Genomic DNA, 144,179 nt, shown 5'->3' with positions numbered 1-144,179 from the left:
TCTGAATCTTTGGGGTAAATCCCCAACAGTGCAATTGCTGGGTCATAGGGCAGGTCTATTCTTAACTCTTTGAGGAACCTCCACACAGTTTTCCAGAGTGGCTGCACCAGTTCCCATTCCCACCAACAGTGCAAGAGGGTTCCCTTTTCTCTGCATCCTCTCCAACATTTGTGGTTTCCTGCCTTGTTAATTTTCCCCATTCTCACTGGTGTGAGGTGGTATCTCATTGTGGTTTTGATTAGTTTTTCCCTGATGGCAAGTGATGCAGAACATTTTCTCATGTGCTTGTTGGCCATGTCTATGTCTTCCTCTGTGAGATTTCTGTTCCTGTCTTTTGCCCATTTCATGATTGGATTGTTTGTTTCTTTGGTGTTGAGTTTAAGAAGTTCTTTATAGATCTTGGAAACTAACCCTTTATCTGATACGTCATTTGCAAAAATCTTCTCCCATTCTGTAGGTTGTCTTTTAGTTTTGTGGACTGTATCCTTTGCTGTGCAAAAGCTTCTGATCTTGATGAAGTCCCAATAGTTCATTTTTGCTTTTGTTTCTTTTGCCTTCATGGATGTATCTTGCAAGAAGTTACTGTAGCTGAGTTCAAAAAGGGTGTTGCGTGTGTTCTAGTCTAGGATTTTGATGGAATCTTATCTCACATTTAGATCTTTCATCCATTTTGAGTTTATCTTTGTGTATGGTGCAAGAGAGTGGTCTAGTTTCATTCTTCTGCATGTGGATGTCCAATTTTCCCAGCACCATTTATTGAAAAGACTGTCTTTCTTCCAGTGGATAGTCTTTCCTCCTTGATCGAATATTAGTTGACCATAAATTCAGGGTCCACTTCTGGGTTCTCTATTCTGTTCCATTGATCTATGTGTCGGTTTCTGTGCCAGTATCACACTGTCTTGATGACCACAGCATTGTAGTACAACCTGAAATCTGGGATTTTGATGTCCCCAGATATGGTTTTCTTTTTTAAAATTCCCCTGGCTATTCGGGGGCTTTTCTGATTCCACACAAATCTTAAAATAATTTGTTCTAACTCTCTGAAGAAAGTCCATGGTATTTGATAGGGATTGCATGAAACGTGTATATTGCCCCGGGTAACACTGACATTTTCACAATATTAATTCTGCCAATCCATGAGCATGGAATATTTTTCCATCTCTTTGTGTCTTCCTCAATTTCTTTCAGAAGTCTTCTATAGTTTTTAGGGTATAGGTCCTTTACCTCTTTGGTTAGGTTTATTCCTAGGTATCTTATGCTTTTGGGTGCAATTGTAAATGGGATTGACTCCTTAATTTCTCTTTTTTCAGTCACATTGTTAGTGTATAGAAATGCCATTGATTTCCGGGCATTGATTTTGTATCCTGCCACGATACCGAATTGCTGTATGAGTTCTAGCAATCTTGGGGTGGAGTCTTTTGGGTTTTATATGTAGAGTATCATGTCATTGGTGAAGAGGCAGAGTTTGACTTCTTCTTGCCAATTTGAATGCCTTTAATGTCTTTTTGTTGTCTGATTGCTGAGACTAGGACTTCCAGTACTATGTTGAATAGCAGTGGTGAGAGTGGACATCCCTGTCTTGTTCCTGATCGTAGGGGAAAGGCTCCCAGTGCTTCCCCATTGAGAATGATATTTGCTGTGGGCTTTTCGTAGATGGCTTTTAAGATGTCGAGGAATGTTTCCTCTATCCCTACACTCTAAATAGTTTTGATCAGGAATGGATGCTGTATTTTGTCAAATGCTTTCTCTGCATCTAATGAGAGGATCATATGGTTCTTGGTTTTTCTCTTGCTGATATGATGAATCACATTGATTGTTTTACGAGTCTTGAACCAGCCTTGTGTCCCGGGGATAAATCCTACTTGGTCATGGTGAATAATTGTCTTAATGTACTGTTGGATCCGATTGGCTAGTATCTTCTTGAGAATGTTTGCATCCAGGTTCATCAGGGATATTGGTCTGTAATTTCCTTTTTGATGGGGTCTTTGTCTGGTTTTGGAATTAAGGTGATGCTGGCCTCATAGAACGAGTTTGGAAGTACTCCATCTCTTTCTATCTTTCCAAACAGGTTTAGTAGAATAGGTATGGTTTCTTCTTTAAACGTTTGATAGAATTCCCCTGGGAAGCCATCTGACCCTGGACTTTGTGTCTTGGGAGGTTTTTGATGACTGCTTCAATTTCCTCCCTGGTTATTGGCCTGTTCAGGTTTTCTATTTCTTCCTGTTCCAGTTTTGGTAGTTTGTGGCTTTCCAGGAATGCGTCCATTTCTTCTAGATTGCCTAATTTATTGGCGTATAGCTGTTCATAAGATGTTTTTAAAACCGTTTGTATTTCCTTGGTGTTGGTAGTGATCTCTCCTTTCTCATTCATGATTTTATTAATTTGAGTCTTCTCTCTCTTCTTTTTAATAAGGCTGGCTAATGGTTTACCTATCTTATTAATTCTTTCAAAGAACCAACTCCTGGTTTTGTTGATTGTTCCACAGTTCTTCTGGTCTCGATTTCATTGAGTTCTGCTCAAATCTTAATTAACTCTCTTCTTCTGCTGGGTGTAGGATCGTTTTTTGGAGATGCTGTGCTTAGAAGACCTATCGAGTATAGAAAGAGCTACATTGAAGTCACCAAGTATAAGTGTATTATTATCTAAGTATTTCTTCACTTTGGTTATTAATTGATTAAAATATTTGGGAGCTCCCACATTCGGGGCATATATATTGAAGATTGTTAAGTCCTCTTGTTGGATAGATCCTTTTACTATGATATAGTGTCCCTCTTCATCTCTCACTACAGTCTTCCGGGTAAATTTTAGTTTATCTGATATGAGGATGGCTACTCCTGCTTTCTTTTTAGGACCATTTGAATGGTAAATGGTTCTCCAACCTTTTATTTTCAGGCTGTAGGTGTCCTTCTGTCTAAAATGAGTCTCTTGTAGACAGCAAATAGTTGGGTCCTGCTTTTTTATCCAGTCTGAAACCATGCGCCTTTGGATTGGGTTATTAAGCCGGTTCACGTTCAGTGTTACTTGAAAGATATGAATTTAGTGTCATCATGATATCTATTCAGTCCTTTTTTTGTGGATTGTACCACTGAACTTCTTCTTTTTTTTTTATTTTTTTTATTTTTTTATTGGTGTTCAATTTACTAACATACAGAATAATACCCAGTGCCCGTCACCCATTCACTCCCACCCCCCGCCCTCCTCCCCTTCTACCACCCCTAGTTCGTTTCCCAGAGTTAGCAGTCTTTACATTCTGTCTCCCTTTCTGATATTTCCCACACATTTCTTCTCCCTTCCCTTATTTTCCCTTTCACTATTATTTATATTCCCCAAATGAATGAGAACATATAATGTTTGTCCTTCTCCGACTGACTTACTTCACTCAGCATAATACCCTCCAGTTCCATCCACGTTGAAGCAAATGGTGGGTATTTGTCATTTCTAATAGCTGAGTAATATTCCATTGTATACATAAACCACATCTTCTTTATCCATTCATCTTTCGTTGGACACCGAGGCTCCTTCCACAGTTTGGCTATCGTGGCCATTGCTGCTATAAACATCGGGGTGCAGGTGTCCCGGCGTTTCATTGCATTTGTATCTTTGGGGTAAATCCCCAGCAGTGCAATTGCTGGGTCGTAGGGCAGGTCTATTTTTAACTGTTTGAGGAACCTCCACACAGTTTTCCACAGTGGCTGCACCAGTTCACATTCCCACCAACAGTGTAAGAGGGTTCCCTTTTCTCCGCATCCTCTCCAACATTCGTTGTTTCCTGCCTTGTTAATTTTCCCCATTCTCACTGGTGTGAGGTGGTATCTCATTGTAGTTTTGATTTGTATTTCCCTGATGGCAAGTGATGCAGAGCATTTTCTCATATGCATGTTGGCCATGTCAATGTCTTCCTCTGTGAGATTTCTGTTCATGTCTTTTGCCTATTTCATGATTGGATTGTTTGTTTCTTTGGTGTTGAGTTTAATAAGTTCTTTATAGATCTTGGAAACTAACCCTTTATCTGATATGTCATTTGCAAATATCTTCTCCCATTCTGTAGGTTGTCTTTGAGTTTTGTTGACTCTTTCCTTTGCTGTGCAAAAGCTTCTTATCTTGATGAAGTCCCAATAGTTCATTTTTGCTTTTGTTTCTTTTGCCTTTGTGGATGTATCTTGCAAGAAGTTACTATGGCCGAGTTCAAAAAGGGTGTTGCCTGTGTTCTTCTCTAGGATTTTGATGGAATCTTGTCTCACATTTAGATCTTTCATCCATTTTGAGTTTATCTTTGTGTATGGTGAAAGAGAGTGGTCTAGTTTCATTCTTCTGCATGTGGATGTCCAATTTTCCCAGCACCATTTATTGAAGAGACTGTCTTTCTTCCAATGGATAGTCTTTCCTCCTTTATCGAATATTAGTTGCCCATAAAGTTCAGGGTCCACTTCTGGATTCTCTATTCTGTTCCACTGATCTATGTGTCTGTTTTTGTGCCAGTACCACACTGTCTTGATGACCACAGCTTTGTAGTACAACCTGAAATCTGGCATTGTGATGCCCCCAGATATGGTTTTCTTTTTTAAAATTCCCCTGGCTATTCGGGGGCTTTTCTGATTCCACACAAATCTTAAAATAATTTGTTCTAACTCTCTGAAGAAAGTCCATGGTATTTTGATAGGGATTGCATTAAACGTGTATATTGCCCTGGGTAACATTGACATTTTCACAATATTAATTCTGCCAATCCATGAGCATGGAATATTTTTCCATCTCTTTGTGTCTTCCTCAATTTCTTTCAGAAGTGTTCTATAGTTTTGAGGGTATAGATCCTTTACATCTTTGGTGAGGTTTATTCCTAGGTATCTTATGCTTTTGGGTGCAATTGTAAATGGGATTGACTCCTTAATTTCTCTTTCTTCAGTCTCATTGTTAGTGTATAGAAATGCCACTGACTTCTGGGCATTGATTTTGTATCCTGCCACGCTACCGAATTGCTGTATGAGTTCTAGCAATCTTGGGGTGGAGACTTTTGGGTTTTCTATGTAGAGTATCATGTCATCGGCGAAGAGAGAGAGTTTGACTTCTTCTTTGCCAATTTGAATGCCTTTAATGTCTTTTTGTTGTCTGATTGCTGAGGCTAGGACTTCCAGTACTATGTTGAATAGCAGTGGTGAGAGTGGACATCCCTGTCTTGTTCCTGATCTTAGGGGAAAGGCTCCCAGTGCTTCCCCATTGAGAATGATATTTGCTGTGGGCTTTTCGTAGATGGCTTTTAAGATGTCGAGGAATGTTCCCTCTATCCCTACACTCTGAAGAGTTTTAATCAGGAATGGATGCTGTATTTTGTCAAATGCTTTCTCTGCATCCAATGAGAGGATCATATGGTTCTTGGTTTTTCTCTTGCTGATATGATGAATCACATTGATTGTTTTACGGGTGTTGAACCAGCCTTGTGTCCCAGGGATAAATCCTACTTGGTCATGGTGAATAATTTTCTTAATGTACTGTTTGATCCTATTGGCCAGTATCTTGTTGAGAATTTTTGCATCCATGTTCATCAGGGATATTGGTCTGTAATTCTCCTTTTTGGCGGGGTCTTTGTCTGGCTTTGGAATTAAGGTGATGCTGGCTTCATAGAACGAATTTGGAAGCACTCCATCTCTTTCTATCTTTCCAAACAGCTTTAGGAGAATAGGTATGATTTCTTCTTTAAACGTTTGATAAAATTCTCCTGGGAAGCCATCTGGCCCTGGACTCTTGTGTCTTGGGAGGTTTTTGATGACTGCTTCAATTTCCTCCCTGGTTATTGGCCTGTTCAGGTTTTCTATTTCTTCCTGTTCCAGTTTTGGTAGTTTGTGGCTTTCCAGGAATGCGTCCATTTCTTCTAGATTGCCTAATTTATTGGCGTATAGCTGTTCATAATATGTTTTTAAAATCGTTTGTATTTCCTTGGTGTTGGTAGTGATCTCTCCTTTCTCATTCATGATTTTATTAATTTGAGTCTTCTCTCTCTTCTTTTTAATAAGGCTGGCTAATGGTTTATCTATCTTATTAATTCTTTCAAAGAACCAACTCCTGGTTCTGTTGATCTGTTCCACAGTTCTTCTGGTCTCGATTTCGTTGAGTTCTGCTCGAATCTTTATTAACTCCCTTCTTCTCTTGGGTGTAGGATCTATTTGCTGTTTTTTCTCTAGCTCCTTTATGTGTAAGGTTAGCTTTTGTATTTGAGTTCTTTCCAGTTTTTGAATGGATGCTTGTATTGCGATGTATTTTCCCCTTAGGACTGCTTTTGCTGCATCCCAAAGATTTTGAACGGTTGTATCTTCATTCTCATTAGTTTCCATGAATCTTTTTAATTCTTCCTTAATTTCCTGGTTGACCGTTTCATCTTTTAGCAGGATGGTCCTTAACCTCCACGTGTTTGAGGTCCTTCCAAACTTCTTGTTGTGATTTAGTTCTAATTTCAAGGCATTATGGTCCGAGAATATGCAGGGGACAATCCCAATCTTTTGGTATCGGTTCAGACCCGATTTGTGACCCAATATGTGGTCTATTCTGGAGAAAGTTCCATGTGCGCTTGAGAAGAATGTGTATTCAGTTGAGTTTGGATGTAAAGTTCTGTAGATATCTGTGAAATCCATCTGGTCCAGTGTATCATTTAAAGCTCTCGTTTCTTTGGAGATGTTTTGCTTAGAAGACCTATCGAGTATAGAAAGAGCTAGATTGAAGTCACCAAGTATAAGTGTATTATTATCTAAGTATTTCTTCACTTTGGTTAATAATTGATTTATATATTTGGCAGCTCCCACATTCGGAGCATATATATTGAGGATTGTTAAGTCCTCTTGTTGAATAGATCCTTTAAGTATGATATAGTGTCCCTCTTCATCTCTCACTACAGTCTTTGGGGTAAATTTTAGTTTATCTGATATAAGGATGGCTACCCCTGCTTTCTTTTGAGGACCATTCGAATGGTAAATGGTTCTCCAACCTTTTATTTTCAGGCTGTAGGTGTCCTTCTGTCTAAAATGAGTCTCTTGTAGACAGCAAATAGATGGGTCCTGCTTTTTTATCCAGTCTGAAACCCTGTGCCTTTTGATGGGGTCATTAAGCCCGTTCACATTCAGAGTTACTATTGAGAGATATGAGTTTAGTGTCATCATGATATCTATTCAGTCTTTGTTTTTGTGGACTGTTCCACTGAACTTCTTCTTAAAGGGGAATTTTAAGAGGCCCCCTTAAAATTTCTTGCAGAGCTGGTTTGGAGGTCACATATTCTTTCAGTTGCTGCCTGTCTTGGAAGCTCTTTATCTCTCCTTCCATTTTGAATGAGAGCCTTGCTGGATAAAGTATTCTTGGTTGCATGTTCTTCTCATTGAGGACCCTGAATATATCCTGCCAGCCCTTTCTGGCCTGCCAGGTCTCTGTGGAGAGGTCTGCTGTTACCCTAATACTCCTCCCCATAAAAGTCAGGGATTTCTTGTCTCTTGCTGCTTTAAGGATCTTCTCCTTATCTTTGGAATTTGCAAGCTTCACAATTAAATGTCGAGGTGTTGAACGGTTTTTATTGATTTTAGGGGGGGATCTCTCTATTTCCTGGATCTGAATGCCTGTTTCCCTTCCCAGATTAGGAAAGTTTTCAGCTAGAATTTGTTCAAATACATATTCTGGCCCTCTGTCCCTTTCGGCGCCCTCGGGAACCCCAATTAAACGTAGGTTTTTCTTCCTCAGGCTGTCGTTTATTTCCCTTAATCTATCTTCATGGTCTTTTAATTGTTTGTCTCTTTTTTCCTCAATTTCCCTCTTTGCTATCAACTTGTCTTCTAGGTCACTCACTCGTTCTTCCACCTCGTTAACCCTCGTCGTTAGGACTTCTAGTTTGGATTGCATCTCATTCAATTGATTTTTAATTTCTGCCTGATTAGCTCTAAATTCTGCAGTCATGAAGTCTCTTGAGTCCTTTATACTTTTTTCTAGAGCCACCAGTAGCTGTATAATAGTGCTTCTGAATTGGCTTTCTGACATTGAATTGTAATCCAGATTTTGTAACTCTGTGGGAGAGAGGACTGTTTCTGATTCTTTCTTTTGAGGTGAGGTTTTCCTTCTAGTCATTTTGCTCAGTGCAGAGTGGCCAAAAGCAAGTTGTATTGGGAAAAAGAGAAAAAGAGAGGAGAGAAAGAAGGAAAGAAAAGAGAAAGAGAAAAAAAAAGGGAAGAAAAAGAAAAAAAAAAACGAAAAAAAAAAAAAGAGAAGAAAAAGAGAAAGAAAAAGAAAGGAGAAAAAAAAGGGGGTGGGGGAAGGAAACAAATCAAAAAGCAAAACAAAACAAAAACAAAAACAAAAACAAAAACAAAAAAACAAAAAAGAACCACCGGGGAGTATCTTCTGATTCTGTGTACTTTAAGTCCCTTGGCTTCCCCTGGAAGTTGTCCGTCTAGCTGATCTTCTGGGGGAGGGGCCTGTTGTGTTGATTTTCAGGTGTTAGCAGTTGGGGGAGCTGCTGTGCCCCTGCCTGGTGCAGGGCTCGGTGGGGGTTGTTTGCCCCGTGAGGCCGCAGGAGGAACAGCCCCAGTGGCGGGGCAGCTCTGGAAACCTGGATTCAGCTCCGGCAGGAACTCCGTCTGCAGGGCCTGGAGGCTCCGGGGCGGGGCCGCTGATCTGCTCAGCTGGGGCAGGAGCGTCCTCGCTGTCCTGGGCCCTCCCGGCCTCTGCCCGTCCCGGGGGAGGCGGGATCCTGGGCTGTGTCCCGGCGCCCTGTGCTCCGGAGCCTGCGCTGTTGGATTCGCGCTCCCGGGCCGCGCAGCCCCCTCCGCGGAGCCGCCGCCCGAGCCCCCCCGAGCTGCTCCTGGAACCGCGCAGCCCCCTCCGCACGGAGCCTCTTCCTCTGCCCGAGCCCCTCCGAGCTGCTCCCGGGGCCGCGCAGCCCCCTCCGCGGAGCCGCCGCCCGTGCCCCTTCAGCTGCTCCGGGTCCCGCCGGGTCCCGCCGTGCGCGCTGCAGCCCTTAGGGAGCTCGGCGCACTCTCCTGGGCGCGCAGTTGCTCTGTTACTGTCCCCGGGAGCCCGAGGGCATCCTCGCCCTTCTGGGTCCTGCTCCAGCTCCCTGCGAGCCCCTTTCCGCCCGGGAAGGTCGGTGCAGCTCCTGCTCCTCCGGGACGGGGCTCTCCTGTCCTGGGGACACTCGCCCCGGCCTCAGCCCGGCTCCTGGCGGGGCCCCTCCCCCTTGGAGGCCTTTTGCTTCTTTATTTCTTTTTCCCCGTCTTCCTACCTTGATAGAAGCGCGAACTCTTCTCACTGTAGCATTCCGGCTGGTCTCTCTTTAAATCTCAGGCCGAATTCATAGATTTTCAGGATAATTTGAAGGTTTTCTAGGTAGTTTGGTGGAGACAGGTGATTTGGAGACCCTGCTCTTCCGCCATCTTGCTCCTCCCCCCCATCTTCACATTCTTAATAATAATTTGGTTTTTGAATTTGTGTTTTGTAAGCTGGATGGGACAATGGACCATAAATGCAGTACACACATATACATAATACACAAAGTATAACCACATATGCATTAATTCTATAAATCACCAAAGATCCAATTCACTTTCAAAATCCCCCTAAAAATGTTCTCAAAATGCCTGATTTTTAGCAATTGGTTTGCTATATTCAGCATCTAAACAACTCCCATATATTTTATTTTGATTATTATGTCTTAGAAGTCTTGTTCCTTTTATAATACAGACTTCTTCCTTTTCTAGTGTTATTACTTAACTGGAGAAGCTGCTTCTTTATCCTGTAAGATGTTTCACATTTGGAAGTAGCCTGGGTTATTGGTTATTGCGGTACCTGCCTCGTACAGGGTACATGCCTGGCATGATATAGCTTGAGCCGACCTAAAAGGGTCAAAACGTGATGAAGGAAAATAATGTATTTCTCATCACCATTATATATGGATGATTCACAAATCTCATACCTGTCCACTGAACTTCAGATCCCTTTATCTTACTGCTTACTTGAAATGTTTGCTTTCTCTACATGTCTAGAAAAAGTCTGATTTTTCACCTTCCCCCCAAAAGCATATTTGCAAAATTCCACATTCATTAAATTATATCCATGTTTCCAATCTTTCAGACCAAACACTTGATGTCATCCTTGCCTCCTCTTCCTCCCAAACCTACATATTTTCCTGCAACAAAACCTATTGTAACTCCAGAGAGATACAGAACTGACCAATTCATACCATCCCCATTGGCATCAGTCTGATTCAAGGCATCACTGTATCTCTCTTGGACTGGTTCCAACTAGTCTCTTTGCTTCTACCTTCCCCTTGGGCATCTATTCTCAACACAGCTATAAGAATGATCTTGTTAACATCTCCAAAGGCAAGAGAAACAAAGGCAAGAATGAACTATTGGGACTGTATCAAGATAAAAAACTTTTGCCCAGCAAAGAAACAATTGACAAAACCAAAAGACAATCAACAGAATGGTGAGAAGGTATTTGCAAATGTCTTATCAGATAATGGGCTAGTATCCAAAATCTATGAAGAACTTATCAAATTCAACACCCAAAGAACAAATAATTCAATCAAGAAATGGGCAGAAGAGATGAATAGACATTTCTCCAAAGACATACAAATGGCCATACACATGAAAAAATGCTCAACCTTACTCTGCATCAGAGAAATCAAAACCACAACTATGTACCACCTCACACCTGTCAGAATGGCTAAAAATAAAAAACTCAGGAAACAACAGATGTTGGTAAGGATTCAGAGAAAGGGGAATCCTCTTACACTGTTGGTGGGAATGCAAACTGGTGCAGTTGCTCTGGAAAACAGTATGGAGGTTCCTCAAAAAGTTGAAAATAGAGCTATCCTATGACCCAGAAATTTTACTATTAGGTATTTACTGCAAAGATATAAATGTAGTGATATGAAACATGCATCCTAATGTTTATAGCAGCAATGTCCATAATGGGTCAAACTACGGAAAGAGATGGAAAGAGGAAAAAGAGCCTAGATGTCTGCTGACAGATGAATGGATAAAGAAGTGGCATATATATTTATTTATACATATATATATATGTGTGTGTGTATATACACACACACATATATATAGCTGAGTTTTATATATACATATGTATATATATACTACATACTATATATGTATATATAAAGCATATGTATGTTACATATACTATATACATATGTATGTAGCATATATATGCTATGTAGTATATATATACATATATATATATGTAGTATATATGTATATATAAAACTCAGCCATAAAAAAGAAAGAAATCTTACCATTTGCAATGATTGGGATAGAACTAGAGGGTATTATACTAAGTGAAAGAAGTCAGTCAGAGAAAGACAATTAATCATAAGAATTTCACTCATGTGGAATCTAAGAAACAAAACAGAGGAGTATAGGGGAAGGGAGGAAAAAATAAAACAAATGAAATCAGAGAGGGGAACAAACTATAAGAGGCTCTTAACTATAGTAAACAAACTGAGGGTTCCTGGAAGGGAAGGGAGTGGGGGGATGAGGTAACTGGATGATGGGCATCATGGAGGGTGTGAGATGTAATGAGCAGTGGGTATTATGTAAGACTGAGGAATCTATAAACTCTACCTCTGAAGCTAATAATATACTACATGTTAATTAATTGAATTTAAACTTTTAAAAAAAGAATTATATTATTAAAATATAAATCTAATCAGGTCACTGCTCTGCTCACCACCTTTGGCTGGCTTCCCATCTCACTCAGCATAAAAGTTAATGTTCTTACTATGAAGTACCAAGAGCTACAAGCTTTACATTATCCAGCCTCTCATTACCTTTCTGACTTTATCTTATGTTCTACTGACTTTTGTCCATTTTTGTCTTGAGCAACGCTGCTTTTCTTGCTATTCCTCCCCTATACCAGACATGCTCACATGGGAACTTGCTATTCCCTCTGCCTAGAATGCTATCTCCTAACTCTTACACTGATTCTCACTAAAATATCAACTCCTTCAATATTTCATATTTCCTTTGCTGACTGATTTTTCTCTTTAGCATTATCACTCTATAACTGTTCTAAATATTTGTGTCACCTCAAAATTAATATGCTGAAACCTAATGCCCAATGTGATGGTATTAGGAGGTGGGGCTTTTTTTTTTTTTTGGCACAGGATTTCTTTTATTTTGGTTTTAAGATTTTATTTATTTCCCCATGACAGACACACAGAGAGAGGCAGTGACACAGGCAGAGGGAGAAGCAGACTCCCTTCAGGGTGCCCTATGCGGAACTCGATCCCAGGTCCCCAGGATCGATCCCTGATCCAAAGGCAGATGCACAGCGGTTGAGCCACCCAGGCATCCCAGGCACAGGATTTTGGTATCTCAGGGGAAATTATGTTTATTTATTTTTTTTCTTTTTTTTAATTTATTTTTTATTGGTGTTCAATTTACTAACATACAGAATAACCCCCAGTGCCCGTCACCCATTCACTCCCACCCCCCGCCCTCCTCCCCTTCTACCACCCCTAGTTCGTTTCCCAGAGTTAGCAGTCTTTATGTTCTGTCTCCCTTTCTGATATTTCCCACCCATTTCTTCTCTCTTCCCTTATATTCCCTTTCACTATTATTTATATTCCCCAATGAATGAGAACATATGTTTGTCCTTCTCCGACTGACTTACTTCACTCAGCATAATACCCTCCAGTTCCATCCACGTTGAAGCAAATGGTGGGTATTTGTCATTTCTAATAGCTGAGTAATATTCCATTGTATACAGAAACCACATCTTCTTTATCCATTCATCTTTCGTTGGACACCGAGGCTCCTTCCACAGTTTGGCTATCGTGGCCATTGCTGCTATAAACATCGGGGTGCAGGTGTCCCGGCGTTTCATTGCATTTGTATCTTTGGGGTAAATCCCCAGCAGTGCAATTGCTGGGTCGTAGGGCAGGTCTATTTTTAACTCTTTGAGGAACCTCCACACAGTTTTCCACAGTGGCTGCACCAGTTCACATTCCCACCAACAGTGAAAGAGGGTTCCCTTTTCACCGCATCCTCTCCAACATTTGTTGTTTCCTGCCTTGTTAATTTGCCCCATTCTCACTGGTGTGAGGTGGTATCTCATTGTGGTTTTGATTTGTATTTCCCTGATGGCAAGTGTTGCAGAGCATTTTCTCATATGCATGTTGGCCATGTCTATGTCTTCCTCTGTGAGATTTCTCTTCATGTCTTTTGCCCATTTCATGATTGGATTGTTTGTTTCTTTGGTGTTGAGTTTAATAAGTTCTTTATAGATCTTGGAAACTAACCCTTTATCTGATACGTCATTTGCAAATATCTTCTCCCATTCTGTAGGTTGTCTTTTAGTTTTGTTGACTGTATCCTTTGCTGTGCAAAAGCTTCTTATCTTGATGAAGTCCCAATAGTTCATTTTTGCTTTTGTTTCTTTTGCCTTCGTGGATGTATCTTGCAAGAAGTTACTGTGGCTGAGTTCAAAAAGGGTGTTGCCTGTGTTCTCCTCTAGGATTTTGATGGAATCTTGTCTCACATTTAGATCTTTCATCCATTTTGAGTTTATCTTTGTGTATGGTGTAGGAGAGTGGTCTAGTTTCATTCTTCTGCATGTGGATGTCCAATTTTCCCAGCACCATTTATTGAAGAGACTGATTCATCCTATCAGCAAGAGAAAAACCAAGAACCATAGGATCCTCTCATTAGATGCAGAGAAAGCATTTGACAAAATACAGCATCCATTTCTGATCAAAACTCTTCAGAGTGTAGGGATAGAGGGAACATTCCTCGACATCTTAAAAGCCATCTATGAAAAGCCCACAGCAAATATCTTTCTCAATGGGGAAGCACTGGGAGCTTTTCCCCTAAGATCAGGAACAAGACAGGGATGTCCACTCTCACCACTGCTATTCAATATAGTATTGGAAATCCTAGCCTCAGCAATCAGACAACAAAAAGACATTAAAGGCATTCAAATTGGCAAAGAAGAAGTCAAACTCTCCCTCTTTGCCGATGACATGATACTCTACATAGAAAACCCAAAAGTCTCCACCCCAAGATTGCTAGAACTCATACAGCAATTCGGTAGCGTGGCAGGATACAAATCAATGCCCAGAAATCAGTGGCATTTCTATACACTAACAATGAGACTGAAGAAAGAGAAATTAAGGAGTCAATCCCATTTACAATTGCACCCAAAAGCATAAGATACCTAGGGATAAACCTAACCAAAGATGTAAAGGATCTATACCCTAAAAACTATAGAACACTTCTGAAAGAAATTGAGGAAGACACAAAGAGATGGAAAAATATTCCATGCTCATGGATTGGCAGAATTAATATTGTGAAAATGTCAGTGTTACCCAGGGCAATATACACGTTTAATGCAATCCCTATCAAAATACCATGGACTTTCTTCAGAGAGTTAGAACAAATTATTTTAAGATTTGTGTGGAATCAGAAAAGACCCCGAATAGCCAGGGGAATTTTAAAAAAGAAAACCATATCTGGGGGCATCACAATGCCAGATTTCAGGTTGTACTACAAAGCTGTGGTCATCAAGACAGTGTGGTACTGGCACAAAAACAGACACATATATCAGTGGAACAGAATAGAGAACCCAGAAGAAGACCCTGAACTTTATGGTCAACTAATATTCGATAAAGGAGGAAAGACTATCCATTGGAAGGAGGTGGGGCTTTGAGGAGGGACTAAGGTCAAGAGAGTGGAAACCTCTTGAATAGAATTAGTGCCCTCATAAAATAGATCTCATAGGGATCCCTCACCCCTTTTGCCATAGGACACAGTGAGAAGAGGCCCATCTATAAAACAGGCAGCAGACTCTCACCAGATAATGAATCTACCAGTGATTTGATTTTGGACTACATATCCTCCAGAACTGTGAGAAATACATTTCTGTTGCTTATGAGCCATCTAGTTTATGGTATTTTGTTACACCAACCCAAATAGACTAAGGCAATGACTTACCTTATTTGTTGTCTCTTCTACTGGAATGAAAGCATCCTTAAGGCAGGATTTTTTTTTTCTATTTTATGTACTACTATACTTTCAAATGCTACGAACAGAGGTATGCTATAAGAACCAGCCCAGGTGGTACTCAATATGAACTTCTTGAGTAAATGGGCTATAATTATCATCCTCCTCCTCATCATCGTATTCATTTTATTCTATGCTTGTGAGTACTTTGTTTTGATATCCAGCTATGTGGTACTTCCATTCTTATTTTTATATCTGCTTCTTTTTCCATTTTAGATGTTATCCTTTTCAGAAACAGGTTGACCACAATCTTCAAGAGCTTCTGTGTCCTCAGTTTTTCCTACCTTTGTGGACAATGGTATGTTAGCAGTAGCTCTAATTACCCCACTAGAAAATTTCTTCCTTAGTATGCAGAACTGCTTCTGTTTCTGGTCCTCCAGGCACAGAGACACCAAGAAAACAAAGTTAATTAGGCACTTCGGAGTCTAGACAATTGCATGACAAAATTAAGCCAGAGGATTTTCATTTTACCCTGAAGGTTGGTAGAGTTAGTGACTGTGAGAAGTGCTTCCAAGATGCCCTGGTAGAAAATGGTGCTAATCAAGATATCATTGAAAGGCAATTCAGCCATGAAATGGATGGTCTGCCCTTCTGTCTAGAGTAAAGGCTGCCGGCTTTCTGTTGATGATTTGCGATATTCCTGATAGAGGATCAGCTCCTCCTTAACCCCAAGATCTTCTTCTGCATCGTGCTAGGCTTTCAACTTGGTAAGGGCTAAAAAATGAGAATAATGTAAGTTAGAATGTATAATCTACAACAGTATTCTCAACTGGGACAAATTTGGTCTGGAAAGTAAATTTAAAAAGCAAATAAGCAATGTCTGTGGACATTTCTGGTTGTCACAACTAGGGGCATGCTCCTGGCATCTAGTGCATAGTGACCAGAGATGCTGCTAAACATTCTACAATGCACAGGATAAATTCCCACAGCAAAAAAAAAAAAAAAAAAGTTATTTGATCCAAAATGTCAATAGTGGCTTGGCAGACAAACACTGTTACAAAGGAATCATACTTTGAGTCTACACCTAGTACTCTTATCACCTGACTTATAAGCAGCATCGAAGAAAAAGAATCACCACTGTCTTCAATTGGATTCAGGGATCACACACTTTCTTGCTTATTCTTTTATTTCTCCAGCAAACTTTCTGAGTCTCCTTGGCTATTTCTCCTTATCTCTGAGACCTTAAAAGTTGTCATGACTCAGGGCTCAATTCTGAAATCTTTTTGCCTACATACTTTTTAGATGATCTGGTCTTAGGGCCTAAAACATTAATGACATGTTATAGACTCTCAAGTTTATACTATTTCAGACTTAGAACACTAGACTAGCATAACCAATTGCCATTTGACTTCTCTATTATGTATTTATTAGATATTTCAAGCTTAATATGTCTAAAATTATATCTCCAGAGGAAAAGCCCAAGATGGAAGTGAATAAAGACTTAAACTCACCTCCTTCTGTGGACATATAAAACCTATACCTATATATGCAAAGCAAAGAATAGAAGAACTAGATAGAGAAAGGCAGGAGAAATGGAGACACAGTAATGATGGAAACTCTATTGTACTTGGGAGGGATATCACTGAGGGTCCCAGACAGATCTGGCCAAACTGGGGCAGAGTCAAAAACCAAACACCAAACCAAACCAAACCAAACCAAACCAAACCAAAAGACCCACAGGTTTAATGAGCAATTAGAGAAGAACAGAGATAGAGATATAACCATTCCAGATTTTAAACTATACTAAAAAACTATAGTCATCTGAACAGTATTGTACTGGCACAAAGAAAGGCACATAGATTAAAAAAAAAACAGAATTAAGAGTTCAGAAATAAACCTGTGCTTATATAATCAAGTAATCTACAACAATAGGAGTATATAATAGGGAGAGAACAGTCTCTTCAATAGATAGTGCTGGAAAAACTGGACAGCTACATGCAAAAAGAGTAAAAGCGGACCACTTTTTTATGTCATATACAAAAATAAACTCAACATGGATTAAAGGCCTAAATTTGAGACTAGAAATCATAAAACTCCTAAAGGAAAACACAACACACTATTGGATACTGCCTTTAGCAACATACTTATAGATATGTCTCTCCAGGCAAGGTAAACAAAAGCAAAAAATAAACAACTGGTACTACATCAAACTAAGTTTTGCAGAGCAAAGGAAACCATAAATGAATGGAAAGGGAGACTATTGAATTGGAGAAGATATTTGTAAATGATATAGATGATAAGCAGTTAATATCCAAAACATATAAAGAAATCACAAAATGCCAAAAAAATCCCAAATAATCCAATTAAAAATGAGCAGAGGACCTGGATAGACATTTTTCCAGAGAAGACACACAATGGCCAACAGACACATGAAAAGACATTCAATGTCACTAATCATCAGGGAAATGCAAATCAAAATTATAATGAGATGTCACCTCACATCAGTCAGCATGACTACTATCAAAAAGACGAAATAACAAATGTTGGTGAGGATGTGGAGAAAAGGGAACCCTTATGCATCATTGGTGGGAATGTAAATTGGTGCAGCCACTATGGAAAACACGATGGAAGTTCCTCAAAAAATTAACGATAGAAGTGTAATCCCAGTATGGGTATTTACTTAAGGAAAATGAAAGTCTAATTTGAGACCTTTATGTTTACTTCAGCATTATTTACAATAGCCAAATTACAGAAGCAACTCAAGTATCCATTGAAAGATAAATAGATAAAAGATTTGTTATATAGGTACAATGGAATATTAATCAGCCATAAAAAGAGATCTTGCCCTTTGTGACATGAGGGACCTAGAGATATTATGCTAAGTGAAATAATTCAGACAAAGCCAAACACCAGATGATTTCACTTACCTATGAAACCTAAAAATCAAAAGCAAGTAACCAACCAATCAACCAACAAAAAAAGAGTCATAAATACAGAGAACCAAAGGGGAAGGTGGTTGGGAGATTGGAAAAATAGGTAAAGGGGATTAGGAGGTATAAACCTCCAACTGCGGGGATCCCTGGGTGGCGCAGCAGTTTGGCACCTGCCTTTGGCCCGGGGCACGATCCTGGAGACCCGGGATCGAATCCCACATCAGGCTCCCGGTGCATGGAGCCTGCTTCTCCCTCTGCCTGTGTCTCTGCCTCTCTCTCTCTCTCTCTCTCTGTGACTATCATAAATAAATAAATAAATAAAAATAAAAAAAAAATAAAAATAAAAAAATAAACTTCCAACTGTAAAATAAGTAAGTCACACTTTTAAAAGCATAGCTTAGGAAACGTATACGTGTAATAACTATAGTAACAGATGGTAACTGCACTTACTGTGGTGAACATTTTATAATGTACATAATTGTTAAATCACTATGTTTGTACACCTGAAACTAGTATAAAATTGTATGTCAACTATACTGCAATAGAATATAATAATAAAACCTTTTTGGCTTCTTACTGGCAAAGAGAAGTAAAATAAAATAAATAAAATGAAATAAAAATTAAAGTAAATTAAATTAACTTCTTCAGTTTCTTTCTACTTTGGAAAACTGCTCTACCCACAGTAACTCAGTTGAAGGTCAGGTCCAAAGTATTGCAGTATCATTTGATCTTCCTTTTTCTCAGGCCCACATTTCATCTGCCAGCAAAAAGTGATAACTTTAACATCAATATATCTAGAATCTGATCCATTCTTCTTACTTCCAGTGTCTTAGCTCATTTAAGCTGCTATAACAAAATGCTATAAACTGGGAAGCTTAGAAACAATAGACATTTATTCCTCATAGTTCTGGAAGTTAGAAGTCTGAGATGAGAATATCAGCACAGTTGAAGGCTGTATACTCCCCACTCTATCCTCACAAGGTGGAAGGGGCTTAGGAGCTCTATGGCGTCTCTTTTGTAATAGCACTAATCCCATTCATGGGATGCGTACCCTAATGACTATGTATCTCCCAAGGGCCCCACCTTCTAACACCATCACACTGAATGTTAAGATGTCAACACAAATTTTAGGGTGACACCAACATTCAGACTATGGAGCCCAGGGGCAAGCTTTAGTACTACAAGAGCCTCCTCACTGCTCTGGACCACTGCTCTATGCAATGAGGTCAATGACTGAAGATATCCCAGTATTCAAAAATATCTGAAAACATGTTTGCATGTAAGTCACACACCACTATGATTTTTATAAAACAGACATTATTATTGTGAATTTTAACAGTTTTCTTTTATTGATATAACAAATTCCCACAAATGTGGTGGCTTACACAACACTAATGTATTTTTCTATAATTCTGTAGGTTCACAAATCTAACAGAGGTCTCACTGGACCTAAATCAAGGTGTCCACAAGGCTGTATTCCTTTCTGGAGGCTCTTGGGGGAAAATCTGTCTCTTGTCCTTTTCCAGATTCTGGAAGAATTTTGCATTCCTTGGTCTGTGACTCCCTTCTTGTATCTTCAAAGCCAGCAGAGGTGAGTCTAGTCTTCCACATAATACATTAATCTCTGCACTCATTTCCTTTCCCTACTTTTTAAGGACCCTAGTGATTACAATGGACCACCTGAAATAATTCAAAAAAAATTCCTTATCAGTTGATTAGCAATCTTAACTCCCTATGCATTCTTAATTGCTATTTGCCATGGAACTTTGCATATTCCCAGGGTGTGGAGGTTAGGATGGGATACCTTTGGCAGCAGTGGGCGAGGGGCATTTTTCTTCTTAACACACTGGTCAGAGCTCTTTCTACTCCTGTGCTAAAGTTGTGATTGTTATTGCTTAGCCCCTCTAACTTAATTTAATTAGAGCAAACCATGTGCATTATGTATTTACAGCATAAAACAACAAAGGAGAATAATTTATCATAAATGAAAATACTGAAGTGTAAGCCGAATAGTCTTTCACGGGAACATCCTTTCATTAAAGAAATCAAGTCAAAGAAAAAAAATCCTATTTTCATGGAATGTGTTCCAATACCGACTTTTCAGGACACCAATCATAAAAATCAAGTGACATTTCAACTCATTTCTTCTTTGGTCAATTCATCTGCTTCTCCATATATGCATCTCTAAGACAATAGTAATAACAACAAACAGCTGAGCGCCTGCTTCATGCTGAGCTCAGTTCTAAGTGTTTTATCACATGATTCATTTAAGCTTGCATAGCATTTTGAGAGAGATGTCATTTCCTTCTTACAGACAATATAATTGAGGCTCAGACTGACTTGTCTGCCCCATTAAGAGACAGAGTGGGCATTTGAACTGAAGCAAGAAAGCCCACAGCGGTCTAAATGACTCTCCGTGGGGAATCTAGAAAGACAGTAGCAGAAACACATCAGGCATTCACAAGTCTCAGATCCAATCCAGCCATTTTTGTCAATGATCAGCAAAAGATAAAAATTATGCTGATTAAGCTTGTTTGTTTGTTTGTTTTTTAAGGGCCTCTTCTGCTCTGGAGAACCCTCCTTCATAAACAAGTAGTTTGGGGAAAAGCCAATTTCCAGTGGGCTTGTTCACTGTGTTCTTACTTTGGAGAGAGCATCCAATTCCAGGAATATTTTTGCCAGCAATAAATTCACTTTAACCGGAAAAGTTACAGAGGATTATCTTAAGTGCCTGCAGAGCAGAAATGACAAGTCAGAGGAACCATCCATTACGTTCACTGGTAATTGGATACAAAGTGCTGACCCTAAAAGATTGTGCTCCAATAATGCAATTATTTGCCAAAAATCTTAATAAAAAGCACATTTCTTCTCCTCATGCTATTCAGAGGCAAGCTACTTTAAAAATCTCAACCAAAGACAAATGCAAAGATTCAGAATACTTGAGGTTCTGGTTACATACCTGCTTTCTGATCTTCTTATGCTAAGAAGATGAATATAAACGGTGCTGTCAGGACCAAAACACTGCTAAATGTGACACCATAAATCATCTCCATTAGTAAATGTAGTGTCAGGTTTTCATATATTTCAGACTATTTTAAACTCACACTTCATTATCTCATGATATGCCTGAATGAATCTGGGTGGTTTGATACTGCAAGTGGGTCAGCAGTCAAATCAACTTGTCTTTACTGGCTGAACTCCCAGAGGGTCCTGGAGGCTGTACTTCCAGTTAGAGCCTGCATCACCTCACCTGACCCCCAGCTGCCAGATGATGGGATCCTTTGTCTTCTGCAGAAAACTGATTTTATCTTCCCTCCCACTGGAAAATGTGAGGATAGACTAAGTTTGCACATTCATACTTCACTGGTTCTACTATCCAGGTAGAGCTGGGATGTCCATCTCCTGTCCCAAACCAGAATGACAGCATGATCTTTCTCTTCAAAGTCCATTCCTTCTTTAAAGACCCTAATTTGCAAAGCCAAGTTTCCTTTCCCTTCATGCTTAAAGGCTGAGATCTATCAGGGCATCTTAAACATAAGCAGCTTCTGGGGTTGGTAAATCCCTAGAAATTGCATGTTGAATTATGTGTGTGAAGAGGGAAATATGCCCCCCTTTTTTTAGAGAGAAGAATTCATCAGATTTAAGACAAAAAGAAAAAACAAATAAAATGTCTCATCGTCCTATAATAGTTTAAAACCACTTGGAAAGACAAAGGATTAAGGTTTTTCCTTCTCTAAAATCAAAATGTAAATACTAAATGTACTAATGTTGCAGTTCCACTTTGACAGGTACTGATGCTTGTTCTATGTCAGAGATCATTTGGAATAAAGTTAGACATAAACAAGTAAACAGAAAAAGCAAATATATAAATTAGGTGCTTGTGATTGGCAGTTCAGGAAAAAAATCCTCCAATATACAAGTATTGTGAAAGGAATAGGACTGCCCAACAGAAACCAGCCTGCATCTACATTTTCTGCTGTCAGAAACCATAGAAAAGCACCATGTCCAAAAGTTTGCCGTAATTAATCATAGCAGGTTACTTGCCTCTCTACGGTTTCCTCTTACGTAAGGATATCAGTGAAAATACAGCAAGATAAGAGCTACCATCAGGCTAAGTACAGAATGCTTCAAGCAATTACAAGAAGCACCTAACCTAGTTTAAGGAGTAGAAAGATGCAGAAAGCCTTTTTAGAGGAGTTGAAATCTTAAGTTTAATGCTCAACTATAAAAGGTAAAAAATTAGCTAGGCAAAGACCAGATATTAGAACCAGGAGGGAAAGAGCATTCTTTCACAAGAACAATAGGATTTTCAAAAGCCCAGGGGCTGAACAGAACATGGGTTTTCTTAACAAGCTGAGGCTTGTTAACAACCAAATGGCTGCAGGTGAAAATAAGAGGTCTCAGGTCTTCTAGGATCATACTAAGTAGCCCACTCTCAGTTGCTATTGATTTTCTGTATCAAATTCCTTTATAGTACACATTGCCAACTGAAATCACCTTTATTCAGTCACTCACTCAACAAATACCAGCTGAGCACTTTCATCGTCATTTCAGGCTCCAATCCTCTTGTTGGGGAGAGAGCACAAAAGAAAACAGACCATATTTCTGCTCTCATGGAGCATAGCCTCTACCTCATTTACTAATTTTTTTTGCTTATTATCTGTCTAACCCACACCCTATAAAATGTCTTTTCCGCATGGGCAGAGACCTTGTCTGCCTTCCATATTATTCTCTGCCTAGTATCTAGAACGGTGCTTCGATTTTAAGAGGTGCTTAATAAGTTTGCTGAATGAATAAAGATGTAGTAAGAGATGAAATTGGAGAAGTAATGAATTGGTTTTTTTTAAGCTCTTTGTAAGCCATATCGAGAAGACTGAACCTTATTTTATAGGCAATGTGGAATTACAAAATATTTTAAGGAAGACTATAATACAATTCAACTTTTGCTTAGAAAGACCCTTCTCATTACATTATGGAGAATGGGTTGTTATGAGAAGACTGGAGACAGAATAACTGTTTTACATCATCAATTCCTCCTAAAACCACTTTCTTCTGTAGATTACAGGCTATCATTCTCACCTGATTTTCCCCCTATCTTCTGCTGCACTGTCCTCCCTGCCCCTTTAACATTGGAAAGCCCCCATGGTTGTCCTTGAACTTCTCTGACTCACTCCTTACTCAACCTCCTTCCATACTTTGGTTTTGAATACCTTTTACATGCTGACGATTTCAAATATTTATCACCAGAGGGATCTCTTCTTTGAAGTCTAAATTCTCATTAGGGATTTCACATTAGCTGTTCCTTCTGTCTAGGATGTTTCTTTCTAATGAATGCATATAGTTTCTTCTCTCATCTCTTTTAAATCTTGAAATGTTGACCTTCTGGTAAGCTCTTCTCTGACTTTAGACTAAAATGGAACCCTGCTCTTCATTACTCCTTATATATCCACACTCTTCTTATTTCACTCATGTAACTTATTACATTCTAACATGCTATATGACCTACTTATTCATTGTGTATATTATCTTTTTCCTCAACTATAATGTAAGCTACTGGAAATCAGAGATTTTTAGCTATTTTGTGCACCCCCCTGAATCATATACATATACATATGTAATGATACTAAATTATCATTATTCATTAATAATATGCAACAAAATGAATAACAAAACAACTAAAAGTTCTTGAACTAAAAGTTATTGTTAGTTAAAAGCTAAAAGTTATTGAGCACTACAATGTGCCAAGAAAGAAGCCTGACCCTAAGAATGTAAATATGAAAATGTCATCCTTACTGTAGCAGACCTTGTCTCTCTGTGAACACATATACATGTTCCAATAGCTTTTCTAATAGCAGAGTAAAATAGCTACTTAAAAAAATGATTTTGCTGACTCATGACTCAAAATACACTTTTACTACTTTTTGAATTGGACTATATATGAAACTCAGAAAGTGAGGTACTTTAAAGGCTTTATGCAGGACAAAACTTAAAAGAACTGCAGTGTCTTATGTGTATATATAGTTTTAATTGTGTAGAATTCCTAAATTAAGTCCAGTAAATAAAAAACTTTAATGTTACCCCTTTACTTTTTGGGTACTTTTGCACAGTGGGTAAACATTTAGAGAGGGTATTTTTTTAAGATAATTCATTTATTTGAGAGAGAGAAACAAGCTTGGGGAGTAGCCGGGGGGCGGGGTGGAGAGGGAGAAACAGATTCCCTGCTGAGAGGGAGTCGAATGCAAGGCTCAATCCCAGGACCCAAGGATCATGACTTGAGACAAAGGCAGATACTTAATCAACTAAACCATGCACGCACCCCAAGAGAGTCTGGGTTTTGATTTCAACTATACAGCTATGTGAACTAGGGCAGGTAACTTAACTTTTATGAACTTCAATTTTCTTATTTGTAAAGCTGAAGTAACATTGCCTAATGCATGCTTTGTTGGGGAGAGTAAAAACTAAATGGAATATTATCTGTAAAGATCCTATAGTGACTGTTGCCTAGACAAAATTTAATTTGATGATGTCCAACAAATATTATATATGTATCTACTAACTGGTGTGCTGTCTTTAGTTTTGAATAAACAGTGATATGGAGCTGGCATAGTCTTTGCATTTACTATTGTTTTTGTTTATTGTCATAATTAGCAGTTACTCTCTTTTCATTAAATTTTGACTTATATCTTGTCCTTCCTTTTCTACTTTGACAATTCAACCCAAGTGAAGAAATTCAATGTAGGGACAAACCTGTGTTACTTTAGTATGGAGAGAAAAACTCAGTATGGTTTGGCCACACTCATTTGGCAGAGAATCACATCATACTGGAGATATTGTCAGTGACCTGGAGCCTTCATATACGCTGACATTGCCCAGAACCTCTGAAGGGAAGGTAATGTGGGAGCCATTTTATGAAATGGGTTCAGTGTCCTGAAGATTTCTTCCTTATTCTGCAATTTTGCAAAAATTAAAGAAGAATGATATTCTAGACTCTGAGGAGACACCAGCATCCCTGAGATAACATACTTTCTTTTTTTTTTTTTTTTTTTTGATAACATACTTTCTAATGAAGAGTAAGGGCAGGAGATTAGGGTGGACTGGCTTGAAGGCATCATCACCAGACTTGCACTGATACAATTATGTATTGCTTTGCTGAGTAGAAGAATCAAAGTAGCCAAAACAAGCAAACAAATGAACAAGGGCTTTCCTCCAGGGAAGTAAAATATTGGTGTTTTTTTTTAAAGGATGAATGTATGTATGTATGTATGCAAGACACAGAGAGGAGGAGACATAGGCAAAGGGAAAAGCAGGCTCACCTCAGGAAGTCTGACACAGGACTCAATCCCAGGACCCTGGGATAACAACCTGAACCAAAGGCAGATGCCCAACCGCTGAGCCACCCAAGTGTGCCAAATACTGGTTTTTAAAACTCAACACTTAAGGAAAGGCTTCAAGATCATATGTCTTTAGTTTAACATAGTTAGCTGATGTTTCCTCAATTCTATCTCAGACGGAGTTACTCTTTCCAACTCTTTTCTAGGAGAAAATAATGACAAATACATCTATCTGATAGAGGGCTTGCATCCAATATTTATAAATAGCTTTTACACCTCAAAGACAAACAAACTGATTTAAAAAAAATGGACAGAAGACCTGGATACCTCACAATAGAAGATATATGCATGCATGCTAAGCATGTGGAAAGATGCTCAGTATCATTAGTTTGAAGGGGAATGCAAATTAAAACCACAAGGAGATACCATTGCGCACCATTAGAGTCACAAAACTCTAGTGGTAATAAATGATAATACCTAGTAAAGGTGAAGATATAGAGTGACTGAAAGTCTTATACATTGCTGATAGAAATGTAAAATGGTCCAATCACTTTTGAAACAATTTGGCGTTTCCTACAAAGGTAAGTATGTACTTACCATATGAACCAGCATTCCAGTACTTGGCATTTACACAAGAGAAATGCAAATGTACCTCTACAGAAAGACTTGTATAAAAATGTCCATAGCAGCTTTATTTATAATAGCTTTGACTTGACAATACTCCAAATGGTGAACAAGTGAATGTGTAAACAAACTATTATAAATTCACACAGTGGAATATTACTCAATATTGAGTAATATGAATAAACTAGTGATGTACAAAACAGCATGCATACTTCCCATAAACATCATAGTGAATGAAAGTTAGTACAAGATACCATATATTGTGTTATTCCGTTTACAGTAAATTAGAAAAGATAAAATCAACTCTATCAAACAGATCATACAGTGACTTTGGTGGGATATGTGAGATAAAATTGTTGGGGAAAAGGCAAAGAGTATTTCTGGGGGAAAACATGGAAATGTTTAAATCTGAAAGGTATGGTACACATATGAACACATGTATGCATCTGTTTCAACTCATTACCATGAACACTAAAATAGTTGGATTTTATTGTATATAAAGTATAATTCAATGAAGCTGATTTAAAACAGTGGATAAGAGAATTAGATAGTACAGCATAAGATGATGAGTGGAAAAGAAACAAGTATATAATACTGAGGATGACCAGGAGTCGTGCAGATAGTGAACAGTGCAACAATTAATAGAGTAGGTAACAGTGTTCTTGTTAACAAAGCAATCTTTAAGACATAAACTACATTAGGAAGCTAGTTTTGGGGATATTTGGGACAAAGATGTCCCAGACAGAGGAAACAGCTCATGCAACAATTTTAAGATAGATATGTGTGCAGCATGTTTGGGGGATACCGAGTCCAAAATGCCAGTGGTATGAGATCAGTTCAGAATAGAATGATGTGGAAGTGATACCACAGAGAAACTTTTCAGGCCATTTCATTTTACTTTGTAAAATAAGAAGCTATTAGAAAATTTTAAACACAGGAGCTACACAAGTTAACTTATAGATTAGTAGTCTAATTGTGTGTAAATCTAGACTATAAGAGTCAAGGGTGAAAGTAAGAAGACCAGTTAGGAGCCTATAGAAATAGTGTAGATGAGAAAGAATGAGTTGGGAGAAGTAGCCATTTTGTGGATGTATTTTGAAAGTTGAGCCAATAGGACTTTCTGGTGGATTGGATTTTGGATATGGGAGGCAAAAAAAGAGTTAAGATTCACCAAGCATTTTGGCTGGAGCCACTGGAGCCAACTAAGAGGTGGCAGGCTGAGGATGGAGTGGATTTGAAAGAGACAATGAGGAGTTAAGTCTGGGATGCATTCAGTTTGATAGATCTAACTATGCGACCATATGTAGATGATGAGCAATTAGGTACATGCATGAGAAGTTGAGGAGAAAGATCTGGGATGGAGACATAATTTTGACAATGGCAATATATTAGAAAGATTGAAAGTCATGTGATAGGATAAACATAACTAAGAGAAAGCATGTACACAGAACAGGAGGAAAGAGAATGAAAGGAAAGAGAAGGGAAGGTTAGATCCTGGACATCCGATATTAAAATGATTCAAAAAGGAGAGAAATTCTCCACAGAACTGCAAATAAGTCACCAATGGAATAAGAAGTAAATCAAGAATGTGATGTTCTGAATACCAAAAGAAAATATGTCAAGAAGTTGGGAGCAATCAAATATATCAATTGTTCTCGATAAATAAGATGAGAATATGACTGTCCATTGTTGCTATTCTCAGGGTGGACCAGTGGTGATCTTGATAAAAGTAGCTTCAGTTGAATCGTGAGGAAAAGCACAGTTAGAGGGAGCTTAGGAAAAAATTGAGGGAAGAAATTGGAGACAGAGGCAGTATAGATGACTTTTCAGGGATGTTGTAAAGCACAAAGAAACAAAAATAAGTTTTTATTTTTCAAGGTAACAGAAATAGCACATTTAGAAGCTGATGAAAACGATGTAGAAAGAAGAGAGGACAATTTCTGAAACTACTCCCTTGAGTAGGTGACGGTGCTGGAGTCTAGTATGTAGTGAAGCGATTAGCTCTAGAAAGAAACATGGAGACATCACCTATGTCAACAAGCAGAAGGTTGAATAAGTGTGTGGATGCTACTAGATACGTATATAAATAATTTCACTGAACCTTTATACATCTTGACTTAGAAATCATTTAAAAAATTGCTTACCCACGAGGGGTCCTGTACATTCACATTGTCTCTTCCCTTCCCCTTGGCATTACCTGATTTGATATCCTTGTTTTACACTAAGAGGAAAACAGGGCCCCACGTAGGAAAACATCTTCTAGATTATTAATTTACACATTAATGCATGACATGGATGTTCTCATCAGTATTCCTGAGAAAGTTGAGAAAGCTCGTGAGAACACCGTCCATAGCAGTCCACTGTCCTGAAAGAAAATCTGTTTCATTGGAGCAGCAACTCTACTGGCCGGGAATCTTTCCCAGATTTGGAAAAACTTTCCCAGCATTTTAACAGTCACTGCTCACTTCATTCTCCCTTCAGGAGTAGCAGAGCCAAACCAGTTAAGGGTAGAACTTTCCAAGTCATGTTTCTAAAAACATTCTTCTGGGAAATGATGTTTGGCATCTCAGAAATATCAAGTGGGGAATGTCTTCATATACATGATCACATGTGAGGGTCTGAAAGCCCTGAGGTAAAGAGAGATTTTCAGGCAACCGACTTAGTGTTCTAAAACCACTTACACATGGAATCATAAATCCTCTCATTTTTTAAACTTTAATAGAACATATTAGCCATCTCGAAAATCCTTCTTCTGAAGAACAAGGTTGGGACTTAGAGGGGGACAATCCTGGGGGCATCTGCCAGTCCACAGATTCAAGGTCAAGAGACTGCTTCTCAGGATGTGCTCTTGAGAGCTCAGGGACTTGTTAAATATGCAAGTTCCTGGATCCACTGTGTCAAAATCCCTGGGGGATGGTACAAGAAATTTGCATTTAATAAGCAGCCCTGGTGATTTTTATGCACACTGGAGTTTGAAAACTGCTTCCTCAAAATGTGATCCATGGACCATCAGCATTGGCATCATCAGAGCTTGTTAGAAATGAAGAATCTCAGTCCGCATTGCAAACAAAATGAATCAGAATCTGCACTTTGACAAGATCATCAGGGAATTTGTATGCACATGCAAGGCCGAGAAATACTGTCCTGAGCAATTCTAAGCACTCTCAGGGAGAATATTTTATTTTTTAAATACTTCAAAAGAGAATTTTCTAATTTTCTTTCTTACCACTCAAATCACCCCAGATAGGTAAAAGTCATCACTTACACTAGTGGGCCATGAATGTCACTTAGAATCACAGTCAGAGAGCTTTATAAATCCACGTGGTTTGGGGCATAGGGTGAGAGTTGATAGCAGGAAATTTATTCCATTGCCAGGTGCCCAAGCTCATCTTTATTAATTCTTAGTAAGGCTACTTTCAAGATATATATGTAGAGCCAGAAAGGTAAACCTAACAGCAGATTATAATAAGGATAAAAATCTTGCTGAGAGTGAGCTTTCACCATATGCCTGGTGTTGTTGTGTGTGTATATGTTTGTGTAAGTGGTGTGTAACAATTTATACCTGGTCACAACCCTAAGAGGTTGGCATTATTCTTGGTAGCTTGAAAGGGTATAATCTTAACAGAATCTATTACTAGGAAAAATGAATGAAGAGTTGAAGAAAAAAAAACTATTTGAATTTCTCTGGGCAAGTAAATTAGAATGCAATAAAGGCATAATTGTAAATAAGATAAAATCCAAACCATAAAACTTTCTTAAAATAAAATGAATATGTTCTACAGTTTAATTGATTTAGAGGTAGAAATTGCTGAGCAAGTTTTGATTACCTTGCTGAAGATGCGAGCAATTGGCAACAATCATACCGATTACGAGCCATTTAAGCAACCTCAATTAAATTAGAGGTAATTCTAAACTACTCCATCTTGCACAGAGATTGGTTTAATTTTATGTAAATTCAAACTCTGGTGTGCAAATCTTACCTGTCTAGCAGCATTCAAGCTAGATTATTCTCATTTATATCTGTGGAAATCTCAAAACTCCATTCAGAGCTCTGGTAGGTGTATACAAAGACTGAAATCATTCCTTCAAGAAAATGGTGCAAAGACGACTCAAAGATCAGACCCATTTTGCTGGCTATCGTGTGACAGGTAGACTGTAGAGAAATGAGGAAGTGACAGATAGATCACCAGGATTCAAGAGCATGATGAAGTAGAAAATACAGTGGGCCTGCAGTCGGAAGCCCTGACCTAATTCTGACTCTGCCATCCACTTACTGCACATCTTCAACTGTGTAATGACTTACTGAGATGCTCTCTCTGAGTTAGCTATTAGTTACTGTGTGATACAAAACCACACACTTACAATGGATTAAAACAATAAGTATTTATTTCTTCCTTAAGAACATGTGTGTGCAGGTTGGCTGGGGTTTGGGTGATCTTGGCTGACCTCATCTGGGTGTGGCTCTAAAGTCCAGGTCTTTTCCACTGGTCATTCATCCTCCTTGATCAGTGGTTACCTAAGGCACACCTTACCCGTTGCCAATGGCTAGAATGCAGAAGAGAATGCACAAGCTCATTTCAGGTTCCAACAGTGTCCTGTCTGTCTGCCAAATAACTGGCCAAAGCAGAACATGAACCAAGCCTAAACTAAGGGGGAGGAAATTCTACTTTGTCACTACAAGGCCATAACATGGGATTGAAAGACCAATAATTCAAGCTATTATATTCTTCATTTTTTCTTTAATTTCCACAGCCATAATCTGAGGTAGGTAGATTTCATAACTACCAGGATACTTCTAGCTCTTAATATCATTATGCAAATGTAGCAGAAATCCTATAAAATTCTATAGTACTATTTATAAACTACTGTCCTACAGGCTGGTTTCGATCACACTTGTTTTATCTGCACAGTATTTTAAAATACATTTGCCCATGAAAAACACAGGGGCACCAACCCTTTGCACAGGTGAAAATCTGTATGTAATGTTTTACTCCCCTACAACTTAACTACTACTAGCCTACTGGTGACTGGGAGACTTACTGATAACATAAATAGTTGATTAACACATATTTTGTGTAGGTAATGCATATGGTATTCTTACAATAAAGGAAACTGAGAGAACATTATTAAGAAACTCATAAGGAAAGGAAAATACATTCACAATACTATCTGTATATTTACTGGGGAAAAAAACTGCACATAACTGGACTCGCTCAATTCAAATATATGTTGTTCAGGGTCTAATGTGACTTAATTAATTGATAACATTTTTTAAATCAGGGTATTTCACACAAAAGTCCAGAATCCAGCTTCTTCCTGAAGGCTCAGAATATTTGAGAAATGTGATTTTGACTAGCAGGTGCCTCCGTCATGTGGGGCATACCTCTCCAGACCCTTACTGCTTCATCTGCCAACCCCCCAACTACCATCATACAACCAACCCACCTCACTTATTTATACCACCTGCCTGAACCCTGTGGCCAATTTTTGTTCCTCTCTCAAGGATTCAGTCTTGATCTCTTGTTCTTCTTGCAGCATCTACTCACCTGGCTGCCTAAGTCATCTGAAATATCTGGATTGTGTTTTTCTCATTTGCAAATAGAAAAGGGGAGTTCTAAAAGTCTTTCAAGGGCTTTCCAACTCTATGATTCTATGGTTCCAAAGACATTAGATAAGAAAGTACACATTTTAAGACATCTCACAAGGAAAGGACAGTTTCATGGGAGGAAGAGTGAGTCTTCAAATGGAGATACGCAGAGTAGTGCAAAGTGAAAGCAAGCAGGAGTGGCCCTGGCTTGCACTGTGGGGCTCCAAGGAGCCCAAGAGAGAGAAGGAACAATTAGAGAAAAAAGAGAAATTGTTGACTTAGGCTGAATAACAGCAAGGTTATTCCTAATAGGCAAGTCTTTAAGCTGGCATGTTCTCCCAGGAGAAGTGGCAGAAAGTTACTTAAAATAGGGCCGAACAGAGCATTTAAATAACCCACTGTAAGCAAAAATCCCACTTAAACTGGAGCTACCCACTCAGGGATTGGCCGTTTCTTTCCCTTCACTTTGTAGACTGACTTTGCTTCCAAGTGAATCAACAATGGAAAATATCAAATCCTGGGGTGGGGGCTGGGAGACAGATTCACATTACACTCACATGGATTCTTCAGGCCTATTAGTTGAATGCAGACATTAAGGCATCTCAGAAATGATGATCTATTTTGCACCAGCCGTCTGTTAAATAAGCATATATAAAGCTTGGATGTGGATATATTGTTTTGCACGTTGTCATTAATGTGAAGTTTCAGGCTGTCACCTAGTTTGCCCTGTAGAAGGCAGGGAAGAGATTTTTGTTTTCCTCTTTATCTGCTGCACATCTTTTTTTTTTGGAGGTATTTTGGGATAATAGTGCTTGTTATTCAATTATTTAAGACAGAGTGTTTGCTGACAACTCGATATTCTATTTTTTTCCTCTCTTCTCTTTGAATTGGAAAGTGCAAAACGGTAAAGGAAAATAACTGGCTTGGCTTGGGGATGGAGGTGGAAAACCAAACAAACTAAGAAACTAAAAGCAAGAAAGCAAAGCCCCTCTCCCTCATCTCATCAGCCAAAGCATTAAGGGTGACCAAGGGAACAGCTTACAAAAAACACTTTGAAGTGCTCCATCAAATACATGTTCTCCTAGAGGATTAACGTAATGAGAGCAAGTAAGGCCCTGGAATCAGCTCATTGTCATAAAGGGCAAATTTGATTAGAGGCATATAAGAATGTGAACTGATTATGTTTGTAATAATCCATTATCCAAAGGTGCCCTGTACTCATTCACTGAACAAACATTTACTATACATCAGATTTATTCTCCTAAAAATTGAGAGGATAGCAGTGCTTGTTTCCTATATGCCCCCAACCTCTTCTGTTTTATTAATCCAGCCCCTCAAATCCAGTAACTCCTTTCTTTTTAGCATTCTTGTGCTGCCAGGGCATCACCTGACATTCCTGGAAGTCATCTGATAAATGTATTAAGGATTAAACAAATTCCACTATGTGGATCTAGAGAAGAAACTGATTAAAACAATGATGTGAGTCATCAATGAACCTCCCCACAATGGGGAGGAAGTAGGTGGGAGGATAGGGAATATTCCAGAAGAGAAGAGCATTTCAAAAATCATTTCAACCACAGAAAGGTTGAAAAAGAGTAAATTCAGGGAATTCATAGAAAAGGAGACACAAACCACTAAAAAGTATAAGAAGGGAGGTACATCTCACAAGTCCTTAGGAAAATTCAAAACAAAATAACAAAATAAATTTTTATTCTATTAAACTGGGGAAAAAATGCCATAAAGCATAAGAGGAGTGGTGAGAAAAGAGGAACCACTACATGTGTTGGTGACACTGTAGATCAGTTCAAGTACTTTGGAGGGCAATTTGGTCACATCCATTAAAATGTTAAATGCCTGTTCCTTGTGGTCTAGCAGTTTGACATCATAGACTCTACTCTAGAGATACTCATTGGTCCTGAAGAGAAGGCATGTCCAAGCACTTTGCTTACAACAGCAAAGATTTGGAGACAATTCTAAACATCCATCATGAAGTAAACAGCTCCATTCAGACTGTGGAATTCTCCAATTTAAAAATATTGTAAACTAATCTAAATCTATAAAATCAATTAAACATGCATACGTACAATAAACAAATCGCCATACAGATAGAACAAACTGTGTCTGTGGGCAAAATTCAGCCCAAGGTCCTCAGTATACAACCTGTTTCAATAATCATGTAGTTCTTTATAGTCTTTAATTCAAAAATGTAACACTTTACAATAAATAATGAGTATCTACGAGGTGTCAGTTGTATACTCCTGTGAGTGTGTGTGTGTGTATATGTGTATTTTTACTTATTTTTTCTTGTCCTTGCAATGACCATGCAAAATAGTTACTCAGTGCCACAGGTGGGGATTGTATGGAAATTTCTATCCAGGGAGAACAAACTGTCTTTGTCACCAGTCTAATCTTGCAAGAGTCGCATCCAAGATGAGGCTCAATTTATGTTCCCAAGGAAAGGGATCCAGTTCCAATAGCTTTAAAAGTGAGCAAATCCGAAAAGATGCTAGATTCATTTATGCAACTGCTTTAGCTGAGCACACAAAGACAGTGCTTGGGGAAATGTTCAGTGCATCTCATTTTGGTTGACCAAGACTGCCTTCACATTTCCCTCAGCTCAATGAGACAAGCTTTTTCTTGCCAACCTCCTTTTTCCTGAAGCATTTTCTTTAGAAAACTTGTAATTATAATTCTATCTTTGTTCCTTCAACAAACAAATCTTTGGAATCTTGCCACTTGGGACTGTGTTTCACAAGGACCTAGGAGCCTTTGAAATGTAAACATTAATGGGGTTTGCATCCCCATCTCCTAAGTGTCCACAGTAGGGTAGGGAATGAAACTGCGTGCATCCCTTGCTCTGAGTTTAAAAGGTACATGGAGGGACGTTTGAGTGGCTCAGTGGTTAAAGCGTCTGGCTTTGGCTCAGGGCATTATCCCGGGGTCCTGGGATCAAGTCCCACATCAGGCTCCCTGCATGGAGCCTGCTTCTCCCTCTGCCTCTCTATCTCTCTGTGTCTCTCCTGAATAAATAAATAAATAATCTTAAAAAAAAAAGGTACATGGAGATACAATCATGTTTCCTTCTCCTCAGGTGAGGCCAATTAGCAAATGTGGATGGCCTATCACAACCCTACCCCCTGCCCTGGCCAGCCCTCAATCCTAGATTTCAAAACTCTTATCATTTGTTTGAGCAGAGTTGATTTCAGACCCAGCTCTGGCCTCTCTCACTTAGTGCAATCAGCTTGACTAAAACCTACCTTGCCTGTTTCCCTTTGATACAAGTTTTGCATTGAGATTATCTCTTTTGAAGTTTTTAAGTGACTGGGGGAAGCAGAAGAGTGTATTAAGGAAAAGTGCTTAAGGAAAAAGATATGAGTTCAGTTATCATGTAGCGGGCCCACCCATATTTCTTCTGTTAAGAAACAAACAAACAAAAAACTCCCAAAGCCCATATATTTAAAGCCAAGTCCAGCAGGTGATATAAAAAGCAATCTTACATTTGTTTAGCATTTAGGATGATTTAAGTATTTTTCATATTTTCCCTAATCTTTGTTTCAATGCCTAAATATTATCCATCTTTTAAAACCTCTCTTCCAATAGACACTTGTTCTTTTGTAAGTGACAGAAGAACTTAAGTATAATTTATTGTATCAATTATGTCAAAGCTTGGGGCATTATTTGGTGTACGTAGGTGCTTAATGATGTCTTCAGCAGTCATTCTGTCTTTAGACCTTGACTTCTTTCCTGTCTCCATTTTAAGCTGAAGCTCCTCCTGAGGCCACAAACTCATTGTCAATTTCGGGATTCTATCATATCCAGTGGAAAAGAGTATTTCCCTTAAATAGTTGCATCCTAAGGTCCAGAATTGGCTTGTGATAAAACAAATTGGTATCCTACCATCTTTGACCTTGTCAATAAGACATGCAAATGTGTGAAATGGCCAGACCTGAGTCAGACATTGGCCCACTAGCATCACAAATACTCAAAGAGGAGAAAGACGGTAACTCCAAAGAAAAGCAGGGTGTGTTACCCAGCAAAGAAGAGATGAAGACTGTAACCATTAGGCTTCACCAACAAATTTCTACTGGAAATGTTTACAGTGGACTCCAAAGGCAAACAATACATTCTGCATCCAGTCAACAAATACATTTTAGTTTTACTTCCTTCAAAGCAGGTGGCTCTTCTGACCTCATGTTACAGTTCACTGCAGCTTCCTAAAAGCAAAATCAGACTCACCTTTCTGTCTGCAAACTCTACCTGTTTGCTGTGGGCAAAGGGCACATGGATTTTATTAAGGTCCTTAATCATCCTGTGCCCCAATTTTTTGATCCTCCCCAAGAGCAATCATATTCATTTCTATTTAAACATTCATTTATTTGTTCAAAAATTATTCATTGTTTCCAATAACTAAAAACCACGACCGTCACAACACTAGCAACTCCCATTTGCTGAGTGCCTGCTATGTGGCAGTCAGGATTTTAAGTACATTCTGTCTCCTCTTTCTCTCCTACTATATTGCCTACAATACAAAATTGACAATAATTTCCCTCTGGCTTATTGTACCCCAGTTACTCCAGCTTTCTTGCTGTCCCCAGATACCCAAAGCTCATTTCTACAGCAGAGGCTTACTGAACCCTCTGACTAGAATGATTTTCCCTCAGTTATTCATACGACTAGTTCTAACCTTTATAATGATACTATCAGGAAGATACTGTTAACCATATCCATTTTATATATAAGAAAACCAATGCCAGAGAAGCTCAGTGTCTTGCCCAAAGACACACAGCTAGTAAATGGCAAAGCTAGCATTGAAACTGAGGAAATAGGACTCTGCTGTTCAGCTTCAAAGCTAGGGTGCGAATGTGAACTGGTACAGCCACTCTGGAAAACTGTGTGGAGGTTCCACAAAGAGTAAAAATAGAGCTACCCTATGACCCAGCAATTGCACTACTGGGGATTTACCTTAAAGATACAGATGCAGCAAAATGGCAGGCATTTGCACCCCAATGTTTATAGCAGCAATGTCCACAATAGCCAAACTTTGGAAGGAGCCTCAGTGTCCATCGAAAGATGAATGGATAAAGAAGAAGTGGTCTATACATATAATGGAATATTACTCAGCCATTAGAAACGACAAATACCCACCATTTGCTTTGATGTGGATGGAACTGGAGGAGGGTATTATGCTGAGTGAAGTAAGTCAATTGGAGAAGTACAATCATTATATGGTTTTTCTCATATGGGGAATATAAAAAACAATGAAAAGGATTATAAGGGAAAGGAGAGAAAATGAGTGGGAAATATCAGAGAGGGTGACAAAACATGAGAGACTCCTAACTCTGGGAAACGAACAAGGGGGAGTGGAAGGGGATGTGGGCAGGGGGACAGGTTGACTGGGTGACGGGCACTGAGGGGGGTACTTGATGGGATGAGCACTGGTTATAGTATAACACTGGGTGTTATACTATATGTTGGCAAATCGAAATCCAATAAAAAATATACAAAAGTAAATAAATAAATAAATAAATAAAATAAAATGTGGGGGTGGGGGGGAAGCCAGGGTGTGAAGCTTCTGTGGCTAAATTCTGTGTGGAGCACAGAACAGAAGAGACAATGTTCCATCATTCATGAGCTCACAGTATGGAGGTAGCTAGACTTTAACAAGTAATTAGCAACTGTAGAATTATAATTGTATAACAAGTGATAAGAAAGAAAAGCACAGGATGCTACGGTGATCACTTAAAACCAAGACCTAGTATATGAGGGAGTGAGGGCACTTAAGACTTTAAGGACATGTAGCTTTTATCCAGGGGAAGGAAAGTGGGAAGGGAATTTCAGATGAATGGAATGTCACTGGCCAATCCTGAGGTTTCTAACCAGTGCCACCCAACAGATAAGAACAGGGCATACAGGAAAGTGACTTCTATCTACCCTTGAGACACTTAGTTGGTTATGTGAGAAAAGAAAACAGTTGTCAAAAGGTATACGAAGTATGGTATTAGAGGAGATTTTAAAAGACTTCAGTTTTCTAAAGATCGAATAGGCTATAAATAAATGTGGAAGCAGAGAAATAATTAATTAGGCTGATGTATAGCTATCCATTGAATTCCTCTACTCTATAAACTAAGAATAGACCCTCTTTTAAGGAGCCCATAGAATATTTGCAGAACATTGCCTTGCATTATTCCAGAAGCATAATTTCAATCAATAAATCAAGAATCAAGGAAAGTCAGGCTTCAGTCTACTTTCTCCATGATCAATGTCATAAAGCCACAAATTAATAAGAGCAGCACAAACAAATCAATTCAAATAACTTGGCAATTAGAATAATAATAGCTAGTGCTTACTGAATGTTTACTACATACTTTCAGCATGCTGAGATTTTTATCTAATCAACTCACTTAATCCTTACAAAATCTTTATTAAGTAGATACTGTTATTATTACCATTTTACAGGTGAATAAGCTTATGGCAAGAAAGAGATTATATAAGATGTGTCACATTACCCAGCTAGTAATTTATATGTGGGATTTAAACCAAGGAGTCTAATTACCATGTTTGTGAGCTGGAGGTGGGGTGGGTGGCGGGTGTGTGTGTGTGTGTGTGTGTGTACACTTAACTACTTTGTTATTCAGTCTGTCCTCAGTAGTTTTTGGGTCAAAGAGGAATCAAAAGCCTAACAGTATTTAGAGAAGAAAATAATGATGATATAAATAAACTAAGAAAACCAATAAGAATTACTTAAGAGCAAAACCTATTGATAATTGTTGAAGGTATAAAAAGGACACATAAAGTTTTATTGTACTGTTTGTCTATTTCTGTGTATGTTTGGAAATTTCCATGATATAAAGTTATAACTAGAAGAATAGAGATATGTGAATTAAAAATTATCTTTCTCTCTCTAAAATGAATAAACAAATAAATCTCTTAAAAAAAAAAAACAGTTTCAGTAACTTGCCAAAAAGACCTCAGTTAGGGAAAGTGGAAAAATGGAAATTGCAGTTTGAATATTTTTTTTATTCTGAAGTTCTTACTCTGTACAATACACTGAGTGACCAAAATTATATAATTCTAAATTTTAGTGGCAGGGCACTTACTTGTCTAACTTACCTTTGAAAAATATTTCTATAGCATCTAGCATAGGACCCTCATAAAGTTGGCTCTCAATAAATACTCTGATAGGAACAAGGGAGAGGAAAAATGAAGAGTAGTCAGCATTTTACTTTATATAAAAAGTATTACTGGGAATTCAAGCTTATATCCAAGATAAATTATTAATTAACTTGCCCAAGGCTGAACAGTTTATTTTTAATGTATTTAAAACTATAGCCAGTTATTTCAAATTTTCTGCGATTCTCTGGACAGGAACTGTGCCTTCATTGAAATCAACAGTATGATGGAAGCAAGGGGAAGCTGGCCATAATAGTAAACTGTAAGATTTCATGGTTATGACTTTTGTTTTTAATTCCCAATCATGTTTCACGTCACTCTGAAGAAGTCTTGATTTGAACACCCATTTGTTCTCCCTAGCCTTGAGTCATCCGAAAAAAAATAGAGTTCACCTTTCCTTTTTCCAAGTAACTGATGAAGCTTCATAAAAACAAAAACAAAAACAAAAAAACATTAAGGAATGACCTTAGAGTCATTCTTCTAAAGGACTTAAAAATCTGGTAATTCACACATCATCTTACCCATAGTAGAGCAAGAATGGATTTGTCAAAATCTTTACTGATATCTCTGATAAACTGTATTGATGAAATCCATATCATCTGCAAATTTAGAAAGACAACTTAAAAACTAGACTATTAATAATATGACTTGTTCATTATGGGTGCCCAGTCGATACCACTTTGTTTTCCGTATGCTCAGGAGTCTAGCAGTAAATAAGCCATGTGTGAATTTTTCTTTGTGATCACAATCAGGTTTGCTAGTTTATGATTTTTTAAATCTTTCTTTTAAGATGAAAACTGGCACAGTATTTATCTATAGTCAGTTCCTGATCCTTTGTCTGTTTTGTAAGATTTATCATGCATTCTGACATGTATTTCACTATTTGTGAGAATTAAAAGAAAACAAAACCATTTCTCACAATGGAATTCATTTTTATTTGGGCCCTCTCATTCCCCATTCTTCTTTTATCATGAAGACTGGCTAGAGTCACCTTTTCTCCTTAAATCCTCAAAATATATGCCTTGAGTGCCTCCATTTTCCTACATCCACGGTAATGTCTACTTCATTTGATGGTAAATGTCATTGAAATATCTTCGTTTATCTCATTTTGACACATTTCTGTCTTTTAAGATATATCCTGCAAATATGTGCTTAAACTTTTGCTGTGACGTGGGCAAAGAACACTCTGGCCTTTAAAATATGTACTAGCATTCAAATGGCTTTAAAATGTTTAAAATGCTATCTTGTTCATTATTAATATAAAAAGAATTTTAATACCAATACAGCTAAAACTACTTTATTAATTCTGTTAAAAGATCAGAAAAATTGGCAGCCATTCTCTAGTATGTATCTTTTATGTTATAATTTGTGATTGCTATAAATTTGAAATCATCTTAATGTCCAGATTATAATATATGAAATTATAGCTTATTAAAGTAATGTGAGACAATATAGAGTTTACAAATAATGGCTTTTTTCTGTATGATGTCATACAAAAATTTCTAGGTCATATTATAGACCAAATTGGATGAGTTGAAGAAGAGTAAAAAAATCTCTTTACATCCCTTCATGTATGTGTGAATATACATTTAAATAAATCTAGAAGATTAAACCCCAATCTTGGAGCTATAAAATTATGAAAGATGTTTACTTTCTACCATGTTAACTCTTTATCTTTTTAAATTTTACCACAAGCATATATTAACTTTGTAATTAGAAAACAATATGGACTTTTTTTATACTTGGGGAAAGTACAGTTTTTAGTTTAGTTTTTTTTTTTAATTTTTATTTATTTATGATAGTCACAGAGAGAGAAAGAGAGAGAGGCAGAGACATAGGCAGAGGGAGAAGCAGGCTCCATGCACCGGGAGCCCGATGTGGGATTCGATTCCGGGTCTCCAGGATTGTGCCCTGGGCCAAAGGCAGGTGCCAAACCGCTGCGCCACCCAGGGATCCCAGTTTTTGTTTTTGTTTTTTTTTTTAAGTAATCTCTCTTACTACTGAAATCTTTGGTGTTGTTGAGACCACAGAAATATTTTCTTCTATTACAAAAATATTATAAGCCCTACAATAGGCTAATGAAAATCAACAATAATAGTAGTTCATTAAACTATTAATATGTGTTGAGCCCTTGTGAATCATCAGATTCAATCCAAAGCATGCTACTTTAGGGAAAACATTATTATTCATATTTTACAAATAGGGCACAGTTGAGATTCAAATCTTATTCTTTTTGATGGCAAAGCTCCCAGCCTCCTCTTTACTATCTAATGAAGTGATGGGCACAGTGAAGTTAAGAAGTGCAAAACCAAGAATAATTCTCCAGAATGTAAGCCCATAAACTTCTGGTACTTCTTTTGGATAAATTTACTCAGACCAAAAAATAGGGGGAAGGAGAAGAGGGCTTGACTAAGATGGGATGAAAATCCTCCTTGTTTGAGTATAGAGCACTGAGATCTGTTTCCTTGATAAAAATGATGAAGCCTCAGAGCACCCTATCTATCTGTCCAAGGCCTCCCATTCTACAACCAGAGGCCTGAGGATGCGATGCTGGACCCCAGTGTCCCACTCATAGGTCAGACTACCCTCTGGCATCCGCTCTCTAACAGATAACTGTTTGGGAGCCTCTGAAGAAGAGGTTTGATTTTCAGTAGCATGGTACTGAATCTTCTCTTTGACTGTTATTTCCAAGATGGAGTATTTCTGTAGCTAATGTCAACTGTAAAAGGAAACTACCTAGCACAAAGTCCTTCAGAATTCACCTTGCAGGGGGCATCTGAGTGGCTCAGTGGTTGAAGGTTTGCCTTTGGGTCAGGTTGTGATCAAGGGGGCCTGGGATCAAGTTCCTGTGGGGCTTCCTCTGCCTATGTTTCTGCCTCTCTCTGTGTGTCTCTCATGAATAAATAAATAAAATCTTAAAAAAAAAAAAAAAAGAATGCACTTTTCAGCCCAGGTTAGTTTATCCAGCTCTGGAATGCAGGAAATGCATTTGAGGAACACACGACAACCTCAGAACAAAGCTCTCTGACTGGTGGGTTGTAATGTCTACTATTTCTATAGTAGGTCTTCTCAGCTACTCCTCACATCCCTTAGGGTTCAGAATCACCTAACGCCTAAAGTACAAAGAAAGATTACTTCTGAAGCTTCACAACATGAGACATGGAGTACCTAAAACTGGCCAAGAATGTGTTGCAACAGTGATTGCATTGATAGTTAAAAAAATATATATATATATCTATATCTATCTATATCTATCTATTATATCTATCTATATATCTATCTATCTCTCTATCTACCTAGATCTGATGTACTACCTATAGAAAAGAGAATATATATCCCAAGGTTATGAGTTAAAATAGAAGAATATTGAGCCATAGAAAAATGCAGGTGGAGAGTTTGCAGAATACCTGCTTATGAAACCTTCCCTGCTTGGTCAACTAATCATCATTATTTCTTTTAAATGAGCTTAGTTTTTTCATCACTCACATGTGGTATGACAGTGTTGGGCCTTCGTGCTCCACTAGTCCAAGACACTTTAAAGGGTTACACATTTATAATGAAGAAACATAAGACAATTCTAAATATTTTCCTAGGTTAGACATTTGCACACTGATGATTTCTAATGTACAGACAATAAAATAGCCTAGTTGATGAGGCTTAGATTATAAAGGACTATTGTTTAACTGTCCAAGTTATGCCCATTCTGTTTTTTTAAGACTTTATTTATTTATTCATGAGAGACACACAGAGAGAGGCAGAGACATAGGCAGAGGGAGAGGCAAGGCCCCTGGGGGAGTCCAATGCTACACTCGATCTCAGGACCCTGGGATCATGGCCTGAGCCAAATGCAGCTGCGCAACCACTGAGCCACCCAGGTGTCCCTGTCTAACAATTTTTAAAAGGCAGAATGTGTATGTGGGAAATTTTAAGCTCTTTCACACTTCTCAAGAGATAATCCTGTAAATATAATTGTGGTATATTCTTTGAAAACTACCTAGTCTGGATATAAACTGTAAATTATGTGGCTCTTGAATACCAACAGGTATACTGGTTTAATCTTTAAACGGCATAAAAGAGATAGAAAGTGGATTGTCTGAGTGTTGCTAGAAAAGTTGAAATCTAGCCTCTTAGAAGATATGTGTATGTGTGTAATTGTGTGTGATGTGTGCACACACAGTGTATGAGGAAGGGTATGGATGTACAATAAGACTGTGTTTGTGTGTCTGTACACACCTAAGTATTGAGAATTATATTTTTGAGAGCTCCAACATAAAGATTTTTCCTATACTTGGACAACTATGCATGTGGGGTTTCTTTTTTTAAAAAAATCTGAGATTTGCTTATTTCTATAAGCGAGAGTCTGCTTTGATGCACGAAGCTCTCTTAATCCTATGCAAAACTTATCAATAAAGAAATAACTACCTCTCTCTATCACCCACCCTAGCCTTTTAAACCAACAAAAATGAAGGCAACTTGAGGCTAATTAGCCAGCGGTCAGCCTCCAAGTACAGACTGTTCATCACTCAGATTAGTTATATAAAAACATTGCACTTAGTGAAACGATCCAGATGGAGGTTGGGTTTTGGGTAGGGGAGGGGCAGAGAAGAGGGTAACACTTTGATGAGACATTGAATTCAAGTGGCTAAATGCCTTCTCTTCAAATCTTAACACTTTCTAGGAATAAAATTCTCAGTTTCCAGCTGCCAACCAAGCAATTATTTCACACCTCTCATTCTCACTATTCAAGAACTCCCTCCCAAAGCCTCCGCGGTTCCTGAGGTCTGAGCTGGTTGCCTGACCTGACAGTGGAAAGAAACATTTAAGGTCGGCTCTCTTAGCATCTTGAAAGCCTTCCAGTGGAGCAGACTTTGCAACAAAAAAACATTCTGACAGGAAACTTATAGGAGGAGGTGTTTCACATCTTGCACAAAAGCTTCCTTTCTCTGTTTTCTTTAAGTCCATTCTCTTTGGACCCTGGAGACAAATGTATCTGTTCACCAAAAAGAAGACATTTAGCACCTGCTATATGCAAGGCATTAATATTCATTTGACAGTTCTGCTTACCTCCAGCTGCATAACAAACCACCCTAAAATTATCCTAAAACAATAATTGATTATTCTGTCTCCCAGTCCTGAGGGTTGACTCAGGTCGGCCGAGCAGTTCTGATCAATGGTCTCTCATGAGGATTCAGTTAGACAGCAGCTGGGGTTGGAGTCACGTGAAGGCTCAACCAGGCTGGAATCTATGATGGCCTCATTACTCTCAGATCTGGCACCCCATCGTTCCTGTCCTCCTTCCCTCTCTCCACGTAGCCTCACATCTTCCACAGGCCTTTCCACGAGGCTTGGTCTTCTGACAATAGGATAGTCGCACTTCTAACATGTGCTGCACTTCAGAGAGAAAATAATGAAAATGGCTGGGCCAGGTGAAAGCACAAAGTGGCACAGTGTCCATTTGGCCACACTGGATTGTTTAAGGTCATCACAGGGCCTGCCCATGTTCAAGGGTATGGAGTGACAGACAGTGTCTGTGTGGGAGTGACAAAACCACAGTGCAGAAGAGCACTGGGATGGAAGATTTGTGGCAGCAATCTTTGGAGAATGCCAAGTCACATTTGAGGTCTCAGGCACGGAGAGCAGTAGGCCTCTCTGTTCATATTCCAGGCTGTGTTTTCAAATCCATAAAGCCACTTGGAATAGAGTTTCCTCCCCATCTCTGCCATCAACCTCATCCACCCTGTTTCTCTTACATAAAAATTTGTTGAGTTCCCATAAACGGGCAGTCTCATCATTGAATTCAGGTAAAAATTACAGCTACATGATGTTGTATTCAACAATTCTCTTTGAAAGTACCCCGGCACATTCTTTTTTTAGAAAAATAAAACTTTATGGTAAAGATGGAGGAAGAGAAAAAAATATAGGAATTATCCTGCCACGTTAAATCCCTAATGCCTGCTTCTGAAAAGTATGACTACGTGAATGCTAAGAAGTATAATTTACCTCTTCCCTTATGATTCTGACACTGCTAAGCACTGAGGACATGTTGCTGGACAAAACAGGCATGGCAACTGCTGTGGGTTGAATTTGTCTCCCAAAATGTGGTAAAGTCCTAATTGCCAGAACATCAGAATGTGACTTTATTGAGAAATAGGATCAATGCATATATAATTAGTTAAGATGATGTCATTAGGATAAGCCTCAATCCAATATAACTGGTGTGTTTATAGAAAGGAGAAATTTGGACTCTGGACAGATAGGCACAGAGGGAAGATGATGTGAAGACACAGGAGAAGATGGCCAACTCTAAGCCAAAGACTCAGGAAGCAATCCTGCCATCACAGAGTTCAGAAGGAACCAAACTTACCAATGCCTTGATTTCGGACTTCAGTCTCTGGAACAGTGAGACAATCAGTATCTGCTTAAGTCACTCAATTGGTGGTAACTTGTTACAGCAGCCCTACTAAAACTAATATAGTCCATTCTCACAGAGCTTATTGGACAGACATTAATCAATCCCCCAAAACAGGTGTGTAATTACAAAATTGACCTAATTAATATGAGGGAAGGAAAGGAGATTCTGTGAGAGCAGAGACTAGAGAAATATCTCCTAGGTTGGTGGGTCAGACAAAGTTTTCCCAAGGAAACAATGCCGGAAGTGAGGAATGAAGAATGACGAGGAATAAACAGAATGGAAAGGAAGATAAATTTGTCATGGGTTAGGGGAAGGGGAGGCTACGGGGGGCAGGTATGCAAAAACTTCTGTCAGGTGACAGCATGATACAATTGAGAAATCAGAAGAAGGATAACATGGCTTTAGCATAAGAAACTGACAGATTATAGTGCAAAATAATGCCTGTGTAGGCCTCATTAAGACATTTCCAGTATCATAAATGAATGAGAATCCCTTAGAACATTTTGAAGTTGGAGGTGATATGATCATGTTTGAGGCCTAAGAAGACTACTTCTACCATTCTTGGGGGGAACCCTGTCAAGGGGAGGGATGGGATAGGGCAGGGAGCCTGAGAGTGGAGGACACTAACTGCAGTGGTTTGTAGGGAGGAGGCCTGTGCAGGTGCAAGAGGAAGTAGCTGACAAGGGCCAGAGGTAAAGAAATGGATGCATTTAATATACCTGAATGGAAAAAAGGAGATTTGCTGATGAGGTGGCTCTGGCTCTTTGCCTTCATTCAGGCAGGCTACAAGAAGATCCATTTTATGGGAGACGCTTATGGATTTCAGAGTTGCCATGCTCTATGGGCACTGGGGAACTGCAAGCTGACACGTCAAGAAGCAAATGGATATCCAGGGAGCTAAAAAAGTGAGCTCTGGGTCAGGGATAGACATTGGCAGTCATCACCAAATGGATGGTGTGTGGGATGGAAATGGTGAAGGAAGAGCATTCCAAGTAGCAAGAGACAAAAGGCCTACAATGGAGACCTAATCCATTCAGCATTTATATGATTTTCATCTTATTTTGCTATTATTTCATCACAAAATGATGCTAGAGTTTATATCCAATTATCCCTATCAGAACAGTTCTTTAAGAATTGAAGGAGCCAGAGCAAATCACCTATCTCCAAGTTACAGTACCACCTTGGGCAATCATTAATTATATGTGCTTTCATTAAAAAAAAAAAAAAAAAAAAGGCAATTGCAGTTTGGTTTTTCCACTTCAGATTACAGAAGGGTAAAAATGGTTTCATAAGTATTTCAGATAAAAATAAAGCAAGAATTGATTTTGCTTTTCATAGCCTTAAAAAAAAAAGGTATCTATAAAGACAACCTATTGCCCACAGGAGAAAGAGGCCTTATCTGATTATAATGGTGATTGGATTTTTTGTACACACTGACATTTGGTACAGGCCCTATCTTTGAATCATTCCATTTCTAGCAGCATCTCCACATTATTTGTAAGTGTTTATTGCACTCTCAAAATAGAAAGACGTGAACACATGCGGTTTCCTTCTTAAAGGAAACCCACTGGGGTTGCGTCACTGCATTGGCCTTCAGAAATTGTTAAATTATGTCTTTGTTAGCTTGGAGGGAAACAGAATCCTGCTTCCTTCACTGTACTCTTACGGTGCTCTTATCAAGCTTGCAGATGTTCATAGCTGCTGACTCTAGCTGTGAGAGGGGCATTGCTGGCAACAAAACAGAGGACAAAATAGGCTTTCAACAGAGTAGGCAATAATATCCCATCATTACCATCGATTGGCCATATAGTCAGGTAAAAAAACATGCTGTGAGTTTGCATGTCCTCTAGATTGCTTTTAATAATGATACTCAGTGAGAGTAACACTGAGAAAGTGCTCATTCTCTTTAACTTGGATGGTAATCTTCACTTTGATAATATGTCACTGTATCTTAAAAATTTGCGTACCATATGGCCTGGCAATTTTACTTCTAGAACTTTAAGAAGTTTGTCATGAAACTCTGAAAGTATTCCTGTATGAAAATATTAATCTCTAGTTAGCTCTCAGAAGCCAAGTCTTAGGAAAAATTACCTTTCCAGCCATGAAACACAAGTTCAGAATGGTAACATGATATAATAATGATGTAAAAATATAATGAAATGAAAATGGTCAGTATACAAGAGCAGTTTACAAATAAGTATACAGCATACCACCTTTGTGCATGTGTGTGAAAATGGTTATTTTAAAAAGCTTGACACTGTATGCACTAAATTCTTCATCACTTAAGTCTCAGTGTTAAATATGCAGAGATTCATTCCTCTTCAAATCTGCAAAAAAATTGACTTAAGAATATTTACAAAACACCATCGGTCACTTACACCTCAGTTTAAATAAGCTTATTACCTCCTTCCAACCAGCAAAGTTTGATGGGTCCAAGGGAAGATGAACAACAGGACCACAGAGCACCCATGAGGAAGGTCAGGTGCACTCACAAAGGCTCAGTTGACCCCCACGGAACCTTGGAACTCATTCCTAGTCTACCAGTCTGGAGAGAGATTGGTAGTAATTTAGTCATCTAAAAACTCTGCTCAGGGTCTTGGCATTGGAGAGTTTCATCAATGGATAAAAACATTTGAAATTTATTATCTGTTTTTAAGTAGATTCAGATGGAGACCCCTACCTCCTACTGCTCAAAATACGTAATAATAAGCACAGATCTGAGGTATAATCATATATCGCATGGATTCTGGCCTATTAATCCTGTTGGTCTTCATGTGTTTAAAATATCCTAGACTATTTTGAATCTCTTCCTTCTCTTCGACATTTTCATCATTTATTTATTTCCATTGAGAAAACTCATTTTTGAGTCAGCTATAATTCAAAAAACCTGGATATTAAGTTCAGACAGAAGATTAAAGGAGAATTAGGACACTGTTCTGAAAAGTGCCCCATTTCTTCTAATATTTTTATTACCACTAATCCTGCTGTGAAGGAGAAAGCATTTATTGATCATCTCCTATATTCAGGGAGTTTACATAATTAAATTACATGTTAAAAATTTTATATATATATTTCATAAATTTCATAAATGACCCTTTACGGGCAGCAATGGACTCTTATTTTACAGATGAGGAAGCAGAACCTTCAAAATCCCAAGCAACTTCACCCATCTGGGATGTGTGGAACTGTTTTCAAAACTTGGCCTTCCTCAATGCCAAGGTCCCATTTTCACTTGCCATGCTCCCTATCTAAATTTTTAGAAGAAAAAAAGAGAAACCCTTCTATGCAATCCCAATACTGGAATTACTAGTGCTATCACCACCAACTAGGATGGGATGTGTAGAGTCATTTTCAATAATAAAATACATCACTGTAGCCAAGCTGACTGCCTCTCTCCACATTTTTTAAAAACAATGCAAGGTCAATCACAGAGTATCTGATCCCTAGGTGATCTGTGCTATCTAAAGTGCTCAGATAGCCCCAAAGTTGCTCAAAATTCTCAGACATCCATCTCCTTTTCCCTGGCATAGCTGTCACTTCACACTTGAGTTTATTTCTACTGTCTAGCCTCAGAATCTTTGCAATCAAGTTATTTCAGACAATTGATGATAAAGTAGCACTCGAGTCACTATTTTGGATGATTTGAGGCCCTTATTTACTTTATCTCTCAGTAGACTATTTTTAGTATCCTGTTGGCTTATACATAGAAATGACAACCTGGGTTGAGTCTATTTTCACTGCATTTGACAAGCTCACTGGACCGAAAGACCTCCAGCCTAAGTGGGAATAAACACACTGAAATGTCCAAATTACTTAAACATATTTCCTCGCAATCAGAAATGTAAGTTCTCACCAGGCTTATTGAATGCAATTGGCCATTTTAGTTAAGGCTCACTGGAAGGAAAGAGAATATAACATTTTAAAGATGAGATGAACTATCTCAGTGATATCATCCCTGTTCTCCTACACAGGTATTTTCTGTTAGAGATATGGTGGGGTTGAGGGAGAAGTGATGGAGACTAGGGTAGAGAGAAAGGGAAATATATCTATATTTTTACATATATTATTTACATATGTAAATGAAATTGGGAAATGATTTAGTTGCTGTCTCAAAATATCAAAAATACCACTTGCTACTTAAGGAATATTTAAAAGTATAAGATATATAATCAACAACAACAACTAGTATCTATTAACAATGTATTATGCACAAAGCACCCCAGGCTTTATCCACACACACACACATGTGTGTATAATTCTCCCAAGATCCTAGTGAGTTCTCATTTTACAGGTAAGGTAACTGAGACTCAGAGAGGCTGAAAAATACAATCGTTCAAATACATCTGGTCAGGAAGTAGCAAAACTGAGACTATAAACACAGGTCTTTTGGCTCTGCAGTGGTAGTGCTAATATATGTACCATGCATATTCCCTGACCTTCCGTCAAGTACTAAAATTCCTCAAGTTATAGAGCCTGATGTTATCTACATTAAATTTACCTGGGGTACATGCTAAAGCATAATTCCTCGGCTCTACCTCTGACTTTCCAAATTACAATTTCTGAGAGGGAAGTCCCAATGATCTACATTTTTAATTTGCTTCTTGGGTGACTTCTTAAAAATGTGAATATTTGAGATCCAGTGTGGTTAACAGGCAGGCCCATGACTGTGACAGTCACACAGTGAAAGACCGAGGTAAGAAAAGCCAGGTGATCTGGGTTCTAATCCTACCCTGGAAGTAACTAATTCTGTGGCTTTGGACAAGTCACTTCACTTTTCTGGGCCTGCATTATCCCATCTGTAAAGTGATGATGTTAGATCACATGCCTACTCTAACATTGTGCAAATATTTCAAGTAGATCTTCACAAAATGGCAAAGAGTTCTATGATAGTCTGCACACTGGCCAGTGAGCTTCTAAGTCCCCTTTGTAGGGCTGGCCATTAGATTTCAGAGAGACCTTCCTCATATGGAGTAGGGTCAAGGTTGGCAGCATAACTGCCACAGAACACTGTGACCTGTCAGCAAGGTCACCCTGCTTCTTCTCCCGGGGACCCTGTGGCTCTTGCAGGCACAAGTAAAGACAGGTGAGCGATGGCTGTCATTCCAAATGTGCCAGGGTTGAGGCAAAGAGGGAGTTGTTTGTTTTTTCTCTGACCAGCCGCACATTGTCATGGAAAACAAGCAGTATTTCCTGTTTGAGAAAGCAGGGGCTTTTAGAACTGACAGCAACAGCTCTCTAATTTATTTCAGCAAAGAGGTAATCCTGTCCAGTCTCTAAAACTATTCCTGCAGATCCAACAGCATGCATTTCATTTGTGGCCCACACAACGGTATTGGCCTTTACAAGAGAAGCAAATATGTCCTCAGTGGCTGCTTTGTATTGGCAATTAACTGATCTGTGGGATGAAGCCGGTATCTGCATATGCAAATGCACATTTAGCAGCACACGATACAATGCCGGGACACATTTCATTTTGCAGGCATATTTTGGGATCCTGGAGAATATGTGGTCTTTGTTTCAACCGGCAGTGGCCTGTCCAGTGTTTTCCATACCAACATGTTTACTAAATGAGTGTTTGATATTTCGGTCCCAAAATAAACGGCTAATGAATATTCATACATATTGAATGCAGTCAGAGAAAAAGCCAAGAATAGAACATCAGAGTGCATACTCCTACTCCCCATCTGTAACCATTAGGAAAACAGGACTACATTGCCACTAGCTAGGCATGGAGTCATTCATTCAACAAACAGCTATTAATTGCCCATTATGTACAAGCCACTGAAATAAACAATAGAGGCTTTTTTTTTTTATTTCAAGGAGGAAAATTACCTGAAAGTAGAGAATAATGATTTAAGAGTATTCACTCAACAAATACTTATTGAGTACATAATTTACATGAGATACCGATATAGGCACTGAAGCATCAAGCTATTAATTTTTTTAAAAGTAACAAAAATAATTTCCCTTACAGAGTGTATGTTCAGTTTGAGGAAGATAAAGAACAAATGAATTTAAAATATACAATATGACTGATAGTGGTAAGTACTATGCAAAAAATAAATAAATAGAAAAGGGAATATGGATGCCTGTGAAAGGAGACTCATTTAAACTGGGACATCAGGAAAGTCTTGCAAAGAAGCTAAAGTATTAATGTAGATTTGATGGGGATAAGGAAGTGAACCATGGAGCTATCAGTGGGAAGAGGATCAAGACACGGGAAATTTTGAGTTTAGTGTCCCTTCTTCAGGGACAGGACTTTAGAAGTACACAAGGATGGCTAGTGCGGTTAATATAGAGGGAACAAGTTCGAAGAAAAAAGTTCGAGATAAGAAGATGTCAGATCATGTAAAGCTATGCAAGCTATAAAAAGTCTTTGACTTTGATTCTGAATAAGCTGGGAGGCCACTGGGTTTCAGCAAAAGGATGACATGCTCTAAATTGTATTTTAAATCCATGTCATTAGCCCATGAGCTCAAAGTAGACTGCATGGGCAAAGGCAGAAGAAGGAAGGCTAATGGGGTGGTGCTATCAGCAACTTAAGGAATGATAAAAGGTTGGATCAAGATAGGAATGGTGGAAATGATGAAAAGTCCTTGGATTTGGGATGTTTTGAATGTGGAGCTAATATGATTTCTTGAATCATCTAACATTTCATTTTGAAATACAATACACATGCAGAGAAGTGCTTCAAAGAGAAATAAAATTTACCGATGTCATATAATGTACTAATGTAATATAAAGCAAACACCAGTATCCACCACCATTAGGTTAAAAAATAAAACACCACCAGCACTCCAGCTGCTCCCCTCAACAAACTGGAAGAAAGACTGAGCTAAGTGAAGGCATGGGAGATATAAAAGACACCCTGATCATACTTATAAAAGGGAAAAGGACAGTGTCGGAAATAAAAAAAAAAAATACTCTAGGTAGGATGAATAGCAGAAGAAACATTGCAGAATAAAAGATAAGTGAACTTTCCAAGATGGTGTCTTTAATGAAAAGGGATGGAACTACATTCTTAAGAAACGTGACTGACATCTTCCAACAGAAATAAGAGCTGTTCCTAAGGGTTCTGTCACTGTCGGAGGAAATATTCTCTTCACAGTAGAAAACCCAGATTCAGAGTGTTACTGGCTTACAAGTTGGATTGAGGCTGTTCTTGTTCTGGCCTGGTACCCAATCACAGTGGCTACAAATTCTAGAAAGCAGAAGAAAATATTGGCCAAATATTTCTTAGAAATTTGCAATAATCTAGATGGTATACGAGTTAGGTGATTTCGGCTCCAGGGGAGTCTCCTTCCAAGACCTCACTGGCGAGGAGCGCCTGTTCACTTGGTTAACTTCAAAGGAACAGATAACAGTAGCAGGGATTGCTCTAATTAAAAATACAGAACAAAAGATCCTGTTCCAGGTTATTCTGTTCCATTGGCAGAACACAGTAGCACAACAGCTTGAGGGAAAGACCATGACAAAGATGCTTCTTTGCACATAGAGTAACACAGCTTTCATCAGTGGCTGTTTCTATAGTGTGGGATAGCTATAGCATTCATAATGTGAGAAAACAGGGGATGGAGATTCAAGACTTTTAATAGTATCCAACTGTACAGAAGCGCCACTAATAATTAGACTTGATTCTTGAAATCCTCTTAACACTATACTAAAGATTTTAGATTTTTTAGGTAAGGAATTCCCTGTTACTGAGAATTCAAAGGGTGACAAGTTGCTGCCATGTTATCCCAGTTAGTCAAGGAGATGGTACAGATACACCTCACGTGAGATTGTAGAAGGTATAAACCAAAAAAAACAAAAAAAAAAAAACAAAAAAAACTCAAAAACGAAGTATTAAAATACTTCCTTTGGTGCTGGTGGAGCACTGCTCCAGAAATTAACAAGGTAGCCTTTGAATTTTGCTTTCAGGTAGTGCATGGCCTTGGGATTAAGGTCTTCAAGGACCCAGGTGCTGATCCCCACAAAAGGCCCAGAAAGGGCTGATTATCTCTACAAAGGACACGACAGAGAAATTGGTTACACTTGAGAAAAAGGTACCTTGAAGAATTTGGTCATAATCTTCTCCATACTGTCTTCCAGAGTGGGAAGGTGACAAGGAGCTGCTCACATATGATGAAGAAAAAATGCAAAACTAAAGAATGAGCCAGAAATTGCATCACATTAGGTCTTGCTTTATAACCATGTGAGCACACGTGTATGTATGGGCATGTGTGCAAGCAGACATCTGTGTGTGTGTACAATACATGTTTCTTTCACAGATGTATTTCTTTATGTTCTGTGATACACTACAGCCATATTATTTGTTGGTTTGTAAACATACTGCCCTTTTCATTTTTTCCCAATGTTTAGGTAATCTCTGATTAGGAAAGGCATTTAATCATGTAAAAGATTAATAACGAAGTAAGCTTTTTAGGGCCCTATGCCAACAGATAGTAATTCAATCTGGTACTGATCTCACAAATAACAGAACTGAGTAACTTTTATATAGAACTGGAGATCACATAAAACAGATTTGAATAAAATTACCATGATGGCTTTATGTTTATATTTAACTTGTATTTTTGTACAAACAAGATTGTGTAAGGTATATTTAAAGCTTTAGTGATTTAAGAGTCTTTCCAACTCTTCATGATTTTTGAGTGCACACATCTAAAAAATATTTGAAAACAAATTACATTGCCTTTTATTCATTAATCATTAAATAAAGTATGGCCTTAACAAAATTGTTTGTGTTATTAAACAGTTTGAAGATTATGTTAGAACAAACCCTGGAGAAAATCAGGTTGCAAACCTACAACATGTGGGTAATGTTGGATAAGGAAATTATAGGAAAACTCATTAAGTCCTAGGGATGTAGGATTTTGTTATACTCTAGCTGGTGAAAGTGCTCATAAAAATGTCTTCATTCTCCCTGAGGAGGTGCCAGGGATATGCTGGAGCTAGCTCCCACTGGCTTCCCAGGACTGACAATACGCATCTTGTCCCAGCTCCACTTCCAGTGACATCAATGATGCTTGAAATTAGCCATGGTGGGAGTGTTATACCATGCAAACTGGCAAATGTCACAGATTAGGGATTTTTTTTCTTTTGAAAAACTAATTATTAAGCATTTGCCCATACGCCATTTGGAGGACTATGAGCCTACACACCATGTACTGTGGGTACCAAGATGAAAGACACCCTATATATGGTTTCTGGGGAGACAGTCTGAGATGAAGATTTCTGAGTAGGAAGTTGTTTTAGCCTTGTCTTTCCTTTTCTGTATTCTGATGTTTTGCCATTTGGGGCATTCCCAACACTAGAGGGGCTCCCCATTTCTAGAGATAGTAACCAACTTGACAACAAGTGTGCTTTTTAAATGCAAACCTAACAGTCCAGAATCCATACCCTCAACCATCTATCCTCACCACCCATGACCCCAGGGCCAGGTATTGGGCGAATAAGAGCAGCCTCCATGCCCCAGAGTCTACTGACATTTTCACAAAATCTGCCTCATTTCTTCCTTCCCTTGAAAATCCCAGTAATGTTTCTTCTCCCAGGTTGGACCCCCATGCTTCCTATGTTGATGCCCACCATGGTATGGAGGGCCACCTCCTCTTGAAAAGTGAGTAACAAACTCTCTTTTCAGTGGCAATCGTCTCCTTCACATCTAAGTAATAATAAAACCTATATTAAAACAGAAGTTCCTTGGGTGCCTAGATAGCTCAGTTGGTTAAGCACCTGCTTTCAACTCAGGTCATGAACCCAGGGTCCTGGGATGGAGTCCTGCAAAGGGAGTCCGCTTCTCCCTCTGCCCTTCACTCCTCTGCTCATGATCATTCTCTCTCTCTCTCAAATAAATAAATAAAATCTTTAAAAAAAAAAAACCCACAGAATTTCCGTGAAGGATTCTCTCAAAGATAAACACATTTGAGGAAGAGAAAGAAATAGAATTGGGAAGAAAAGATTTACCTAAGATTTCTTCCCAAGGAAGGCCTCAGTCAATCCCACAGAAATGGGATGGCTCTTCTAGTTATTCCCTTTGAGGCAAAGGGCCCAGCTTTGATAAGCCTGTACTGATCAGGGTAGGGGGTGTCTGGACCATAGACAGAGGGCCTGACCTCAGCTTTGAAGAAACTCTTTGGCTGAGAAAATCACCCAGAGAGGGAGGGCTTCTGCTAAGTGCAGCAGTTGGGGGAAGCTCTTCCGTTCTCACAGAGTGCTGGGGAGGTGTACCTCTGCATATACTACATAACAGGAGGATAAAACCAACTGCCAAATGTTAGCTTTTAAGATTCATGAGCTTTCTGGTGGAGTCAACATCAGTGAGGAAAATAAATGCTGTCGTCGAAAAGGTGCTAAAAGTTCATACCAAATGTAAAGTCAGATATGTCCTTTCAACCCTGGCAGAAAAATAAACATAAAATAAATTAGCCATTTACAACTTTGCAAAACCCAACATACTGTGAAGACTTATCAGCTGGACCATGAAAAAAATTGACTGTCTTCAACAAAGCAATTAAAAATGAAGATTGGTGCAACTCAAGCCCCTCCCCCTCAAAAAAAGCTTCAAGAATAGATGCAATGTAGAAATAAAAGTTGTTGGAATTCTCTGTCTCTGTCTCTCCCTCTCCTTCCCTGTCTCCATCCCCAATTCTCTCTCTCAATTTGACTTTATAATTTCTTATCATATTGTAAAGCTGGTGACTGGCTGAACAGGATAGGACAACTGACAATGATTAAGGTCCTCATCCCTAACAACACTGAGCACAAGGGCATGAAGCTAGTGTGGATTCTGAGCAGCAGCAGGGTGATTCTAAGGAAATTTCCTATTAGTTCTTAACCTTAACTATTTTCTTTCTAGCAATTAGGGAATAAGAAATGTGCAATCCACACTTACCATTCTTTCATTATTCTAATAAGTCATGATAGAAATAAAGTATTAAAAAATCAAACAGATGCCAAGTTGAGCCACAAAGCCCTATAAATTATTCTGTAAAATAGAAAGGAAACAGACAAAAGAGAATGGGCTTTCTTCAAGGAAATTTAGCACATTTATACAGGAAGAGAAAACACCCAGATATTTCCTAAGAATTCACAGAAACAAGTGCAGATGAAGAAAGAGAGCTAGTCAAGGGAACAGCATGAAGGAAAGGCCACACTTCCTCTTGACTAGTTGAATACATGGTGGTTTCTCTAGGGACATATCTTTAAAACATGTTGACTGAATGCAGTGGTTTACTTTCTTCTTAATGCTTTCCTCACATTCTATTCCAAATATCTAGACAGTTGCAGATCGCTTATTTGGTTCTATATAATCTAACACATATTTACTGTTCTGGGCCTGTCCTTGTTGCCACTGAAGACACAAAGTTAACAACAGTTAGCATATTTTGAGCATATACCATGAACTAGACTCTACATAAATCTCTGTAAACCCTCACAACAGTCCTTTGGTAATGAGCTTATTATGATTTCTGTTTATGGATGAAAAAGCTATCACTGCAAAAAAATAAAATAAATAAAGAGCTAACACTCAGGAACATTAAGTAACTTGCTTAAGGACATAAGCCTATAAGCTGCTAAGAAGGACCAGAACCATGGTCAATCTGATTGCAGAGTTTGAACTTTAAACCATTCTGAAATACACTGTCTAGTCTCTAGTTTCTTTTTTCAAACAGAGGGGAAACCTTTGACATTGTCTTAGCAATGATTTTTTTGGATATGACAATAAAAGTATAAGTGACATGAGCAAAAAAAAGTAATAAGTGGAGCTATATCAAACTAAAAAGCGTCTACACAAGAGAAACAATCAATAAAATGCAAATGCAACCTATAGACTAGAATAAACTATTGCAAACCATGTACCTCATACAGGGTTAATATCCACAGTATAGAAGGAACTCATATAACTCAAGAAAAAAACAAATTACCTGATTAAAAAGCAGTCAAAGGATCTGAAGAGATATTTTTCCAAAGAAGATAAACAAATGACCAACAGGTATATGAAAAGATGCTCTACATCACTAATTATCAGGGAAATGCAAATCAAAACCACAATGAGATGCCACCTCACGCCTATTAAAATGGCTATCATAAAAAAGATGTGAGATAATACGTATTAGCAAGGATGTGGAGGAAAGGTATCCCTTGTATGCTGTTGCTGGGAATGTAAATGGTTACAGCCATTATGGAAAATGATATGGAAGTTTCTCAAAAAAAAATGCAGAAATCCCACTTCTAAACAGATCTCCAAAGGAATTGAAATCACCATCTTGAAGAGATACCTGTACTCCCATGCCCAATGCAGCATTATTGACAATTGCAAGACATAGAAATGACATGTGTCCATTGATGGATAAATAGGTAAGAAAGATGTGGGATATATATATATATGTGTACACACACACACACACACAATGGAATATTTACAATTCAGTCATAAAAATGAAGGAATTCCTGTTATTTGAAACAACGTAGATAAACTTGAAGGGCACTGTGCTAAGTGAAATAAGTCAATGACAAATACTATATGATCTCGCTTAAATGTGGAATCTTAAAAAAAGCAAGACTTCCAGAAACAGAGAGTAAAATGTTGTTGGCCAGGGGTGGGAAGTGAGGAAGCTCTACTTAGAGGAAATGGGGAAATGTCCTAAAAGGTACAAAATTGACTTATAAGATGAATCAGTTCTGGAATTTAAAGTACAACAGGTAACTGACTAAACTTAACAGTACTGTATACATTGTATACTTGAAGGTTGTTAAGAGAATAGATCTTAAAAGTTCTCAATACACACACATGCAGCAATTATGTGACATGATGGATGTGCTAATTAACCTTACTGTAATTATTCATATATATATATATAATATCATGGTACATACCTTAAATTTACAAATTTACACCAATGTGTAAATATCAAATATATTTCAATAAGCTGAAAAATAATACAAATTTTAAGAGAAACACTAAATACCCTAGGAAAGCAAAATGTCTTCTTTACCATAATGTAGGGATTAAAAAGGAACATTCCATATTTTCCTCAGGGCTTTGTAGAAGGGTGATAGGAGGTTTGAAACTGCTATAATCCTTTTCCTACCAAGGCTAGGAAATTAGAGGAAACATAATTGAGATGCGTGGTCAAGTTTGAGTTCAGAATCAAGCAATATCTTAAACCAGTTTGTAGGTTTTTCATTTAGGTGAGCCAATAAATACTTTTTGAAAAGCTGGCTGAGTACGTTTTTCTATCTTTTCCCACAAGAAGTGACCATGGCTGGCCCATCCTGGTCTACCATAGTCAGCCCTTCCCAGGTCTTATGGAGAGCTGCTTACACCTGTCTACAGCCTATTACAACGTAACTGGATTATGTAATGCTCAAAAACTATGTGTGACACTAAGAAATTTTACCGAGACCCCAGGTATGAGATCTAGTTAATATCATGTGTAAGGTGAGTTTTGAAATAGGTAGTGATGCTTGCTTGAATTTGCCAATTGGTTCAAGAGGCTTGTTAAGTCTCTCAGAGCTTCCTTTGACCTGGTAGGACTTCACCCTGGAGAGAGAGATTACCAAAATCATCTCCTGTGAAGAACTGGGAAACTTCAAATACCTTGCTTACTGTTTGTCACTAGGATCTAGTGAGACTTTGTCAATTAAGTAATCACAATAGAGCATACATTCTACTTGATTTGTGTATCAAAAGGGTCCTTCGTGACAAGGCTCTATACTAATGCACTGTGAGATGCATCCAAGTGATTCAGGATAGAGAGACCCAAGATGAAGGCACATACATTATAAATATGACTACTGATTGTTTAACTGTGACACCTTGAGATCAACTCAGGGCGCAGAGAAATGGAATTGCCACACAAGATAAATCCACATGTACAATCACCTCGACCATTCTTTTAAAAGTCTGCGTTCCTTTGGCATCAGGGACATGTGGCCTATGTCCTCCCTGGCCTTCTAACTCCATCAGTGAGTCTGTGCCCCTCCTCTGTTCCCACGTCACAGAAAACGGAGATGTGAGACTTTTCATATTGATTCCTCACACGGCAGTTCCCCTCTGTCCTCTACTCTCTCATTAGTTCCCAGGAGCCACCTTCACACCTTCTCACCTTTCCTTTCAACTTCTTTCTCTTCTATAGTCTCTGTTTCCTCTTGGTTCCAGAGGTCATGAGGCTTTCCCTCTCTGTAGGCTCCTTGGATTGCCTGGACCATTCCCTATATTCCGCACCTTGTTAAATCCTTCTTAGGTTTTGCTCCTTTCTCAGCTAAAACAGGTGTCCCTGCTATTACTGTACCCCATACTTTTTGTTCAGAGGCCCTATCATATTTTGTGCTTATTTACATGTACAGGCCTGAGATCATTGGAGGCCTTGCGGAACACACTAAATTAACCTTATCAAGGGCAAGGACTTTATGTATTCGTTTAGTGTTGTTTTTCAGAAGCCCAGCGTAGTGCCTGGTGCTAAGCAGACATGAAGTAAATGGTCTCTTTTCCAATGAAATCATTACTCATTCCTTATTCTGTCCACTAGGAAAAGGCTGGATAAAGAACTATGTGACTATGGACTAGAGCTTTAAGAGCAAGTGAGCACATTCTTTCCACAGGCACTGAGGACACTCAGCAACATCACGTGCATTTCTCCTACTTGCATTCTGGCCATCTGACTGGCAGAGCTTTCAAAGAGGCCACCAGGGCAGAATGGGAGGATCCACCAACCCAGGAGCCCTGCCCTTGGCCTTTCCACTGTTGCTTTCTGAACCTGACTCATGTGCTCAGGGTAAATTAATTATTCTCTTCCGGTCCGAATGCTTTTGAGAAAGCACAGCTGCACAGCCTGGTGAGTCCTGGAAGATCAAAACAAGCCTGGATACCGTTGTTGACTTGTCATCCCCATTGCAGAGCTCCCTAAATATTGGCAGCTGTGGCATGCAACTACTCTCAGCACAGCCCCCAAGGAGGCATTATCTCAGATGTCCTTTTAAAAAGAAATTCTTTTTTTTTTTTTTAAGATTTTATTTATTTATTCATGAAAGACACAAAGGGAGAGAGGCAGAGGGAAAAGCAGGTTCCATGCAGGACCCCGATGTGGGACTCGATCCCATGACTCCAGAATCAGCCCCAGGCCAAAGGCAGGTGCTAAACCACTGAGCCACCCAGGGATCCCCAAAAAGAAATTCTTTTAAATAAAACTTGCTGGCTTCAGACCCTCCCTTCCTTTCCTCTTGCTTATGAATAAAACCAGTCAGACTTTGGGCAACCCAACCTTCTCTGTTCAGGTCAAACAAGACCACCATGACAATGAGCCTCAAATACTGTGCCTGACAGACAAGTGAGAACAGAAACTGTCCTTTTGTATCTTTCTTCCCTTTGGAGCAAGAAATCACCACTCATCCCAGGTGCTTCCACAAATAAGAATGTTTCTTCAATAGACTACTTCTAACCATTCTTCCTGCATTCCAGTGACTTTTTAAATTTTTTTTTATTTTTTAAAGATTTTATTTATTCACGAGAGACACACACACAGAGGCAGAGACACAGGCAGAGGGAGAGGCAGGCCCCATACAGGGAGCCCGATGTGGGACTCAACCCCTGGAATCCAGGATCATGACTTGAGCCAATGGCAGATGCTCAACCACTGAGCCACCCAGGAGTCCCAACTTTTTTTATTCTTATTTTCAAATCTCCAAAGGGCCAACTGGATGAAGTTCTTGGGAAACATGGTCTATGACTTCATGTTATGGGTATTTTTCCTAATCTGCCAGTTCTAGGAAGAATATTTCTTTACAAATAAAACTGCTGTTTTGGACTGGAACAAAGACTGTGGGCTGAGTTGCAATCTGCCCAACCAGGCAACCTGTTGTTTTAGAAAGAAACAGTGGCTGCTCTCACTTGTTTGCCTTATAATTTTTACAGTATCTGTTCAGTGAAATTTGACCTTAGATTAAAAGAATGGCTAAAACAGATTTGTCCTGGAATCTCAGCTATTTAAAAAAAAATCTTACTGTGTCCATTGACTTTAAGGAAAAGTAATTTCTGCAATTTAGCATGGCAGGGATTTTATTTTTGCTTTTCTAATAAATTATACATAGAGTTTTAAGGATGCTAGGGAGGCTTCACACGAGGAATATACTCAATAGGCATGCAGAGGAAAATATATTTTGCTGTTTGCTTAATCTTCTGGTTTTATGTTAAAACCTTTAATTTAATTTTCCCATTAATATCCAAAGCTTGACTGTGCACAAAATGACACAATATTAAGGGTGGATTTTATGGTATTTAAATTTCATTCTCCCCTCCTTTTTACCCATTCATATTAAGGGGAAAATTTCAAATTAAATAAAATATAATGTTTAGGCATAAATGAGACTGGAGACCAAAACCAAAGCAGTATCATTTGCTACAAAGAGTCCCATGTTCTGTTAGCGTACTGCAGCCTCTCCTCACTGTTTCTGGGGATAAAAGGATTGAAATTTGCCAAGTAAATTATCATCATATTGCCAAAGTGGGCTTCCAGTTTATTACATATGTGCTGGAAACCTTTTACACTAAATCTTAAATCGCATTCTCTGAACTCAAAAATCTTTGTGAGTGTGAAAGTCATTAATTTTAATTAATTGGAAATCTTTCTTTTTTCAGTTGTAAGAAAATGAGAATTAGTCTCAATGATTTTCATTAAATAGAACAAATTAAAATATATAATACATTTCTAGATGTATCTAGAATAGTCGCATCAAAAGCCCATTCACTGATGAGGAGGGAAGATTCTCAGTGGGTTATGGCAAAAGATGTACTCAGACTTTAGAAAAGAAGATCTGTTTGCCAAGCTAGTGTCTGCAGTTAATTTTGCTTCACTGTTACATTAGACTTCCATTTTAAAATTATAGTAGGGAAGTAAAGATAATATCAACTTTATAGGCTACGGTTAAAATAACTAATTTACTATAATCACAATCTGTATTTGTGTAGCTTTTGGCAGCTTACAAAACAGTTTTATAAATACCAGCTCTTTCTGTATGGTTTATTAGAAATAGTATATGCTTTAGACATAAATGTGCTGAATCACAATTCTATCTGTACCACGTATTAGTTCTTACTTCAGGAAAACAACTTCAACTCTCTGAGCCTCCATTGTCTTATCCTAAAAGTGGGAATAATAATTCCATCCTTGCATGGGTAGCCAACCCCTGTCCCCTCCCTTCCATTTTATTTATCAGGGGAACCAATTCCACAACAGGACCCAGAGGCACTGCTGGTTCAGCCTCCTCTCCTAGGGCTTTAAAAGCGGACTCTTTAAGGTTTGGCCTTTACTCTTCTTTTCTTACTCTTTTCCTAGGTGTTAGCACTTATGACCTTGTTAAATAGTTGAATGAATTAAAAGTAGGCTTCGAAACTCAAAGGAATAGCCAAAGCCAGATAAAGGAGTGAACTCTTGAAGGTAACTATATAAAGCAGATTCAAACCCTCTCAGACAGGATGTTTAAATTAAAATATTTCTAAGGACAAATATTGAGATACAATAGTATATGCCTCATAAGTTGACTTTAAGAATCACTATTAGGGTGCCTGGATGGATCACTCAGTTTAAGAGTTCGACTCTTGATTTCGGCTCAGGTCATGATCCCAGGGTCGTGAGACAGACTCCCATGTTGGGCTTGAGCCTGCTTGAGATTCTCTCTCTCCCTTTCCTGCTGCCCCTCCCCCCCAGCTCTCTCTCTTAAAAGCAATTAGTCACTTCTGAATTACTTGTTCCTATGCTTCTTCATCTCTAGATGGAAATAGCAATATTTACAAGTTTAAAGAATTGAAATAAATGCTAAAAGACAAAGAGGATTAAAATAAGAAATCTATAGAAAAGGCTATTTTCTTATTTAGGAAACTCTTCATCTATGTTTTAAATAATAAATTAAAACCATTAAATAAATTACAGTTTCTATTTTTTTTTTTTTACCCGATGATACTATTTCAGCAAAGGACATTATTTTCTGATGGGCTAAGGAGGTCAGTGATTTTGGAATCTGTAGGGGTGAGGCAGAGTTCTTAGGTAAACAACCCATTTAGAGCAGGATATGTCCTGCCTGGCTTAGAAAGTAGCTAGAAAAATCACTAATTTCTCTGCAGCATGACACCACATACACATGCTAAGTAAAATAAACAAAACTATCTCAAATAGATGGACATGATAAATGATGCAAATTTGCAGTTGGAGCTGTTCCCTCATCCTTCTACATAGCTCCATCCTCTTACTGTGTTAAACATTAAAATCACAAAACTGGCTTCTGCTCTGGTCTGAATTCCAGTTTTCATCAAAATTGTCCCTGACTCCTATTATATAGTTAATAAATAATAAAAACAATATTACCATACAATTCAGCTTTCATGATTATGTTTTCATAATGAACTTTCCATATAGTTTTCCAAAGGTATATGTGTCTCTGTGTGGGTTTTAATTATTTTTAAAATAAAGAATATAGAAAGTAAGAGTTAGCTGGAAATTTGGCCCTTTCTTCTCCTCTTTTACTTCTATAACACTAAATAGGAAAATAAAAGAGAATATAATTTAATTTATTTAAGCAATTACGTGAATAGAAATTGTCTAAACCACTGCTTGGATGTGAAATAAAATCCATTATTTTTCTTTTATCAATAATTACTTTGATGTTTTAAAGACACAGCTCCTATGTCACTAGGAAGGAGCATAGTATATTTCCTTGTGAAACAGAAAATTATACTTTAAATAAATAATGTGTGCATCTTGAGTAGCTCACTTTCATAGCAGAGATTTCCTTAATTACCTCATCTATTTCTAGAAGATCAAAAGGAAACTGTTGTCACCTTTGCTGCATATTCTAAGAACATTTTGATTTTATCCCTTTCCTATAGGAGCAATTCCTAGCTCAATGAATTGGAAAGAAAGAACAGGCACTCCACTGATCAGAAATTTACCTGTGGGCAGAGCCCATAAGGGCGGTGGTCTCATGGTTTGTGAAGTGGCAGAGCCATGATTCAAATCAGGCTGTTTGGCTCCAGAGACTGTGCATATTTAATATCATGGTCAGGAAAGATCATATTGAAAAGCTGACACCTGCACAGACTTCAACAATGCAAAGAAGTGAGGCATGCAGATATCTGAGGGAATGACATTTCCAGGAGAGGGAACAGTTAAATACAAAGATCTTGGGGCAGGAAAGTGCATATGTGAGAGAGAAAGGAGTGTGGGATAATGTGAACTAAGTTTGCTTTGTAACCAAAAGAATTGCTATTATCTGAAATGGGGGAGACGTGGGTTATATACATTTGGTGGGACAATCAGGAATTCACTGTTGAACAGGGTAAGTTTGAGAAATCCATTACATGTTCCAGAGGAGATATCAAGGAGTCAGGAATATATCCAAGTCTGAGTTTAGAGAAGGTAGTGAATATGCAAGCGGCCGCCTTAATGGATGCACTTACAGCCATGAGACTAGCAAAGAGCACCAAGGGAGTAAATGAAAACAGGAAAGGTCCAAGAACTAGGCACTTCAACATTTACAACCAGAACATGAGTCACCAGCCAATGAGACTGACATGGAGTGGCCAGGGAGGCAGGAGGAAAACCATGAATTGTGCAGTCTTGGATGCCAAGTGATAAAAAAGACTTTCCATGAGGAGGAAGTGTTAAGATTTGTCAAACATTGCTGGTTGATCAAGTAGATGAGGGTTGGGAGTTGAGCCTTGAACGCAGCAATGTGGATGGCATCTGTGAGCTTGACAAGAGAATCTTCAATATAAGAATCATAACAGAATTACAATTAGAGTAGATTTATGAATGATTAAAAGTTTTCCCCAAATCACACAACTAGAATTTGTCTAAGAACATTTTCTTTATCCTTATAACCATAGTTATCTATAGAGTTACCGACAGTTCTATACCACTATAACAGTGTATAGTTCTGCAGAAATGGAAATCTTTAAAAATCTTTTAAAATGGCAAGTAATAAACGAATAAAATATATAATTCAGTTAAAAAGTGCATGCGTGTGGGGGGTGAAAAATGTACAAATAGTGAGGAAAGAGATTTAATAGAGAAGTGCCTCTTGGAAGAACAGAGTGGAATACAGGAATTCAATTGCATCATGCTAATATTTGAAAGTGCCACTCAGTTCAACCTGACTTAACAAAGTGGGGGAGATTTCTTGGCTAACCTAACCACAAAGTTGAAGCACAGCTCCAGCATGGGGATTCCTGCCATTGTCTGGTTTCAGCCAGAAACCAGTTGGTTCAGCCAACTCTCAGTTCTGCTCTCTCCTTATTGGCTTCAATTTCAGTCAAGCTCTTCAGTCATGATGGTCACCCATGACTCCAGACTCACTTCTCACTGTCTAGCAGTGCTAGTGGAAGGGACTTTTCCTTCTCAATAGTTCTTGTAAACTGTATGCATTGGCTCTGATCAGCTTGGCTTGTGCCATGTATAGGTCAATAACCATTTACTGTGGGAGCAGAGTGGCTAGATTTAGGTCTCATCTCTACCCCTTGGTGGTCGCATAGTGAAGTCTACTCTTGTCAAACACAAGTATTACCAATTAGAGAGTTACCCATAAGAGAATTAAGTTTCTAATACTATAAAAGTGGGGAACTAGATATTGTGAGCATTAAATAAGATGTCCATTATAAGGGAGAAGGAAGAAGATTTAAAAGAAACAATAGACACAAGCAGTTAGATAGCATTTTGCTGTGACTTTACCCAGGTTGTTCACATTTTCTCATTTAACACTCATGACCACCTCAAGGGATAAGTGCTTACAGTGAGGAAAGCTGCAAAATGGGAGAGTATCTCTAATAGTTACTTCAAAGAAAGTTTGCCCCTGGTTCTCAATTGTAAACTAGCATTTCAAACCTTAAGGTAACTGTTTTTATAACCATATACTGAAAAAATATGTATGGTTCATCTGTGTAGCATTATAGCCAGCAGTCATGAAAACAAATATACACAAAAACCTGTGACAGAAAGTTGCAGTCATGTGGTCTGATACCAATCTGGAGGTGTCTGGTTCAACTCACCCAGCAAATGAAATCATTGTCTTTTGAGGGTGAGCAAAGAGTGGCTGTAAGTGTGTGACAAGGGAGAAGCGATAGTGTGGGGTGGTGTGGGGTGGGGTGGGGTGAGGTAAGGTGGAGTAGGGCAGTAATTCACTCACACAGTTTCTCAAATAATTCTCTAAATTCAGCTTTCTATCTCTTCCTTTCCTTTAGAATTACACAGTAGCTCCAAATCTAGAATGTTTCTGAGGTTCTGGGTCTAACATCAAATTGTTGTGAATTGGCTGCTGCACTCTGGGCAGGTGGATTTCAGCTTCATTCGCTCCGCTAGTCTGTGGCCATTCTTTCATCTGTGTCCTTAGGTATGCTATTGACATGTCTCATCTGGCTCTTCTATGTCACTCTTTTTCTTTGTAGACTTTTATCTTTATTTTTCTTTTAACTTTTACCATTTTTCCACTGGTGTTTAGATAGATAACCAGCATAAACATACACATAGATTCATTTGACCAGAGCTCCTTTAATCCAATTCTACACCATCTATTCACATTTTCAGTAACTAAGAAGATTAAACATGCTATTATAAATCCCTGTTGGCAGTCTAAAGCCCCACTTCTCAATTTCAATAAATCTTCCCATCCCCAGTGTATAATACACACACATACACACACACACACGCACGCACCCTAACCTCTAAATCCACAAACATCGATAAATTTGAAGATATTCTTTGGCCTAAGTCCTAACCCTGTATTTAATTACTCTGTTTTCAGGTTGGTTCCAGCTCTGAAGTATCACTATGTATCAAATAGAATTTTTGTTCTGATCATAATGTAGTTAAGACAGCAGAAAATATATGGCAATGTTTAGATAAGTGTTTTGAGTTGTGGTCACTTATGTTTCCAAGCACTTAGATAATGTGATTGATCCAAGGTAAATTCTCATCCTACACGGACTTTTCTAACCTATACTTACAAAATTACACCCACAATTGCCACGTCTATATAAAACAAACAAAAATAGACATAATGAAAGATCATGAAGGCTGGTACAAAGTAGTACTGAAATGAAAATGCCATGCATCTTCTCCATGAGGCTTTAATATCTCAGAAAAAAATATACATTTGAGAAAGAGGGACACTGAATCACAGAACCAGAGAAAATGCAGCTTGAAGCAGCCCATTTCTTTTAGCTGTCAGTGAGTTTTTGGTTGTTGGTTTGCTATGTTTTATAGCTTTTCTTTTGCTCTATAAAGTATCTTGACATACTGCTTGAGACCTCTGGCTTGCTATCTATTCCTTTTTATTTTTTTAGGAGTAAGTGAGATGCCATTGTGAAAGGCACTGAGGTATCACGTTAAATTATACCCACTGTATGTGCAGACAGCCATGTAGTGAGCTTCCTCCTACTTACTCATTCAGCTTTAATTTATTTCTAGCATAGAAGAGCAGTGGTAATCACCATGCTATGGATACCTGGACACTCTTCCTTATAAAGTCTAATCATTACTCCATATTTCACAGATTAACATTTTTACCAGCAATTCAGGTATTCTATTCAAATGAAGAATATGCTAAGACTTGGAACACAAGTTACTAACTTAGCCTTTTGACTGACATACAGTTGCTCAATACCTGTCAATTACTCTAACTCATTCGATATTCACTGACAGTTCCCACACTAAGGCCTTTGTCCTAAGTGTATCACTGCCCTAAATATCTTCGTTCCAGAGTTAGGATTGATGGCTCTTCCTTATCTTTCTAGCAACAGCCTAAATGTGTGTTTCTCAGAGAAATCTCCTCTGATTGAGTTACCCTCTTCCACAATACTAATTTAAATTCAATTTAAATTAAATCTAAATGTTTTGGTACTTATCAGGTCTTGTTCTTTCCTTATTATATTGCTTATATAACAGAAAGAGATAATTCAGTTTTGTCCTTTGTTATGTTTCTAGTGCCTAGAACAATATCTGGAGTATGGTAGGCATATCCATGTCTCCATATTATACAGAGAAGGGGACTTTGCCTGATGCTGTCATTGTGGTGGTTTTCACATTGTGCAGGTATGGCCTTCATATGTGTTCAATTAATGAATGAATGACTTTCCTGTGTAGTTTAATGTCTAGTTATATTGGATCCTTAAAAGTAAAATATCCCAATTTTGATGTTTACTCAAGGCAAATGAAAACTTGCATTAACACACAAAAAGAAAAAAAAAACAACAAAAAAAAAACCACACAAAAAGAATCACTATTTTTTGAAGATTTACTTATAATTGCTGAACACTGAAAAAAAATTTGGTGAATGGAAAAATAAATTGTGGTACCTCCATTTACTAGCATACTACTGTATAATGAAAAGGAAAAAATATTGAAATACACAATACCACAGATGAATCATAAACATATAATGCTAAGTAAAGAAGTCAAACTCAAAAGATTACATACTCTGATTCCACTGAGAGGATCTTCTGGAAAAGACATCATTATAGGGAAACAAAATAAATCCATGGTTGCTAGGCCCTGGAGATGGAGGAGTTACCTACAAGGGAATTATGAGGGGGTAATGATTGTAGTGGTGGTTACATGACTGAATGTGCTTATCAAAACTCACAGAACTCTACTCCAAAAACAATGAGTATTTCTCTATGTACATTATACCTCAATATTTTTTAAAAAGTAAAATACGTGAGAGATTACAATGCACTATAGTTCAAAGAACAACTAGGCTGTTCTATAGCTGCCTAACTATTTTCCTCTAAGGACACTTTGAAAATATGTCTTATCATTTTACTCTTCCATTATCTTGCCAGGCCCATTCCCATGATGGTCTACAGAGCCTACCTGAACTGCTAACCCAGGGCTTTGCTGACTTTATCTTCTATCACCCTCTCCCTCTCACACTGCTCTAGCCAGAATAGTCATCTTACCGATCTTTCAACACATCCAGCACCATGAGGCATTTGCAATCCCTGTTCTCTGCCAAAATTCTTACCTTCCTATATCCACATGCATTGTTTCTTTACTTCCTTCAGCTCTGTCTGCAAATATCAGCTGATAAGAAATATTTTCTTTGGCTATTTTATTTATTTTTTAAAAAGATTTTATTTATTTATTCACTAGAGACACACAGAGAGAGAGAGGCAGTGACAGGTAGAGGGAGAAGCAGGCTCCATGCAGGGAGCCCAATGTGGGAGTTGATTCTCCAGGATCACACCCTGGGCTGAAGGCAGCTCTAAACTGCTGAGCTACATGGGCTGCCAATTCTTTGGCTATTTTATATATACTTGTATACTGCTTTTCTTTTCTCTACAAAAAATATTTTTGTCTTTTTTTTAATCTGTTCCCCCTCATTAGGATACAAGCCTCATGGAGTTCGAGTTATGTTTTATTCACCAATGTTTCTCTATATTTTAAAACAATCCCCAATTGTAGTAAGTGATACTCACTGCAAAAATATAAATGAATTATCTAATGTATATGTTTTGGCAGTGATTGACTAGATACTCCTAAAACCCATCTTCTCTTCCCAAGTACACCCTCTTCTTTTCTCAATGGTTTAAGCACTACAATCAATTTACTTTTCCTCTGTTCTTCTCTCTTACTTTTTTCTCACCCTGTCAAATGGATGATACTTATGTATTATTGAATTATTGAAGCCATTTCCTGAAAATAGAAGAGGCACAGCATGAAGAGAGTCTAGGTCCCTGAAGAATGTATACTGCAGAACACTCCTGAGCCTCCACCTCCACCTGGCTCTTTAAAATTAATAAGAAAGAAACTTCATTGTGTTAAGCATTATACTTTTGAGTTGTTACAGCAGCTAGTGTTACTTATGCTAACTATAACACATGAATTTAGAATCAAAAGTTTCTAATCTAAGGTTTGCCACATCTTGCCATAGTTTATAAAAAACTATTTCTAGGAGGTGGGGCAAGATGGTGAAGAGTAGGGTCCCCAAGTCACCTGTGCCCACAAACTTACCTAGATAATTTTCAAATCATCCTGAAAACCTATGAATTCAGCCTGAGATTTAAAGAGAGGACAGCTGGAATACTACAGGGAGAAGAATTTGCACTTCTATCAAGTACAACTTGTTTTGGGCCACTCTGCACTGAGGAAAATGACTAGAAGGAAAGACTCCTAACTCTGGGAAATGAACTAGGAGTGGGGAGGAGGGCGGGGGGTGGGGGTGACTGGGCGGCGGGCACTGAGGGGGGCACTTGACTGGATGAGCACTGGGTGATAATCTGTATGTTGGCAAATTGAACACCAATAAAAAAAATTATTATTAAAAAAAAAATGAAAAACCCACCACAAAAGAAAGAATCAGGAACAGTACTCTCTGTCACAGAGTTACAGAAATTGGATTACAATTTGATGTCAGAAAGCCAATTCAGAAGCACAATTATAAAGCTAGTGGTGGCTCTGGAAAAAAGCATAAAGGATTCAAGAGACTTCATGACTGCAGAATTTAGATCTAATCAGGCCGAAATTAAAAATCAACTAAATGAGATGCAATCCAAACTGGAGGTCCTAACAACTAGGGTCAATGAGGTAGAAGAAAGAGTGAGTGTCATAGAAGACAAGTTGATGGCAAGGAAGGAAACTGAATAAAAAAGAGAAAAGCAATTAAAAGACCATGAGGAAAAGTTAAGGAAAATAAATGACAGCCTCAGAAAGAAAAATCTACGTATAATTGGGGTTCCAGAGGGCACTGAGAGGGATAGAAGGCCAGAAAGCATATTTGAACAAATCATAGCTGAGAACTTCCCTAATCTGGGGAGGGAAACAGGCATTCAGATCCAGGAGATAGAGAGGTCCCTACCCCCTGGGGGGCAAATCAATAGAAACCATTCAACAACTCGACATTTAATAGTGAAACTTGCAAATTCCAAAGAGAAAGAGAAAAATCCTTAAAGCAGCAAGAGACAAGAGATCCCTAACTTAAATGGGGGAAAATATTAGATTAATAGCAGACCTCTCCACAGAGACCTAGCAGGCCAGGAAAGGCTGGCAGGATATACTCAGGGTCCTAAATGAGAAGAACCTGCAGCCAAGAATACTCTATTCAGCCAGGCTCTCATTCAGAATAGGAGAGATAAAGAGCTTCCAAGAGAGGCAGAAACTGAAAGAACATGTGACCACCAAACCAGCTCGGCAAGAAATATTCAGGGGGACTCTATGAAAGAAAGAGGAAGCCCAAAGAAATAATTCACAAAAACAGGGGCTGAATAAGGTTTTATGATGACACTAAATTCATATCTTTCAATAGTAACTCTGAACGTGAATGGGCTTAATGACCCCATCAAAAGGCCCAGGGTTTCAGACTGGATAAAAAAGCAAGACCCATCTATTTGCTGTCTACAAGAGACTCATTTTAGACATAAGGACACCTACAGCCTGAAAATAAAAGGTTGGAGAACCATTTATCATTCAAATGGTCCTCATAAGAAAGCAGAGGTAGCAATCCTCATATCAGATAAATTAAAGTTTATACAAAGACTGTAGTAAGAGATGAAGAGGGACACTATATCATATTTAAAGGATCTATCCAACAAGAGGAACTAAGAATCATAAACATTTATGCCCCTAATGTGGGAGCTGCCAAGTATATCAATCAATTAATAACCAAAGTACAGACATACTTAGATAATAATACACTTATACTTGGTGACTTGAACACAGTGCTTTCTACAATCGACAGATCTTCTAAGCACATCTACAAAGAAACAAGAGTTTTAAATGATACACTGGACCAGATGGATTTCACAGATATTTACAGAACTTTACATCCAAATGCAACTGAATACACATTTTTCTCAAGTGCATAGGGAACTTTCTCCAGAGTAGACCACATACTGGGTCACAAATAGGTCTTAACTGATACCAGAAGATTCGGATCGTCCCCTGCATATTTTCAGACCATAATGCTTTGAAACTAGAACTAAATCACAAGAAGAAGTTTGGAAGGACCTCAAACACGTGGAGGTTAAGGACCATCCTGCTAAAAGATGAAAGGGTCAACCAGGAAATTAGAGAAGAATTAAAAAGATTCGTGGAAATTAATGAGAATGAAGATACAACCGTTCAAAATCTTTGGGATACAGCAAAAGCTGTCCTAAGAGGGAAATACATTGTAATACAAGCATCCATTCAAAAACTGGAAAGAACTCAAATACAAAAGCTAACCTTGCACCTAAATGAGCTAGAGAAAATACAGCAAATAGAACCTACATCCAGCAGAAAAAGAGAATTAACAAAGATTCAAGGAGAACTCAATGAAATAGAGACCAGAAGAACTGTGAAACAGATCAACAAAACCAGGAGTTGGTTCTTTGAAAGAATTAATAAGATAGATAAACCATTAGCCAGCCTTATTAAAAAGAAGAGAGAAAAGACTCAAATTAATAAAATCATGAATGAGAAAGGAGAGATCACCACCAATACCAAGGAAATACAAATGATTTTAAAAACTTATTATGAGCAGCTATATGTCAATAAATTAGGCAATCGAGAAGAAATGGACGCATTTACGGAAAACCACAAACTACCAAACTGGAACAGGAAGAAATAGAAAACCTGAACAGGCCCATAACCAGGGAGGAAATTGAAGCAGTCATCAAAAACCTCCCAAGACACAAAAGTCCAGGGTCAGATGGCTTCCCAGGGGAATGCTATCAAACGTTTAAAGAAGAAACTATACCTATTCTACTAAAGCTGTTCAGAAAGATAGAAAGAGATGGAGTACTTCCAAACTCATTCTATGAGGCCAGCATCACCTTAATTCCAAAACCAGACAAAGACCCCACCAAAAAGGAGAATTATAGACCAATATCCCTGATGAACACAGATGCAAAAATTCTCAGCAAGATACTAGCCAATAGGATCCAACAATACATTAAGAAGATTATTCACCATGACCAAGTGGGATTTATCCCTGGGATGCAAGGCTGGTTCAACACTCGTAAAGCAATCAATGTGATTCATCATATCAGCAAGAGAAAAAACAAGAACCATATGATCCTCTCAATAGATGCAGAGGAAGCATTTGACAAAATACAGCATCCATTCCTGATCAAAACTCTTCAGAGTGTACCAATAGAGGGAATATTCCTCAGCATCTTAAAAGCCATCTACAAAAGCCCACAGCAATATCATTCTCAATGGGGAAACATGGGGAGTCTTTCCCCTAAGATCAGGAACAAGACAGGGATGTCCATTCTCACCACTGCTATTCAACATAGTACTGGAAGTCCTAGCCTCAGCAATCAGACAACAAAAAGAAATAAAAGGCATTCAAATTGGCAAAAAAGAAGTCAAATTCTCCCTCTTCGCTGATGACATGATACTGTACATAGAAAACCCAAAAGACTCCACCCCAAGATTGCTAGAACTCATACAGCAACTCGGCAGTGTGGCAGGATACAAAATCAATGCCCAGAAATCAGCGGCATTTCTATACACTGAGACTGAAGAAAGAGAAATTAAGGAGTCAATCCCATTTACAATTACACCCAAAAGCCTAAGAGACCTAGAAATACACCTAACCAAAGAGGGAAAGGATCTATACCCTAAAAATTACAGAACACTTCTGAAAGAAATTGAGGAAGACACAAAGTGATGGAAAAATATTACATGCTCATGGATTGGCAGAATTAATATTCTGAAAATGTCAATGCTGCCCAGGGAAATGTACACATTTAATGCAATCCCTATCAGAATACCATGGACTCTCTTCAGAGAGTTGTAATAAATCATCTTAAGATTTGTATGGAATCAGAAAAGACCCTGAATACCCAGGGGAATATTGAAAAAGTAAACCAGAGCTGGAGGCATCACAATGCCAGATTTCACGTTGTACTACAAAGCTGTGGTCATCAAGACAGTGTGGTACTGACACAAAAATAGACACATAGATCAGTGGAACAGAATAGAGAATCCAGAAGTTGACCCTCAACTTTATGGTCAACTAATATTCGACAAAGCAGGAAAGACTATCCACTGGAGAAAAGACAGTCTCTTCAATAAATGGTGCTGGGAAAATTGGACAGCCAAGTGCAGAAGAATGAAACTGGACCATTTTCTTACACCATACACAAAGATAAACTCAAAATGGATGAAAGATCTAAATGGGAGACAAGATTCCATCAAAATCCTAGAGGAGAACACAGCCAACACCCTTTTTGAACTTGGCCACAGCAGCTTCTTACAAGATACATCCATGAAGGCAACAGAAACAAAAACAAAAATGAATTATTGGGACTTCATCAAGATAAAAAGCTTCTGTACATCAAAAGAGACATCCCCAAAATAAAAGACAACCTACAGAATGGGAGAAGATATTTGCAAATGACTTATCAGATAAAGGGCTAGTACCCAGGATCTATAAAAACTTATTAAACCCAACAGCAAAGAAACAAACAATCCAATCATGAAATGGGCAAAAGACATGAACAGAAATCTCACAGAGGAGATATATGCATGACCAACAAGCACATGAGAAAATGCTCTGCATCACTTGCCATCAGGGAAATACAAATCAAAACCACAATGAGATACCACCTCACACCAGTGAGAATGGTGAAAATTAACAAAACAGGAAACAACAAATGTTGGAGAGGATGTGGAGAAAGGGGAACCCTGTTGTACTATTGGTGGGAATGTGAACTGATACAGACACTCTGAAAACTGTGTGGAGGTTCCTCAAAGACTTAAAAATAGATCTGCTCTACGACCCAGCAGGATTTACCCCAAAGATCCAGATGCAATGAAACGCCGGGACACCTGCACCCCAATGTTTATAGCAGCAATGTCCACAATAGCCAAACTGTGGAAGGAGCCTCGGTGTCCATCGAAAGATGAATGGATAAAGATGTGGTCTATGTATACAATGGAATATTCCTCAGCCATTAGAAACAACAAATACCCACCATTTGCTTCGACGTGGATGGACCTGGAGGGTATTATGCTGAGTGAAATAAGTCAATCGGAAAAGGACAAACATTATATGGTCTCATTCATTTGGGGAATATACAAAATAGTGAAAGGGAATAAAGGGAAAGGAGTGAAAATATCAGTGACGGTGACAAACATTGGAGACACCTAACTCTGGGAAATGAACAAGGGGGTAGTGGAAGTGGAGGTGGGCGGGGGGTTGGGGTGACTGGGTGATGCGCACTGGGGGGCACTTGCCGGGATGAGCACTGGGTGTTATGCTATATGTTGGCAAACTTAACTCCAATAAAAATTTTTTTAAAAATCATAAATAGGCAACACTGTATCTCAAATATTTTTTCCTAATTCAAAAAGTTTATATACTACACTTTCAGAAACTATTTTCTAGTATATTTGTGTAAGCAAAATAAAATAACATCTTACAAAGTGAAAAAAAAAGAAACTATTTCTAGAATTTGTACATTGGAGATAGTAAACACTAACCACTTCATAGGATGAAAACATTCTGCAACTCAAAAAAGCAGCATGGAGGAGTGCCTGAGTGGGTCAGTTGGCTAAGTGTTTGCTTTCAGCTCAGGTCATGATCCCAGGGTCTTAGGACTGAGCCCCAATTCAGGCTACCCACTCAGCAGGAAGTCTGCTTCTCCCTCTCCCTCTTGCACACTCTCCCATTCTCTTTCAAATCAACCAATCAATCAATCAATCATCAATCAATAAAATCTTTTTTAAAAAGAAAAAAAAGCATGGAAAAACAATTTATATATTTTTAATGAACATCACAAATACAAATTTTCTAAAGGGCCATTTCTTTTACTTTACTGATTTAAGGTCCATTTTCCCAAACACTCCTTCACTAATTTCTCTTCCTGCTCATCTGCTCAACATTTAACATTTAATTAGTATATTCTCTGTGCCAAGTACTGTGCTGAAGAAGAAAGAGAATGACTGTTTTCATAGGAAGTGAGTGCAGAAAATAGCAATGAAACAACAAATCATGGTGTGAAAAATACCTTTGATGAAGAAGGGAAGTCTACAGAATGTTATGAGAACACAGGATAGGAAAGCCCGTCCCATACTTGAGAGATTAGAGATGGTGTCTCTGAGGAAGTGACATTAAGTTGATACCACATTGATCAGGATAAAATTGGAAGGTAAACTGGTTGATGGGATTTGAAGGGAAGCACGCTTTAGAGTGCTGAGCATTATGAAGGAACTAAGAATGAGTAGAGAATAATGTGTTAGCATCAAAGGGGCAAGAGAAAAAAAAAAAAAAAAAAGGGGCAAGAGATATGGGATGAACGTAGGAATAAGATCAAGCTCCAGTGCTCGCTTCAGCAGCACATATACTAAGATCAAGTTCTAAAGAGCTCTAAAAGTTACAGAGGTGTTTGGATTTACTTAAAGAGAAATAGCATCATACTAAAGCCTGTTGTTACAATTATCAAGGCAAAGAAAATGGAAATTCCAAATGGGGGGATCCCTGGGTGGCGCAGCGGTTTGGCGCCTGCCTTTGGCCCAGGGCGTGATCCTGGATACCCGGGATCGAATCCCACATCGGGCTCCCGGTGCATGGAGCCTGCTTCTCCCTCTGCCTGTGTCTCTGCCTCTCTCTCTCTCTCTCTGTGACTATCATAAATAAATTAAAAAAAAAAAAAAAGAAATTCCAAATGGGGAGATTGCAATGGGGATAGAGAAAAGTAATCAAATTAGTTTGTTTAAAAAATTGGTATTGCCAGGACAGTGCTATAATTAGTTATATGTTTGAAACAAGAAGAAGAGGCAAGGGTCACCCTAGTTTTGTAGTCTGCTCATATCCTACAACTACAGGGATTCTTTAAAATGCTCTCTCATTTTGTTTCTCTCTGCATTTTTCTCTTCACTTTACTGTCTCTAAGTGCATTAATCATGTATCACTAAGTCTACACTCAGCCAAGATCACAATCCCTCTATCTATCTATCTAATTATATATATTTTAATTAATGTATATTAATACTTATATAGCTATTATAGATTATACATATACATATATAATTTTCTTGCCTTACTGTTTTGTTTGGGACACCCAATAAAGTTTGGATAGAAGTAAAGAGTATTGGCAGCCTTCCGTGCTTTCACCATTAAGTATAGTATTAAATTTTTTTTGAGTTATCCTTTATCAGATTGTAGAAGTCCTTTAAGTTCCTGATTAGCTGAGAACTTTTTTCATAATAAAAGAGCTTTAAATCTTATCAAAATTTTCTGTTATCCCTCTAATATGGTCAATTACACTGAGTGACTTTTGTATATTAAACCAGCCTTGCATTCTTGGGACAATTTTTCTTGGCCATGATGTAATATTTTTTGCACAGAGTGATGAATTTGATTTGCTAATATTTTAACTATTTCTGCATGTATATTTATGAGGGATATTGAACTTTGTTTTATTTTTAAATCTTTCCACTATCACAACTAGAAAGAGTAGACAACATATATGAAATGACTGTTCTAGAAAAAGTAGACAACATATATGAAATGACTGTTCTAAAATATTGCTTATCAGGAATTCCTTAAAATAAGGTAAATACATAAAATGAGCCCTCTGAGTACCCTAGATAACTTCTTAGAAACATTTTCCTGATCCTTGTGTAGGGAGAGGAATTCTAAGCAGAGCTATGTTACTGAATTAAGGACAAAGAAGTAAAATTTCAGAGAGGCTGAGGCTTCAAAGAAGAGACAGATATGCAAGAACAGAGAAGCATATATTTGCACACTCGTGTATATTTTACTAAATCTAAGACATGCAAGTTTGAAGTCCAGCTGAAAAACTGATTTTTAGTAATAGTGTACATGCTTTTCTATTTAAAAAAGTATTTTCATAACAGTGATTCAATCTTGAGTTATAGTTACATGACCCAAAATGATAACTTGAAAACTATAGAATTTACTCAACTTGCTCCACGTTTTCATATGTTCAACAGGTTTATTTTCCCACTGAATTGGTAGTTTCCTTTATTCTGGAAGAAACAGAAGACTGGCCTCCAGAAACATCTTAACAAGAGAATGGATGAAACGATTAGGCAAGGTATGGTCCTTTTCCATTTTTTTAATTTCCATTTTTAATTTCAGTGATGACTGCTGGCAGAAGGCAAGCAACATGCAGCCTCCACCTCAGGTGTGCTAGCATATTGCAATTAAAGAAAGCTACTCTTAGTCACCCAGGGGGAAAGTGATTGATCAAAGTGTCTAATGATTTAGTTCCAGTGTAAACTACAATTCCCTGCCCCAAATACCAAGATCTATTTAGTAAAAAGAGGGTATCATTAAAACCAAGACACATATTATTCTCAAATTGTGGTCTAAGGGAATGTAAATGACATAATTATTCTCCAACAGGTAAACAAATTCAGTGGCTTCTCCACAACCACCCTTATTATAAATAATTGTTCCAATTAGTGTTATCCAAACACTGTGCAAAGCTAATTTAAAGCAATACAAGTAAGATTATTTTTTATACTAGTGAAATAAATCCAAGTCAGGCAAGGAACAGGCTCATGGCAGTGCAACAGAGATGCAGATAGCAAACCAACTTGAAAATTACATAACCAAATTAGGTCGACAGGAAAGAATATGATCTAAAAGCAAGTCGCTCTAATTATCATTATTGTCATCAATACTTTATATTGAGCAACAGTGAACAATGACCCAAGATCATGAGTTAATTTGGTTTGGAATCAATCCCAAGATGTGGGACTTCCCTAATTGTAGAGTGTAGAATAATAATAATTATGAAGGAATAACCACAGTGTGCTACTCATATCAGCACTGTGTTTGTTATACTTTGAAGTGGCGTTTAATGTCTAGTATATTATTTTAGCTCTACATTGACATATAACATTGTTTAAGAGCTTATGCTCTGAAGACAGGCTGCTTTGAGGTCCAGCGTGAGCTCTGAAACTTAATCTCAGGGAGTCAATTTTCTCAGCTGTGAAGTATAGACTAATTAGAGAATATACTTATTAGATGTTGAAGATGAAAATCAATGAAGATGTGGACAGATTAAATAACTAGATAAGGTTCTTGGAACTGGCTGTTGATAGAATTGGGATGCAAAGCACACAGTCAGCTTCTAGAGTCTACACTGTAACCACCATGCATACCTCTACCCTTTCAGGGATTTGGAGCAATTTAGCAAACCCACACAAGCAGGGCTCTTAGGCTTCTATTTGGCGCATGGCATTCTATGACTAGTGGCTATTCTATGACTAGAGGAGAGGGAGGAATTAGAGAACAACAAGCTAGAGAAAACATACCACTTTAATTAGATTATGGCAGGGGGTTACATATTTTTAGTGTAAAAGGTCAGATAGTAAATATTTTAGGCTTTGTAGTAAATACATTATCTCTCAACTACTCAATTCTACCGTTGTAATTAGAAAGTAACCATCTATAATCCATAGATGAATTAATGTGTTCCAATAAGATTTTATTTACAATTATAGGTGTTGGGCTGCATTTGTCTCTCAGGCCATAGTTTGGCACCTGTATCAGAGAATTAGGATTTATATGTGGTCTTTTTCCCCCGAGTTTTTTAAAGGTATAATTGACAAATATTGAAAAACATTTTTTGATAAAGTCAAGTGATCTTCCATTCTATCCCAGCTGCTTCCCTCTTGCCTACTATACTCTTAGGAACAATGAAACCATATGACCTCTAGGCTGTTTCCAGAAGTGATGGCTTAAGATTATATGTTGTAGTCCCAGTGCATTATCTGAAGATGTTTCAGTGACTGTCAACCAGAAAAAAAAATAGGCAATTAAATATTAATTCTACGCATGGTGGACATGGCTTAGACCATGGTGAAAAATATGCCTGGGAAACCACATTTTCTGTTCAAATCAGAATTATGTATTTGTCTGAAGAGAGAATACAAATTTTTACCTGGAACTCCACATTTTTTAGCCACTGGCTACCAGATAATGTTTGTAGTAGGGTGAACAGATATCCTTCTTTGCCTGTGAAAGCTCCACTACAACACCAACTATTTCTGTCCAATTATTATTAGCATTCTTTTTTGCTCTTCTAAAGGGTCCTAGTTTGGATGAAAAATTACATGGTCAGCCTTTTGATAGGAAATAGATGCCAATTCTATAGATTTCTACTTGCTTTGGAAGCTACACAATCTTTCCCCTTCCTACCAAGGGGTGGAAAACCATTCTTATCTAATACTACTTCTGTTTGAGCAAACATTTATCGAATACCTATATATGCCATGTGTGGTGAAAGCCACTGAAGAGAAAATACTCTCTCAAAAGATATCATTTTATTTGGAGACAGATCATCTGTGAAGGTTTATGTGAACTCATCCTCTGCCTGAAATCTTTAAATTCCACAGGCATGGCCTGTCTTTTTATATAGTCTCTCCACCATTACACATCCTCCATGAACCAAAGCTTCATGAGCAGAGTGCACTTTTACCCCTATTACCAGCATCCCGTCATGCTTGCTGTGTTCTAAGCGAGCCTAACTAAATACTTGTAGGATGCCTAACCAGCACTAGTCAAAGGTTTCCTCATTAACCATCGATATCTTTTTGTTCCCACATTGTACAGGAGGAGAAACGAATTACTATACAGAATTTAAAAGGTTTGTATGAGCAACTGCAAATACACACCTTCATACTTTATGCCTATTACTTCCTGTGAGCTGACTATATGCCAGGCCGTCAATTAAACTTTTATATATTGCATGGCACTTAATCCTCACAATCACTCTGCAAGGTAGGAGCATTTTTCCCCCTCTATTTTGGGGATAATAAAGCTATAGCTCAAAGAACTGAAGAAATTTACAAAAGATAACATAGCCTGTAAACAATGGAAGCAGGAATCCATCCCACATTTGATTCCCACAAACACTGAAGTATTATGAAAGCTGCTAGGCATCATGCAAGTTAGATATATCAAAATTCCGTGACAGTCTTGACTAAACTGCCTGATTTCATATTGCTAGTATCACTGCTATAAATATTGCATGGACCACACTTGTATTAAAAACATTAATTTGTGGTTTATCTGAAATTCAAATGCAACTGGGGGTGCTATATTTGTAAGTGCTATATCTGGCAACATAACCTGTTACTCATGCTTTGTAGGATATTTGTGCTGGGAAAGCAGGAAGATGTCCTATTTCAGTTCTCATCTCAGTTGTTCTATAACCTATCCCTGATTTCTTTGTTCTAGATATAAACATAAATATAAGAAAAATGTTATTTATTTATATATATAAAATAGAAAATATTCCTAGTGCAATTATAACAAAGTACAAGGACACTGCTTATCTTCCATCTTAGCTCTAATGAATTATCCAATCTCAGCCCCAAACTGCCAAGTACTGAAGTCCCTTGAGTAGTCACCATCATATTGGGCCTGTTCCTTCACTGCACAAACTAATCCCTGAGGGCCTTTCTTCCAGCTCTCTTTTGGTGGTGATGAGATGTAGTGTAAAGCCCCGCTGCACAAGTGAACTACCATATAAATTACACCAAAGGCCAGCTGGGTACTAGCCATGTGTGGCTACTGTGAAACCTATGAGAAAAGTCCAAGACTACCCCCATACTTAAGAATCCTGCCATCACCTTGCAGAGGACCTACTATCACCTACACATGATTAAAACAATTATGGAAAAAACTCCAAAAGTTCTTATGCAGAGAATATCAGTCAAGTTTTTTTTGCCCCCAGGCTTCTAACTCCAACTTCCTAACAGTACCCCAAATTCCTTTTTAAAGTCACCTTTCCCCAACTTTAAATACGATCTCTTTAAAACAATGACTGCAAGGCTTCCTACACTTCTGGCTGTAAATGATTTGCTCAAAGAAAGACGTATGTTCCAATTTGAACCAATGAAATAAGGTTGAAATAAGACACATTTATTTCTTAAGTGGAAAGCCTATAGAAACAATCATAAGAAACCTTCCTCCTTCCTATGAATTTAGTGGTTTGTATGCTTGGGATGTATGGTTCCCTGAGGAGAGAGTTTAGAACCTCCAGACGCCATTATGGTGAGGTCTGAGAAGAAAGCCCATGTTACAGGAGGCAGAGAACAATGATTTACAAAGTAGCTAAGCTTTGGGTGATAAAATCTGAGATTCTAGATCAAGTTTCAATGAAAGCCCCCAGATTTTTTTTCTAGATGAACCAACCAATTTTATGTCAGTTAAGCCGGCTTAAGGTGGGTTACATTTTGTCACTTGCAACGCAAAAACTTATGACATCTATCTTGTAGCTGTTCATTTGTATTTCAATTTGCACCCACTTTAAAAAAAAATACCTAAGGAGACCTATTAAATTACAAGAATACAAAAATGAAACATAGATTAGAACAGTGTGATTAAGAAAGGGACATGTGTGTGAGTTTGTGTGTGTGTGTGTGTGTGTGTGTGTGTGAAGGGAAAACATGTAGATGTGAAACAGCCAGAGACGAGGCTCAGACAAAAATGCTTCCTGTGAAGGCTTTACCCTTGCTCTGGGCAGCCCTGAGAGTTGTTCTGAGATTCCTAGCATGTAATTCAAAGGAAACAGCCTGTTTATTCACCCAATGCACAGTGTCTTCCAGCTAAATTCCAAGCAATTTCTCAGGAGAACCACAAGCTATAAAGAAGTGAAAGTGAAAGCTAATAGAAGAATGATCACTTTAGGGTGGAGCAGTTAAGGAAAGCATCCTACAGAAGGTCAGACCTGAGGGGAGCCAGGAAGGAAGGGTTGAGCTATGAGTGCAGGAGGAGGAACAGCATGAGCAAGTTTATAGGTGAAGTGAACTTGTGTAGAGGACTATGAGGAGACCAGCATGGATAAAGGTGAGAAGTTATATTAAGATGGAATCCTTGATTATTTGAGCACACAGAGTCAAGATGGAGAGTGGCAGGCAGACAAAAAAAAAACCCTATTATTAAGAATAGATGCTCTCTCAAGCTTATCAAGTGCTCACATTTCTTATATTTTAAAATATAGTCGTGCCAGTAATTTTGGTTTGATAAAAAATGGAAACAGCCTACAAATAAATCTTGATGAAAAATAAAACTGAGAATAAACAAACTCCCTGGCAAAAAATAAACAACATATTGAGCTTAATTTTCCTTTGTATAAATTAGTCCTGAAGAACAATTTAGGTAACTTTCACTCCCTAACTAGAGAGCTAAGTCTTCAGCAAAATAATTCTCATTGATATCCTGTCAAAATTATGTATCAGAAGTTTCAGTATTGTTTTCTTAGTCTGGCAGGATGGACAGTAATAGTAGCATCATTATGCTAACCACTAACCACTTTATTAATTGGCCCTTTCACATAATTAAATTATAATACATATAATTCACTCAGAAATAATGAATTATCAGTGGATAGTTTATACAAGGCATCCCCTGAACACTTATGAATTTCAATTTTATTTTGACTTAATTATCATAGGAGCTCTGTGATCTTGAACAAGTGAATTAACCTCTCTGAGCCCTGGGTCTCTCATTTGTAAACAGGCTTAGTAATAAATACTTACCAGGATTTATGAGGATTAAGTGAGAAAATACACAGTAAAAGCCTAGTAGGAGTAACTATCAATTGAGCAACTGAGCGATTACTATGGGCCAAAATCCTAAGGATTTTATGTGAATTAATTATTTTACTTCTCAATAAAATCTGGTAGAGATTTTTTCCTCTCTATAGATGAGTCAACTCAGACACAGAGAGGTTTTATCAACTCAATACCATAATCTTAAAAATATGACATGTATTACTTGTATATTTAAGAGATCACCCTATTATCATTAGCATGCCAAATTAATAAAATTCATTTTACCACTATTTCTAAGGAGCCGAAAAAAATTCAACACTAAATGAAATTATTGGTCCTCAAAGAGCTCTTTGAGGTAGCTGAGGTCATATATTATTGTCTCTATTTTACAGACAGGCATAATGAAGTGACAGTGAAATGTAGTATACTAAATCAATGCTTTATTATGGGAGAAATTATCTTCGTTATCTATTTCAATGATTCTCAAACTTTTAGTAATTTTAAAAATTGCAGAGGGAACTCATTAAAAATGCAGACGTCTGGGCATAATTTTCAGGTTCGACTCCATTTTAACAGCACTATGGAAAATTCTTATTTAAGTTGTCCACTAGCCATATTTTATGAAAAACTGACCTGGAGTTCAGTAATCCCTTGAAGCCAGGGACTACACATGCATGCAAACAAAAGAACTGAGTGGAAAGGGGGAAAAAAAAAAGGGAAAAGAAAGAGTTGGATTGTCTATGCATTGCTTGCCTTACTGCAACAGCGCTGACTTCTAGTATGCATTGACCTATCCCTCACTCTGGGACCCTGGTCCCTGGTGGCACCACCTGCCACCTCTGGGGTGATCATGTGATGTAAGAGCAAGTCAATCAGTGCACCAGTTTGCAGCCGTGTGCCATGATTGGACCGGCTCTGGACAGCCTGAACCAATCAGAGGAAAGCATAGGACCACCGGGCCTGCTGCGGTGGGAGTTTTGGAGATGTGGGTGTGCTCCATCATCTTGCCCATTCTTGGGGGTTGGGCTGAACACTATCATGGCAGAACTCAGGTCCTGAAGCTACTGTGTGGGCTTCGAAGGCAGCCAGGCCTGAAGCTACCATCTATCACGGGACTTCGTAGCCTTGTGAATTAGTAAGTCCACATGTTGACTTGGTACAGTTTCACGTGCAGCCCACAGATGTACAGAGGACGTCATCAAAACTGAGGGAGGAAAAAAAAAAAACGAGACTTAGAATTATTAAGAAACTCGCCCAAGATCACCCTGCTTGTAAATGGCAAAGTTGAGATTCAATGTTTGGCTGAGTCCAAGAAGGGAGATCTTAGTCACTGCAGTATATCATCTCTAAAATTTGGGAGTGTACTGAGCTACTGTAATTAGACTTGCTCAGAAAATAAAATACCATGGAGAATTCACCTTTTCTGGACTTAAACTTCAACTTGACTCTTTTATTGGGGGCAGGTGGATTGATACCACATTAAACCCACCTTTCAATTACTCGTGGTTGGCAGGTCACCATTCATCTCTTCCCATTCTCTAGTGGCTTAACATCTTTTGTGCAGAACCTGGAGTTTTATTTTGGATCTTGCTGCCTGCAGAGTGCAGGGAGGGGTACAACGGAATGGTAGAGGAGGAGAGGAGAATGCCACATCCACGCATGTCAAATGGCATTTTTCCTTCAGTTTCTATCTGCTGACTGGATTGATGCTCTTCTCCTTTTGTTCATTTATCATCACCAGCCTAATACATGTCTGGATTTACATCCAAGGTTCCATTTTACTATAAAGCAAATTTGCAAGCAAATAGAGCTCATGATTTGAGCAGACTGCTCTGATGCAGACAGACACGGCTTGCTGATGCTGTGGATGCAAATGCTACATCTGTTTATAATAATGCGTACTACATCTTGCAACGGAACAGTTTGTGGCTGCAATCTGACAGTCTGCACTTAGGTTGTTAAAAAGGGAACCTGGGCATTGTTTTAGACTGGTCAGCATCCTTGATGTCATCTTCAAACATGAAAGAATCTTAAAATACCAGTGTTACAATGTTTAAGATCACAAAAGTAGGGGATCCCTGGGTGGCTCAGCGGTTTAGCGCCTGCCTTTAGCCCAGGGTGCAATCCTGGGGTCCCGGGATCAAGTCCTGTGTCAGGCTCCAGGCATGGAGCCTACTTCTCCCTCTGCCCGTCTCTCTCTCTCTCTCTCTCTGTCTATCATGAATAAATAAATAAATCGTAAAAACAAAAACAAAAGTAATAATATTGAAAATAATCACTTAAACGCCAAACATTTTCTTGTGTATATTACATGTGTTATCTCATTCATAGCAGACCAATAGGAAAGATAGTATTTTTGCTTCCATTTGGTGGTTCAGGAAATAGAGGTTCCCAGTGGTTCAGTGACTTTCCAATACTCAAGGAGCTAGTGAGTGATGGAGCTTAGATCAAATCCATGTTTGTATGACTCTTAACTTTTTAATCATTATATTTGATCTCCAGTCCAGTGGTTCTCAAAGTTCAGTACACTTAAACTCAGAAAAGGAAAGAATCTGCTCTAGATGGCAACATGTAATAATGGCCAAGAGAACTTCTGAATCTAGGTCTTCTGGTCATCAAGCAAATGATCTTACATATGAGGAAGTCTGTATCCTCTCTCCCTTTTCCATTTATAATAAAGAGGTATGATATTTGTCTTAAGTTACACTTAATAATTCCTCTGATATGTCCTGATTCATCAACATGACAGGTATTAATGAATTAGCGTATGTTAACAGCCTTCTCAAGCTTTAAATTCCTGTAAAATTGGGGTGATCAATTCTTACTTGGCAGCTATTTCACAAAAATTGAATATAATTAGGAATTTTCCAAATAGGAATATAAGCATTATGAAGTCAGGCACTTATATTATTTTTATTCCCTGCTGCATTCCTATACCCAGGAATGAGTGAAGAAAAGTAAATACCTGGTATACCATAGGATTTCACAAATAGTGACTTTATCACCATTTTAATATAATCATCAAATCAGGAATAAATACAATATTTGAACAGATCTATTACTAGTAAGAAAATCTGAATGAGAAATCAAAACACTCAGCAAACAAAAGTCCAGGAACAGGTGGGTTTACTGGTGAATTCTACCAAATGTTTAAAAAAGAGTTAATACTTATTTCTTTCAAACTATCCCAATAAGTGGGAAAGGAAGGAAACTTTCAAATTCACTCTATGACACTAAGATTAACCTGACAGTGAAAATAGGCAAAGATACTACAAAAAAAGAAAACCATAGGCCAATACCCCTGATGAATAAAGATGCAAAATCCTCAACAAAATATTAGCAAACCTAATTCAACAATGCATGAAAAGGATCATTCACCACAATCAAGTGAGATTTATTCCAGGAATTCACAAATCAATCAAGATGTCACATCACATTAACAATAGAAAGAATAGAAACCATATGATCATCTCAACAGAAACAGAAAAATCATTTAGTGAAACGCAATATCCTCTCATGATAAAAACTCTTGATCAAGTGGGTTTAGAGAAAGCAAATCTTAATAATAAAGCCCATATATGAAAAACCCACAACTACCATCCTATACAATGGTGAAAAATTGAAAGTTTCGCTCTCAGATCAGAAACAAGACAAGGATGTCCATTCTCACCATTTTTATTCAACATAGTACTGGAAGTCCTAGTCAGGGCAAGCTGACAAAAAAAGGGAAATAAAAGGCATTCAAATTGATAAGGAAGAAGTTAGACTGTCACTATTTGTAGATGATGTGATATGATATATATGTTAAAAAAAACCCTAAGATTTAAAAAAAAAAAGTGTTAGAACTAATAGGCGAATTTAGCAAAGTTTCAGGATATAAAATGAATATACAGATATATGTCACATTTCTGTATACAAATAATGAAGTGGCAATAAGATAAATTAAGAAAACAATCCCATTTATAATTGCACCACAAAGAATAAAATGCCTAGGGATAAATTTGACAAAGGAGGTGAAACGCCTGTACTCTGAAAACTATAAACCACTGATGAAGGATTGAAGATGACACAAACAAAAGGAAAAAATATATCACTTTCATAGATGGGAAGAATTAACATTGTTAAAATGTTCATACTACCCAAATCAATCATAAGATTCAATGCAAGCCCTATCAAAATACCAATATCATTCATTTTCTTCCCACAGAAACTAGAACAACTAATCCCAATTTTTTTATGGAATCAACAAGACCTCAAAGAGCCAAAACAATCTTGAGAAAGAAGGGACAAAGCTGGAGGTATCATAGTCCCAGATTTCAAGATACATTACAAAACTAGAGGAATCAAAATAATACTGGCACAGAAATAGACATGCAGGTCAATGGAATAGACCCACATCTGTCTGGTTAATTCGTGTATGATAAAGGAGGGAAGAATATATAATAGGACAAAGAGAGTCTCTTCAGTAGATGGTGGTGGGAAAACTGGACAGCTACATGCAAAAGCACAAACCGGGACCACTCTCCTGCACAATATACAAAAATAAACCCAGAATGGATCAAAGACCTAACCGTGAGACTTGTAACCATATAACTCCTAAAAGGAAACATAGGAAGTAATCTCTTGAACATCAGCTTTAGCAGCATTTTTCTAGGTAGTTCTGCTCAAGCAAGAGAAACAAAAGCAAAAATAAACTATTGGGACTACGCAAAAATAATAAGCTGTTGCACAAGAAAGGGAAACAACAAAAGGAAAAGGCAATCTATAGAATGGAAGAAGATATTTGCAAATAATGTACCTCATAAGGGGTTAATATCCAAAGTATATAAAGAACTTATACAACACAAAACAAAATCCCAATCTGATTAGAAAATGGACAAAGGACTTGAATAGATATTTTTCCAGGGGAGACATATAGATGGCCAACAGACACAGGACAAGATATTCAACATCACTTGTCATCAGATAAATGCAAATCTAACTACAGTGAGATATCACCCACACCTGTCAGAGTGGCCAGGATCAAAAACACAAGAAATAACAAGTGTTGGCAGGGATGTGGGAGAAGTGAACTCTTACACACTATTGATAGGAATGCAAACTGGTGCAGCCACTATGGAGAATAGTATAAAGCTTTCTTTAAAATTTAAAACGTGAATACTTAATGAGTCAGTAATTCCACTACTGAGTACTTACTCAAATAAGACAAAATACTATTTTGAAATGATACGTGCACCTGCAATGAACATATGCAGCATTATTTACAATAGCCAAGACATAGAAGCAGCCCAAGTATCCATTCATAAATGAATAAAGAAGATACACCATATATTTCTCTATATATTTATATATGTGTGTGTATGTGTATATATACACAGTCACTTATGAATATATATAGAATATGCATATATATATACATATAGAATATATGAATATATATAATAGAATATTACTGCGCCTTATAAAAATGAAACCTTGCCATCCATGACAACATGGATGGACCTAGAGGGTATTATGTTAAGTGAAATAAGTCAGACAGATGTGTATATATATATATATATATATATCCAATGATTTCACTTACAGGTGGAGTCTAAAAAACAAATAACAGCAACAAGAAAAAGACAAAACAAAAGAACAGACTCTTAAATATGGAGAATAAGCTGATGGTTGCCAGAGAGGAGGGGGTGGGGAGAATGAGTAAAATGTGTAAAAGGGATTAAGAGATACAGAATTTCAGTAACAGAATAAGTCATAAACATGGAAAGTACAGCTTAGGGAATGTAGTCAGCAACACTGTAATAATATTGTCTGGTGACAGATGGTGACTATACTTATGGTAGTGAGCACTGAGTACTGTATAGAATTATTAAATCAATATGCTGTACACCTGAAGATAATATAACATTGTGTGTCAATTATACATCAATACTAAATTTAAAAGAATATCACCACCACTACCATCATCATCAACATCATCATCATCATCATCATCACCAATTTACAGAATATACTGACTCATTTCCTATTCTATTTTCTCTGTTTCAGGTTTTTTGTTTGTTTGTTTGTTTGTTTGTTTTTTTACACTCTCTTTACCTGCCAAGCTCCATCATATTTTCTGGTAATGATGTTTCCATTTTATGGCTTCTGAAAAACATGCCAGATGTTAAGGTTTTTTTTCTGTTATTCTTTCAGAAAATTCACACTGCGGCCATTGATGTCCTGTTTTCAAATGGGGAGCTCTAAATTACTGCAAACATTAGGCCTTGGCTGCCTCTTAAATCTTTTCCAGCTGCTGGCTTTGAAGGGAGTATGGCCATTAGTCATTTGGGATATATTTTAACCCTTTGGATAATAATGAGACATCTACTCACATAATGTTGGAAGTGGAGCTCCCACTGCCCCATAGAAAATTCTCTCTTGCCTCAGTAAATAGTCCGGCAAACAAGAAAGACACTGCTGAATTTATTTTGTAGTACATTCTTCAAGCCTAAGATGATCTGGCTCTAAATATTCATGCTACTTGTGCAAGGAAGCATCTATGTGCACTAATTTAAGACACAGCTTTCTGCAGTGGACAGTTTCTAGACAAAAACAATGACAGGGGGAGAGAAATGTTCCAGTAGCTGTAGACCTCAGGTTCTCAACGCTGGTTGCACTGTATATGCATTAGGAGGATGTATTAGAAATCCTGAAGCATAGCAGCCTTTCATGACTATTTCAGTTAGACCCCTTGAAGATTGGGTTCTAGGCATCTGGAGTTCTGAAGAGCTCTCTGGTTTTTCAGTTCCCTCCAAGGACCAGTACAGAGTGTTTCAGAAGTTTTCATTGGTCCTCAACATAATGAGAAAAATGAAGTCAAAGTAGCAGAATTTTCAAAACTCAAATTTGGTGGTTTAATAAAGATTGTCCTTTATTTGGATAGCAGCCATCCTCCCTTGCAATACTTGAGAAAATCTTTAACCACCACTGACTAAATAAAAAGCCACTACAACTCAGCTTGCAGCAGGCTACATACCCGGAGAAAAAGCAAGATTGTAATCAAGGCCTGTAATTTAGAACATCTGCCCTTCTGGCTTCAATCTGGGCTCCCATTTAAATAAGCACTGTTTCCTCTGTTTGTAACAGAGCATGTGACAATCTTGGTATGCATTGCCTGTGTTTCCCTATGCGCCATCAGGAAGTTGTCTCCTGTAGGCTCAGTTTCATCTGCTCTGGAGGTGTCTGGTTTTTTTGTGGGGCACCCCCATAACTCCCAACATAAATTTCGTGTATGACACCCAGCCTATACTTGAAATCAGATTGTTCTAGACGTACACTCTTCATGTTCTGAAAATCTGGAAGCTTGGTTGTGTGCAATGCATTAGAAGACATATAAAGAACAATTTAGTTTTATGTATACAGATTATGTTCTTCCTGTTTTTTTAATGATACCAATAGTAATTGTAGCTTCAACAAATTACGCATTTCTGTGATAAAATTAAAATCTTGGTAATGCTCTGTTGGGAAGACTCATTAATTTATTTTTAGTTGTACTGGATTGTGAAATGCAAAAGTCTAGGAGACAAAAGTGTGGCAGAAAGTATCCAGAACATGCTAACTTTCATTATTAGTGTTTTGCTAGTAATCAGTGATGGCCGTTTACTATTCTAATCAGCTTCTTAGAGAGGTTTCCTCTCTAGGGCCACCAGAAACAGACAAACAACCTTTACTTGACAAGTTTCCATTTCATACAATTCTGAGAACTCAAACCCATTCTTCTATAATTGAGTTCAGTTATCAAATGCTAAGAGAGAAATATGTGCTTCATGGGAAAGATATTCTTGCTGCAGCCTTGAACAGCTTCTGAAAACACAATCTTTCCCTCCTCTGATTTCCTGCACACCTGATCAGTCCCCTTGACTGGCATTTATCACTTGCTTGCTAGAGTTATATGTAATTATGTACAAACAGATCCTTGGCATCATTGCAAATTTAACATTCTCAGTTTCAACTCTTCATAAGTGACCCTGAAGGGTCTATAATTTGTATAATTTGTCATACTGTTGTGGTATGAATTTAAATTACACTCACTTTGAGCTAGTGTAAAAAAAAAAAAAAGTGAATACAATTGCCTGGACCCAGTATCTCTCCTCAATACAGCTCTGTAGTTCTCGTTTGTCATTTGTATAAGATCACAAGTTTTTATTTTTGTTGAAGCAACTAAGAATATTTTAGGGAAAACTGTAATAGTAATGAACTAGTGTTGTAAGGCTGTTTGTAGAAAAAGTTTGACAGAACTAAGACTCAGAAGAAATAATAACAAAAGATAGCATTAGATGCATGCAGTATGCCTAGCACCACTAAAACAACTTTATATTCCCAATTTTATTGGACCCTCAGAACCCCACAGTTAAATTATATCATTAAATTCACTTAAAAGAGGAGAATAAGGATCAGAGAGTTTGGATTAAAGTGACAGCAGCAGAGTCAAGATATGAGAAAAGTCATGTCTAACTCCCAAACGTGTATTTTTTTGTCCTCTTATTCCCCTTGTAAAAATTTAGATATAATTGACATGCAACATTATGTTTCAGGTGTACAACATAGTGATATTTGCATATATTGTGAAAATAACACCATTAGTAAAGTTAACATCTGTCACCACACAGTTACATCCTTTTTCTTGAGTCATCCTGCCATACATTATGTCTCCAGGCCTTATCCATAGCTATGAGTTTGTACCTTTTAACCCTCTTCACCCATGCCATGACTACCATTGCCCATGGCAACCAATCTGTATCCCTAAGTTGCTCTTTTTGTTGATTTTATTTTATTTTTTCAATTTAGGTATATTTGACTTATAGCAGGTATATTAGTTTCAGATATACAATATACTGATTCAATGTTTGTACATATTTGGAAATAATCGTCACAAGAAATCTTGTTAATATCCATCGCCATACATAGTTATAAATTTATGTATGTGATGAGAACTTCTAATGTGTACTTTTAAATTCCTAGTGTTCTCGATTCTACTCACCTTTCCATCACTCCACATGATTTTTTATATTCTTTCTCTGTTGTAAGCTCTCTTTGGCCATGAGTTTAACTTTATTCATATATTCCTTGGAGCACATATACCAAAACTTCTGCTATAACAGGATTTGTTGAATACAGATGGATGGGTGAATACAAGAATGAATAATGCATTCGCTAATTTCATTCACTTGCCTTCTCTTTACTTCATCAGCAAAAATTGAATGAGAACAAACATTCTTCCATGTGCATTTATTCCATGTTCTCCAGTAATGCTACAGAATTTCTAAATGTTGAATACAGAGAAATTCCTTTGCATTTAAGGGACTCCCAGGTCAAAGAGTAATGAAACATTTCCTTTACCAATGGTGTTAAACACTATGAGCCAACTTCTGTAGTTCATCTAGTTGTGTTCCAATGTCATTCACAGATTTTTCAAGGGAGACCTGGCTTGAAATCAGTAAGCACCAGGAGCACCCTACCTTTCTTTACTTAGAGAGTAAGAAAACATCGTATTCTTTTATGAAGAAGTGTCTAAAAGACCCTAAAATAACACATGATTTTTCCATCTGTGTACTAATCAAGTTTCTGTAGAGTAACAGAACCAAGGGGAGCTAGATATAGATAGATAGATAGATAGTTAGATAGATAGATAGATAGATAGATAGATAACAAAATTTATTTTAAGGAGTTGACTTACATATTTATGGAAGCTGAGAAGTTCCATAACCTGCCATGTGCAGCTGAGGAACCAGAAAAGTCAGTGACATAATTCAGCCTGGGTTTGAACTCCAAGAACCAGGGTAGCTAATGGTATAAGTCCAAGTCCAAAAGCCCAAGAGCCAGGAGCACCAATGTCTAAGGGCACAAAAAGACGGATGTCTCTATTCAAGCAGAAAAAGCATAATCACCCTTCCTCCTACTATTTGTTCTACTGGGGCTTTCAGTGAATTGGATGATGCCCACCCATACTGGGAGGATGGGCTTCTTAACTTAGTTTACCAATTTCAAATGCTAATGTCTTCCAGAGACATCCATGGTTGTCTCACACATGCACCCAAGAATGTTTTAACAGCTACCTGGGCATTCATTACCCAGTCTAGTTGACTTGTGAAATTCACAAACTTCATATATTGCCATGGAACTAATCAAGGAATTATTTGTTTTTAATTATAATAAATGGCAGGAAGAACACCGGGTACAGAGCAGGCAGATACACCCAATTGGGGTGTGGGGGGGCTCTGGGCAAGCTTCCCTTAGGAAATGATATATGAACTGGAACTGAAAGAGGATGCAGATATCTAAATTAGAAAATTAATTCAATATATGTGGGAGTTGAGTTGTTGAAACAGGAACAAGTGCCCAAGGCAGATGGAACAGCATGTGTAAGGGTTTAAAGCAGAAAGGATAAGGAAGCATTTGAAGAATTGGGAAAGAATGTGGGTGAATTTTGGTGATTGAAACCCTAAAGAAATATGAATATGATCCAAAATTCAGTTTGTAGTGCTGTACCCATGTCACTTTTCTGGTTTTGATGAAGTATTATAATTACGATAGGTATCATTAGAGGAACCTAGGGGAAAATTTCATAGGAACTTTCTGTACTACTTTTTTCCAACTTCTTATTAGTCTGAAATTATTTCAAAATAAAAAGTTTTCTTAAAAAAAGAGAACATATAGAAAATGACCTTTGCAACTCAGTTTGAAATTTGGTACCAATTCATGGGTACCAATAAGACTATGCATATATCATTACATTCTCAAGTGTATTTTCTGTGTTCTTTTGACATGTGGAGTGTTATATTTCCTTAAATTATTGTTAGTGCTTCACATCTGACCTACCCCCCTGGGGAGGTAGGTCAGATGATAGTCATCTTTTTTTTTTTTTTGATAGTCATCTTTAAAGCAAACAATAATCATGATTTTGGACAGACCAAGATGAGAATTAGCTCTCTACTTCTTTATCTTCACATGTCAGCACTGTTCTGTGGAATATATTATTTGTAGGCATCTATACTTCATGAACTGAGGCTCAGGGAGAGTAGCTGAATCACATTGCATGACAGTCTAAGGAGAATGTGCTAATGGAAGGCCAAAAGAACTACCACCTACAATATTGTGTAACAGCTACAGTGACAACCTTGCTTATTTCTAGATAGGATTTTTTTTTGTCAGTCTAGTGCTGGTTACAGAATCTGAGACACAGAACCAGGGAGCCCTGGATATTTAGCCTCATAGATTGCTAGAACTGAGCTAGGATTGACTTACTGTCACCAGCACAATTGTCATTTCTCTGAAATGTGGCATTGAGCACTCACATCTAATTATGTCATTCCTGTGCTCAAGATTCTGCAGCTGTTTCCTGTTGCTCACAGGATTAAACACAAATCCCTTTGGAAGATATCTGGGTTTTCCATGATTCAGCCACTGCCTGGTTTTCTAAACTCATTGTTTTTCCTTACATTTCACTGTTAGCAAATTCTTGCACTGATCTTCAAAGACCCTCAGCTTCTGTATGCCTCTGAGCAAATGAATGAGTTTTCTTAACTTTTGTGTCTTAAAACCTACTGTCTGTGAAGCTTTCTTTTACCTTGTCCAAACTTAGAGACATTTTTCTTATATTCTTATCCATCCTGTAAGTAGCTACATTGCATCAACTGTCATTCTGCATTATAACATGTTGTGTATCCACTAAGCTACAGGCTTCTTGAGGACAAAGTTCTTTCTGCTGTCTTCAATACCTAGAAGACTACCTGACACAGTGTAGGTTTTAATTAAAAAACTGATGAATGAATGAAAACACAATCTATGGAGTGATACTTGCCTTAATTAAAAGGAAAAAAATGTTATAATGTATTCTGATAGGAGTCATCAATATTAATCCAAAGGAATTTATGTCCATGACTCTAAAATATCAGTAAGAGATCAGATTGTGGTTACTCCAAATGGACTTGCCTACCATTATATCCCATGCATGTTGGTTAGGGAAACCATGTGGTTAAAAAATACTATCTACTTCAAAAGTAGAAAACAGAATCAGAATTATTATGATATCTACAGGACATAAATTTTTAAAAAGTAGTTAATTCCTTTTTTATTTGGCTGCCCTACCAAGGGGCTAGAGATATATATTTTCTATTCTAATGAAGTTATTTTTTATGATAATAGTCTTTTTCATTGCCTTATGAAAACTTTTGGTGAAAGGACAATGATTGGGCGGTGACGGGGGTGGGGGGATATCAATGCCTACAATCCCTCTAGGGAAACCTTTAGGTAAATTTATTTCCTTTCTCAGGTCATAATTGTAATATATTCCAATTCTACAAAGGACTTAGCAAGAGCAAATATATGAAAGTGGCATGTCAAAAGAAGCTACAATCCTGTATGACCTGAGGCTTGCAAAAATATCCCAAATACCCCAAAATATTGACTTATTCCAAAATACCCCCCAATAAATGTGTTTTTGTTTGTTTGTTTGTTTAGGATTTCAAAGTGTTCCAAAATATTCCAGGGAACAAAAAAGTAAGATGGAGATCAAATAGTATGTATCTCAACACTGATAATAGCTGAACACTGATAAGACTGAAGAATCAAATTGAATTCACTGATTTAAACATTTATAAGATAGGATTCAAATTGATATTTTTGAAATTTATAGTTCAACTTAATGAAATAGACATTTGTGCCGATTGCATAGCAGATGCTTTATTAATTATTGGGATATTGTGATCAATAAGCATAGACCTGCCTTTAAGAGGCTCACAGTCTGGAAAGAAGCAGAACTTGCAGCACATAAAGCCCACAGACAATTCCCATGGAATTCTATGCATTTGCCTGTGGGTGACATAACATCAAATTATTTAGCTAAGTGACTTGCTGTAGAAGGCAAATAATACTGACAAACCACAAAGTTGTTGTGAAGACTATATATGAAAATTACTGTAAGTGCTCAGGAATTCCTGGCTGGAGGTAAATACACAAATATATTTCAGCTGACAAAGTGAAATAATCATTTTCCTAAAGTATATTTATGTAGGTGATAGGACTAAAAGGAAAAATAGGAACCCATAGTAGTCTTAACAAATTATAAGACAATATAGCCTTAATTTCAAAGATAATTTTTTAAAATGCAACTTATTTCTGAAGAAGAAAGGGTAAAGATTCTCTATGTTCCCCATGAGAGGTAAATGCAAAGAAACGGCCTTCAGTCCAATTTCTGGAAAACTCCACATTCATCAGAACTGGCTATCCAAAAATGGACTGAATTGCTTCATGAGTTAATGTAGTCTTTGCCATGCAATTTATCAAGCATCATGAAGAACAGCTTGGGATTGCAGAGAGATTAAGGTAAGCAATAATTTAGGAATAATTAGTAATAAGCAATGGATCCAACCAGATGCTATAAAAGCCTCCAAAACTGAATCTGTGGCCTGACTCTTCATTTATTTTGCCACAGAGAGGAGGCCATAATCAAGTTTTGGCTGTCACTTTATCAATCAAACTGACTGTGTTCTGATTGGTTACAAGCTAATTTTAGAGCAACTTACTAACCATGCTGTGAAATGATTGATTTCTCAATGACTAGCCATCATTTTGCTTTCCTGGTTCCCCGTAATGGAATCCACAAAATCAAGATAATCACAAATCATTGATGAACAGGCTACGTGCCATTATTCCAAACTGAGCTTTCTCTTCATTAGGATTTGTCTTTGAAGCTCTGAAAACAACGCGCTTTTTCCATCACCAAGTCTACTCATCAACACATACCTTGTACTTTTGCCAGAATAAAATAATTGGTTGCAAGGATCACCATGATTATGCCTAAAGGTAGTCACTGAAAGCTATCGTTGGGTCTAATACAATGAAGTCTGGAATCAGAAGGACCAAAACGTGAGTACCAGCTTTATCCAGTACAGCCCTGGGGAAAGGTAACCTGCCTATCACTCAGCTTTCTAACTGGTAACATAGTGCTAATATATTTACTGTACAGGAAATTTATAGAGGAAAAATAGATGTTTTACCATGCTTAAAATGGAATTTAGTATCCTTAATGTTAAATAATAAAAATAATTTTTTGTTAATATATCCCCTTCTTTTCACATCTTAGTGTCTCTCACCATTTATTGACCCGACACACTATAGAGAGGACTGGTGATGTCAGAACTGGGATAATTTATAAAGTCACCTACTTTAAGTCTCTCCTTTATAGAGAAGAAAACTGAGACCTCAGATGCCACAGCTTAATAAGGACTAGCAGGTAAACAAAGGAAGAAAAAACATAGTCTATCTCCTACCTCCCAGCTGATGCTCTTTCTACATGGCATCTCTGATAAGGTCACAGATTTGAAAGAGAGATTTCTCTTGTCTTAGGAAAATGAAGTACAGCATAAGGAATCACAAAGAACATGAATGGTAAAGTAAAATTATTCTGGGTTTCACTCTGTTTGCCACTTATTGGATGGGAACTCTGAGCAAATGACAACCTTTTGGACTCTTTGCTTTCTCACTTAAATTGGGGAGTGTACCTCATGAGGATTCTGTAAAAATGTGAAATAAAGAATGTAATATCCTTAGCATAGCATTTGCTACATTAAGAATTATTGCTACATATTCACTAAGAATAATACAAATAAGAGTAAGGGGTTTGGGCATCATAATAGGGTCAAGGAGGTCAAGGGAACAGGAAGTCTTCCTGGCTTTTCCCAATTCCCTTCAGCATTGTGGTCACTCTTAGAACAGGAATTAGCTTCTGCCATGGGAAAACACTCATGTGTCACGTCTTCCTCCTGCTCCAGTAGTTATCAGAAAAAAAAAAAAAAACACAAATATTTTTCTTAACCTCTCCCTTCAGCTTTTCCAAGTTCTAGTTCCTTCTCCACTCCAAATAAATATTCTCCTCAGGGAACACCCACAGTACCTGCCACGTGCTCAGCTTCTGGCCCGATTCTGTTTTTGAAGTGCATGAGCACCCCTGAACACCATGCATCCAGGGCTGAGACATCCATCAAAATCTCTTTTCAGTGACTATGGCTGCCTCCAAGGTCTGTTCGCTGTTCTGGTGAATTAACTTACACCCACAGCTAAACCTAATCCTGCCAAGTTCTTCAAGGAATTTAGGGCTCCATGAGTTTAGCTCTCTAATCTCTACACACTGCAATGTTACATGCAACCAGATACAGTGTGCACAATTTTACAGTATATTCCATCTGACTGCTTCTACTTCAGCTGCTGTGCTATCCAGAATGCTCTGACCTGTCGTTTCAGTTCAGGTGGGCATCTCCTTGTTGGCTAAATATTTCTGCTGGATAAGCTGGCTGTAGAGTGATTTCTTTGTAGAAAAAAAGAAATGTCTTAAGTTTTATGATACATACAGAGATAAAGTTCTATAAGGATTCTTTTTTAAATGTCCCCAAAAGGAAGTTAAAACTTTCAGTTTGGATATTAAAAACAACAAACTCAGGCAAACCTCTCGAGTTCCCTCCCTCCTTGGGAGTTTGTATTATCACTTTGTTATCACTCAATAAACCTTGCTTTGATGCTCAAGAAAAATAATAAAAATTAAAAGAAAAACTCATTTGTATTATGCCCATGACACTGTGCTTACCAGAAGTACTTACAGTGACTTCACAAAGTCCCTTAACTTTGGTAGCTGCTGTCTGCTACTTTTTCTTTCATCCTTCTCTCATGTCTGAATTCTCTAATTTTATACTTTTTGTTTTTTCTTGATGCAGACTGACATATATAGATACTTTCTGTAGAAGGCTATGGTTAAGAGTTCTATTTTGTGGTCAGATAAACTTGGTTTGAGTTCCAGCTTCTCTGTATGTTTTGTGAGTTTGTGAAAAATGCTTAGTCTTGCCTCAGTTTTCTCACTTGTGAAGAGATATTATAGTAGTATCTACTTAAAAGCTAGGAGGAGTAAATTCTGCATGTAAAATACATATACAAAGACTTTGTACCATTCTCTTCGTGGAGTATGACCTATATATATATACTATAACACCTAGCCTACTGGGGTTGACATGATAAAACTCTAGCAATCAGAGGAGTGAAAATTTGGAAGTTACATTTTTTAATCACCACTAGCACTTGACAGATGTTATCTCAGTTTTCACAACTCTAAAAGTTAAGTATTTTTTCAAAATATTTTATTTATTTACTTATTTGGGAGAAAGAGAGAATGAGTGGGAAGAGAGAGTGAGGAAAGGAGGATTCTCTGCTGAGCAGGAGCCCAACTTGGGGCTCGATCCCAGGACCGTGGAATCATGACCTGAGTGGAAGGCAGACACTTAACCAACTGAGCCACCCAGGTGCCCCTAAAACTTAGGTATTATATTCTTTTCACAGTTGAGGTAATTGAGGTTCAGAGAATTTTATTAACTTCCCAAGATCACTCAGTGAATAGGCATGGAGGGAATATTTGAACTAGGTTATGTTAAAAGTTATCTTTAACTTTTATTACTTTTTTAGTTTGAAAATTTAGATACATAGGTAAACTGGTAGGCCATAGTTGTGTTTTGGTTGGTTGAGTAAGGATTTTTTCAATGATCTCAGATTAAAATCTTAGAACAAAAATGAACATCTAGCATCTTTGGGTTCCATTCCTATTTGGAGACAATTGCCTAAAACTCAGAGTCAGTGTCTTTTCCAAGTAGACATGCATCTCTACCGACCCCTACTGCTTCACAAATTTCTATCATCTGCTTGGCTTCCACTGTGTATAACTTCCTGCTTGCTTAGGAAGAGGTAAGGTATACAATGTATATTATTTTTCTTAGTGTAGCAGAGCAATCTAACCTTATGTACACTGAATGAATATCAAACTAGGCACACTATACGCATTATCTGCCTTTCAATCAAAGGAGACATTAATTAATATTTACTGATTAAATTTTATATATTTATATATTATATATTTTATATATATATATAGGGTTTATATATTACCCTATACAGTTGATTCACACATAAATATTAAATATTTTAGATGCACTAAATTACAGGAACAGAAGATTAGGAGGATCCTGAGCTTATCTTTTCACATGAACACACCAAGGTAATGGCTACATCCATACAACAAATTCTGAAAATGACCCGAACTGGTAGAATGGATCTTCCACAGTTAGTCATAGAGAGAAGGCCGCATCAAAGTGGGTAGGAGAGGCAGAGACATGGTTGGTAAAAAAAAATTCCTGGGGCAACTAATCACAAAAAGGAGGGACATCACAAGCACAAAGGAACAAGGGGATGAGATCCCACACCAGGCACCTCTAGTCCTGGGTAATCACACGGGGAAAAGTCCCCATAACATTTGCCTTTGAAAACCAGTGGGGCTTAACTCCCAGAGTTTAAAAATCAGTGAGCTTAATTTCAGGAGAACCAGAGGGGGACACAAAACCAAGTCTCTACCCTTACAGAGTCAGCACACTAAATAACTCATCCCAACACACAGCAGAGGAGCAGCAGTTTGAAAAGCACCTGGGTTATCTGTGAAGGAGATTTATTAACCAATCTTGGATTGTATGCTGGAGCAGCAGAAAACTGTAGGAGATTTTTCCAGGAACAAAAGTGCTGGCAGGTGCCATTTCTTTTCCCCTGCCCCAGACTAGACAGCTGGATGCTTAAGAAAGTCAGTATTGAAACTCTCCATGTACCTGGTTCTCATTACTAGGAAGCATTACAGTATGACACCATGCAACCTCTTCTACACAAGGTCAGTACTTTTAAGACCAAAAGATTTAGCTATCTTACCTCATTCACAAAAACAAGCAGACTTTTAGATGAAATTAGGAGAGGAAGGAATATATACCTAAAGAAAAAAAAATACAAAACTACAGCAAAAGAGCTAAATGGAATGGAGCTAAGCAATATACCTGAAAGAATTCAAAGTACTGCTCAATAAAAGTACACAATAGACTAGAAAAAAAGAATTGATGAGCTCAGTAAGAACTTCAACAAAGAAAGAAAATATAAAAAGGAACCAGTCAGAGCTGAAGTATTCAATTAATGAAATGAAAATACACTAGAGGGAATTAACAGGAGATCAAACAATGCAGACAGTGGATTAGCAATCTAGAAGACAAGGTACATGAGAGCAAAAAAAAACTGAACATCAATCCATCAATCAGTCGAATATGTTAAGGGAACTCTGCAACATCATTAAGTGTAACAACATTTGCATTACAGAGATCTCAAAAGGAGAAGAGAGAAAAGGGGGCAGAAAAGTTATTTGAGGAAATGATAGTCCAGAAAGGACAATTTTTGTTTTAGGTTTTATTTCTTTATTTAGGGAGAGGGAGCATGAGTGGGGGGAATAGCAGAGAGAAGAGGGAGAGAGTGAATCTCAAGCGCACACTCCCTGCTGAGCACAAAGCCCAGCATGAGCTAAATCTCATGACCTTGATATGATCTGAGTCAAAAATCAAGAGTCAGATACTTAACTGACTGAGCCATCCAAGCTCCCCAGGACAGAGAATTTCTAACAAGATAAACCCAAGGAGGTCCACACCAAGACATGTTAATTAAGTTGCAAAAAATAATGATAAAAAGAGAATTTTAACAGCAGCAAGAGAAAAGAAAATAGTTACATTCAAAGGAAACCCCTTAAGGCTATCAGCTCATTTCTCAGCAGAAACGTTGCAGGTCAGAAAAGAGTGGCATGATAATTTAGAATTGAAGGAGAAAGAAGGAGTTTCTCTTCTTCTCTGGACAAAGAAAAATTAAAGGATTTCGTCACCACTGAACCAGCCTTATAGGAAATGGCAAATAGAACTCACTAAGTGGAAAGATAAGGCCATATAAAAAGAAAATTATGAAAGGGAAAAAATTCACTGGTAAAAGTAAACATATACAAAAGATAGAAAAATCAATTAAAAACAGTATGTGGATTAAAACATAAAAGCAATAATAAAATTAATTCTATTTATAAAAATTAGTCATGGATACACAAAATAAAAATATGTTAAATAAGATATCATATACAAAAACATGGGCAGGGGGAGTAATATTTAGTACACATAAATATGTTCAAACTTAAGCAACCATAACATAATACACACTGCTATGCACATAATATGTTATATATGAACCCCATAGTAACCACAAATATAAAGCCAGCAATAGACACACACACACACACACACACACACACACAAATCAAGAGAAAGCAAGCATGACATTAAACAAAGCCATCACACCATAAGGGAAGAAAGCATGAGAAGAAGAAAGAAGCAGAAAGAACTACAAAAACAAACAATACAATTAACAAAATAGCAAGAAGTATATACCTGCCAATAAGTATTTCTTTTAAAAGCATTATTTATTTATTCTAGAGAGTGAGGAAGGACTGAAGGAGAAAACAGAATCCTAAAGCAGACTCCCTGCTGAGGGTGGAGTCTAGTGCAGAGCTCAATCCCAGGGCCCTGAGATCATGACCTCAGCCAAAATCAAGCATTGGCCTCTTAACCAACTGAGCCACCAGGTGCTCCCCAATAAGTATTTTAAATGTAAATGGACTAAATGCTCAAAAGACATAGGGTGATTGAATGGATAAAAAAAAACCCAACATCCTACTGTATACCGACTACAAGAGATTCACTTCAGATGAAAGCACATACTTACTTACTGAAAGTGAAAAGATTGAAAAATATATCCCATGCAAATGAAAGAGAAAAAAGCACCAGGGTAGCAATGCTTATATAAGATAAAACAAACTTTAAAATAAAAACTGCAGCAAAAGACAAAGAAAGGCATTACATGATGATAAAGGGGTCAATCCAACAAGAGGATGTAACAATTATAAATATCTATACACCCAAGATAGGAACATCTAAATATATAAAGCAAATATTAATAGATATAAAAGATATATTGACAGTAATACAATAGGAGGGGACTTTAAAGCCCCACCTACATCAGTGGATAGATCATCCAGACAGAAAATCAACAAGGAAACATTGGCTTTAAATGATACATCAAACCAGATGGACCTAACAGATATGCATAGAATATTCATCTAAAAATAGCAAAACACACATTCTTTTCAAGTTCACATGGAACATTTTCCAGGATAGATCATGTTAGACCACAAAACAAGTCTCAATAAATTTAAGAAGATTAATATTATATAAAGCATCATTTCTGACTTTGATGCTCTGAAAAAAAATGGGAGAAACAGAAACATATGGAGGCTAAAAACCTACTATTAATCAACCAATGGGTTAACAAATCAAAGAGGAAATGAAACAGTACATGTAGGCAAATAAAAACAAAACACTGTAGTCCAAAATCTTTATGGCACAGCAAAAGCAGTTCTAAATGGGAAGTTTATAGTGATGCAGACCTGCCTCAAGAAACTAGAAGAAAAAAAAATCAAATAATCTAATTTTACATCTAAGCAAAAGAAAAACAACTAAAAACAAAGCCTGAAGCTTGCCAGAAGAAGGAAGAATAAAGATTAAATCAGAAATAAATAAAATACAGTTTTAAAAAAAAAAACAGTAGAAAAGATCAATGAAATCCAGAGCTGGGCCTTTTAAAAGATAAATAAAAATAGTAAATATTTATTCAGACTCAGCGGGTGGGGGTGGGGAGAAGGAGAGAGAGGGAGAGGGAGCGAGAGACAGAGACAGAGAGAGGACACCAATAAATAAAATCAAAATGAAGGAATAACAACTATGACACTACATAAATACAAAGAAAATACTATTCAAAATTATATGACAACAAATTGGACAACCTAGAAGAAATGAGTAAATTCCTAGAAATACACAATCTCCCAAAAGTGAATCAGGAAGAAATACAAAATTTGAACAGACCAATTACTAGAAAGAAAATTGAATTGGTAATCAAAAATCTCCATCAAACAAAAGTCCAGGCCAGATGCCTTCACAGGTGAATTCTACCAAACATTTAAATAAGAGTTAATACCTATTATCAAACGATTGGAAAAATTAATACTAATTCTTCAGCTAAAATGTCCATACTATCCAAATCAATCTACAGATTTAATGCAATCTCTATCAAAATACTAATATCATTTTTCACAGAACTAGAACAAAAAAAATCCTAAAATGGGTATGGAAACACAAAAGACCTTGAATAACCAAAGCTCTTGAAAAAGAAGAACAAAGCTGGGGGTATCACTATCCCAAATTTCAAAATAAATTTCAAATCTGCAGTAATCAAGACAGTATAGTACTGGCACAAAAATAGATACAAAAATTAATGAAACAGGATAGAAAGCCCACAAATAAACCTATGCCTATATGGTCAATTATTCTACAATGAACAAGGCAAGAATATACAAAGGAGAAAAAGCAGTCTTTTCAATAAATGATGTTGGGAAAATTGGACAGCCACATGCAAAAGAATGGCAACAAAACAAAATAACTCAATAAACTCAAAATGGATTAAAAACTTAAATGTGAGACCTGAAAACATAAAACTCCTAAAAGGAAAAGCAGGCAATAATCTCTTGGATATTGGCCTGAGAAATGATGCTTATAGACCTGTTTCTTGATACAAGGGAAACAAAAGCAAAAATAAACTATAATGACAATACCAAAATCATAAGCTTTTGCATGGCAAAGAGAAGACATCAACAAATGAAAAGGGCAGCCTACTGAATGAGGAAAGACATTTGCACATGGCATACCTGATAAAGGATTAATATCCAGAATTTATGAAGAACTTTTGCAACTCATAACCAGACCGCAAATAACCTAGTTAAAAATGAGCAGAACAATCTGAATAGACATCTTCCCAGGTAAGACATACAATTGGGCAACAGACACAGAACAAAATGCTCAACATCACTCATCAAGAAAATGCAAATCAAAACCACAATGAGATACCCCACACTAGTTGCAATAGCTAGTATCAAAAAACAAAAAACAAAAAACAAAAAAATAACAACTGTTCATGAGGACTACTACTGAGAAGATAAAACTCTTGTACGCTGTTGGTTAATGTAAATTGGTGCAACTACTATGGGAAATAGTAAGGAGGATTCTCAGAATTGAAAAATAGAAATGCTGCATGACTTAGGAATTCCACTAATGAATAATTATCCAAAGAAAATGAAAACACTAATTGGAAAATATACATGCACTCCTTTGTTTATTGCAGCATTATTTAGAATAGCCTAGAAAGTAACCTAAGTGTCCCTCAAAAAATGAAAGAATATGTGAGATCTATCTATATCATTTATAACTATTTAATGGAACATTACTCAGCCATATTTAAAAAATTGAGATCTTGCCATTTCTGACAGTATGAATGGACCTCGAGAGTATTATGCCAAACAAAATAAGTCAGACAAAGACAGGCATATACATAATTTCACTTATATGCAGAATCAGAAAAACAAAACAAAGGAGGAAACAAAAAATGAACAGACTTAAATACAAAGAACAGACTGGTGGGAGGAGAAAAAGGCAAGGGAATAGGTGAAAGGGATTAAGAGGTACAAACTTCCAGTTACATAATAAATGTTCTGGAGATGAAAAGGACAGCATAGGACATACAACCAATTATATGGTAGGAACATTTTTTTTTTTTATGTGATTACACTTATCGTGGTTAGCACTGAGTAATGTATTGAATTGTTAAATGCCTTGCTAGGACCTATAAAGGCCAACAGAATTGAGTTGCCCTCTGACCTCACCTTAACTCTCATACTTCATCCTCCACTGCTTTTCTATTTGTTCACTCTCTCCAGGTTTCCTGGCTATTCCCATGCACTTGGTCTACAGACACTTCAGAGCCTCTGAATGTGACATCTCCTCTGCTCTAAACACTCTTCCCTACATTATCTACATGGTATCCCTCTCACAAGTTTTTACTCAAAAACACCTTCTTTGAGGGCACCTTTGTGGCTCAGTGGTTGAGCATCTGCCTTCAGCTCAGGTCGTGATTTGGGGTCCTGGGATCAAATCCCACATCAGGCTCCAGGCAAGGAGCCTTCTTTTTTTTTTTTTTTCATTTGAAAAATGTTTTTATTTTTTATTGGTGTTCAATTTGCCAACATATAAAATAACATCCAGTGCTCATTCCATCAAGTGCCCCCCTCAGTGCCCGTCACCCAGTCACCCCCACCCCCCGCCCACCTCCCTTTCTACCACCCCTTGTTCGTTTCCCTGAGTTAGGAGTCTCTCACATTCTGTCTCCTGGAGGGAGCCTTCTTCTCCTTCTGCCTATGTTTCTGCCTCTCTCTGTGTGTCTCCCATGAATAAGTAAATAAAATCATAAAAAAATTCCTCTCAGAAGATTTTCTTAGGTATTCTTCTAAAATATCCACCCATTTCCCAGCTGTTCGTATTTCACTTCCTTGCTTGGTTTTTCTCCTAAACTCATGACAATTTTAAACAAATGCTATAGTTTTCTTTATTCTGTTATTTTTTATCCATGCCCTTCTGGCTCTTTGAGGCCAGAAATATTATTATTTACTGCTGTTCCCTAGCCTTTAGAATAGCACCTGACACAGGGCAGGCCTTCATGAAATACTTGTTAAATGAATGAGTGAATGCTTAAATAAGATAATGTATGCCAAGCCCTTAGAGCAGTGTGTGACACTGATTGACACATTTTTCTTGATTTAGACAATGGAAAAGAGAGTAAGAACAACCCTTTCTCCTTACTCTCTTGCTCCTAAACTCCAAGGCTCCATATCTTAAGTGTGCTGTCCAAACTAGAATGTAGCCGAAATGTAATCTGCTAAACTTTCTTCCCCAAGTCCATTTTGGAAAGACATGTCATTCATAGTATCATGGGAGATCTTCTGTCCAAAGCCAAGTGCTTAATGGCTCATTTTTCCTTCCACTGTGAAATGAAAACCAAAATAAATCAAAGTAGCAACCTAACAGTCCAGAACAGCCTTAGACTAAAAGTGTAAATAAATGTGCTCAGTGATAAAAGGAAAAAAAAAAGTTTAGATACAGAAACATATTTCAATTCCTGGTTCCTAGGGATTTTGTGTAAGCAAAACTAAAGCAAGTTTTATACAAAACTTACTTCAAGATGCTCCTTTATTTATTACTTATAACTGCCAAAAAGTAAAATAAGCATTTACTAAACTTTGTAAGCCCAGAAGAATCAACTGCATATTTATTTATTTTCATTCAATAACTTGTCAAAAAAGTCAAGACATCAGCAATGAACAAGTAAAGTTTAGACACAAAGTAATTTAACCTAGAGTGCTTTCTGGTTTTTTTCTGTGTTGACTGGGACCATAGACAAGTGAAGAACAGGGTCACATCTTCGATAGATATATGGGAATTTGAATGTGTTAACAAAAACTCTCTTGCACTACTGTACAAATACCATTTGTTTTTCTTACATGCATCAGAACATATTTGCACAAATTGTTTTTTTTTTCCAGGACAAATTTTGTCGTTTAAAAGAAGATACGGGATAGGAAGATCCAAAACCACAAAGCTTTCTGGGCTCTTCTGATGGTGCACACAACTTCCCCAGAAGTTACATGAATCTTCAACCAAGGGTTATTTATCATCATGCTTCAAGATATAGAAGGTTCCTAATTCTACCTTCTCAGTAAGTTCTCATAAGCCTAAAGACTCCAGATGGACTTTCAGTAAACATGCTCCCTGACAGACTTTTGATGGAAGAATTTTTCTTTGCTTTTTGCATTATCATTTGTAAACTTTGATTCCAGAACATTGCCAGATCATTGCAACCAATGCAGTTATCCATCTGAAAGTTGAAAGTATGGTGACGGCTTAGTAAAGAGAATTCTAAATACATACACAGAGGCATACTCTTCATCCTTCCATTATCCACTCGCAGCTTCAGGCTTGTCCCTTCACCCATTCCTCTCCTTTGAGAGTTGGGGTCCAGAAAGGCACACATTTTCAGCTACTCTATTATGCTTCATTTTCCAGAGGGACAGGTCCAGTGCTTTAATTAGAGAGCATATTTTCCTTCTTAATATTTTCCCTCTTCTGCTCTTGACATTAATGTTTTAAAGCCATGTGAGGATCATTTGCTGGCCAAGTGATCACATTCAGAGGATGTCCTAGCAATAATTCACACTATTGCCATCTCTGTGTTTACCATGGGTAATCTATTCCAGCTATATATCCCTTTCCCCAAGAAACCTAGAGCTAAGCAATCTTTTTATGTTTCTCCTTCCACTCTATCATCTCCACATGACACATTTGCTATGAGGTCCCCTATGAGGGGTGTGTATGTGTATGTGTGTGTGTGTGTGTGTGTGTGTGTGCACGCACACACACACCAGACCTTCAATCTGTAACTATGGACTTCAGGACAAATCCTAGCATAGTTAAGACATTTGATTCACGTACTAATCTGAACATGAATTGCCTTCCTTGTGTCCCAGATTTTTGTGTATGAGCATAGAAAGTATAATAGACCTCATGAATCCAAAACAAAAGGAAAAATAGCTATTTACTTTGCTCTTCTTATGAGTAGCCACTCTGAGAGCTTTGTGTAGCATGCCATTTTGCTTTCACATCAGTCATTAGAGTTATTATTACTTTATACTACAGATGAGAAAATGGAGTCTTAGGGTCACAGAGCTAGTAAGTGGCAGAGGCCATGTCTGTCTGAATTCAGATTCACATTCTAGAAACACAATTTAGTATAGGAGTTGGTAAACTTATTGTATAGATAGCTAGATAAATATTTTAAGCTTTCAGGCCACATATGGTTTTTCTTCCATTCTCTTCTGTCTCTTTTTTAAAACAAGTCTTTTAAAATGTAAAAACCATTCTTAGTTTAGAGGCCATACAAAAACTAGCCAAAGGCTGAGTTTGTTCTGCAGTCCATAGTTACAGTTTGAAACTGATTCTTTTTGTAGACGTGAATACCAGGATGACCTTCTCCATATCAGTGTACCCCTGCCAACATGTCACCAAACTTCAGTTCTTGCCTTTGGGAAGTCCAGTATCTACCCTGACATCATGTACATCTGATAAAATAGTGAGGAACTCAGAGGGATTTGTAAATTTCCTGGATTGGTTACTCTAGTGGACATTGCTATGCTTTACCTCCCAGCTTCCATTATCCTTTCTACTCTCATGTACTTTAATAATCTTTTGTGATTTTTTTTCTCCTCTTTCAGGGCACTCTTGATGGTTTCACTATTCAAGACACCATGCTTCATCACGTGGACTTTACCTTCTAGAACTCCAAATCATATAATAATACTACTTAATATTTGTTAGTGTGCACTGGCATCGATCTAAGCCCTATGGGGTCGCCCAACAACTCCATAAACTGGATGCTATTGTCATCTCAATCTTACAAATGAAACAAATATTCCAAGGAGCCAAAGTTAAGTGAGGACACAGAATTCAAATTCTGATGTGTCTTCTGCGAAAGCATACTCTAGCATTAGGCTCTACTGTTTCCTGACATATATAAACTCAGGAGCACAAACACTGATTAAGGGTGATCTACCCCAGCAGCAGTTTCCTGAAGAAATGGTTTATTCCTTCCTGCTACCTAGATCTACAGGGCTACCAGGGTTTTAATTTTTTTTTTGGTTGATTTCATTTGCATGACTGCACTGTAGTCTAATAAATTGGCTTTTTGACATCTATCTGGAGTCACTTTTTGTTTTTTATTATCAAAATAAGAACTGTTTCTTCATATTTTTCATATGCATTCAACTTTCAAGAGGATAGTCCTCTTAAGGTCTGAACACATTTGTTTGTTTTAAATCTGTTTTAAAGGTTACTTTAGACTGTGCTAATGTCTTACCATGGGCTCTTTCTATTATGGGGGGAGCCACTACATTCCCGGTGTGCAAAGTCCTGCTATTCAGGGCAGGGTCAGAGCTCTGCTACACAACGCAGAAGGAGTTGATACTTTAGTTCTCTCCGTGAATCCCTTTCTGGGTCAAAGAAATTGTTTGATTTTCCTAACTTGAAAACCATAAGTTTGTTTCAGCCTTGACCTCCTTACAAAGTCCCAGCAGAAGCTCACATCTTGTCATTCATGGGCTGCTATCAGTATACTCAGACATTCCAACTAGAATATTACACTTCAAGTGGCCAACCTAAGGAATGAAAATTAATTGTATCTTCAATGAAGGGATGTTGTTTTCTCTATCTCAATATTTATGACTAAAAAAACATATCTGGGGACACCTGGATGGCTCAGAGGTTGAGTGTCTGCCTTTGGCTCAGGGCATGATCCTGGAGTCCTGGGATTGAGTCCCACATCAGACTCCCTGCAAGGAGCCTGCTTTTCCCTCTGCCTGTGTCCCTCATGAATAAATAAATAAAATCTTAAAACACAACAAAACAAAAAAACATATCCATTATAAATAGGTTAAAGAAACTTTAGTGGACATCAAGTACTCTTATATATTTTTAATAGCCTTTGTGTCCCTTCCTTTTAGGTCTCCTCCTCCATTCCATGTGCTACTGATAAGGGTATCAATTCAGGGTTCTAGTTTTCAGCCACAGGGATGGATTTCCAATCCAGATGGGTCAATTATAGTACTCAGTCCAGAACAGTTACCAAAAAAGAAGAAGTGCTCCAAGTAGGACCAGTCGGTGTTCCTTTTAGAATACTTTATGCATTCACTGAGAAGAGGGATTTGGAAATTATGACATGTAAGAAGATATATCTGAAACAGCTTCCAATGTCTATGCAATGGTGAGAAGAGATCTAAAAAATAGAGTAACTAGAAATGGATCCACAAATCTATGGTTAACTAATCTTTAACAAAGGAAATAAGAATATCCAATAGAAAAAAGACAGTCTCTTCAACAAATGGTGCCAGGAAAACTGGACAGCAACATGCAAAAGAATGAAATGGGACCACTTCCTTACACTATACACAAAAATAAGCCCAAAATGGATGAAAGACCTAAATGTGAAATAGGAAACCATCAAAATCCTAGAGGAGAACATAGGTGGTAACCTCTTTGACATCAGCCATAGCAACTTCTTACTAGATATGTCTCCCGAGGCAAGGGAAATAAAAACAAAAGTAAACTATTGGTACTTCATCAAAATAAGAAGCTTCTTCACAGTGAAGGAAATAATCAACAAAACTAAAAAGCAATCTGCAGAATGGGAGAAGATATTTGTAATTGACATAGCTGATAAAGGGTCAGTACCCAAATTCTGTAAAGGAGTTATCAAATTTAATACCAAAAAAACTCACAAATAATCCAGTTAAAAAATGGGCAAAACACAGGAATAGACATTTTTCCAAAGAAGACATAGATGGTCAAGAGACACATAAAAATTGTCTAACATCACTGATCATCAGAGAAATACAAATCAAAACTACAATGGGCTATCACCACACTCTAGTCAGAATGGTGAAAATCGACAATACAGGAAACAGGTGTTGATGAGGATGTGTAAAGGGGAGCCCTCCTACACTGTTGGTGGGAATGCAAACTGGTGCAGCCACTCTGAAAAACAGCATGGAGGTTCCTCAAAAAGTTAAAAATATTCTATGATCCAGCAATTTCACTACTAGTTATTTACCCAAAGGATACAAAAATACCAATTGAAAGGAATACATGCAGCCCTGTGTTTATAGCAACATTATCAACAATAGCCAAACTATGGAAAGAGCCCAAATGTCCATCAACTGATGAATAGATAAAGAATACACAATGAAATACATTTTTAAAGGTTTTACTTATTTATTCATGAGAGAGAGAGAGAGAGAGAGGCAGAGACACAGGCAGAGGGAGAAGCCGGCTCCATGCAGGGAGCCTGATGTGGGACTTGATCCTGGGTCTCCAGGTCAGGCCCTGGGCTGAAGGCGGTGCTAAACCACTGAGGCACCCAGGCTGCCCTACACAGTGAAATATTATTCAGCCATAAAAAATAATGAAATCTTGCCATTTGCTGCTACATGGTGAAGCTAGAGAGCATTATGCTAAACAAAATAAGTCAGCTGGAGAAAGACAAATACTATATGATTTCACTTATATGTGGAGTTTAAGAAACAAAACATGGAGGGGTGGAGAGATGCAAACTGGGAAACATTCTTTTTTTATTATTGGAGTTCAATTTGCCAACATATAGCATATCACCCAGTGCTCATCCCATTAAGTGCCCCCTCAGTGCCCGTCACCCAGTCACCCCAACCGCCCGCCCACCTCCCTTTCCACTACCCCTTGTTCATGGGAAACAGATTCTTAATGATAGAGAACAAACTGAGGTTGATGGAGAGATGTGGGTGGGGGATGAACTAGATAGGTGATGGGGATGAAGGAGGGCACTTGTGATGATCACAGGGTGTTATATGTAAGTGATGAATCACTAAATCCTACCTGTGAAACTAATATTACACTGAATGGTAAGTAATTGGAATTCAAATATAAATTTGAAGGGGAAAAAAACAAAGAATGGAATAGCCTAAAGGGGGAGCAGAGAGGGAGTGAAGGGGAGCCTGATGGCATCAATTTAACTCCATATCCTGCATTGCCTGAAGCCAGAACTACCTCCTTGATTTCCCTGTCAAAATGTCCATTAGTTCAATCACCTCTGTCTCTTTATATCTTTCTGCATAGAGGTATGAGTTAGGCTTTTGTCACTTGCAACTGAAAAAGTCTTGGCTCATCTTTGTGAGACTATTAATTAGAGTATATATTTAGGATTTCCAAGCATATTATTTTGTTTTTCCTTACAGTATCAACAGTTTATAATCTCTGTGTGTGTATATACATACACACATACACACACATTATTTTTGATACTCTAAGCATCTGAATGAAAGTTTAAAGTCTCAGCCACATTGACATTTCATATACCTATTAGTTGTCAAATGGTCCAAACATTCTCCTTAATGATTAAAACTGATGTCTTTTTTATTCTTATCATGAAAGCCTTTAGAATCTTCTCTTACCTAGTTGGCCCCATATCTTTATTTCTTATTTGCTTCCCTCCAGAATTTTGAGATTATCTTCTTCCATGATCAAAACCAACTTTTCCAAGAATTAAATGGGGCCATCCAATATTTTAATTAATTTTGGATTAATTAATCCTCTTTTATAAGACTTAATAATTTCCTCTAAGTCTATAGCAGACGTCTTTTGGATGCTGTCAGATGCAGTCCCTAATTTGTTTTTCAATGTACCAACCTTGCAATAGGTAAGTACACTAAGATCACCACTTGTACCACAGAAGAAATGGATGTTGTGAGGGACAGGTGGTCTGTCCCATTTACACAGCTATCGGGAGCCACAGTCTAGATTCAAATCCAAATAGTCTGGCACTAAATACAATGATATCTTCATTCAAAGTGCTTGTTGTTTTATCTAATTTGTATGCAGGGGTTCTGGTTATATTTTATCAGAAAATTACTTTCTGTTGCATTAAAAATTTTGAAAATAACTGCATATATGCCTACCTTTTATCTTTTTCAAACTTGAGGATACAGTGCTATCATGAATTCCTAAAGACCATGTCCATGAAAGATGAATTTCTTGTGTGAGCTTGAACTTAGCAAAAGCTAAGTTTAGATATTAATTGTTGGGAGTAAGGAGAAGAGATAAAACTCCTCTCTTTTCTAGCACATGGAGATTGGTACAGATCTTCCTTATTTATCTTCCATCACGACAGTTTAATTCTTCTCTGTATAGCCCTGGTCCTGCCGTTCTTTGTATTAGAAGCCACTTTGATTCACAGTCATGTCTCTACACTACAGCTGTTGTTAAAAAATATATGAATTAGCTCTGAAACTAAAAATACATTCTTTCTCTGCCTGGTTAAATCTGTTGAACTATAGCTCTGTGAGTAGCCTTGATCTAACTTTATCTTTTATTATTTATTAATATCTGTATTCTGTGATCTTGAGTCACCCACACTGCCCATGTGTCCATGCTACACAGGAGAGTTTTGGGCCAGAGATAAACTCCCTGGGTAGTCTGTGGCCTGACAGTAACTTCAAAGTCTCTTGCCTCCTACTAAAAAGGAGAAAAATCTATCACAGGCTACATTCTTTTTAGGTGAACAGAATATAAAAATCTTCCTACCATTTGTCACTTCTAGCCCTCTTCATGTTACACATTAAATAAATCTGTTTTAATGTTTCAAAGCTCATGACCTCCTGTCATCTGTTGTAGAACTACATGGTTTTGGGGGAGTTTAGTTGGCCTTATGTCAGGAAAAGGTCTTATCTCAGTGGAGAATGTCACCAACCTGACCCCTTTCCAAAAGACATAGAATTGATGATCAATTATACATAGTAATTTGGTATGCATTTATTGTCTAAGGGTATTTGTCATTAAGTCATAAAAACGTGACTTTTTCCTTTCAAGTTATTTTACAGTGGCATTTGAATTTGAATTTTTGAACACAAGATTCTTGCTTTCAGTTTCTTTCTAGGTTTTAGGGTAATGGAAATATAAGCATATTATGAAAGCATCTGATTTTGGATCATAGCATAAAATGATTAAGATTTCTAGTCTACCTACCATTATCATATCAAAACACTATTATATTTTTCTTTGTTACGCAGAGGTAGAGAGAAAAATTTAAGAAAGTGTACGACAGCCATTCTATATATTTTGCCAATCCAACACCCAGTTTTTTTTCTTGAAGTAAGAGCACTCAGATTACAAGTTTGAGGACCACCACTTCTCCATTCTGAGTCCATGTGGTTCAGTTCAGGCTAACTCTATCTACTACTCCTGGAAGAGGAAAACAATCTGGGGGTGGCCTATCTGAATGCTTTATCTACCCTAGGCTACCTGACTAACTACAGGGAAGGCATGCAATCAAGGTAGGCCAATGTTATCCTAGGACTCCTAATGGAAATTTAAGTGACACCCACTTCCACTGGGGTTACTTCACAGTTAGAATGGAAACCTGGAGATGATGCTACACATTTTATCATCCTGAAGGGATAGACAGCCTGAGACTAAGACAATATGAAAGAAAAAAAACCTGAGATTAAGAGATGGCAGTGATTGTATCCCTTGATCTAGCTTTTCTAAAAGGCTTGAACTTTGCAATTACATAAACCAATAAATCTCTCTCCTTTTCTCTCTTCTCTCTCTTCCTGCCTCCCTCCTTCCCTTCCCCCTCAAGTCAATTTCAATTAGGTTTCTGTCAAATGTAATTGAAAATCTCCCAACTAACTTAATACTTGAATAGAATTTTGACAAAATTAATAACTATAGTAATTTAGCAACATTTTAAATAATCTTTTTTTTTTTAAAGATTTATTTATTTATTTATTCAGAGAGAGGGAGAGAGAGGGAGAGAGAGAGAGAGGCAGAGACACAGACAGAGGGAAAATCAGGCTCTGTGCAGGAAGCCCGACGTGGGACTCGATCCAGGGTTTCCAGGATCACACCCTGGGCTGAAGGCAAGGCGGCGCTAAACCCCTGCGCCACCCAGGGATCCTGGCCGCCCCATTTTAAATAATCTTATGGTAATACATGATAGAGGAATATTTTTGAGAAGGAAGACATTAATAATAATAATGAAAGCTGATTTACAAAACCAAACAACCTTTCTTGATGTAACTGAGAATTTTAAGAATATACAAAGCTATGAGTTTTAAAATATTGTTGTGCCCAAGATTGCGAATCCGAGAAACCACCAAGGAGCCGACACTGATGCAAACACACGAGGGTTTATTTACAAGCTCGAGCTTGGGTCCAAGTACACCCGACACAGCGGAGCAGGGACTTGGACCCCGAGGTGGGTTTTAGCTTAGTTTTAAGGGCTGGTCTAGGGGATCTTGGGGGAGGGAATTTCTCAGGTTCTGTTTACATTTTGATATGGAGCTTTAAAGGGCATTGAGCTCTGTTCTTATTCTAATATGGGGCTTCCTGCCCTTGGCTTGGGCTGCTTTTATTTTTATTTTTTTAATTTTTATTTATTTATGATAGTCACAGAGAGAGAGAGGCAGAGACACAGGCAGAGGGAGAAGCAGGCTCCATGCACCGGGAGCCCGACGTGGGATTCGATCCCGGGTCTCCAGGATCGCGCCCTGGGCCAAAGGCAGGCGCCAAACCGCTGCGCCACCCAGGGATCCCGGGCTGCTTTTATTCTAATATGGGCTTTCTAGGATATTAAGCTGTAAGCTGGGTTTTTGTTTTTTTTTTTTTTTCCTGTAACTGAAGTAATGTAAAGTTCAGCTCTTATTCACAGGGGCCTGGGATGGCAGTACTTGTGCTAACGCTGAACTTAAAGTGGAATGGCCTTAATTTTCTCCGCCTCCACAATATAAAGTTTTTTTTTTTAAATATTATTTATTTATTTATTTATTTATTCATTCATTCATTCATTCATTCATTCATTCATGAGAGACATACAGAGAGAGAGGCAGAGACACAGGCAGAGGGAGAAGCAGGCTCCATGCAAGGAGCCCGATATGGGACTCGATCCTGAATTCCGGGATCATGCCCTGAGCTGAAGGCAGACATTCAACCACTGAGCCACCCAGGCATCTCAAATACAAAGTTTTTAATTAAGGAAACTTTTTTTCACAGACTAACTAGCAGATAAGAATTATTCACAAAATAGATTCAGGATTTCACCCTTATCAAATTAGTTTGTGTTATAGATTCAGATCGACTGAATTGTAGACATTTTGTGGACTTTAACATTCAAACACACCGACAGGGGTATGTTGCATGCTTACGTTTCTGCAGGACTAAATCACCAATTTTATTGAAGTTTTTGTGGAATATATAAATATTTTTTGTATCACTATTTCAAGGGCTATGGAACAATTTGCGTTAATAATAGTTGTCATTTATTGCATACTTTCTCTGTGTTAGAAAGACCTCTTTACATACATCATCTCAATTTCTATGAAATAATTCTCAAAAGTAGATATTATTATCCTACTTTTATAGAAAAGGGAATTAAGTTTCCAACAAATCAGCCTCTTGACCAAAGACATACTGAAACAAAGGCAGATCTGTGAGTGATGTGCAGGTTTGAAATACATTTTGACCTTTACTCTCATGGGATCAGAAATGTTTTATTTTTCCTAATCATAATGAGGAATGCCCACCATATGGTAGGCAATATATGAAGCATGAATGCAGAGTCAAACAAAGCAAAATTTCCATGTTCAGGATATTCACAGTCAAGGAACTCTCTTTGAGAACAAAAACAAGAAGATAAGCTACTTGATACTGCAATGTTATTGCCTTGTATTTTACTGCAGGAGATAAAAATTCTAAACAAAAACTGAAAAATCCTAAAGCAGGGTAAAATGAGCAGAATAAAGTATAGAGAAAAGGTACTCTGACTTGAACCTTTGATGGTGGTGTAACAACCGTTCTGATAATGTTATAACAACAGAATCTTTCTGATATTGTAGATGCCACTACACACCTATTAGAATGGTGAAAATCCAAAATGCTAACAGCACTAAATGCTGACAAAGATGTGGAATAATAGGGATACCCTTCAGTGCTGGCTGCGATGCAAAATGGCACAGCCACTTTGGAAGGCAGTTTGGTAGTTTCTCACAAAACTAAACATACATTTACCATACCATTTGGCAATCATACTCCTTGGTATTCACCCCAAGGAGCTGAACATTTATGTCCACTCCAAAATCTGCATGGGAGGCATACAGCAGCTTTATTCATAATTGCTAAAATTTAGAATTCAGTCAACTTAGTAAGTGAATGTATAAGTAAGCTATGGTATATCCAGACAATGGAGTGTTATTCAGTATTAAAAATGAATGGGCTGTTAAGCCATAAAAAGACATGAAGAAAACTGCAATGCATATTAATCAATAAAAGAAGGCAATCCAAAATGGTGACATACTGTATGATTCCAACTATCTGACAACTGGACAAGAAAAAACTATGGAGATGGTGGAAAATCAGCAGTTGCCAAGGGTTAGAGGAAGAAGGATTAAAGAGATGGAGCAGAGATAATTTTTTAGGACAGTGAAAGTGCTCTATATGATGCTATAATGGTGTATATATTTCATTTATACATTTGTCAAAACTACCAAATAAAAAATGAATCCTAATGTAAACAATGGACTTGGGATGGTATTAATGTGTAATGCGATGATAATAATAATGTGTCAGTGTAGGTTCATCAACTGAACAAATGTATCACTCTACTAGAGGAGGTTGATAATGGAAATAGGGGAGTCTGTGCACATGTAGGGGCAGGGAGTATACATAAAAATCTCTGTACTGGAATATAATAAGGATGTCCACTCTCCCCACTCTTGTTCAATATAGTACTTGAAGTTCTAGCCTCACCAGTAAAACAATAAAAAGAAATCAAAGGCATCCAAATTGGCAAAGAAGTCAAACTTTTATTATTTGTAGATGACATGATACTCTATGTAGAAAATGCAAAAGACGTCAGCAGAAAATTACTACAACCGATATAGGAAATCAGCAAAGTGGCAGGACATAAAATAATGCACAAAAGTCAGCTGCATTTCTACACACTAACAATGAGGCATAAGAAAGAGAAATCAAGGAACCAATTGCATTTACAACTGCACCAAAAACTGTAAGATACTTAGGAATAAACCTAACCAAATAGTTAAAGGATATGTACTCTGAAAACTATAGAACACTATAGTTTTAAGGGAGACACAAAGAAATGGAAAAACATTCCATGCTCATGGAATGGAAGAACAAATATTATAAAAATGTCTATGCTACCCAAAGCGATTTACACATTCATTGTAATCTTTATCAAAATACCATTAACATTTTTCACAGAGCTAGAACAAATAATCATATAATTTTTATGAAACCAGAAGTAACTCCGAATAGCCAAAGGAGTGTTGAAAAAGAAAACCAAAGCTATAGGCATCACAATTCTAGACTTTAAGCTGTATTACAAAGCTGTAATCATTAAGGCAGTATGGTACTGGCACAAAAACAGACACACAGATCAATGAAACAGAATAGAGAATTTACAAATGGACTTTCAACTCTATGGTCAACTAATCTTTGACAAAGCAGGAAAGAATATCCAATGGGAATAGGACAGTCTCTTCAACAAATGATGTTAGGACAGCCACATGCAGAAGAATCAAACTGGACTACTTTCTTATACTATACACAAAATTAAGCTCAAAATGGATGAAAGACCTAAAAGTGAGTCAAAAATCCATCAAAATCCTAAAGGAGAAACCAGGCAGCCACCTCTTTGACCTCAGCCACAGCAACTTCTTGCGAGACACATCTCCAAAGGCAAGAAAAACAAAGCAAAGATGAACTATTGGGGCTTCATTAGTATAAAAAGCTTTTGCACAGCAAAGGAAACAGTCAACAAAACTAAAAGGCAACCTGCAGAATGGGAGAAGATATTTGCAAATGTCTTATCAAATACAGGGCTAGTCTCCAAGATCTATACATGACTAATCAAACTCAACACCCAAAAAACAAAACAAAACAAAAAAACCCAGTCAAGAAATAGGCAGAGGACACAAACAGACATTTCTCCAAAGGAGACATACAAATGGCCAAAAGACATATGAAAAAATGATCCATATCACTTGCCATCAGGGAAATACAAATCAAAACTACAATGAGATATCACTTCACACCAGTCAGAATGGGTAAAATTAACAACTCAGGAAACAACAGGTGTTGGTGAATATTCAGAGAAAGGAGAAGCCTCTCACACTGTTGATGGGAATGCAAGAGGTGCAGCCACTCTGGAGAACAGTACGGAGGTTCCTCAAAAAGACCCAGCAATTGCACTACTAGGTATTTACTGAAAGGATACAAAAATACAGATTTGAAGGGGCACATGCATCCTGATATTTATAGCAGCATTACCAATCATGCCAAACTGTGGAAAGAACCCAGATATCCATCAACAGTTGAACGGATAAGGAAGTGGTATGTATGTGTGTGTGTGCATGGGTGTATACCACACATATGTATAGTGGAATATTACTCAGCTGTCATAAAGAATGACATCTTGCCATTTGCAAGGACATGGATGGAACTATAGGGATTATGCTAAGTGAAATAAGTCAGAGAAAGATAAATACCATATAATTCTACTCATGTGTGGAATTTAAGAAACAAAATGAACATAGAGGAAGGGAAGGAAAACTAAGATAAGAGAAAAACAGAAAGGGAGGCAAACCATAAGAAACTCTTAACTATAGGGAACAAACTGAGGGATGCATGAGGGGTGAGTAACTGGGTGATGGGAATTAAGGAGGACACTTGAAGTAACACTGAGTGTTATATGCAACTGATGAATCACCAAATTCTACCTCAAACTAATAATACAGTATATATTAATTAAATCGAATTTAAATAAAAAATTTAAATAAAATCTCTGTGCTTTCCTACTCAATTTTGCTGTGAACCTAATTCTATGCTAAAAGAAGATCTATTTGAAAAATAAGTAAAAATATAATGGAAGCCGTGTCATGTAACATTTAAGGTATAGGCTTGGAAGTCAGACAGAACTTCAGATTCATACTCACCACTTATGGAATTATGGCTCTAAAGTTGTTTACCACCTTTGGTTTTCAGTTTCTATCTAAATGGAGAAAATAATTGCTAGCTCAGAGCATGTTTTCAAGGATTAAATTAGATAAAATATAGTAGTAGGCTTCTGTATTTCCCTTCTCAATATTCATTTCCCCTTACTTGTGTTAAGGGTCATCTGTTGCATAGGGACTATCCCCTTCCCAACATCCAAAGGGATGGTTCACATGAGAGTGATTAATCCTTTAGTTATCATGACTGACTTCTGATCCAAATCTAGCAAATCAAACATATTAACTGAATCAAGATTAAACAAAGCATCCAAGATGGGACAATAAATGCAATCCCAAGAGTTTTGATGAAACTACTGGGAAAGAGGAGCTATCTTTCTTCTGGAGTTGCTAATTGGTGTTTAGCCCAAATGTGGTGGTATATAAGCTACTGGTAGCCCTTTACCAGTGTGGAAAGAGCTTGCCTGAAGCTGAACTCAAAAATGGGAGAAAAAAGAGTAAAAAAATGGAAAATCACAGGTTCTTGAAGGTCTTTTTTTTTTTTTTTTTCCTTGAAGGTCTTAATTGAACTTCAGGGTTCATTCGTACTTGGAGGTGGATATATCTTTCGATTTCCTTGGCCTGTGAGCCAATCTGATCATGATTTATCTCCTTAGTAATTGAAAATCTGTTGGTGTGTACTCTATAAACCACTTACTATACCAATTCTGAAATTTTTAGATCAATTATTTTTAAATACTTATTAAATTATATATATAAGTAAAATTATTATATTTGTTATATCTTGCCAATTCACTGTAATTTTTCTTGATGGAAGGAACCAGTATCTCTGTGTATCTTCCTAGTCGTGTAGTACTCAGGTAACAAATAAATACCTAAAGATTGTATTTGCTACTACAATTAACACATCGCCATTCCTGAATCAATAAGCTTCTGATTTTGTCTTATCTTATGACAAAAATATTATGTCATCCAGGATTTGAAATGGCACCTAATGAATCTAAAGAGAATATCTGCAAAACATTACTCAATCATTACAATTATTTTGCATGTTTAGGATTATGGGAAAAAAATTAACAAATGCAACAATACTGATTTTGCAGTTAGGAACTAGCACTAAGAAACAGGATTTACCTTTACAGATTATTTTTTCCATTGGTTTTATAATCTAAATTTGTGATACATGGCCATTCCCAGATACAAATCCATTTATATAAAGCATCGGGCTCAGTATAAAATAGTGCAGCTCAAATTCTTACATTTGAAGGCAAATTCCCACTGGCATCCTGCTTATAGAATATGAAGCTATATTTAGTTACGTTCCTGGGATGCAGTACTTATAAAGCATGCAGTATGTGAAAACTTTAATATGCTATTGTACCTTCCCAAGAGTTGGATGACCTGCCAAGGAAGATTTCCTCAGTACCTGTAGCATAATGCAACAGAATTTTACCATCTCCTGATGCAAATACATGATATAAGCTAGGGTGGTCACATATCATATTTAGCAATCTGGAAACTATGTGAAGCATGAGTCTCTGAAAAAAAAAAAAAAAGACTTCCGTGATAGCAAGAACTTTTCTATGCTTTTTGTTCATTGATATATCCCAGGTGCCTAAAAAAGTGGCTATAACAACAACAAAAAGCACGAAATAATGTTTTGAATGAATGAATGGCTGTAAAAATACATTTTCTTGTTACAAGAAAAGATGTAATTATATTTGGATAAACATGAGAAAGAAATCAAAAATTTAATTCTATTATATTGAGACTGAGCATTTCATCCTTCCATAGTGTTGTCTTTCAGATTTCTATAGTATCGGGGAGGGAGAAAAATGAATTCAGAGAAGGAATGAAAATGTACACTTACTATGTGCCTTGTTTCACTGCAGGATGATTTATGGCAAAAATTTTTTGGAAAATAAGCCCAGGAATGGGATACTAGTTAGATAAATTATGACACATACACATAATAGAATATTCTACAGCAATTAACTAGCTATGCAAGATTCTTAATAAAATTAAGAACTATCATTATATAAAAAGTGAAAAAGTAAATTGAGAAATTTTTCACATATATTATGCCATATGTTTTAAAGCATTATCTATGGAGTTGAAAATCAACATTGATCATTTTGATGGTTTCCAATTTATATAATAAACCTTAATGTATTTATATCTCTGGAAAGTGAAATTTTTATGAATAAAATGTTAATGATTTAGATTGAGGGGGCACTGTTGAAGAATCTGGGGCATAAAATCCCACAAAATACACTTGAGAGAGAACACTGTTGGCCTAAATTCTCTTTTATGCCAATCCAGTGACTTAGAGGAATTTATGCTTAAAGCATGAATGGAAAAAAGAAAGGATTTTTATCATCACTAGAAAACAGAACAGAAAGGATGAGAAAATGCCATTCCAGTTTTCTCTGTTTCCTATTTAAAAAAGGCACAATGTACATCTTTCCTCATACAGATGATTAAACTAACTTTTATTCATTGAGATAAATAACTATGAGTACAGTAATCATTGGGTTGTGGATTTGTGGCCCTAAAGTTGGAATGAAGAGTGTTAATATTCTCTGAGATGCTTTTTGTTGTCATCAAGTAACAATGAACACAATGAATAGAGATTATCCTTTCAAATTTCTACATTGAAACTATTATCTCCCAATGAATAAGCCATTCACACATTGCTTATATTGTGCTAATATAAGGGAAGCATGTTTTGACTTTGTCTTGCATCAGTATTTACTTGAATGTTTCATCAATATTCATCTTCTATCAGAAATATACAAATATTCAAGAAATTAATATCTAATGTAGTCCTGTAATATGTCTCCTTTTAGACAAATCTTAAAATTGTCCCTATTAATATTTTAAAGCTCATGTCAAAGTTTCATGATCCAGGGACTGCTGGACCTTATCTCCAATGTAAATATTTTATCCTGTACCTGCATTTCCATTCATTTTCTCAACATTATTACCTGTTTCATTTTATGTGTTTTTATAGAAGTTTTGGCTACCTTAATAACTCTTCTGATGTATCATATATAAAATAATGACTGGATTGAAAATGACAATTTAAAAGTTAGATTTATAAAGTGTCACTCTCAAATCATATTACAGTCCAGATTCATAATATATTTAATACTTGATTCCACAGCAGTAAACAAAATTCTCACCACTGAAGTTACAGCCTAGCTAACCATAAAATCCTCAAGTAACATAGGTATCCAATACTACTGCACTTGACCAGTTAAGAAAGTAAACTTACCTATCATGAGATCATTCATCCATCTATATCTCTTTACTACTTATAGAAAAAAATACACTTACACCAAAAATGCTAGCTGAGGAAAATTATTTAGTATGGCCCTTTCCTATCACCAATAGCTATTTTTATTCTTCACTTCAACTACTAAAGTAGCACATACTTGGGTTACAACTAAAAAAATTGAAAAATTAGGGATCCCTGGGTGGCGCAGTGGTTTGGTGCCTGCCTTTGGCCCAGGGCGCGATCCTGGAGACCCAGGATCAAATCCCACGTCGGGCTCCCGGTGCATGGAGCCTGCTTCTCCCTCTGCCTGTGTCTCTGCCTCTTTCTCTCTCCCTCTCTCTCTCTCTGTGTGACTATCATAAATAAATAAATAAAAATATTTTAAAAATTGAAAAATTAATATAGTAATGACGAAGGGAAGTTTTTGTACCTACTGAATCTTTTTTGAGAGCTGTGACTATGCTATATTTGCTCATACATTTTTTGGCATCCATTTAATTACTCTAAAATTTTATTAAATTTAGTTCAGCAGTCAAATAAATAGCCATGTTCCCATCAATTCTGTCACATTAGATGCGTTCAGGACCATGGACAACAAGCAGTCTGGTCCTTCTCAATTAGGACTTTATGAAGCTAACCAGCTATGAAAATGTAAGGCTTATCATCTTTTTTTTTTTTTTTGAACACTGAAAGCTAAATCTAGATTCATATCTTTAAAGGAAGTATACTTTCCTGTTCAGAAAGCAATGGGCTCACTGCTTCTTTTATAGGAGCTAAGGAAAAAATGTCATTGTTTGTCAGATGTCCTCTTTCTCCACAAATATTTAAATTCCACAACTGCAAGGGCTATATCTTGTTTTTCACTGTATCTCTTAGCCAATAGGCTGGAAGATAATAGGTTTTCAAATAAATGATTCATATGGTGTCTCTATGTAAAATTCTCATTATTAAGCACAACGAACAACAACAACAACAATGAAGTTGTCAAAATCTGTTCATAAGAAAATCAGTAAGAGCTCTTTGAAAATTGATGAGACTTGTGGAGTCAGCTTCATTCAAATTAAAGTCCAACAAAGAGCTCATAAATTCTACATAACCAACTATCTATTGGGCTCTTAATTCATAAATTCAGTGATACCATGTTGTATAACTAAAATGCTTCTAAGAAGAACACCATTAAAAATACATATTCTCAAAGATTTATACCTGTGGATAGAATAAAAACATATTATTCAGAGACTATGACAGTATAAATATAAGAAGATAAGTAAGATACGTGGCAATGTATCATGTCATGAAATGTTTAAACTTCCACATGGTGCAGAGATGGGGTGTGGATTTATGTGCTGGCAGAAATGCACTAATACCATTGGCATGCATCATTAGTGAAAGGCTCCAAGTATAAAATTGGTATTGATGACTACAACAATTTCACGTGTTTGAGCCAAAGGTAAAGAAAAAAATCAAGAGAATGCTGTGAAATGACCTATCTTTGAACATCCAAGGGAACACACCCTGGTGAAGCCTACCAGATGAAGAACATTACAAAGACTGGCAATAATGTGGACATGACTAGTCACCTTGCTCTAAGCTCAAAGTTACAATGGACTGTATATTAGTCCTTTGTACACTAAAATGAAAATATTATTAATGTACACAGTCTCTTTCTATTAATATTTATGGCATTATTTAATTCTGATCTAGAGAATTTTAAAGGAGATTTAAGCAACCAAATATAGAATGGTTTTGCTTTTTCTGATATAGAACCTGTGTGATTTGGGGTGATGGGAGATTGATAGTCTGCAGACAGTGGCTTCAAGTGTCTCTATAAACTTTGATGAAATATGACTTTGGAAATGCTGAATGTAGCAATTCTGAATGAACAGAGTCACCATACTCCCTCCCTCAAACACACAAACACACACATCTCTCCTGCAAAATTGTGTTCCATTTTCCAAAGTGTGTAAGGTGATCTTTTCATAAGGTAAAAATATTGCCTATATGGAACAAACTTTAGTTTAAAATTTAAAAAAGTAGTAGATCATTTACTGACACAATGCCAAGCAACTGGCTTCACTGATCTTTTTTCCTTCACTGAGTTATCTACACAAACCTCAAACAGTATTTGATATATATGTATTTAAAAATGGTTAAATCCAAACAAATTGCCAGTTGGATCATGTGCAACACATTTAATTCTCCAAATAACCTGCACTTTTTAAATGGAATTCCATCAGACTTTTGTTCCAAAGAGACCTCTGTGTAAAAGCGCTGCTGGAACTGACTGGTTGATTCAAACTCCAGTGGACAACGACTCCATTAGTAATCATCTCTATGTAGCACTAATTTAGAACAAAATGAGCATTCACCCACAGAAAGGGGAAATAAATGAAGGCACCACTTCTTTTACAGAACAATGACTTCATTGATCAGTTAATAGAGCCAACTCTTTATTTTCACACCATTACTATATATCTGTGAGGCAGCAAGACGACATCCAAAAAAAAAAAGCATAAAACTAGCAGACAAGAGAACTTATGACTAATATACTGGGCTTTGAAGTCAAATAGAGGTGGATTTTTATCTGGATTCTTTCACTTTATCTCTAGGTTCATTTAGGGTCTAGGCCTCTATTTCTGCATCTGTAAATTGGACAAGGAACGTATCTAATTTTTGAGCATTAAATGAGATACCATCTAAAAACATAATTTTACAGAGTGCATGATAAAATGAATACTCATAAAAAATAGCTGTTCATATTTGTAGGCTTAACCAGTAATGTGATTTTTGGCCATCTAGTAACAGTAACAGACATATTAATGAACTCTTATTTTAGGCCAGAGTTTATACTAAAAGTTATATGTGTCTTACATTAATGCAAAACTAAATTTGCATTATAAACACAGTTTCTCTCTTTGCTGTTTAAATGGAGAAAATGAAGACTCAAAGAGTTTAAATAAGTGACCCTAGATGACAAATCAATTCTGAATGACATCATAAATTTGGGATGAACACTGGGTGTTATTACACACAACTGATGAATTATTGAAAAATATATCTGAAACTAATGATGTACTACGTATTGGATAATTTAATTTAAATTTAAAAAAAAGAAATTTGAATCCAGGCTCTGTGGTACAGCCCATACATTCTCTGCATGCTCCCTAGTTATCAAAGCAGAGATGAGAATACAGGAGAAAGTGATTCCTACCTTTAGATAAACACGGAAACGAAGAGACCTAAAACTTCCTGAATGTCTACTCTATATGTGTCCAACACTATGCTAACTATATGACATGTACAGTCCATGTTATTCTCACTAAATCTCTTAAGAAGTCATTATATTTATTTTAACTATAAGATCATATTCATATCCACATCAAGAAAAAACATATTGACAAGAAAATAAATATCTGCTGAAAATCCTAGGAATACACTTCCTTGTCTTCATCCCATTGTCTCAAATAACTAATACTGTGAACAAATATTCAGAATTCAATCATTGATATATCCATTTGTTTATACTTTGACTATATGTGTTAATTCTGGACAATATAGAACAATGTTTAGTATATACTAATTTCCATCTATGGCATTTGTACTCTGAGTTAGAATTTTTTTCACTCAAGTATATATTATGATATTTGTAGCTTTAATTTCTTTAATTTCACTATTGTATATTATTTAATTTTGATAAAATACCAAAGTTTATTTAACCATATTTTTCCCTGCTGAGGTTTTTCTTTCCTTACTACTACATATAATGTTTTTCTATATATTATCTATATATTATACAATGCCCGTGTGTAAATGTGGAATGTTCTATAGAACACACACCTAGGAACTGAACTGTTATGTAAGCAACAGACATTCTCAACCGTATTAGTTACCGCCAAATGTTTTACTTCTTCAGCTTTATGAAGTATTCCCAAATTGTTCTCCAAAGTATATACTCTTATATATGTGTTTCTCTTTTTCCACATACTCTTCAACAACTGACATTATCAAAAGTCAACATTTTTGCAAATCTGATGGATATGCATTAAAATTAAATTGTGTTTAAATGCCATTTCACTTGTTACTAGTGAGATGGAGTACATTTTTTCATGTCTCTTTTGTAGTAGAGTTTTTTCTCCTCTACACTTCTGTTCTTTTATCTGTCATTCTTGTAATTAAGCTCTCACTTTTTCTTATTAGCATGTTGGAACTTTTTTTTGGAATTGTTTTTATTCTAGATGTTGATATTTTACTAGTTACTTGTATTATTAACATCTGTTCCCATGAGAATTTTTTTTGTTTTTTAAAAAAATATTTTATTTATTTATTCATGAGAGACAGAGACAGAGACAGAGAAGCAGAGACATAGGCAGAGGGAGAAGCAGGCTTCCTGTGAGGAGATCAATGCAGGACTCGATCCCAGGACCCTGAGATCATGCCCTGAGCCAAAAGCAGACACTCAATCATTGAGCGACTCAGGTGCCCCTTTTTTGCCCTTTTAAATAAATTTTTTAAACACCACCCAAGTTTACAAATATTTACTTTATGCTTTGCACTCATTGTATCTTAATTTCCTGTCTAAAGATCATAAAAATTGTGTTCTATATTTTTTCTAAAAATATTAAAGTTTGGTTTTCATTCGTAAGTCTTTAGCCCATGTAAAATTCACTCATGGATATTTATATGGATTGGTAATCCTATGTTACTTATTTCCACGTGGGTTTTAAATTTTCACACCACCAATTTACATGATGCTATTCTCAAGGCAAAATTAAGAGGTAGATACTAATGTAATTCCAAATTAATCAATTCAGAAATAAACGTAGAGATTCAGTAATCCAACTAATATCCTACAGCTAATAAATGATGGAGCAAGGGCATGAGCTTCTAGAGTCAGTTTCTAAGGCCTATGCCCTATGAAATAACATGTGTCTGGCCCAAGTTTCTCATGATAAACGAAGTAGAGGCTGAATATGGACTAAAAAACATAAAAAAACTCACCTCCATGATTCACAATAGAACTGTAGAGTGATGCTTTCTACTTTGGTACCTGACTTTTTGTCCTATACTTAGGCTGAGTATTTTGTGTTTGGTGCAATTAGAGGGTTAAGGAACAAAATTCAATCAATTAAGTTGATCAAACAGTTATTTCATCTATTACCTATAAGAAAGTGGTTCATTAAAAATTTCAATTAATCAGTTGATTCAATTAAAGACTAATTAATGATATAGGTCTTGATAATGCCTGAATATATCATGCTCATTGACTTGCAGTTTAAGACAGACCTAAAAGGATAAATACTACACAGTGTGTCAGATACAAAGAATAAAATGTACATGGAGTATTATAGATCATAGTAGAGGGACATTTATGTGAGGTGAGTTATGGGGGTTGTGGGAGAAATTTTCAGAAAAGTCTTCCTGAAGTAGATATCTTGTGAGTTATGATAAGATGGTGAAGAAAAATTCATCAGACAGGCTAGCATCCAATTCCAGAGAGAAGAAATAGAAGCAGCAAAAACATACAGGTGATACTCAGCAAAAAGCATTCCTGAAAATCACTAGTACTTTGTGTTGCCGAATAGCTAAATACAGGTAGGGTCCAAGGTAAGACCAGGGCAGTGAGCTAAGGCCAAACGTAGGAGAATACCATATTTATCATGACAAGGAGATACTATTTTATACCGAGTACAGTGAGAAACATCACTGCAAGATGCAAATAGGAGAGTGGTTTTTATTAGACAGGCAGCCAAGAGAGTGATTGGGGGCTGTAGTCATAGTGCAAAGGTCTGACCTCAAGGCAGGGATACAAAAGTCATCATTATCACTGCCATTGCTTACACTGGAGAGTTAGGGCCTCCTAGGGTCTCTGTGCAGCCTCAACTTTGGAGTCTTTCAACATCTTTTGGAAATATTTATTTGTATGTTTGTCTTTTCCCCAAAAGGAAATGTTCAAGGAGAAAAACATATAAGCCAACTGGGTCTGGACTGAGTTCACAACATCAAATTCCCCTCTCCAACAACCTGCATTTATCCTCCCTGTCTAGGCAGCATAATACAAAAACAAAAACAGAAATCCCCTAAAGCACAAGTGGGTAATTTGAGGAATCTAAGGCAATACCTATTGGCAGAGTATAAGAAAATTACACACGCTAGTGCAGAATCTTGGTGTTGGCAACATAGGCAAGCACTTCTAGTCCTGAAGGAACAAGAGGAAGTATAATGGAGCCCAAACCAAGAGCAAGAGTTGGGAGAAGTTGCCTCTCAGGAGTTCTTACTTTGGTCAAGAGGTGAACCAAGGAGAGGGGCTCTGCAAGAAGGGAAGGAGGAGAATATCTTAGGTCACTCTTCCCTTTCCCACCAACATACTGCCAGGGTTCACCGCTGTCAGAATGCCATCTACACAGAGCAGCCTCAGCCTTGAAGGCGCAGCAAAGTGGAAGACAGTGGGGAGTATATCCGGAAGTTCTCAGAGGTATGCTTTCCAGAAACTTTACAAGTAAAAACTGTTCATATTGCAAATGCAACTCACAACCATGTCCTGTTCTTCCAGTCAGATGCTACTCTCTGGGCACCTCTGTGTTTGGAGAGTCTTAACCCAGGGCTGTTGGTAATCCCACCATTCAACACTAAAAGATTTCAATGAACATGTGTTTAGTCCATTTTTATCATTCAGTCACATAGAAATATATTTTGCATTCTTACTGCATTCTTCTCTTCACATTCTCCCCTATCTCATTTAGTGTGAACAATTTACCTCTTAGATATGTTTTTCTTTCTATTTTATAGATAAGGAAACTGTAGGGAGAGGCTACTGAGGAGAGTTACAGGAAGCCACAGAGGCAAGTGACTTGGAACACACCCTAGTCCATGGGGCCAGGAACCTACCCCACGTCTTCAGACCTCAAAGGCAAAATTGTGTTTCAAGTGCACCATTACTAGCGATTGGTACTGTTGCCTTAGAAGGGAAGAGTACTTCTCTGGAGTCTGTATGTTTTCATTTAAGCCTAACTTCTAAGCAGACCTCAGGAGACCAAGGATCCACCTCAGATGATGCTGAAATCTGCTGTGGAGCTACTTTTCAAAGTGGAAGGAATGTTTTCACTTTGAAGAACTGGCTGTTCCAGGAGAAGAATGGTAAATAAAGATGAAAAGGTTGGCACTAATTAAATACCAAAAATTTGTTAAATCTGCCTCAACCTGAACGAGTAACAGACATTTTTTATCCTGGTTTCTTATAAAAGGCTTGCCATCTAAATAAATAATAGATGTCTATGATGTAGCACTTTTAAGATTTTCTTCTCATGTTTGAAAGATTAGGGTCATCATAGCTAATAAATATTACAAACAAGCCTGTGAAGAAAAATATAAATATTAAGGCTGCAAATTGAGGAAATTAAAACATTGTATTAAGGGAAATAAAATACATTCTCTTTTTCTCCTCAAATGAAGTAATTGTGTAATATGAAAATCGGAGTAGGATATAACATGCACTTAGGTAATGAGAGGAAAACAACTAATTCTTGGGGTGGGGGGAGCTGGACAAATAGAATTAAGGCTTAAAGACAAAACAATTAATTATAAGTAATTATTTGCAGGTTAAAGTATTCTTTTTAATAATATGTTTTCCATGCAAATTAGTATAATGCAATGATAAGGTATTTTTGCTGCAATTTTAAGGAATAATTCAAAAATACAAACCAGTAAGCTCAGTAACAAGTATGTCAAAGAGGTAAGGTTAATGGAGGTTCCAGTACTCGCTTAAGGCAGAAATGTCTGTTTTGTATTTCTGTATTACTGGTGGCAGTTTCTGTCAGGCCAGGATAAAAGCAGCCACAGAATGCTCATGACTCCCTTCACTGGTTAGGTATTTATTTCAGGGAAGATTTTGTTTTGTGTAACCCTGTTTTCATTATCCTTTGTTAAACACAGCCACTAAATAAATTTTCCCTCTTTTTCCTGCTTGCTTAATCCCTGTGTTTCCACACAGATAAATCTCCTATAATTAGCTTGAGCTTTGGAAAACAGTGTTGGCTGTTGCACATGAAATGAAGTTTTATGCCATGCCAGAGGAAGTTACAACCTGTTGTGGGAATAGAAATGCTTTATTGGGAGTTTCTTGCCCATGGCTATACATGAAATGAAGAGAGAACAGAGGAAATAATTCAGCTTTGAAAATCCTTCTTCAGGAAAAGAAAAAAAAAAAGGTAAAAATACTTTATTTTCATTCACTTTGATATCTTACACCTAAATTTATTGTTTTGGCTATATAGTAATTATGCCAATAAAACTGACCATCAGAAAAAATTTTTTTAAAAAAATGAACAAAACATGCAATTCAGCTTTGTCTTCTCGGGGCCTTGCACCGGCCTGGCACTCAGGAATCACTGTTTCAAGAAAAATGAAAGATAAAGTATCAGCTGAGAGCATTTAGTGATAACACTTTCATTCTTGCCTCCTGACCCAGGATCCCAGTACTGGTTTTATTTTTTTCATCCTCACTGCACAAGTGGTTATCTGCATGGATATAGCAAAATAAATCCTGAACAGAGTGATTTCTTTCTAACTTTACAGCATTCACCTTGAGCCAAACCACTGTAACTTCTCAGTAGGCCTGAAGTATCTACCTCCTAGCTGCTTTCTCTGCTTCCAGGCTTGACCTTTTATATCCTGTTTCCCACTAGAGAGATATTTTTAAAGATTAAACCTGATACTTTCGGTTTTGCTTAAAATTTTTCATTGACTTCTTACTAAAGCTGAAATAAAAGTTTCCCCCTTCCCATGGACTACTGAGCCTTAGAGAATAGATCCTTGTCTACTCCACATCCGCATACTTTCCCCAGAGGTGTCTGTTCTCCACTCTTATCAGCCTGGTCTCTGCCCCTTGTGTACTCATCCTCTGCATTTTATAGACTTTGTATTTGCTGGACTTCTTCCTGAAGGTTCCTTGCCCCAGAGCTCTGATTCCACTTAGCCCTCCATGTCTCAATTCAAATATTAGTCTTCTTCAGAGAAGACTCCTCTGCCTACCCTGTTAAAAGTAAACCACTCTCTTCCCCCAGGCACAGCCCATACTTTATCCTGAATTGCTTATTTTTATAAAATGTATTACTATTTGAAATTAGATTATGGATTTAATTTAAATTCTACCTGTATCTTTAATAAGAGGCCATTCAAGGTGTAGAGCTCTATATGCCTTAATGAAGAGCTGAACTGACTTGGGTACTACTCTTATGTCCAGAGCTTAACACAGTGTTCACATAAGTAGGTGGCCAATAGGTTTTTACAGGATTAATTACAGAAATCACTGTAAGATGAATCCCAAAAGAATGGGAAGAATCAAGCCTATATACAGAAAGAGTCAAAGAGGAGCTGGATGTTATTCAAGCCCTTGGCTCCATCCTATATAAGACATTTTCTGTTCTTCCCTTTTTAAATAGTTTGGCCTCATGAATCACTAAAAAAAATGAATCAAACAAAATAGAAAGGATGCTTCTGAATTGGGTTACCACCTCTTAGTTTAAATTAGACTCTATCTCTGACAATAGAAAGAGGTAAGCCTGACCTAACTGTTTATCCAAATGAATTTTTACAGATGAAGACACCTAATTTTTTTCCTTCTTACATAGGCAAGTTCTTTGGGATCCTTACACATCTTGAGAAGTCATTAATAGATATTGTTATACCACACAATTAAAAAAGGATTGAGCCAAAGCAGTACAGAACTGTCCAGCCCTGGGTTTTTTCTGTGTGGTAAGGCATGGAAGATTAGGTATGGTCTTTTTTTCAAGGCCAATAACTACAGGCTCATTCAGCTTATTATGCAGCAACCAGTTACTGAGATTACAGTAACTGTTACAGAAGAACATTTCCCAAACCGATGAGACTGAATGCATATTAATTTCAAGTGACCACACATGGTCAGGGTCTTGGTGGCCTTTTCAAAACCAATATATTTTGCTCTGTCATGGAAATATTCAATTTCTTGAATTAGCAGTAAACATTTTGTCTAAATGGAATTACAGAAGCAAAGCAATATCCAAGTCATTTGAGATTAGCTTCTCTCATATTTTTATATTCTCCTATAAAAAGAAAAAAAAAGTCACAGCCCCTTATTCAAAGCTTCCCTCCAAACACATTGACCGAGCTATTCTAAAATAGCAAAGCTTGCTGAAATCTCAGAACCTGTGACCTCTTGCTGACCTCACTATATGGAATGTCCTTCCCTACTTTTATCTTGTATTTTTTTCTGCTCCTCCCTCAGGAATGGCTTAAGTACCACCTCTTTTGAAAGACCTTTCTTATTTATCTTTACTCGATATTCCTGTTACTGTCTGCTCTAGCTGCCTCATTCTTTTCTTTGTAGAACTTGTCACAGTTGATAATTATTCTATTTATTTATCTGCATACTTGTCATGATCTTTTACTTTCTACTGGAAGGAAATCACATCTGTTCGAGCACAGACCACTTCTATTTTATTCATTATACTACCATCAATACTCATCTTATAAAAGGCATACCAGAGATACATGTCTAGGGGCACCTGGGTGGCTCAGTTGGTTGAGGTTCTGCCTTTGGCTCAGGTCATGATCTCCAGGGTCCTGGGATAGAGCCCTGTGTCAGGCTCCCTGCTCAGCGGGGAGCCTGATTTTCCCTCTCCTTCCCATTTGTGTTCTCTCTCTCTCAAATAAAATCTTTTGAAAGAAAGAATTTAATAAGAAAGAAAAGAAATACATGTCTGATGCATGAATTGCATGATCCCATCCAAATCAAAATGGGAAACTGAGATCAGACAATGAGGCTTAAGGAAGATAGGATCTGAGTCCCCTAAATAGGTTCCAAAGCAAAAACTGTAAAGGACTGGCCACCAAGTGGCACCAACACAAAGAAGAGCTCTGTTGAACAGGGAACGTTCAGGGTGTGGAGCTCTAACTCCTCTTATACAGATCTAATCTGACTTGGGTACTACTCTATGCCCATGGTACTACTCCATGGGGGATGGCCCCTGTAATCTTGGCTCTGCTTCACTGAGGGTGACTAATAGTAATGATAAGACCAAGACTGCATATTATAAATTCTTTTTCTAAGGAAGTAAAGAAACTCTTCTATTTTCTGGCCCTGGCAAAGCTTGCTGTCCTTCAAAGCGCAGCTACCAGTCATTTCCAGCTAATGAGCCATTTAAGTCAGCATCTTATCTCTTTTGGGACTTCAATGTCAAGGTTGACCAATAAAATATGGTGGTTAAAAGTAAACCTCTACGATCAGAAGATCTGTGGAGTCTGTCTTGGCTGTGCCACGTAAGTGCTTACTTAAGTCCTCTAAATTCCAGGTTTCCCATCTGTAAAATAGGGGGAAAGAACAGTTCCTCTGTTACAGGGTTATTGAGAAGATTAAATGAGCTAGTAAATACAAAGAATTTAGAACACTGCTTGGTTCACAGCCAATGTTTTTCTCTCCATGTCAACTTTCTCCCTGGCTGTTCTCATCCAGTCCCATTGTCTGTAATGATGTGATGCTCCCTGTTGTGATGCTCAGACTTTTCTCCTCAACTCCAGATTTGTGTGTCCAGCTGCCAGGGCACCTAATAGCTATCTCAGACATAGCACGTTCAAAACTGAGCTAATTATTCCCCCACCCTAGTAATCCTCACAGTCTTGTTCAACTCAAAAAATGGCAATTTCACCTTTTAAATTCTGCAAGGCAAAAATGTGGCATTCATCTTTGATTCGTCTCTGTCTCACTTTCCATGTACATTCCATAGGCAAAACTATTCATTCTTCCTCTAAAATATACTCAGAATCTGATTACTTCTCTCCATCTTTATTGCTGCAACTCTTGTACATGCCTCCAACAACGTTCCCTTGCATTATTACTAAGAGCCTTTTCACTGATCTCCTGTTTTCACCTTTCACCCTTCCAGCTGATCTTCATGAGGAATGCAACATGGTATTCCTAATACATGAGTTAAACAGTACACATTCTTTTCTTAAATCCACCCAGTGGCTTCTCAGATCACTTAGGCATGAAAACCCAACTTGTTACCATGGTTTACAAAACTGGACACAATATGGCCAGTTACTTCTGGCCTCAAATCCTACTGGAGTTCCCTGTGTTCCCATGCTATAGTCACACTGACCTCCCTATTGTTCTGGAAACAAACCCAAGCATGCTCCCCAGTTAGGACTTTTATACTTGCTGTTCCCTCAATCTGGAAGGCTTTGAACACTGCTCCTCACATTCTCCTTTCAGCTGCACTCTAAATGCCCTGTTACTGGAGAGGTCTTCTCTAACCACTGTGTATAAAGCAGTCCCTGTCTCCACCTAATCCCAATTTAGTTTTCTTCAGAACCCTTATTGCCACCTGGTAGGTTTTATGCATGGTAGATTTTCTGATTTTCTCCTACTAAAGAAAAAAACAAAACCATGGAGCAAAGACTTACAGTTTTGTTCACTGTAATTTCCCTAAAAGTTGGAACAGTCTAGCATTTGGTAGAACTTAAGTAAATACTTGTTAAATAGGCAAATAAAAAAAAACTATTACTAAATTTTTATTGTCATAAGCTTTATTCATTTACTAAAAACATACTGAGTATCAGTATGCTCTCTGAAGAAATTATGTAGGGTCTTCTAGTCATTTTTTTTAAAGATGTTATTTGAGAGAGAAAGAGAGAGCAGGAGCAGGGGGCAGGAGGAGGAGGAGAGTGAGAAGGAGACTCCCCACTGAGCAGGAAGCCTGACACAGGGCTCAATCTTAGGACCCTGAAATCATGACCTGAGATGAAAGCAGACGCTTAACTGACTGAGCCAATCAGGTGTCCCCTTCTAGGCACTTCTAAAATAACACTGAAAAAAAACAACAAAACAAAAAAACAAAAATTAAAAGAAAAAAACCTGTCATGAGTAAATTAAACCCACACATTTGTCCCAGTACTTACTACCTTATCAGAGCTTTCCAAGTTCAAATTCTGAAAGCATGCAACACAACAGAGAACTAGATGTTTATGTACACATGCACACACAACTGGTGAAATCTGGTAAAATATGTGGATTGTACCAATGCCAATTTTCAGATTTTTTTTTAATTTTCAGATTTTAATATTATACTGTAGTCATAAAGTAGGTTAGCACTGGGGAAAACTGAGCACAGGTCACACAAGATCTCCCTCAAATCTTTTTTTTCCAATTTCCCATGATTCTACATTAAAAAAAAAAAAAAAAACTTTTTTTAAAAGTGCAAGGCTTCTTGACTCTCATTACCAGATAGCAGTCATGGTATATAGGGCCCTAAAGAGACCCTCAAGATATTATGGATATGAAAAACTTCATTTCAGGGATCCCTGGGTGGCGCAGCGGTTTGGCGCTTGCCTTTGGCCCAGGGCGCAATCCTGGAGACCCGGGATCGAATCCCACGTCGGGCTCCCGGTGCATGGAGCCTGCTTCTCCCTCTGCCTGTGTCTCTGCCTCTCTCTCTCTCTCTCTGTGACTATCATAAATAAATAAATAAATAAATAAATAAATAAATAAATAAATAAGAAAAACTTCATTTCAAGTTCAAATTCACCTCTATTGGGAAGTGATCAAAGAACAATATGGCCATCTGAAATTACAATCAATTAAAGTCCAGGTGAAAAGAATAAGCTCAGTGAGCCACAGAACCATAATTCTCAGAAATGGTTTTAATTGTCAGGAATCTAGGGTTAAATTTATTTGTTTATTCTGAAGAAGAGTAGCCATTCCACAAGAATCTAAGGAGGAAGAAAACAAAACTAAAAACCAAAATGTAGAAACAGTCAGGATTTAAAATAGAGAAATTTGTAAGCTTTAAATTCCATCTTACACATAGAAAATGTGGTCTATGTATACAATGGAATATTCCTCAGCCATTAGAAATGACAAATACCCACCATTTGCTTCGACGTGGGTAGAACTGGAGGGTATTATGCTGAGTGAAGTCTGTCAATCAGAGAAAGACTAACATTATATGGTTTCATTCATTCGGGGAATATAAAAATAGTGAAAGGGATTAAAGGGGAAAGGAGAGAAAATGAGTGTGAAATATCAGAGAGGGAGACAGAACATGAGAGACTCCTAACTCTGGGAAATGAACAAGGGGTAGTGGGAGGGGAGGAGGGCAGGGGGTTGGGGTGACTGGGTGACAGGCACTGAGGGGGGCACTTGATGGGATGAGCACTGGGTGTTATACTATATGTTGGCAAATCGAACTCCAATAAAAAATATACAATCAATCAATCAATCAATCAATCAATTCCATTTTACAGGTTCACACAGCACCATCATGGCAAAGACCCTGAGACACTGTTAGGTTAAACTGTTTATCCCAGCACTTGCCAAATTTACCTGGCTGCTAGAGATGAGGGTATCTTTTATATCACCTGAAAAATATGGTAGGGTTTTTAAGACAAAGGAAATGATAAAATCAACTATGACATATTAAAACTAACTTAGCATAAGAAATCTGAAAGAGTAACATACCAGGAGTCTTCATTTTTTTTTAATCTCTTTCACTTTCTATACATATATAAATGTATATTTAGGCTTACTATAAACTGTGTTGAACTTTAGAAGCAATTTGTTGCTGGGATTTTGACTGGGATTACCTGAAATCTATAGATCCAGTTAGGAGGAACTGACGTCTTAAAAATATTAAGTGTTCCCAGCCATGAATGTGGAATCTCTCTCCGTTTATTTAGATTTTCATTTCATTTTTCCTAGTTTTATAGTTTTCCTCATATTGCTCTTATACAGACCTTATTAGATGTATACCAAAGGATTTCATATTCTAATGTAAATTGTATATTTTTTTTATTTTGTTTGTTTTGTTTATTGTTGATATACAGGGGAAGATTTGTTTATTGTTGATATACAGGAAAGCAATTTATTTGTACATTAACATTGTATCTTGTACCTATACTCACTTCTTAATTCCAGGAGATTTTTGTCATTATTGTTGATTCAGATTTTCTATATAGACAATAACATCATCTGCAACAAAAATGGGTTTGGCTCTTCTTTTCTAATCTGTATCCCTCCATTTCCTTTTTTTTTTTTCTTTATTACATTAGCAAGAGCTTCCAATACAGTGTTGAAAAGGAGTGATGAGATGGTATAATTCTTGCCTTCTACTTGATTTTAGTGGGAACGTTTTGATTTCTTTCCTCATTGAATGTGATGCTGTTTTATAGAGAGTTGTTATGAAGTTGAGAGAATTCTCTATTCCTAACTTACTTATACATTGTATCATTAAGGAATATTGGATTTCAGCCAAATCCTTTTTCTGCATCTAGTGATAAGACCACATGATTTCTTTTTTAGTCTGTCGCTTTAATTACATTAATCCATTTTCAAATGTTGAATCAGCCTTGCATTTCTTGATCATGGTGTATGGTTATTTTCATATATTGTTGGGCTTGAGTTGTCAATATATGTTGAGAAATTTTCATCAATGTTCATGAGAGATGCTGGTCGCTAGCTTTCTTGTAATATCTCTGTTGAGTATTAGGATAATGTTGGTGTCACAGAATTGGTTAAGCTGTGTTTCTTCTGCTTCCATACATTGAAAGAAATTGTACATAATTGGTAAAATTTCTTCCTTTAATGCTTGATAGAATTCACCAGGGAATCCATGTGGGCCTGGTGCTGTTTAGAAAGGTTATTAATTATTCAATTTTTCAATTTTTAATAGACATAGGCCCACCCAGATCATTTGTTTTCTTGTGTAAGTTTTGTGCTTTTCAGGGAATTGGTCCATTTAATCTAGATATCAAATTTATGGGCATAGAGTTGATCATAGACTTCTTTTGTTATTCTTATTATGTTCCTGGGATCTCTAAGATGTCTCTTCTTTCATTTCTGATGTCAGAAATTTGTATCCTCCCTCTTTTTTTTCTTAGTCTGGCTAAATGTTTATTGACTTTACTGCTCTTTTCAAAGAATCAGTTTTTGTTCCACTATTTTTTTCTATTGATTTCCTATTTTTAATATAATTGATTTATGCTCTAATTCTTTTTTCTCTTTTTTTTTCTGCTTTTTAGGGTTAATTTGCTCTTCTTTTCCTACTGTCCTAATGGAAATTTAGATTATTGATTTTAAGTCACTCTTCTTTTCTAATAAATGCCTTTGATGTCATAAATTTCTCTCTACTGCTTTCACTGATTTTGATAAGTTGTGTTTTAATTTTCTTTTTGTTCAAAATATTGTAAAATTTCTCTTGAGATTTCTCCTTTGACTTTGATGTTGCTTAGAAGTGTGTTGTTTAATCTCCACCTATTTTATGATTTTCCAGTTATCTTTCTGTTATTGGTGCCTAACTTAATTCCATTACAGCACAAGAGCAGACATTTTATGGTTTCTATTCTTCTAAATTTGTAAAGGTTCGTTTTATAGCTCAGACTATGGCCTATTATAGGGAATGCTCTGTGTGCTGTGCTATTGTTGGATGAAGTCTCTTATACATATTCATTTTATCAGCTGATTGATGCAAGCCTGAACAATATGTTCACTCTACTGTTGCTGGATGAAGTAGTTCCTGTGGTGGTTTCTACTCATGAGTTTCCACACTGGTAAGCCATGACTCTCTATATTCACCTATCTCTTCAATCTTGGGGGCAATGGTTTTCTCTGCATGTTCCCCTTTCTTCTGGATGCAAGAGTTGCTGACTTTAAGGTTCAACTTTTCATTGCTTTGAGGATGGGACGGTGAATTCTAAACTCCTTACATGTGGAACCAGAAACCCTCTATTTCACTCTGTTAGGTTGTTGGTGCTCTTGTTCTTATAGTGGGTGCTAAGTAATCTTGTCCAAATAGTATGAGTATACTGCATACTGAATTTTTTTTAATGAAGTGGGATTTTTTTGGCTTTTAATTTTTCAAAATTGTTTATCTCTCTTTTTCTTTTAATTTTAAGAGTACCAACTCACCTTCTGATCTTGATGTGTTCTCTAGAGTATACAGAAGGAGATCTCTCAAGTGAATAAAAATATTAACTTTGGTAGATAAACAACTCTTGGCATTATTTTTTAGTTAATAAATCATTATCCTGTGAGTTTAGTGTATTTCCCCAGAAACTGATCACTTTTTGATGACTCTGTAAAGTCTAATTTCTGAATATGTGAATGTTGACTCTAGAGATAATATAGCCCTGCCTTCCCTCAGTCAAACCACCACTACCAACAACACTTTTATTAAATTCTCCAATAATAAGTGGCTGTGCTTTAGACACTCAGCCTCAGTTTCTTAATAAGTACTGCCCAAGTGAATATGATACATATTTTATTGGTGATTATCTACTACATTCAAGTATTTTAAATTGCATCCATCTTAATATGAGTCTATCACTTGCCCAGGATGACTATTCTAAATAACTTATTTAAATTCACCTCTACACTTATGATACATCTCAGAAATGTAAATGTTATACCTAGAGATTAAAAAAAAACAATGTGTTAGGGCAGCCTGGGTGGCTCAGCGGTTTAGCGCCGCCTTCAGCCCAGGGTGTGATCCTGGAGACGCAGGATCGAGTCCCACATCAGGCCCCCTGCATGGAGCCTGCTTCTTCTCTGCCTGTGTCTCTGCTTCTCTCTTTGTCTCTCTCATGAATAAATAAAATCTTAAAAAAAAAACAAAAAACAAACGACAACATGTTAATGGCTTTCTGTGTATATTGTGTAGGATGACCAAATCTGCCTTGCATTTTGGCTTTGGGGATTTTTTTTTCATAAAGCGGCACTGAAATATATTTGACATACTAATAGCTTCCATTCCCAAATTTTTCAATAGTTCATTCTGTGATTGGAAAATTTATCTCTTGCAGCATAGCCTGATGTCTGTGGCAAAAGTTGGACAATGATCCCTGAGCCTGACTACTTTGATTGGTTCTGACAATCACATTTATTTGATTTGTTGTGATTGCACTGTTTATGGTATTCCACCATTTAACAATTTTAAAACAGACAATGGTAAGCTGATAAAGCATTATTATATTAGTTGATTCATTTTATAGGTACAGCCATCAACGGAAGAGCCTATACATTTGAAGTGGCATTAAGGACTCATACATTAGTAAATAGTAATATCCCAAAAGAAATAACATTTTGCTTGATAAAATGATCAGTTTTGATAAAGTATTTTGAAATGAGTTACATGTTGAGTTCATGGTGGGAAATAAGCCATTTTAACTAAGGACAGTGTAGACAGCCTAAACATTTGTCAATGCTCTGATACCATTGTGTGAATCAGCAAGTACATTTCTTAAATTTTCTAAGTGTTTCTTTTAATAATACAAAACTCTGTTCTTTCCTCTCACATGGGTAAGTTGAACAAAAAAATTTGGCCTTTTGAGCAGTTGAGAGAATTTACTCTTTTGTCTAAAGGCCTTGGCCCTGACTTTACCAATTTTACTTCCATATACAGTTTAGATAATACAATGCATTCATGAAGTAATATTAAGAAAGGAAGCTCAAAAAGTATAAGTGGGGAGCTCTGTGTAAAAATTTATAGGCAATTAACCCTACCATATGTCACATCTCTGTCAGCCCTGGTCACATTAAACATTATAAGCAGTGTCAGCCATCTTTGCAACTTATGTCCTCGTGTGCATACTTGGCTGTGTCTTCTTTCTCCTGACACAATCTCCCACAGGTTCCTTCTCTGCAACCTCTTATTTAGGACTCTCTGAAATTCTAGGCATATGGTAAAAATAAAAACTCCTCTTCATTCATACCTGTTCAGAAAATGTTCCTTCTACCTCCTGCCCTAACAAAGCCCTGGCTTTCTGCTGAGGATGCAGTGTATGTTCTGTTTCCTAAGAACTTCTGAGGAGGAACTGCCCATGCCTTCACCAACTTCACACCTTGAGGCAGGTGAATGGAGTCTGCCTCTCCACTAACCTTTAACTCTTGAGTAGACATCCTAGATCTTTAGAGATCCAGGGCACTCTAACAATACCATCTGTATCCTGCTCTGTGAGGTGTCTTCTACTGGTTGTCTGGCCAGTCCACAAACATACTCTGAAGTTGCATCACCAGGGAAGGCCTGGCTGGCCAGGTGCTGGAGGGAAGAGGACAATAACCTTGTAGACACTTGTTCTTTATTGTTTGCCTGTTTGTCTCTATGTCTTGACTGTATGGTTTCTGATGCTTTGTCTAATTTATCCTTATTTCCCTGACATTGTCAGCCAACAAAATGGAAGCTGGCATGGTGGTGGCTAGATACCATAGCCCCATGGAAAAAAGCCAATGATCAGGGGACAACTGTAGTCAGAGTAGCCTACATAAAGGTATTTTAGAATTTAGCTAACTCATCATATCCTGGATAAGAAGGAGGAGAATGAGAAAGAAATGAGAAAAAAGGATGAAAAGCAAAAAATAACAAGACTTTATATGTGGGATGATAAGCTGAGGAGAAAGTCCAAATAAGTGAAGTTGTCAGTGATCATACAAGAAGAATGCAAATGCAGACACCCTAGCAAGAGGGAGAGAGACTGGGCCAGGAGAATACAAGCAGGGGGTAAGCAGGGCAAATGAGAACCATGTAAGGGCAAATATTTGCAGTGACAGGGGGGAATTAAAAGTGGGAAAACTTATATAAAAGTGTTTAGGTTCTAAACTCAGTTCACAGGCATGCATCATTTGGGGTCAACTTTATCTTTGAAAATTCCTAAAAGTTCCCCATAAAGGCATATAGAGGTTTGACTATATTCAACATGTATAGAAGCAATGCGGATAGAATGTATAGAGTAATTCATAAAATATAATAAAGCAAACCTATGAAAGTATCATTTTATAGTAGTTTCATACCATAAGACAGAGGCCTACATGCATATGGTTTAATATATATTAAATGTTTATATGATGAGACGGTACTATATTTACTGCATGT

The 144,179-nt window shown here is 37.3% G+C and overlaps 1 long non-coding RNA gene and 1 pseudogene across 1 annotated transcript; both read left to right on the top strand.

The window, feature by feature from the left end:
- Positions 1-51,314: 51,314 nt before the first annotated feature.
- On the top strand, positions 51,315-53,214 carry LOC144313553 (nicotinamide phosphoribosyltransferase pseudogene; annotated as a pseudogene).
- Positions 53,215-66,329: 13,115 nt separating this feature from the next.
- On the top strand, positions 66,330-110,110 carry LOC144313403 (uncharacterized). Its single transcript, XR_013379062.1, has 6 exons — positions 66,330-66,416; positions 68,009-68,116; positions 77,969-78,072; positions 97,267-97,456; positions 107,946-108,118; positions 109,671-110,110. It is a non-coding gene; the product is annotated as an uncharacterized LOC144313403 (long non-coding RNA).
- Positions 110,111-144,179: the final 34,069 nt, after the last annotated feature.

This window comes from Canis aureus, chromosome 5 (genome assembly GCF_053574225.1).
Source record: "Canis aureus isolate CA01 chromosome 5, VMU_Caureus_v.1.0, whole genome shotgun sequence".
NCBI lineage: Eukaryota > Metazoa > Chordata > Mammalia > Carnivora > Canidae > Canis > Canis aureus.
The sequence above is the reverse complement of the archived record's forward strand: the minus strand, read 5'-3'. Positions and strand labels throughout refer to the sequence as shown.